This window comes from Vigna unguiculata, chromosome 1 (assembly GCF_004118075.2).
Source record: "Vigna unguiculata cultivar IT97K-499-35 chromosome 1, ASM411807v1, whole genome shotgun sequence".
Lineage (NCBI taxonomy): Eukaryota > Viridiplantae > Streptophyta > Magnoliopsida > Fabales > Fabaceae > Vigna > Vigna unguiculata.
Window position 1 is genome coordinate 33,752,134 of NC_040279.1, and position 139,589 is coordinate 33,891,722.

Below are 139,589 nucleotides of genomic sequence, written 5' to 3' on the forward strand. Positions count from 1 at the left end.
ACATGCGTCTCAATCGCATTAATATATGTGTAGTACAAGCCATAAGAGAAGGCTGATAATTTCTCCAATACACATTTTTTATTTGACTCAATTTGAGTGATATAAAGATATTCAACATCTCCTTCATTATTTGTCTCAATATGATATCCATTTAGACGAATATCCTTGAAACTTAATAAGTTTCTATTGGACTTAGGAGAATAAAATGCATTTTTAATATGCAATCTTGTACCTCTTGGCAGAAGTACTGTAGCTCTTCCAGAGCCTTCAATTATATTTGTAGTACCAGAAATAGTACTAACATTGACTTCTCGCATTACCAAAGTAGAGAAAAATTTATTACTCTTGAGAATTGTATGAGTTGTTGCACTATCAGCAAGGCACAGATCCTCATCATTGGTGTTAATGCCAATATTCATTCTTCATATAAACATAAATATCAATATTAGAGATTACTTTGTAAGAGGAGAGAAAGAAAAAAAAAATAAAATAGAGGATTTTATTCATAAAAACATAAAAACTTGTACATATAAAAGCAACATGAATTAAATATAAAACATTGTCTTAAAAATTAATCATAAAATAAAACTATTTTCTAACACTCCCATCACCAATAAGGTGATCAATGCTTCCATCGGGTTTAGAAAAGAAATCACCAATATCAAGATGAGTAGTATCCATATGACCATAATCAGAATCACCATCTTCATAAGCAAAGTGTGTTTCTACATTCTTCTTTTTAAGTGATTCTTGGTAGAGTTCAACAAGATGCTTTGGTGTATAACAGGCACGGGTCCAATGACCTTTACTACCACAACGGTAACATATATTTTCAGCCTTTTTGCCATTATTTTCACCCCTTTCTTTTTCCTTTTTCGCATTCTTGTTCCACTTCTGTTGATGAAGTTTCTCTTTGAAAATTTCCTTTATAACCATGTCCACGACCATGATTAATAGCACGACCACGACCACGACCATGGCTACGACCACGGCCAAAATTACGACCACGATTATTATTATGGTCTTGACCTCGTCCATGATTATATGGATCAGATGTTGCTGCATTCACTTCTGGGAATGGAGCAGAACCAGTTGGTCGGGCCTCATGATTTTTCATCAAGAGCTCATTATTTTGTTCAGCCACAAGAAGGCATGAAATCAATTCATAATATTGATTGCTCCATTCACTTCTGGGAATGGAGCAGATTAGGCGGATCTCATGATTTTTCATCAAAAGCTTTATTGCTTTGTCCAGCCAGCCATGCATAGGCATGAAATAAATTCACAATATTTGTGAAGTCTCTTTTCACAATATTTTTGTTATGAGCAAATTAGTTGCTTTATTTCTTTATTTAATGGTATCCCAATATCCATTGCATCTAAATATATTTCAACATTTAAAATCCAATATAAGGAATTCTTCCTTACAATATCAAGGGTCACAAATCCAAATTTTGCAACGTTTCGCGTGTTTAAAACTAACACATAAAATAATAATATTAATAATAATCATCATCATCAAAATAATAATATTAATAATAATCATCGTCATAATAAAAATATTATGACAGAGAATTTTGCAACGTTTCGCGTGTTTAAAACTAGCACATAAAATATTAATATAATCAAATTTCATGTATGAAATTATTAAAATCAAATAATAATAATAATAATAATATGACAGAGAAAAATAAATCAAACAATTATCATTACACAAAAAAAAGAAAATGAGATAAAGTTTGTGAATGAGAAAAAGATTAGAAAGAACCTCGGTTAAGGAATATAGAGCGTTGTTCTTAGGGAGAAAAAAAAAAATATGCCTTCACGCTCAGTTGGATAACCCTCGTGCTGATAACGTGTTATAAAATAAAGGTAATAAGAGAGACAAAGGAGAGGAAGAATAGAGAATGAGAGAGTAGGGAGCAACTTCTGTTTTTATGTGTGTCTCATTACTGATAGGACGAGTCCTATTTATAGGTACAATATGGTAACCCAGAAAGGATATAAAATCAAATAGTAAATACAAAATATTACATCATAAAGAGTAATGAATAATATGATTATCAATCATATGAGTAATTGTATAAATCAATGGACGACCATTAATTCATAACAGAAACAAGATAATAATAACAGTTATATATTATTATTATTACTATTATTATTATTATTATCAATATTTATATTATATTACAAGATTAAAAGATAATTTATTAAATAATTTAGAGATTAAGGATGAATGAATATAAAAGATTAGAAGTTAAATCTAGTTTTTTAAGAAACATTAAGTGAAAATGCTATTTAAGTGGTATATAAAAAAATTACAAGTAAAAACAGATTTGTCCACCAAATATTGTTAATAAGGTTAAAAATTTCAGCCAATAAAAAAAAATGTAAGTTTGATCGTAGTATTTGAAAAAAATAAACAATTTTTGGTTCCTAAAATTTATTTTTCTTTTTGCAAATTTAATATTTATATTTTTTATTTATTTGTAATATTGTTCTCTAATATATATATATATATATATATATATATATATATATTAATTATCAGTAACTTGTTCAATTTTATTTTCTAAAAGCATATTAAATCATTATCAACTTATATTGATAATAAGTAGTCATAGGTTATATATATTTTTTCAATTATCCCATACAATACGAATATTATATATTTTTTGTCCATGGCCAAAGTAATATTATATATAATTAAACATAAAATTGAATAAAGTTACATGTAATTAACAAACATATAAACATAAACTTATCTAAAACATAAAGATTAAATTATCAAAAATAAAAAAAAAACTGAGATAAAAATTACAAATTTTATAAAAGCAAGGACGAAAATTACCATATCAAAATAAAGAGTATGTATTACTCGAAGTATCAGGCAAATATAAAATCTTGAAGATGATGTGTTTTGTTCTTTCATTTTTAATTTTCACGAAAAGCCCAAACTCAGGCCCAATTAACAGAGAAAAAAATCTAGGAAGATATGTGGCAGAGGTCCTGTATAAATTCATCATCGGAGAGAAGCAGATCCATTTTGAAAGGGTTAGGTTTGGGCAGAAACACCAATCTCCGAGGTATAGGTTCCCAACTCTCTTATTCTTCCAATTGTTCGATTTGCCTCCTTTTTTACTTTTGGTTTTCCTCTCTATCAGATTTTCTCTCTTGCTGCTTCTCTTCGTCTTTCACAGAATTTTCTGATGTAATAATATACGGATTTGTTTGTTTTCTGTGATTAGGTTTTGAAATTGGCTGCATGTTTGAAATTCAATTATTTTTTCATAATCCATTCCCTTTTATTTCAATCTTAGTTTTTGTTTCTATGTAGTGTTCATAATTACTCTCAAAATTTTATTTGTTTATATTGTAATAGACGAACGATGCCTCGCTATGATGATAAATACAATACACGCCTGTATGTGGGACGCTTGTCCCACAATACCCGTTCTCGTGATCTGGAGCGTGCTTTCAGCAGATATGGAAGGTAATTTTTCTTTTTAATTGGTAATTCTTATCATTCAAAATATATAGAGAACCCTAGACTTGATTTTTTCTCCAAGCAACTCAATCCACAATGTTATTTACATGGGAGTTTTGAAATTGTGGTTGTGGATTCATGGCGATAGAAAAAACTTCTATTGTAGCTTTGAGGCCGGAATCACCGTTTGGGACCGTTTTTTAAAGGACCTATTTGCTTTTAATCTTTGACATTCTTTTTAGTATTCCATGTCTGTTTACCTGTTTGTTTATGCGGATGATTGCCTTTGTTCTTTATTACTTAATTCCTTGTTTAGAATTGGCAGGATGTTTTCCATTGGTTTGTCCTTCCAATTCAATGTCCAAATTGTTTGACTTTATCTGAGATATGATTGCAATTGTTTGATTCGTCTTTATTGTTTACATTGACAAGGGAGTTGAGTTAGTGATAGGTTGCAGTCGGCTGTCGACCTTGTTTTATGCTGAAACATAGGGTGGTGGTATGCAGGTTTTATCTAAGCTTTGATTTGAGCTTGGATTTTTTTTGTTATTTGTCATGTTATACGTGGGAACCAAATCCCTTAGGTGTCATGTTTTAACATGAATAATCTTGTTGAAGGTTTCTGTGGTTTTCCCTAAACCTGGAGGTCTGTGTTGGGAGGTTGGCCTTGGTGGAATTGATGGAAATTCCTGTCGAGTGTTGACTTTGGCGATTCTTTCTGTAATGTTATTGCGTGTTTTTTATGGAAATGGCAACAATCACAAACTGGTGTTTAGTCCGTCTTTGAGGGCGTTGTATACAGCTCCAGTAGTTAAGTAATGATGGCCTTACTGTTTCTGGAAACCATTTCCGCAGAGTTCGAGGTGTGGATATGAAGAACGATTTCGCCTTTGTTGTAAGTTTTCATTCCATTCTTTGTCTTTTATTTATTTTGTTGACTTCCATTGCTCGTCGTGCCTTTGTTCCAAGGTGGCCATTAGTGTCTGCTCAGAGGATTCGGTTGTAAATGGTGGTAAGATTCTGTTACTTCAGTGGCTTGTTACTGACAGATTTTGAACAGGAATTTAGTGATCCTCGAGATGCGGATGATGCTAGATTTAACTTGGATGGCCGTGACTTTGAAGGAAGTCGTATTATTGTTGAATTTGCTAAGGGGGTAGGAACTACTTAAATGTCTCTAATGATATTTTTCTTATGATTTGGTCTTCTCAATTTTAGTAGTTCGTCTTTGGATGGTTTTCGTATTGTCTATAGTGTTTATTTAATGCATGGTTGTTGGATTTTATTGTGGCATATATGAATTTATTCTGTAGAATCTACAAGCTAATACTTGGGCTATTATATTTCTTGTTAATTTGTTTTAATCTGATCTCTATATGATCAGGGTCCTCGTGGTTCCCGTGAATACTTGGGTCGGGGTCCACCTCCTGGATCTGGACGATGCTTTAACTGTGGCATTGATGGTCACTGGGCCCGAGATTGCAAAGCTGGGGATTGGAAGAACAAATGCTACCGCTGTGGTGAAAGAGGTCATATAGAGAAGAACTGTAAGAACAGTCCCAAAAAGTTGAGGTAAGTTCTCGTTTTGCTTCCATACACCTCTGCTACATTGTGTTGATATGTCCTTAACTTGTTTATTGTTTTCTTATTGAGTTTTAAATATTTTATGTCAATTTGAGCTGTTCTGTAGCAGCAGGCGTGGACGGAGTTTCTCACGATCACCAGTCAGGTCATATTCTCCTCGTCGTGGGAGAAGCAGAGATCGGAGCTACAGTCGTGAGCGCAGCTACAGGTTGGGTTCTAATAATTTCTAATCCTATTGTTTGTGTTCTGATGCAATAGTACTGCAATTTGAGTGTTGTCTCACTTGTCAGTAGTACTTCTTTCGTAAAAAGCTTGTAAGCTGAATTTTGGTCACCTATTTTTCTTGCCAGTCGATCGAGATCTCCTGTGAGAAGAGCAAGAAGCCCAGTTTCTGAAGATAGGTCACGGAGTCCTCGACCCTCCAAGACAAGGGATCATAGTGCATCACCTGAGCGTGGCAGCCCACAGAAGAAAAGTGACATATCTCCCCGTAATGAAGATAGGTTGGTGACCCAGCGAGATGGATCTGACTTCAGTGATGGTCCAAGAGGTAAAAGTAGAAGCCCTGCTAGCCCTTCAAGGAACCACAATGAGAGGGCTTATGATAGCCCTAAATCTAATGGGCGTAGCCGAAGTCCCACCGGAGCCCTAGGGATGACAGGAGCCCCATTGATGAAGATGATGACAACCATCGTCGCTCACAGTCACCTTAGATAGTGCTTTTTGATAAGAGGTCAGGACTGGCCCAGTTTACATCTGGATTATAAATTGCACTCCTGTTTAATTGTGATTTTTGTTTATCAAAACATTTTATGTATGCATGCTATTATTCAGATTCTTGCTGTTCAACTAGCTTGTGTGTCATGGATAGAATATGGTGCATGAATTGGTTTCAAGGGTTGGGATATTTTAAACCATTATAAATTATTGTTAGAAATTTATATCTTGTATGTTTTGAAGCCCTTCAACTCGAAATATCTTAAGGTTTATCTATTTTTTTTCTATGTTGCTTTAATTAGACAATTATAACTGTTGATAAACTACCTTAGTCGAGTTAGGATTTTGTACTCTATCATGTATTGTTATTGTATTTTGACATCGATGTTAGGATGTGAATAGTATCGCTTGAAAAATTGCTATTGTATTTTACATTGTGTAAACTTTTTCACTCTAAAATCCTTGTTAATTAGATTGTGTTATTGTGTTGTTACTTTTCTATTTAATGTTCTCGTGAAATAAATTTGTAGATGTTTATGGAAATCGTGTCGCACCCGTGTTTTAATTTTTTCAAGGTCTTTTTGCATTTTCTATAGTTTACAAAATTTATAATATTTTTGCAAATGAGAAAATAGTAGTGTATTTTTTAGTACGAACTAAAATTAGGAAATATGTTTTTGGAGAAAGTTACTACAGATTGATTTTATTAAGAGGGTGGTTTAAGTTGGATTTGTAGTGGGACGGATTTTGTGAGTTTGTATTTTTAAAAAATTAAATTGAAAATATATTTTTTATATTATATATTTCAAGAATATATATATATATATATAACAAATTATAATAATTTTATAATTTAATTTTCTTATACTTGTATCATTTATTAATTATTACCATATAATTAAAACATTAACAATTATTTGAATAAATTATAAAAATTAGTTAGTCAATGAAGATTTTCATTTCGTTTTAATACACAAATGAGCTCGGTTTCTCCTGTTAGTGATGCGTTAGTGATAGACCGAATCAACATGACCTCGATTAATAAGTTTTATCTTATTTTTAATTAAGTTTTCAGAATAAAAAATACGTCTAATTAATAATTAATAATGTAGGGTAAATTATAAGATAAAAAATAATACTGGTTGAATATATAATACAATCACAACCAAATTTAGAAAATTAAGTAACGAACATGTCTACCCTAACGATGTTATACACATGTAAATAAAAAAAAAAAACAGTATTCCATCTTAACATGTGCCTCACCAATATCCCAGTTATAGCTTTTGAAGTTTTCGACTGTTCCACCACAAATCCATTAGGAGTGATAAAACGACATTTAATTATGTCAAATTCGTGATATTGTGTTAATTCTTTTTGTAGTAAATTAATGCTTACACGGAATCTTTTACAAATTTCAAATGTCGGTTTTCAAGATATCGATGGTGTTTCAAGATATCGATTTGAATGAAACTGAAAAATAAATTCGTCTATGAATATTGTTAAAACTTTGACAGAATATATGTATTATAGATACGTGTAATAACCGATATTATTAATTAAATATAAAGATAAAGATAAGTATATACATAATCTTTTATCCCAGTTTAAATTACTCATAATTTATTAAGTAATTTATTATACATATATATAAATATACAAAATTCCAAACTTTTAAAAAATTCGTAAAATAACCTTTTGACTCTTATCACGCTCACTAATATGTATCCTAAAACAAAAGATATTTGATTTCGAAATCCAATTAAAAAAATTACTGGATCTCAAAATTTGATAATATATATATATATATATATATATATATATATATATATATATATATATATATATATATATATTATATATTTTCCTATATATTAGTTGAACTTAAAAAGATATAATTATACATTTTAATTTTTATTCTGTTTTAATCTTATTTGAAGGTTAATTTTTTAATTTTAATTATTTTTTCTTTAGTTTATTATTTTTGTTTTTCATTTTTTAATGTTAATTTTTTTAAATTTACATATTTTGCTATTTTTAAACTTTTCTTAATATAATGTTTAAATATAAAATATTAATATATATGTTTTTTAATTTTTCTTATTTAATGTATTAAGAATAAATTAAATTAAATTTTAATTAAGTAAATAAAGAAAAGTAAAGAATAATATATAATATATATATATATATATATACACATGAATTTTGACATCTGATATACATATATTCTTGTGGATGTTAACTTTCGTTATACATATTTATATAATTTATATAATGGGTGTCGAAATTTGGTATCAGAGGTGTTGATAAAAATTAAAATTTAAAAAAGTTGGGGTTGCAGAAGAAAAGTTGGAGGTACAAAAGGAGAAATACACCTGTTTTAATTTCCAAGGAAAGGCCAATTTCTGGCCCAATTAACAAAAGAAAACTATGGAGATGTGTGGCAGAGGTCCCATATAAATTAATAATCGGAGAGAGGCTGATCCACTTTGAAAGAGGGGTTAGGCTTCTGCAGAAACACCAATTCGCTCCGAGGTAACGTTTCTCTACCGTTTTTCTTTCAATTGTTCGATTCGCCTTTCACCACTTTTGGTTCTTGGCTCTATAGGATTTTCTCTCTGGATTTTTCTTTTCATCTTTCTCATCAATTTCTCATGTAATAATTTACCGTTTTCTTTGTTTTCTGCGACCTAGGTTTTGAAATTGATTGCATGTTTAAAATTCAATTATTTTTTCCCAATCCATTCCCTTTTATTTCAATTTCAGTCATTTTTTTTGTCGACAGAAGGGGTCTCTGTGTGGCCGCTTTCATAATTACTCTCAAAATTTCATTTGTTTATATTGTAGAGCTAGAAGGAAAAACGATGCCTCGCTATGATGATAAATACAATACACGCCTGTATGTGGGACGCTTGTCCCATAACACCCGTTCCCGTGATCTGGAGCGTGCTTTCAGCAGATATGGAAGGTAATTTCCCTTTATTTAATCATTAGTTCTTATCTTTTGAAATATAGAGAGAACCATAGACTTGATTATTTCTCTAAGCAACTCAATCCTTTTCGAAACAATGTTATTTACATGCAAGTTTTGAAATTGCTGTTGTGGGTTCACAGCGATCCTTTATGTTACAGAAGATTTCAGACAAATAATTTCTATTGCAATGTTGAGGCCGAAATCAGCGTTTGGGACTGTCTTTTAAATACCATGTTTACTTACCTATTTACCCTTTTAATCTTTAACATGTTTTTCTTATTATTCCATTCCATGTCTGCTTACCTGTTTGTCTACGTGGATGATTGTCTTTGTTCTTTAGTATTTAATTTCTTGCTTTGAATCGGCAGGATGTTTTCCATTGTTTTGTCCTTCCAATTCAATGTCTAAATTGTTTGATTTTTTCCAATATGTGTTTGGAATTGTTTGATTCAACTTTGTTGTTTACATTGGCAAGGGAGTCGAGTTAGTGATAGGTTGCCGTCGGCTGTCGACCTTGTTTTATGCTGAAACTTAGGGTGGTGATATGCAGGTTTTATCTAAGCTTTGATTTGAGCTTGGATTTGTTTTGTTATTTGTCATGTTATGCGTGGGAATCAAATCCCCTAGGTTTCATGTTTTAACATGAATAATCTTGTTGAAGGTTTCTGTGGTTTTCCCTAAACCTGGAGGTCTGTGTTGGGAGGTTGGCCTTGGTGGAATTGATGGAAATTCCTGTCGAGTGTTGACTTTGGCGATTCTTTCTGTAATGTTATTGCGTGTTTTTTATGGAAATGGCAACAATCACAAACTGGTGTTTAGTCCGTCTTTGAGGGGCGTTGTATACAGCTCCAGTAGTTAAGTAATGATGGCCTTACTGTTTCTGGAAACCATTTCCGCAGAGTTCGAGGTGTGGATATGAAGAACGATTTCGCCTTTGTTGTAAGTTGTCGTTCCGTTCTTTGTCTTTTATCTTTTTTTTTTGTTGACTTCCATTGCTCGTCGTGCCTTTGTTCCAAGGTGGCCATTAGTGTCTGCTCAGAGGATTCGGTTGTAAATGGTGGTAAGATTCTGTTACTTCAGTGGCTTGTTACTGACAGCTTTTGAACAGGAATTTAGTGATCCTCGAGATGCGGAGGATGCCAGATATAACTTGGATGGCCGTGACATTGAAGGAAGTCGTATTATTGTCGAATTTGCCAAGGGGGTAGGAACTATCTCAGTTTATGTACATAATATTTTTCTTAATATATGTTTTTCATAGTTTCTATAATGTTTATCTAGTGCATGATTGTTGGATTTTATTGTGGCATATATAGATTTATTCCGTCGAATCTACAATGTAATAATTGGGCTATTGCATGTCTTCAGTTCTTCTATTTGTGCACATTTTTCTCTTCATTGTTACTAGCAACGGGCAATTAGATGATGTTCTCCTTTGTCTGCGTTTCCTTAAGAACCTCGTACATAAATATTAAATTTCTTCTGGAGCCATGCACCTCTAATTTCATTGTTTCTGTGCTTCGACTTTTTTAACCAATTTTGGTAGCTTTTTATTGCTTGTTAATTTGTTTTTCATGTGATCTATATGCAATCAGGGTCCTCGTGGTTCCCGTGAATACTTGGGTCGGGGTCCACCTCCTGGATCTGGACGATGCTTTAACTGTGGCATCGATGGTCACTGGGCCCGAGATTGCAAAGCTGGGGATTGGAAGAACAAATGCTACCGCTGTGGGGAAAGAGGTCATATAGAGAAGAACTGTAAGAACAGTCCCAAAAAGATGAGGTAAGCCCTCGTTTTGTTTCCATACCTCTGCTACATTGTGTGATATGTCCTTGTTTATTTATTTTTATGTCAATTTGAGCTTTTCTGTAGCAGCAGGCGTGGACGGAGTTTGTCACGATCACCCGTCAGGTCATATTCTCCTCGTCGTGGGAGAAGCAGGGATCGGAGCTACAATCGTGAGCGTAGCTACAGGTTGGGTTCTAATAATTTCTAATCCTATGGTTTATGTTCTGATGCAATAGTACTTCACTTGTCAGTAGTACTTCATTTGTAATAAGGTTGTAAGCTGAGGATTGGTCCCCTATTTCTTTTGCCAGTCGATCGAGATCCCCTGTGAGAAGAGCAAGAAGCCCAGTTTCTGAAGATAGGTCACGGAGTCCTCGGCCCTCCAAGATAAGGGAGCATAGTGCATCACCTGAGCGTGGCAGCCCACAGAAGAAAAGTGACATATCTCCCCGTAATGAAGATAGGTTGGTGACCCAGCGAGATGGATCTGACTTCAGTGATGGTCCAAGAGGTAAAAGTAGAAGCCCTGCTAGCCCTGCAAGGAACCACCACAATGAGAGGGCTTATGAGAGCCCTAAATCTAATGGGCGTAGCCGGAGCCCCACCCGGAGCCCTAGGGATGACAGGAGCCCCATTGATGAAGATGATGACAACCATCGTCGCTCACAGTCACCTTAGATAGTGCTTTTTGATAAGAGGTCAGGATTGGCCCAGTTTACATCTGGATTCTAAATTGCACTCCTGTTTAATTGTGACTTTTGTTCATCAAAACATTTTATGTGTATGCATGCTATTATTCAGATTCTTGCGTTCAACTAGCTTGTGTGTCATGACTAGAATATGGTGCATGAATTAGTTTCGAGGGTTGGGATATTTTAAACCATTATAAATTATTGTTAGAAATTTAAATCTTGAATGTTTTGAAGCCCTTCAACTCGAATGATCTTAAGGTTTTTCTATATATGTCCTTCAACTTTACAATCATAACTGTTGAGAAACTACCCAGTTGAGTTGAAGTTACTGAATAGGATTTTGTACTCCATTTAAGTATTATCATCATCATTTTGTCTTACCCATAAAAAAATGATGTTGTATTTTGACATCGTTGTTTGGATGTGGAAAGGATTACCACCTGTAAACATTCTCTCTAAATTCCTTATTAATTATAGGGTTATTTTTTTTCGAGAGAATCAGATTTTGAAAGTTTACTATTTTATTTTAATTTTTAGCAAGCTAAATATTGGTTTTTTATTTAATGTTCTCGGAAAATATAGATGTAAATGTACCCGTGTTATCATTCTAAAAAACTATTGTCGAATCTTTGATTAATGTTCTTATTTTCACTTTTTAACCTGTGTGATTATAAATTATTTTTTGAAGGTCTGTTACATTTTCAATAATTTATAATTTTTTTAAAATAAAAAGTTTTTTTTAGGAAGAACTAAAGTTAGGAGATTTGTTTTTTAAAAAAGTTACACGGATTTTTCTTTATCTAAGAAATGACTTTTTTAAATGAAACGTTTTTTTATAAATAGAGTTCAAATTGAAGTAATTTATGTAAAGTTTTCACAAAAGTAAAAATGAATTTCGAAAAATTGTTCGATATTATAACTAAGTGTTATATAAATTTAAATGTTAAGTTTGAAGTATGAAGGGACGATTTTGAGTTTGTATTTTTTGTACAAAGTCAAAATAAAAGATAATGTTTTTATATTATATTTTTTGAATTGTTGTCATTTATTAATAGTTCATTTATTAAATAAGATAAAATAATTTAATACGTAAAGATAAATTTTAATTTATTTAATTAAAAATGTTAACTAAATTTTTATTATTAAATGTGTTTTTAATATATAATATATAATGAATTTTAAAATATAGAATTAAAAAAATAATTTTAGAAAAAGTCAACAAATTAGATTAAGATTTTTAACTCATTTTAATAGGGTGGCTTTCATTTCTTATAGACCAATGGACTTGAGCAAAATTACTTTAATTATGTGTTTCTAAGATAACATATACATTTATTAATAATGTAGTATAAGTTATAAGATAAAAAATAATAATGCAAGTATAATAACTAATATGATCATAACCGGATTTAGAATGTTAATTGACAAAATATGTTCACTAGTGTAAGTTAATATTGATTAATCAATCTAATGCAATTATTGTTTTTCCACACATCTGAATATACAAAAAATAGTATTCCACCACAAACCCAATAAAAAGATATTTAATTATGTCAAATTCACATGATATCGTGGCAAATTTGTTTGCAGTAAATTACATGGAATCTCTTTATCCGGGTATTTTCACAATCATGTCAACAATTTTTTTTTTGTCTATTCAAACTTATGGTATAAACAATTGCATCTACAAAATTTAGATGTCGGTGTTTGAAGATAACCTTCAAAACTAGAACCATTGCATGAAATCCATGATATAATAGAAATCACCCTCAATATGGAAGTGAACACCTTTATGGAGACTAAATCATTATTAACATTTTTTGTGTGTGTGCATTGAAATGCTTTATTGTAATCAATGATGCAAAAATTTGTATTTTAATTTGGATTCCAAGACACTTAACTTTCATAATAATTAACATATTTACATAACATAATTTAATTAAAAATTTAGAAATCCCGTGTTAATTCACAGTCATATGTCACAAAAAATCAAATGATTACAACAAAGGTTAGTTACAAATCGGATGATAAAAATAAACACTCTTAAACATAATAATATATTAGTTCCTTGACATAATCGTTCACACATGAGGAATCTTGCTGCCATGGAAAACATCTTATTTCACTGTAGAAAGCAGCAATCCACATTGAATCAATGAACTCATCGGGCATTATTGAATGCACTTACTACTCATGGTGTCATTTGTATTCAAAAGAGTAGCGCACATGTATTCTCAAATACTCGAGCATAAGGAAAAATTAATCGTTCTGTGAGGGAAGGTTGTTCTCAATGTGTTGTTACTGAGAAAACAGAGTGAAAAAAAAAAAGACTCCTTCCCGAGATCAATTAAGATAAGACAATTGACTTCTATTCATGAATTTCTCCAGAGTACTTTTGTTAAGGTAAGTGAACAAGTTCATTTGTCTAATAATCTGTCCTTTATTTTGAAGGCTGAAATCACAAAGCCTTATAATGGTGCTCTTGAAATTGGTAGTGTGATGGATTTGTCCAATGAAAAAAGATTTTTAATGTGACGTAGGTAATAAGCTTTTTAATGAGTCACTATGTAAGTGGGAGGGTAGATTTATGGTATGGGTATTTTGAGAATGGAACAAGAAAAATATACATAAAAAATTAGATGAAGTGCCACCATTTGATTTGCAAAAGTGATCTTAAATCATTTGATTTTTAAAGTATTTCATTCAGGTGAAGTTCAAAACAGCCATACATAAATGAGTGGTAGCAGTATGTACAGGTAATATGAACAATAAAATTTCTTAAACAAAATTGTGAGGTAAACCTACTGTACAAGAGGGAATTTGTTTGCTGTCATATTATAGTTCCAAGGCCGAGTTCATCCTCAAGGTCATCGCCATCTTCAAATAGCTTCAAAAACCGAGCCTGATCCTGCTCCCTCTTCCTCTTTTGCCAATACTTGTACACAAGCGTCGTTACCAGAATGAATATGGCTGAGCACAGAATAGTTAGCAAAACGATAACTGCTACAGGCATTTCTTTTTTAGTGTGATCTTGTTGGGCCTTGACAGGCGGTGCAGAGACAGAAACTACAACTGAACACATTTTTCACAAACATATATTAGCAAGTAATGAAGTAAAGATGCATTGATATGTGAGAAAAGTAACTTGGAAACAACATGAAAAGTTAATTAAAAAGTGCGAACAAGTGGAAGAAACTTAATTTGGGCAATCCCAGTAACTCAGACTCACAAGAACAAAATGAATGAACAATGATGGGAAAAGTATCTCAGACATGAGATAATAATATCAACGGTAAACAAGACTTGTCCCATTAGGTGGAATCAAACCAAAGATTATATATAATACTTACCATATAAAATTGAGGTTTAAGAGAAATAAGTCCTACCTCGTGTTTATTAATACCACCTATTAATCCTTCGTCCGGTTGGTTATGGGTAAAAAGGTCAAGATAATTTATCTTTTTGTTTAGATTCTTAACCAAATAATCTTCTAATCAGGTCATCAATGGTGACACAATTGAGGTTACTAGCACTGTTTTTAAAATTACAAAATTGAACTGTAAGCACCATATTAGAGATTAAAAGAACCATTGACAGAAGTTGAATTTGTATACTTTTTATAACTTCATAATTTTTGCATTGGCATCATATAAGTTACTATGACAGTTGTCTGTGAAGTCTAATATCATGATAGCTGTAAGGAGTTTTCCAAGAAAAATGGTAGCAGGAAACTCACCACCACTAATATTTAAGCAATCTGAGCAGAGAAAAGTCGCATTGAATTCTTTTTCCTTGAAGTGGATATATCTTCCATCAGGGGCCGTAAAATCAGAAGGACACAATTCCCACTCGTCAAACACATCGTCATAAAGAATTTTGTCTTGTTCATAGAATCCACATCGTTTACACTTTTTACCAGAGAAATTAGTTAAAGGCTGGAACCACAAAGCAAAATCTCAGCAGTTGCAAATGCAAATTCATACACAATGATTAAGTGAAATCTCATAAAGTAACGCTTGAAATTACAAAATGCAAAATCACTTGAATTTAATGATTAAGCAAACCAGTCTAATAGTTGTTTAGTTAAACAAGATGAGCCAACGGCCTAAATTAAAAATAACAGTACTTTGTATAAAGAGGCAAGGATTTCAAATAACTGATTTTTAGACCTCGTTGCTACAAGAGCTAAAAGATGACCAGTCTCATCATAACCAAATAAGTACCCAACCAGCTCAACTTAACAGAATAACTACCAAGCAGTTATTATTTTTGCAATTTTAACTGTGCAAAGAGCTATTGTTGAATTCATCATAGCTCAGGAATTGCCGTATGCAATTCCTTTGCCATCAAAATTCTGTACAATTGATATTCTTCTACAAACAAAACACACCTCTAATCAGGTCAGCCTCTTTTCTCACGTTGGCCATAATAAACCAAGCCAGGATCTCAATCCACCTTATAATGTCTCAGTCCTAACTTTTTTCCGCATGTGTCAGTATTGGTTCTTGGATATTAGACTCTGGAGCCAACAATCAAATATGTTCATCTCTTGATTGGTTCAGTGCTTACAACAGTATTAAGCCAATCAATGCACACTACCAAATGGAAACCGTGACTGCACAGTATGCAGGAACTTTGAATTATTCTTCCACCTTTAATCACACTAATGTTCTCTATTAACACGAATTTTCTTTCAATCTATTTCAGAGTACAAGTAATAAGTATTTAAATTGCAAGGATAAAGAAACCAGAAATTGAGAATCGAATGCACTGATCCAGTTTAATTGAAAACAAGAAAAATACAGAAGGATAGGAATATCCAACTGCCCAGAGCCAAGCTCCTAAGAAGCAACCACAATGGTCCTCCTCCAAAATGACCATCCCCCCCCCTTTTCTTCTCTCTCTTCTAACCAACTTATTCTTCCTAGTGTGCCACGTCATTCTTCCTAGACCGTTTCCTCTCATACACCCTGCCCCACCTATTCTTACCATTCTCTTCTTGGATCATGGGCTCTTTAAACCCAATTGTATTTGGGTCTGTATCAATACCCTCTTCTTGAAATAGAGCCTTGTCCTCAAGGCTGAATTCCGGAAATTGGTTGTGGATGGTAATCGTATCCTCCCAAGTCGCCTCCTCAACATCTTGCCCCTTCCAATGTACCAATACTTGTGTTTTGGTCTCCCCCCTTTTGTGTTGTTCCTAGTCGCCAATATAGCCTCTGGTATCATTAATTCGACTCTGTCATCCTCCAGCCCTTTGGGAAGATCCTTCTCTACCTTGTATTTTCCTACTGCCTTTTTTAATAGGGATACATGAAACACGGGATGAATTTTCGAAGATGGTGGTAATTTCAAACGATATGCCACCTCCCCTATCTTCTCCACAACCTCAAAAGGTCCATAATATTTAGCATTCAGCTTTGACTGCACTCTATTCATGACAGAATGTTGTCTGTTCTGTTTCAACTTCAAAAAGACGAAATCCCCCACAACAAAATGCCTCTCCTTACGATGCTTATTTGCTTGATTTCTCATCCTGTCCTGAGCTCTGAGTAAATGAGATTTCAACTGCCTCAAAGCTTCATCTCTCTCTACAAGGTCTTTTTGGACAGCCTCCACTCTCACTTCCCCTTGAACCACTTGAACAATCTTGGGTGGTTGTCGACCATACACCGCTTCAAAAGGAGTCATTCCCGTAGATCCATGGTAAGTTGTGTTGAACCAAAACTCAGCCCAAGGCATCCAAATCACCCAAGTCTTAGGTTGATCAGTGATGAAACATCGTAAATACGTTTCAAGACACCTATTGGTTACTTCCGTTTGTCCATCCGTTTGAGGATGGTAGGCTGTGCTCATTTTCAGCTTGGTTCCCTGCATTTTAAAAAACTCTTTCCAAAATACACTCATAAATAAGGGGTCTCGATCACTCACAATAGAATTCGGAACTCCATGTAGCCGCACTACCTCCTTCACAAAAATTTCAGCAAGAGTCTTCGCGCTATAAGGATGTTTAAGAGGCACAAAATGACAGTATTTTGTCAATCGATCTACAACCACCAAGATTGCTTCAAACCCTTTTGATCTTGGTAATCCCGTGATGAAGTCAATACTAATGTCTTCCCAGACCCTCTCCGGAATTGGTAATGGCTGCAAAAGACCACTAGGGGCTGCTGTAATATATTTTTGTCTTTGGCACGTGTCACAAGCTTGAACATACTGTTGGACGTCTCTCTTCATTCCTTTCCAATACAAATTTGCTGCTATTCTTCTGTATGTACGATAGAACCCTGAATGACCACTTTGAGGAGTAGCATGAAACTCTTCCAAAAATTTCGGAATCCAAACAGATTTCTCCGAAATGACTAGGCGATTTTTATAATAAAGTACTCCTTGTTTATAAACAAATCCCGCACAGAACTTCTCGCCACGTCCTTGCTGCACTTCTTCAATTATTTTTTGCAACCTTTTATCTGCATGTACTTCAGTATTGAGCTCTTGCCAATCCAACCATACTGGGAAATAAATCATATTGTTCAGCCCCATTTCATCTTTGCTACGAGACAAAGCATCAGCTCCTCGATTCTCTTTCCCCGGCTTATAAACTATCTCAAAATTGTACCCCAAGAGTTTTGCCACCCAATTTTGCTGCCCTCCCGTTGTAATACGTTGTTGTAATAATTGTTTGAGACTTTTTTGATCAGAAAACACAGTGAATTTCCGCCCCAACAGGTAAGGTCTCCAATGCTGTACTGCAAGTGCCACCGCCATCAATTCTCGTTCATATGCTGACTTAGTTAAGTTACGGGGACTCAACGCTTTGCTGTAGTAAGCAACAGGTCTCTTGTGCTGCATTAAGATAGCCCCAATTCCTGTCCCGGAAGCATCACACTCCAAAAAAAATTCGTCATTAAAGTTTGGTAATTGCAACACAGGTGCTGTAGTAATCCTCCTTTTAAGCTCCTCAAAAGCTTCTTGGGCCTTTTCATTCCACTTGAATCCATCCTTTTTTGTCAACTCCGTGAGGGACCTTGCTACCTTACCATAATCTTTAATGAATTTACGGTAATATCCCGTAAGCCCCAAAAACCCGCGGACTCCCTTCACATTCGTAGGGATAGGCCAATCAATAACACTACTCACTTTATTTGGGTCAACCGCAACTCCTTGTATCGATATAATATGACCCAAGTATTCGATACTTTCTTGCCCAAACGTGCACTTTTCCTTGTTCGCAAATAACTTATTGGCCCTCAACGTACTCAACACCTTTTCCAGCAATTGCAAATGTTCTTCCCAGCCCTTACTATATATGAGTATATCATCAAAAAACACCAATACTCCTTTCCTTAGCCAATTGCGGAATACTTCATTCATAAGTGCTTGGAAAGTGGAAGGGGCATTCATAAGCCCAAACGGCATTACGAGATATTCGTAATGCCCCTCGTGTGTTCTAAAGGCTGTTTTCGGGATATCCTCCTTTCTCATCCGCACTTGATGGTAGCCCGAACGAAGATCCAATTTTGAGAAGAATTTGGCCCCATGTAATTCATCCAAAAGCTCTTCTATCACTGGAATAGGAAATTTGTCCGGTATCGTGGCCTTATTTAGTGCTCTATAATCCACACACATGCGCCACTTGTTGTTTTTCTTCTTTACTAAAATAACTGGGCTGGAATATGCACTTTGGCTATGCCTCACATGACCCACCTCCATTAATTCCCTCACTTGTTTCTCAATTTCATTTTTCTGGTGATAGGCATAACGGTACGGCCTCACGTTAATGGGACCTTGCCCTGGTTGAAGGTTGATACTATGTTCCTTCGCACGTACAGGTGGCAGCCCCTTGGGTTCATCAAACACCTCCGCAAAATTCTGCAACACATCATTTAGCACACGTCTCTGTTCTTGGCTCAACCCATCTTTTTTATTTCCCTTTTTTCCTCCAACAAGCCAAACATTGACACCAACAACGAATCTTCACGAGGTGCTCCTTTTAACACTCTCTCTCCTTGATCCGTTTTGACTCTCATAATCTGCCTTTTCCAATCCACCGTAGTTTCCCCTAATGTGGTCAACCAAGACATACCCAATACCATATCCATGTCCTCCAAATCGAAGAGAAAAGCATCAAGTACAAATTCCCCTTCATCGAATGTCACCCTCATTCCGCGACATACACCTTGAGTTTCAGATTTATGCCCGTCTCCCATCAAAATTTTCATGTGTTGCGTCCTTTCCCATTCCCAACCCAAGGCTTCAACCAACTTCCGTGAGATAAAGTTGTGGATTGCTCCACTGTCTACTAGAAACATCATTGGGATTTCACCCACCTTTCCTCGCAACTTCATCGTTCGTGGTTGTTCCTCCTTCCCTTTCGTCATAGAGTACAAACTCAATGCAGTACATGCCCCTTCGACATCGTTAACGTCATCTGCAGTATCTTCTATTATCTTCTCTTCATTTTCTTCGCATTCGACTCGTATCTCCTCATCAATCATTATGACCCGAAGTTGTTTAACGGGACACTGATGGAGCGGTCCAAATGAACCTCCACACTTAAAACATAAACCCTTTTTCTTTCTTTCCAACAACTCCTGATAAGAAAGGTGACGAGCCCCTCTATCCTTGGGCCCATTTTTGCTGTTCTCACCCCCATCATTTTGTGCACTTGGGCTTGACCCTTTTCCTCCCCAACTTCCATTATTCTGCCATGGGCCGGTTTTACCCAACACATGAGAAACGGGTCGAGTTCCAAGTTGGGTCTTTCCCTCTCCACGTGTCTCACCTCTTCCCTGCCACCCCCTGCTCCTACCATAGATTTCTACGTCAATAGCACGAGCTACATTCATCATTCGTCCCCTGGAAAGAGGATTCGCAACATGTATACTTCGCATCCTTGCCCGGAGTTCGTCCTTCAATCCATGTGTAAAGTACGAGAAGTATTGCTCATCTTGCATACTAGGCACCTGAGCAATCAGACACTCGAAGTTTCGAATGTAATCCTCCATAACCCCAGTTTGCTTCAACGAGGTCAATTGATCATAAACACTTCCTTCTCCCCTTCCACCATACCTCTCCAATAACTCTCTCTTCAAGTCCTCCCATGACAGATTTTCATACTCATTTAACAGAGATTGAAAAAAATGTATCGTACCCCCTTCCATACAAAGTTGAGCAAGACTCACTCGAACAGCTTCTCGTGTCTCTTGAACGTTGAAATAAATTTCAGCCCTAGCAATCCACCCTGCTGGATCTTCCCCATAAAACGATGGTAACTCAATTTTCTTCATCGATTGACGAAATTCCTCCAAATCATCTCCTTCGAGTTGTCTCAAACTTCGATTCCCACTGGACTTCACTGTTCCAGGACTCGACTTTCCTTTTGTTACTGATCCCTGGCCTTCACCTTTTTCCTCAAATTCCTTCGAAAATGTTGACATGAGATTGAGCAGCTTCATCTGATTTTCAGCGGCCTCCTTACGTAACGTTTCCATCTGATTCTGGTTCTGCAATGATTGTGCAACAAGCTCCTCAACTACGGCTTTGAGCTTGGTGACTTCTCCTACTACAAGCTCTACTCTCGCATCTCCCGGCTCCTCAGTTGCTGGTTCTCCCTGAGCATTGTTTCTCTTCGGTGGCATTGTTTCCAGATAAAAGAATTATCCGGCAGGTCGGACCACTTAATAAGTATTTAAATTGCAAGGATAAAGAAACCAGAAATTGAGAACGAATGCACTGATCCAGTTTAATTGAAAACAAGAAAATACAGAAGGATAGGAATATCCAACTGCCCAGAGCCAAGCTCCTAAGAAGCAACCACAATGGTCCTCCTCCAAAATGACCATCCCCCCCCCTTTTCTTCTCTCTCTTCTAACCAACTTATTCTTCCTAGTGTGCCACGTCATTCTTCCTAGACCGTTTCCTCTCATACACCCTGCCCCACCTATTCTTACCATTCTCTTCTTGGATCATGGGCTCTTTAAACCCAATTGTATTTGGGTCTGTATCAACAAGCTTTGTCATTTCTTCATGTGTACTCTCGAATTTCATTAGTCAGTGAATTCTGCAGTATCTAAAATCCCAGTGGTCAATTGGCTTTGCAGATAAAGTTGAAGGGAATTGGTGATTGATATCAATCAAGCTCAAGTTCAAGCTGTACCCAATATATTTCCAATTTCATACCTGAGTCAGTACTGCACTACGACGGTTCTGCTGGAACACTTTTTATGTGGGAGAATGTCCTTACTAAGTAGTCTTTTTTCAACCTTTCATTTCAGTCAATAAGAATTCAGTATGTATGCATGCCATTACGATTATGCAAGCCAGAAGGGTTTACCATAAACTCTTAATCATAAAAAAGCTTCTAAGAGATCTGAATTGCTACATTTTGACACATGGGGACCCTTGTTCATCGTTTCTATTCATGGATGCAAATACTTTTTAGCTGTATCGGATGATTTCAGTAGATCTATATGCATTACATAGTGGAAACTCAAAGCTGAGTCTCATACTTATAATTTTGTTGTTCTGAGAACAAACTCAGCATGATGCATGAGTGAAACTGATTTGTACAGATAATGGACATGAATTTCTGATTCATAAGCTTCAAGTATCTGATGAAAGAATTTACCAAAAATCTTACGTTGAATCCCTAGCATCATAAACCAGTCCCTAGTTGCTACATGGTTTATTATAGTGATGTCAAAGTCTTTCAATCACTATGTTACCAAACCTGAACCCTGAGCTAGAAAATGCCTTCTTTCTAGGTTACAAATTGGGAACAAAGGGATATGTGTCGCTAGATTTCAATAGCAGAAAAGTGTTCATAATATTGCAGTGTGATCTTCCATGGGACAATCTTTCCTTAAAAGGTTGACAGTGATAGCTTATCATTTCATACTTCTTGAGACAATCACTTTGTAGAACCACATAGTTTCCCTCCTGTAATATATGTTGATAATAGTGCACTAGTATAATAGAATCTTCTCAGTAACCTAACTTTGCACAGGCTGAACCTCCACCAAGAAGATCCAAACAAGCCAGACATTAGCCACATCACCTTGCTGAGTACATATTCAGCTTCTCAACTGATTCAGTAAATTCTTCTTCCTTATACTACCTTCTTTCTTGTCCTGTTTCTGATGCTAAGCTTTACCCTTTCATTTGTTGTTTTTCACATCCGATTACCACAAATGTTGCATTGTAAAATCCAATGCTAAGGCAAATGAATAAGAGTGTTGGAATCATTTGATGCAAGGTGAGCTCATAGCTACAGGGAGCAACGACACTTGGAAACTAGTCGATCTTGTCATTTGAAACCCATTAATAGAAAATTGAGATATAAAATAAAGCATTCAGGTGAAGGATCTATTAAGTGACTCATACCTTGACTTGTGGCCAAAGGTTGTCATAAGGTTGAAGGGCTGGACTACTTTGATACATCCTTTGTGGTTTGCAAAGTTTACAAATGTTTGCATGCATCTATCCAAAGTTTGCATTTACATCAATTGAATGTTTTTAGAATCTTGTAGATATGTTAGAACCCTACAAATATAGTAACTGTTGATATTAGGATCAATTACATCGTGGTTTAAAGATACAGAATTCATCGTATCCTTCTCAGTTTGGTATCAAGAGCCTAAGGAGAAGGGAACCTAATCTCCACGCTTTCCTTGGACCCACTAACCACTGGTGTAAATTGTTTAGAAACCATGTATATTTTTTGGTTTTTGTTATTTTTTATTGTGTTTCACAATTAGTTGGTGTCATTGTTCACCACTAAAACCTGTCTAGCGAGCTTATTCTGGCTCACGATCACCACTGCTAGCATTGCTTTGCCATGCAAAGACCAAATCCGAAAGTCACTGTGCCCTCCAAGCACTTTTGCTCTTTGCCAGCCGCTCTCTAGCAGTTTGACCCGTTTTGCTCTCCAGCCGTCGTCACACCCTTTTACCTGTTTTGCTCTATAGCAGCCGCTGCACCCTCTAACTAGTTTTTCTCTCCAGCAGCTGGCACACCTTCTGAGCCTGTTTGCTCTGGTACCTTGGAGTATTATTCTCTAGTACTTGCTGTTCTGTCTGAGTATTTTTTTTTCTCTTCAGCAACCACCATGATTTTCACGGATAATTTTGCTTTCTAATAGGTTCCATGTCGTCTAAGCACTTTTTCTCTCATGCAGCTGGGGAGCTTTTCAAGCAAGTTTTGCTCTCTGATCACTGCTTCTTTGGCAATACTACTAGTACTCGTTCCACAAGACTTTAGTTGATGTGGATGATATCATCTGTGCTGGAAATTCTTCAATAGAGTTCCAACAGATCAAGTATGTCCCAAGGATTTGGGAGTCCTTAAGTTTTTTCTTGGTTTGAATGATGCCAAACAATTTCATTTTGTGAGAGGAAGTAATGTTTGGACCCTGTTGCTGAATCTAGTAACTTAGGATCCAAACCAGTTCAAACTTGACCTCCCATTCAAGATTCGTCCAGATCGAAGAGGGCCTTATGAAGACGTTCCATCGAATAGGCCTCTCAGAGGAAGATTGCTTTATCTCATTCTCACGAGAACCGACGTTATATTTATATTTATATTCGGCAGCTGAACCAGTTTATTTCTCATCCAACTTTGGTTCACTACCAAGCTGCTTGCAGGGTTCTCAAATATACGAAGGGGTGCCCAGGTCGGCATTTATTCTTTCCCAGGTCTCTTACCATGAAGTTGTTTGGTTTTCATAAGTTGATTGGCCTGTTGGTTGTTTGGCTTCTCTACTTACACTCTGATCTGTGTCAAATACACTTGCACCCTGGTTCTGTATTGTAACAACCAAAGTGTGCCAACACAGTCTGTGACGAACAAACAAACTAAACACCTCGAAAGTGATTGTCATATCATATGGATCCTGATCAAAGAGAAGGCTCTCTAGTCCATTTCTTAAGCTTAGGGAAATTTCTTCACTAAGCATCTCTCAAGCATTACATAACCAAACAACTATTCAGACAGCTCAAAATAAAAGAATAACTCCTAATCAGTTATTTTTATGTAATTTTCGCAGTACATTACACAGAGCTGCTATACATAGGATGCATCCTAGTTCAAGGAATTGCATATTGCAACAACACCTTTCCATATAAATATTCTAAAACCCTAATTATGAAAATTAAATTCATTTGATCACTCCTATTTCCTGTGATCACCTTCTCATGACTTATAAAATAAAACTCCAATTAAAAATAGTGAAGAAAAAGCTTAGAAAAACAAAAGGGGACAAGGAGGAACCTGCCAAGACTCTTCACCCTTAAAAGTATAAGAAACGTTGGTTTTTTTTACATCAGGCAACTCGGTTTTGTTGTCCCCTTTGCACCGAAAATAGACAGATGGAGTGGCTTTTAGCCACTCGTGGGTTGTGTAGATTTCAATCGAGCTCAGAGTCACGTCCGCAGATACAACCAACCCTGTGCTACAAACAGTTAGTTTTATGTTTCATGAAACCTATAAACGAACAGATAAGGGAAAATTGAAAATTAACCTGCGAAATCGGTGAAGAATAATATCGAAGAGAAAAGAAGGAGAAGCGAATAAGGATGCGACATGAACATGGAGATGGAGATGAGAAGAGAGGTCGATGAAGGAAGGTTGCAGAAGATTTTCAGAATTCAGATACCAGGCTTAAACGACAGCGTTCGAGGTTGTGAACGGATTTCAATTCAACTGTTTATTCGTTACGGTCTGGTTGGCGGTGCCTTCCGAAGAATAATACTTGTATCATTGCGTAGCGTACAACACAACAGAATGTTCTGCCACGTCATTCCTTCTGAAACGGCATCGTTCTGTTAAGGTAAAGTTGATAAATTCGCAAAGATATGAATGAGTTAATTCTTTCTGATTAACTTAAATTTCCGCGCAAGTACTTTTAAAAGAAAAAATATATAGAAATAAATAAATAATTTCTCAATAAATTTAACTCATGTACTTTGAATTTTGTAGAGAACGCCTTTATATATGTTTCCTGTTTGCAGTTATTATTCCTTTAAAATCCAAAATCTAGAATAAACTTTTTAGTTAAATGCGTTGTGTAATTATCTATAAAAAAGATTATTTAATCGTTCCTTCTAAACATAAACATACAATTCCCTTTTTCTTAACATTTGTTTAAGACAAATAAATTGTTTTAATAATTTTAATAAAATAGTAGTGGTGGAATTTTATCATTTTAGAGAAGTGGTTAATATAATAGAAGGGTCTTAATTTGGATAGTGCATAAGTATAAATAACAAATTATTTAAAGCGTTGTAAGATTCATGTAGAACAAAAACAACCCTATGGAGTTTAAATAAAAAGAACATGAATGAATCAACCTTTGTAAGATTCATGTAGAACAAAAACAACCCTATGGAGTTTAAATAAAAAGAACATGAATGAATCAACCTTTGAAGAAGATGCTAATTGGCTCCACAAACTGATTCACCATTATTATAAAACAGATCTCAATCAACTGTAGAATTACTTAAATGAAAACGATGAATGTTTCAGATGTCCAAAGATCACACCAAACATTATAATATTAGTACCTTAAAAAAAGGTATAATTGTGAAGAATGAAACCAAGAATGGTTCAATAATTTTGTAATCAATCATGCAAGAAAGGAAACACTTAATAAGGTACAATTCTTCATTTTTTTTTAAAACACGATACCTTTGAAAGCGAAGAGAAAAACAATAATGAACACTGAAATACACCTCAATCGTCCTGGTTATATTATTAGAACACTTAAACAGCATTTCGGATCGAAAAATATCAAATAATATAAATAATTTAATCCGTCAATTTAAAATATTGTTTGACATTTAAAATAAACATTTTTGGAAACCAACAACATTAAATCATGAAAAAAATTTAATTTTATATCAAAGTTCAAAGATTAAAATTATATTTAATCATTATTAATTTAAATATGTTTTTAATCTCCATTTTTATGAGAAAATTTCAAATTGGTTTCTATTTTTTTTTCAATTAGATTCAATTTTTAAAAAGTTTTGATATATAGTATTTTTCCATAGTATTATACTGATAACATTAAAGATATTAAGATATGTTATAGATCCTGAATTTTTAATTCTCTCCCAAAAATGGGATCAAAAGCGTATTTTATCGATTATTAATTAACTGTAAAACAAAAACTAATAAATTATTTTATGAATTGGAATCAATAACTTCTGTAAAAGAAATAAAAGCATTTTTTAAACCATCCCTACATACATGGGAAGTATTTGTGAACTCTGTCAATCATTAACGTATGACTTGTAATGTATATTTACATAATAAATAATTTTTTTCTCACTAATCTAAATTACTTACAAAGTTATGGTATAAAGCGAGTTATTTGCTTTAAATAAGCCATCTATTTGAAAAGTTTAAGGTGTGATTTTGAAGAAGTTTCGATTTCGAACCAAGTTCGTTCAACAGTCATTATTAGGAACGATCATCGTGTTCTTGAGGTATTGTTAGCTTCAAAACGTTTTGGTTTCGTCACAGTTTTATTCTTAACAGGTGTCTCGAAAAATGAAGAGAGGTAAAAATATTTAAATTTCTCTTACTTCGAATTTACACGTAATCAATTTTTTCATACAAAGTATAAAAATTGGAAGGATTGGATGTACTTAATTACCTTGAGCAATCGAAAATCATATATATATATTAGTGAAGAAATTGGATGAATTTGAAATGAGGGAGTTGAAGTTATAGAAATCAAGTTAAGAAGACTTTGGTTTCCAACTGATAGGCCTTGGTGAAGAATGCTGGCCAACAGAGGTATGTGGCCATTATGCTGCTAAGAGTTGCTGCACCTATCATCATGTTCATCACCACTATCTGCAGTTGAATGGCTTCTAATGGTGAGGCTCCTCCCATAATCAGACCAGTCATTGCCCCAGGAAGGGATATTAAACCCACTGTTTTCGTGTTGTCCACCACTGGTGAAAGAGCCAATATCACTGCCCTTTTCACTTGCTCATGCGTTGCTTCTCGCGGTGTTGCACCAAGAGCCAATGCAGTCTCAACCTGCAAAACAAATTATCATCAATAAACACTCAATCAACAGTTGTCACTCTGTTTATAAATTGATCTTATCTCTAATCGATGTAAAATTTTTAAAATATTTCATTATTCTATATACATTAATGGATAATTTGATAATGACTCGATAGCGAACAAATAATAAATCTAACAAACAGTTCTCATAAGAGAATAGAAAGTGAACTTTATGCAGGATTCCATTATAAGGCTTGATTAGAATCTCACATTCAATACTCATAAATGTAAGTGATTTTCTTAAAATTGGCACTGATAAACCAACATTGATATATTTAATATATAAAAGTAATAGTTAATGATGATGCTTTTTGAAGACGTCAGTTTGAAATCATTAAATAAACACAGAAAAAAGTGATGCAAGTGTGTTCGATTTTAATAGAAACTAGTTACAATCATTTAGTAATAAAGAACTTCAGTAATATACGACTGCAAAATGAAGAACTTTAGTAATTAACTATCGACAATTTGAACTTGTGGTTGGTGTTAAAAGAGGTGGATATTTTGACTGACTTTAGTTTTTAGTTTTTAGTTTTTGGTTTGTGGCGTGTGTGGATCTGTTCAACCTTATGCAGATCTCATCGTAGCGCAGCAGCAATAACTTGCAAGCTACAGCAGCTGAATTATTCATTGTTTAATACATAATGAGAAGATGAATTACAAGACATACCAAGTTCATTTGTGTTTTGATGTCGTCTCGGAGTCTTTTCATGGTAACACCAGTTACTGTCATGGAGTTTCCAACCATCATTCCAGCAACAGGTATTATATATCTGGGAGTGAAAGGGAACACGCTCAGCAACACAAGCACGAACATGGTCACCGCAGTTCCGGTGAGAATGGAAACCCCAGCCACATACTTTCCTCTAGGCACATGTTTTGCACGTTGACCTGCAGTGTAACCAGCAACTGATACCTGCAACAAAAAAAAAACACACATTTTCTGAGTTTTGTTTATCAAACTCCTAAAAGGAATATTTTTTTCATACCCTTTGGTTTTTCTGGTTTCTGAATGTCTAAGAAGCATTTGGGTTATCCCAATTATCTAACATTTGAAGCAAAAGTTGTTGATAATGGAGAAAGTACTAACCATGAAAAGGTAAGCTAGAAGGATCCATCCAGCGTTGTCCTGGTTGAAGATGAACTGCAGCACAAAGCCAATGATAGAGAGTTGAATAAATGCCCTGAGAATGGCAACAACCATCTCCAGCTCGAGGCCAAGCTTCTGGTAGAAGGATAAGAGCACAGCCAGAAAAACCACCGCTGTAGCCGCCACAGGCTTGACCATGCCCTTGAGGAACTCCACCAGCCATGACCAATCCGTAGCCTGCAGTAATGTGTGGTTGGGTTTGAGGAAGAAGAAAGAATCCATGGTGATGGATATTTGATGACACATATGGTATAGCTATTATAACATATATGTGAAGCCAAAGCAGAAAAGACCTTCCCCAGAATGTGAGTCACCATGTGGAGTGAGGAGTTCTTAGTTGCGTGACATAGCAGCACATTCAGCACTATTTTGGCCTTATCTTAGTTTACTTATCACCACTTAATTATTCAATTCTACTATTCTCTTCACAATTCACACTTACTATCCTTCTCTGCAATATATATTAATGGAAAAATGTTATTTGACACTATATTAATATTGCATACTGGGAAATTTTAATGAGTTCTGTCAACTTTTACATGAAAAATCTGGTTATTTATTAATGGTAAAAGGTAATAAAAGTTACAGGGAGTATTCAAGGACATTTTTCACATGAAAAAGGAGTGGACAGAGTAAATTAAGAGATTTAAATTTGAATATTTGTCCAAATTAAATTCCTTCCTGGTGTGTTTTGGTTTATGATGAAAATACAAAAAGGAAGGAAATTTTTAGTGAACATTCTTTTTTACATAATATTAAATAAATTATGTTAATTTAAAAAAGCTTTTTTTTTCCTTTCAAAATCTTAACTTCAAATATTAGGAACTAAATATTTTAAGGTATTTTTTTAGGAAAGTAACGGAACGTACGTACGACAAGGTTGGTTTGGCGGAGGTTGTCCTTTGTTTTGAAGCGGTTTGGAATGGGCCGTGTTAGTGAAAAAGTTTGACAAAATCTTATGCTTTCGCGCTCTTACTTTGTCAATCAATTAAAATTAAGTAAATAATTATTATAAAGATCAATAACTAAAAACTTTTCGTACCACTGAGAGATTTAAACTAAGAAATGGTTTTTAAGATTTATTCTTATATTGTTATTTACTTATAAATTATCGTAATTGATTAAGAATATTAGTTTTAAAATTTCTTATTGATTAAATAGTATATAGTAGCAGGTCATGCCTAATTTCATATTAAATCATGGGTTTGAAAATTTGTGCGTCCATGATCTGTCCACGTTCGTTCGTAGTTATGGTGTGGTTTAGGTAGTGTACGGCCACATGTGATGTCATCATATTCTATTTTGCATTCTTTAATCAATACATAATAAAAACAGATATTGTATGTATTGTGCCAATTACCAAACAATACGTGGCGGATTATTATTTTATTTCTATTAAAAATAAGCCAACTCATAAATTTTGCAATACGTCACTCTTGACATCAGTGTCAATTGTTAATTAGGTGATTATGTTGGAGTGTCATTCTTCTATGTTATTGGACCAACCACATATATTCAGTCTATGCTCGAGGGATTTTCTTCTTGCGCCTCCCTTTTTTCTTCCTACACCCCTATAAAATTTTTAGTCTCAATTCTACTTATCAATTAAATTATATTAAAAACTCTAATTGATTAATCTCCACCATTCTTTCTTTTTCTTCTTCCATGGCACATAAATCTTGCATCTTCCCATTATCCCAAAGCTGCCAACAAACTTTATCTTTGCGTTTCATAGCACGATCCCGCTTGAACCTGATTTCACATGCAATGCTTCCTTCACAAACGCTAAGCACAATGAAATAGCCGATCCCCTGCATGCTTGGATTCTCATGGTGAGGTCTTTAAAAATATTTTTGAGGTTGTCTGTTTCTGAAGATATTTCTAGATTTCGAAATATTTTCTGGAACTCATAATTCATAATATGTTTTTTATATATTCAGAGGGAATGTTCATGAAGGTATTTTCATATTTGAAAATATATTTAGCAATACTTAATCTGAAAAATATTTTTATATTTGGATTGAGAAATATATTTTAAAATACTCAATTCAAAATATATTTTTTATATATTTCGAATTGACTTTTTTGAAACGAGAAATACCTTCTAAAATACTTAATGTGGAACATTAAAAGAAAAATACAAAGTATTTTTATTTAATTTTAATGAGAGGTAGTTCGGGGATTACATAAATTTATGGGGTGCAAGAAAAAGAAAGGGTGCATGAAGAAAATCTCATATTAGGGATTTTTTTTTTCTCTTAGAAAGAGATAAGGATAATATAAATAAGTGAATATAAATTTTATTTTACAATTTTGTAAAGTTGAATTAAGCTAAAAATTCACCTCTTAACATGATATCGAAGTTATGTTATAATCTATTTCAATAAAATTTGTTGTTTATTTAGTATATTTTTCCATTCACTATAAAATTATTCACAAATGTCTAGTTTTATGTTCAAAATATATATATTTTTACGTGAGGACCATGTGTCGAAAGAGATAAGGCCAATATAACAAGGAAAAAATCTCATTCTATGACCTTTAGGTAGTAGGTCTTTTATTGAAATGATTTAAGTGACAAAGCAGGTTCACGATCGCAAATTAAGTTGAAATTTTCAATTAACCATCTCACTTGGTCTGACCTGCTTAACCCACCAAAAATGGAATGGGATGGACTAACTGCCGACTCATTTTTTTTAAATTAAAAATTAAAATAAAAAATAATTTAAGAATACAAATGTATAATAATTTATAACTTAAATAATTAATCCTTACAAATTAAAGTTTCATTTGTTAAATATAATAAAGTAATTTATCATATAAATATAATAATTATTTTAATTTATTAAATTAAAAACACTAATTAATCCGTTATATATATATATATATATTTTTTTAAAATTAAAAAAATTGAAAAATAAAAGTTGGCGGGTTGGTCTATAGAATGAATCACGAATGCTAATTCATTTTACTATCTTGCCCAGTTTTTATATCTTGTCATTTTTAATTAAAAAAATTATTTAACATCATTAAACTATTATTTCACAACTTTTATAGAAATAAAACAATTTTAATAAAAAATAATCTTTATACTTTTAAAAAATAGGAGAGTGAATATTAACTGTGCTATCAAAATATTATTATCCTTTTAATAAATTAATGACGAGATATCAAAACACACCAAGTTTTATTACCTCTAATCATTTTCAATGACATTTTTATTGGCAAAGACCTTTTTGGTTAACAAATAACCTTTTTAATATAAAACAATTTCATAAAATAAATAACAAGATCATTACAGTTAAAAATCCTATGTATTTTTTTTTCAAAATAAGAGGATCAATTCCCATTTTAGTTATTAATCTATATTTCGTAAAACACTGCCACTCCATTCCTTTGAGAGCTCTGCAATGGAAGCCTAATACAAAAACTCAAAATGACCTTTTTATAGTTTATTGATTGTTATTTTATATGACTGTCGTCGCTCTAGTGTTTTTTTAGATGTATACGTAGTTTGGTATGATAACAACGATTTGGTCTATTTCTATATGATGATTTATATTTTTCATTCCGTAGTGATAGTGAGATCGTGTAAGGCCCTCTTACTTCAGCCACAATCTTTAAGGGCTGCCCCCAAAATCTTATGGGACTAAATGGCCCAAATCTGTCCTAACCCACCCATTTCTCTCATTTCAGAAATACAGTTCTCCCTTACTTCCTCTTTGAGCAGTTGTGAATCTCTGTTAGGGTTTGATTCCTAATCCTCTCCAAGCAAACTCAAGCTTTTCCACTCCATGTAACTTACTTTTGAGCTTGTAGTGGTCCTCCTCTAGTTTTATTTTAGCATTTCCTTGAGGCTCATCTCAATGACCTCGTTCTGTTATGTTCCACTATTTTTCCAGCTTCTTATTTTGTTCCTAGAGCTGTTGCGCTCCATTTCGGTGTCGAGGTCGCGTCGGGATATTCTGCTAGCTTATTTCCAGGAAGGGAAGCTAGGGTTTCGTGTTTGTAATGTATATGGTTCGATTTCAGTTATGTTTAGCGTCCTTGGTGATTGTAAGCTATTTAAAATAACATGAATATGTACTGTGAGTCGTTCTGGTTGAATATTGGTGTTTGCATGTCTGAACAGTGGAGGGTTCTGGTTTTCTCGCCCAAGCGAGCGTGTCTCGCCTAGGCAAGATTAGCAGTAACTCGCCCATTTTGCCTGCGCGAGTTGTCGCTCAGGCAACGAGCTTCAGTTTTGAGCGAGAGCACATCTCGCTCAAGCGAGAAGGTTTCGCCTAAGCGAGAGTGCGCGACAACGCCACTGTTCCCCTTTTCGAGCCCTCGCCTAGGCGAAAGGAGCTCGCTTGAGCGAGAGTCCCTCTCGCCTGAGCGAGGCCTTTAAGCCTGAGTTTGACTATTTTGGTTTTCTATGTTCTTGGATGGTTGGCATTTGCTTGAATTTAATTGTGATGTTAAAAGCATGAGATGAATGATTATGCATGAGTGATGTGGTGCGTGGGTTGTGAATGATGGATTTGGTATGATCTTGGCATGAGTTTTAAATGAGATGGTTGGTATTGTGGTGGAATGGTATTGGTATGAGATGAAATTCTATATTCATGGATTGTGAATAATGATTTGGTATGGATTCCACATGTGATATGAAAGAGGACGGGTTACAGAGGTTGGCTTGAGGTTTCTATGCATGATATATATTACTGGTTGTTTGAATATGATTGGTTTGTGGTCAGTACGTAATTTCATGGGTCTCTAAGTGAGACCTCATGGTGGTGCTTTAGTGGTCAGGACGTAATTCCATGACCACCCCTGTTAGTGGGAGTTCATGGTGGTGCCCCATCTATATAATTTAGTAAGGGTTCAAGGTAAGGTTGCATCCTGACGCTCTAAGGAGTCAGTTAGTCTCACATAGAGCGGACCTGACTCTTGTGGTGAGAGTAGCAGGAGGCCTGCAACTCATTAAGGGCTAACCTTGTGTGTGAGGGATTGAGACATTGTAACACTTGTAACACTTAGCTCGGGGGTGAGCAACTCGGGGGTGAGCAGAAAAATCCACCACAAGTGCAAGCATCCACTGAATCCGACTAAATTATATGTATTCGGATGAGTCGTGTCGAGTCTTAATGTATTGTTTGGAAGGTCATAACATGCTTGGATGATGTATGTATATTTGAATGTGAAAGTATATTTGATTGCATAATAAAACTATTTTTGGCTCTAGTTTACCCTTATGTTATTTGTTCTGTGTTCTGTTGTGTGGTTCTCTCTTTTTGCGATGATAATCAACTTATTGATATTAGCAGATGTGAGGAACACCCGTGGTCAACAGGGAGGTGATGGTTCCGCTACATAGCTTATTTGGGGTGGATTCTGTTAATTGGGCTCTCCTTTAGGGCTCTGACCCATGTGTTTTTGCTCCTGGGCTTTATTTCCAAATATTGTTGTTCTACCATTGTACTTGTTTGGCATCGTGGTGTACCCTTTTTCTGTTCGAACTTCCCTTGGATAACTATACGGAGTAAGGTTTAAACTTCTGGACCGCGTTTCTATATTATGAATATCACTTTTAATTCAAAATGTAAGATAATAAATTTATAATTTTTTTTTATTTTATATAATATTTAACTTTGTATTTTTTTTACTTAAAACTCATATTTGTATTATTCCGATAATTTCTTATGCAGTTGAAAATGTAAAATGTATAAATGTCATTGATTTAGAAAAACTTCTTTTTCCCACACTGGTCCACATAACTTTGCTCATTGATTACTAAAACTTTAATCTCTTTTTTCTTGACAAATTTAGAGTCTTAAGAAATTTTTTGAAGTTAGCGTTCGCCCGTGAATAGGATAAAAAAACATAATCTGGGTGGGTTTTTCACGAATATCAGTAACTTGTGTGTCTGTTTGTGTCAAGAGATGATGAAAGGGGTTACACAGGTTAAGATGGTCGCATAAGAAAATAGTACATTTTAAAATAAAATAATATATTCTTTATAAAATAAATAGAAAGTCTATAATATGTGCAAATAACATTTTCTCATCATCAAAATTTTAGAACTTGTAACACTTAAAAATCAACTAATTGTTTCTCATATAAATCTCTTCCGATCAATCACAGTCCGCCTTTTTAAATAAAATAAAAAAACAATACATTTTTTTATATTTTATTCCTCGTGAATAGAAATATTACATTTCATTTTAATTAATAAGATTTTATGTATCAATGTGAAACTTTTATTACATTATTATTATTTTAAAGTCGACAATTTTGTTCATAATCTAATGTTGTTTTCAAACTCCGTATTGCATGACTCATTTTGTAGAACACATTTTAAAATGAGTTAACATTTATGAATTAAATTTGTACCTTGCACAATTCTTTTTCTGGTTTCAAAAGAATCAGAAAATCTTTACTAGGAAAGATTTTGAGGTCTGAAGCGGTGATGGTTGGAGCAACAGTAGTTGTCTGCAACACACAAAGATGACAACTTGCTACGGCCAAAGGACAGAGAATAAGCCAATAAAACCTGCCACTGTCAAGCAGAATCACACATGGAGGTGGGTTTTTTCAATTCTCTCTCTCACGGACCTTCTTTCAAACAGGTTATCTCACTAGTAAGAAAAAATAAATAAAAATGGAACTCACATTGTTTCGAGTGATCAGTGGCATGAAAACGGAAGAACACGATGGTTGGAATGCTCTGGAGTGCCTCAGAGGGAGATTGCTAGCAGAGAGACATGCTTCAAAGGTTGCCAAAGAACAAGCAGAATCATTGTGCAACAAGGTCATTTTCATATTCATACATTGCTTCTTGTTTCCTTCATCAGATTATATAGATTAGAGAAAACAAAATGATATAACTTTCTAGTTTCTGCTTAATAAACTTTGTTCTGTGATTTTATTTTTGTCTCCCTAAAATTGAAAATCAAAATCTTGGGTTTTATCAGTTCAATGAGCTGGAAAAGAAGCTTAAAGAAGAGATAAAACTAAGAGACAAAGCAGAAAGAAAGCTTAAGCTTTTAAAGAAGAAGCTTGAATGTTTCAATGTGTCTACCTCATCATGGCAAAAATGTCATTCGGGTGAGAAATGTGAACTCTTCTGCGGATCATCTTTATGTAGTGCAGTTTCGTTAGAAAATGGAGTTCGCAACCACAATGCTGCACAAGAACATGCAATCGTTCATACCCACAATAGTCCATTCACCCCCAAAGATGGTGATATTTCTCTGTTAGCTGATACTTCAAGTTGTATTTCAGACCTCGGTAACTTTCTCCCTCAAATACCAGGCAAGACACCAAATCAGAGCTCAGATAATTTGAAGAATGGCGAAATTAAGTGTTCAATTTGAAATTGGAGTTATTGCATTTGATGAAATTTTGTATCTTTTAATTGAATTTGTTGGCTGATTTCAATTGGTTCTATGTTAGGCTTTCACTTTCAAGCTCAAAATCATTGCGGAAAGGTTATAATTCTCAGGGTAGCAATGATTATTATGGCTCAAATCCAAACTCTGCTCAAGCTTCACCTGAAATTATTAGTCAGAATCCAAATCCTAGATTATAATAGCAGGTATTACATTAGAAAATGTGGAGACATTATATTAGATGAGGTAGTTTTTGTCCTTCAATTTAATCTGCTTGTGTTGACTAATTACCAATTTTCAACTTAAGATGTGTTTTGGCCTTTCTAGGTTTCTAGTTTAAGTTCAAAACCACCATGGCACTGCCATTAGTTGATGTGACTTTTCAAGCAACTTTGTAATAAGAAACCATTGAATTAAGAGTGTTTGAAGCCACAGATGCATAGAGAAGAAGTCCAACGAAAAAAGTTGGCACAAATTATGACTGCATATTGAGATATTAACAAGCAGTGTGCATTTTGGAATAGTGAATGGTGTGATAAGATGATTGGTGTGAGGCATTTACATTTTAAACTTGAACTTGTGAGCTTCAGCATTCGGCTCAGATGGCAAAAAAAATCAAAATCATTCATGGCAGCCAAACTTGTCTACATCATGGATACATCTCATTCTATGTTCAAGCTTATTCAAATATCATCTTACTTTTTCAAGCTTAACGGGGTTTGAAACAAAAATAATCAAACTGCTTTAAAACTAATGGGAGTTTGAAATTGTTGGGAAGTACGGGGTTTTGAGAGAGAGAGGAAGTAACAGGTTTCAAACTGCGTAGAAGTAACGGCGTTTACTAAAAATTCACTTTTATTTTTTACTCTCATCTTTTATTAACTTATAAAATCTTTTTTACAAATACTTAATTTTGTTGTATAATTATGTTAGGCAATACAATCCGTTGAATTCATATTCAAATCAAAATAAACAAAAGTTGAAAAGGAGTTAGTCAAATGTAGGTTATGGATTAATATATTATTATCTTCTATTTTAAAAGAATCAATAACTTATTAAAAAGATAAAAGATTGAAAGTTAAAAAATAAAAATCTAATGAGAAACGCAGAAATTTATAATTTTTTAAGGGTTACTAAAATCCCATGTTGATCCGTTAGTCACATCTGTTATTAAAGATAAATATTCAAATAGCATAACATAATTAACACCGGTTAAAATTAGTGACGAACGTATGTGTTTAAACGTGTATAATGTGTATAAATGTTATATATATTTTACTTCTCCTAATTTTATATATTTATTTTTTTAATTTTTAATTTTTATATTAAAAATTTATTAAATTAAAATTTAAATAATTTTGAATTAGTTTGCATTAATTTAAAATCTTAGATCGTTTGCTCATTAAAACTCCGAAACCATCAAATATAACTCAAGCTAAAAATAAATTTTATTATAGTGAATATATTAAAATTCAAAACTTTAGTTTCACATGAATGTTTATTTTGCTGGATTGTTTTTAATGATATTTTATTTGTAAAAAAATTCATTTTCTTTCTTTAAACTTACTGTAAATAATATTAACTTACCTAATTTCAAAAGAAGTATTATTTTCTTACTTAATCATTTTTTAAGTCTTGATAAGTTTGAGTATTTTAAATTCTTTTAATCCATCGAGTACTTAACTTTTATATTTTCAATTGAATTTTATAATTAATTTTCTGATAATATAGCTGTTATTTTGTTTTATCATTTTATTTATTTGTCTTCATAGTAATATATTTGAGGTTTATTTTATTTATTTGTCTCCATACGTAATATATTTGAGGTTATATATTGAATGTAGGAAATGATATAGCACTTAATGTGAAATGATGAATAAACACAATTTCTGTCATCACCATTAATTATATATTTTTGTTATTTATCAACAAAACTAATAAAAGTTATTTATGGTTTATTATTGGTAAGAGTGATAAAATTAGCTAGGTCCAACGAGTCTGTCGTTAAGTCCGTAAAGAGAAAGATGGATTGGGTTAGAATTTTAATCCGTTAGCTCATATTAACCTTACCTTTTGGATTACATGATCGGTTGGGCGACGGCTAACCTGTGGCCCATCAATATCAAGTAAAACACGTTGGTCCATGTCCCGTTTCAATTTTTTTGTTTTTTGCTTCTTCACTTTTATTAATAGTTAACATGAATAATAAAATCAAAGTTCTTAAGAATTTATATTCATAAATGAATATGTGATTTTTATCTTCGTATATTACTTTAGTGTTCTCTTTTTTATCATTTCTCTTCTAATCAATAATTTAGTAGGTAATTAAATTAAAAAAAAAATCTTTAAATTAAAGAAGGACGGACGGACTAGTCCATCCCTACCTGGTTTAAACGGACCAAAAACAGGTCCAGCCAAAACGGGTTGAACTGACTCGCTTTGTCATCCCTAATGATCTGTAATACCATTATAGTCTCATAATTGTTAACTCATACAAGTAAAATAGATAATTAAAAATATAAAAAAATTATTTAATAAGCAAAAATTTTAATAAAATGTAATTAAAATATTAAATTTATTATGAATTTAAAATTTAATTGAACTTTATGTTTTATATATTTTTAATAAAATAACATTCACACTATTTTACTTCCATTTTATGATTAAATTGGTAAATCCTTAGTAAAACAAGATAATAATACAAGATGAAAATGAGCTCAACCTCTAACTTCTATTTAACAACACAAAAAGTAAAAGATAGAAAAATATGAATATCAAAAGAAAATAAGAGTAATGAGAAAAAAGGGATAGAAAGGGATTAGGGATCCTATGGAATGTACTAGATACAACAAATTAATAAAGGTAGGTGGGGAAAAACAAGACCTATGGAATGTACCAGATACAAATATTTAATACCATATGCCATGGTTTTACATTTCTTGGTATATTGTATGATCTTGTTCCTTGTCTATTGCTAAGGTGGTTTGGTTTGAGATATGGCATTGTTATGTGGTTACATTCTCATGATTATGTGTTTATTTCATGTGAACATGTTACTTGTCGTAGGTCAAATGTTGGTTTGCTTTCTTAAGTAACTCATCATGCTTAATTACTTTATTTCAAACTTAGTCACAATATAAATGCCCAATAATTGCGTGACTACATTATAAGGATACATTTATTTCAATCCCAAACATGCACGGGATGTTATCTTCAATGTAAAATGATAAATATTTTATATTATTTTTTGTAAAATGATCTTTTTTTATCTAAACTGTGGTTTTCAATAAAAACATTAGAAATCATATTTTATTTTATATAAAGCATAATATTTTTTTTATTAATTACAATCACTCCCATTATTTTTATACGTAAAGATAAATAAATAATATGATAAGTAAGATAACGATTACATCATTAAAGTTAAATGATAAATAAATAAAATGTAAATTATAAAAAATTGAGTACTCAATAAATACAAATATTAATAAATAAAAATAATAAACTTTTTAAAAAAACATCAAATTTAACTATCTCTAAAAAATATAATTGTCTAAAATTACTTAAAACTAATTTTTAAAATATAAAATTATATAAAAATGGATTTAAAAATATAATCCCAAATAAAATTACATCATGAATATTAATTATAACTAAAAAATAAAATCAAATAAATTTTACTACAAAATTTAAATCTAAACAAAAGTTTAATTCCATAAGTTTAAACAAAAAACGTAATCTATTAATCAAATAACAATAATTTTTTTAATGTTTTATAATCAATTATTTTTCTTTATTCACTTCTTCATTTGATTCTAATAAAAAAGTATTTAAATAAAAAATTATTAATAATATGCACTGAAAATTTTATAGATACTATGATATTTATTTTGTCTCGTTAACAAATAAGTATAAATATATATTCTAATTACCGATTAGTTTCCATTGAAGGTACGTCTAATACTGATGGCAGATTTTATATGGTAATATCTATGTTACATGTTTTTTTATCACCCTTGAAAATAAGACTAAGAAATAAATGGTAATAGAGAAATCAAGAGTTAAGTTTGAGATGAAATACTTGGAAAAGATAAGTTCCTTCATTAGGATGCATATTTTAAAGTTAGGATAATATATGTTAATTTTGAAAAGGAAATATTTTAATCTTTTAAAAGTGGTTATCCAATTCATAGATTATCCACGAGAGACATTTATAACTATATTGCAAATGTGTGATCCTTGAACAGTGAAATAAAGCCTAGGAATAGTGTTTTTGAAGAAATAAGGACAATTATCCATGGAGGTCCATACAAATGTCAACTACGTAGGACCCATTGTAGACAAAAAATTCACATTGCATGTGTTTTGGGAGGAAAATTGGTAACATGAACTTGGAAAGAAATGTTGATTTTGAGATATTATAGATGAAGATTATACTCACTCACCCCAGAATATAGCACAAACATCTTATGCAATTATGCTGCAATAACAATAACATAATTAGTATTGTCTACAATTTAGTACAACTTAACCAAACAAAAAGTTGATATAGATAGATAAAATATCAGATAATCGCTTCATAACTTTTGGATAAATAATTTCAAGAGAATACTCTATCAATTTAGAGAATTTAAAATGTTTTATCATAATATATATATATATATATATATATATATATATATTTGGATTAAAAAATTTAAACTAAATTTAAACTGTCAAATTTTATTAGATTAATCCAATTGTATTAGAAGTAAAATTTAAAATCTAACTCAATCTCATTAAATCGGTTTGTAAGGTGATGTTTGTACTTCACTTATATATTATGAAATTGTCAATTTATCTTTAGTTGATGTGAAACTTTTAACACATTCTCTCACGCCGAGTTATATATATCTCATGCATGGGTCTAGAGATGGGTGATCCGTAGCGGTCCCATAACGGGTGGAACAGAATGTTCGAAAAATCTCGCTATGATAGACTTTTAATTATATCTCTGATACCATATTAGAAAATAGATTTTAAAGCCTAACTCAACTCAAAAAATCGACTTTATAAGATGAGATTTGCACCCCACTTATATACTATGCAATTATCACATTATCTCTAGTCGACGAGGGACTTCCAACAAATTGCTTAATATTAGATAATTTTAAATTTTATTTTAAAAAGTAAAAAAGTCTTCATATTCTTGAATTCTTTTTTTGTTCATTACATTTTTTTTTCTTAACTTAATTTTAATAGGGCAGGGACAAAACTTTTATATGACTGAGAGAAGCTATGGCTTCTCAAAGTTTTCTTATTTAACTTTTATATATTTTTTAAAATTATATTTATATTAATTTTAGAAAAATTTCTTAAAATTTAAAAAATGTAAAATGATGTCCACATTCTCCTCCTTCTTTTATTTACCTTTAAGTTTCACTCTGTCCATTTTTCTCGTACTTCTCTCTCTTCCTGTGTCAATTTTCTTATTCGGTCTCTTATCCTTCTCAAATTCAAATTGCATCGCGATAAAATTGAGGAATTAAGCTAACATTTTGGATTAGTCAATTTTCTATTTTGGGTAAGTTCGTTTTCTACCTTTTTTGAGTAATCTAGTTTTCTTTTGCATGCCATAAATTGGTCTACCGTGCATCATTGGACGATGATAAAATCATATTAAAAAATTTATAATAAAGAATAAAATAATTTATTCTTTTTTCAAAATGAAGGCTTGTGATGAAATGAAAAAGCTACATCTATATCAACTAAACTTGATAAATTTCATAAAAATTAAAGAATTGAAGAAAATGAAAAATAATTCTCGAAGTTCCTAGAATTATATATAATAATTTTGAAAATTTTTTAAAACATGACATGAGGAATTATTCTTAAATTTGACAATACTCACTAAATCAAATTAATAAAATACGAAATCATGATGTATGCTTGTTTTGAATAGACAAAATAATTATGTTTAATTAAAAAAGTAATTTATGTGTAATTTTTTGTCAAGTTTTCTTATTTGTGTCATCGACTTCATTGAGACCGAAACATTATTAGGATTATTAGTTTTTAGTTGATATTGGTTAAAGTATTTTTTTCATTGATGTTAATAGGAATTATATTTTCTATTTAAGTTGTTAGATTTATTTTTGCAGGCCTTTATTTCTTTTGTTTGATATTAATTAGAGTTTTCATGATCAATTTTTGGGGGAGAATATTTTTTTAATTGAATTTTTTTCAATTAATGTTTGTCATTATTACTTTTGTATAAATTTTTGAAGTGATTTTTTTATTATCAATAAAAATATTATTTTTGTGTCATGTTAGAATATTTTTCTGTTGTTAAATTGGAAATTTCTCCACTAACATTAATTACAAGATTGTCTTTTTACTGATGCTAATTGGAGAAAAATTTCAGATAACATTGATAAAAAAAAAAAACTCTTCAAAAGACCATTATTAACCAACATCATAAAAATAACCTTGATGTCGGACTAAATAATTATGATGGATACCTACCGAAAACAATCTCTATTAATATCAAACTCCAAATGTTTTTGCAAATATCATTTGAAAAATAATAACGAATTTTGAAAAAGAAAAAATAACATCAACCAAAATCATCTATAAAAAAAATATTGATATTAATACTTTAAACTTTTAGCAATTATTTTTTTTAATAATGTTTACATTTAGTTAAAATACGTTATTCAATTGATAAATTTAAAACTCGCTAAATTTAAATTATCTAATTTAAACAAAATATTTAAAAAAGAAAATAATTTTTAAGTAACATCAATTAAACATTTGAATATCTTAAAAGATTATTAAATTCTCCATTCAAATCCAAGATAAAAGAATTCTAATAAAATGATTTTGGTATCTTACCTTTGGTCAATAAGAGGAATTATTCTCCAAAACTCTTACAGTTAATTATCATGAATCATGGTAATTAATTATTAGAGGTTAGTTCCTTGTCTAGTCAACATAATGATTAGAGATTTAGAGATAATTATTTATACATGATTTACTTTCTTTATTTATGTAATTACACCCGAGCTTAATTTTATATTTACATATGTCGAAACTCTCACATTAACATTAATTAGTGATAAGGTTAGTGATAAGGTTAGGATACAAAATATAAATATATAAGTGAGGGTAAATCTCACCTTATAAATTAGTTGTTTAAAACTAAATTAAACTTAAAGTTCACTGCTTACTATAATATCAAAACCATGAGTTTGTGTCTATCTTAGCAAGATTAGTTGTTTGTTGAACCAATTGTTTTACTCGTTATAAGACCCCACTCATTAATGTTTAATGTTACGTCTGAGATGTAAAAATCTCAGTGTGAGGGAAGTGTCTTAGAAGTCTCACATTAATCAGTAATAAAGACAATTTACAGCATATAAATGGATGTAAATCTCATTTTACAAGTCAATTTTGTAAAATTATTTTAAACTTATAATCCACTTCTTAACAACATATAATCATTCCTTAATTTAGTTTTTCCATTACCGTAATAATGATCCCTTAGTTTATGTTAGCCTTATTTATTAATTTATTAACAATAATTAGAAAGAAATGAAATACAACATTTTCTCCAACTAATATAAAGTTGGCACTCACATTAGTAGGGTAAATAACAAATGTGGTAACATGCACGGTGTCATTTGCTATGCCTCTCCTTTCTCACTACAAATAGGACAACACACATAATTAATAACATGTTATATGATACACAAAATGCACCAATATGACACATATAGGACTTCACTCTCCACCTTTCAATTCACACTTCCCTCTATGCCCTGTTTCTTTCTCTTCCCACAAACATCACAAAAATCATTACATACGTAAACATGTTATGTTTACACAAATTTGATAACCCAACATGTGAAATCATTTCATACGTAAACTGTTATGGCGTTATCATGTGAAATAAGTTCAATAAATAAATTTATCACTTCTTTAACTTACATTCTTTTATATGAATTCGACCCCTCTTTCAAACTTGTTGGATCCCATTGTTCTTGTCCTTTTTTCATCAATCCCTTTCTATTATATATTTTTTTTCTTTCACGGTATTAACAAAATCCTTGATGAAGTAATATTGGCTTTGTTGGCCTCGAATGGAAAAGATTTACACAAATTTAAAAATGAATTATCAAGAATTATAGTCGAGGTTTCTAAAATTAAGATTTAGGGATATGAAAGGAATTTGAAGATATAGGTGTCACATAATCACTCACATCAACTCCATATCATATTATATGAGGCAAGTTGAATGTCACTTTCACAAATAATTGAAACAATGAAGGATTATACGGAAGTGGAAAAAGGTTTTTTTTTTAAGAATTCGTTTGAGAAAATAATTATTAATATAGGAGAATTTATATAGACTAGAAATAAGATGAATTTACATTATATAAAGTTTTATTTTATAAGTCAGTTTAATTGAATTAAGTTAGACTTAAATTATATTTTTTAAGACGGTATAAGTGTAATCCAAAATATATCTAACAAAATTTATTGTTTGTTAGACATATTGTATTATATTTATGGGACTATCAACTATTATTTAGTCTGTTGCTTGAGATTTAAATGTCTCAACTTGAGATATGTATTGAATATTCTACATAGAATACAGATAAGATAAATTTTCGGTATATAAATCATACAAATATCACATTTAAATCGATTTTGTAGGGTTAAGTTAAACTTAAAATGTATTTCTTAAAAAATAAATATGATAAACCTTTGTAGAATAAAAAAGTTATTGAAGGCATTGGAGTATAATAAAGCAGTTAAAGAGTTGTTGGGCATTCTAGTCTTACTACCTTGGAAATAAAGATAGCATGATGAGTTGCTTCACAAAGAAAGACCAAAAATTGACCCATACGAGTAACATGCATTCTAATAATCGAGCATCCCATGTACTAGTGTTATTGTATTATTAAAAATTTCGTTGCAAAGTTTTTGTTTCAAATTCAGATCTTCCAAACTCTTAAATATGAAATTGACCTCTCACACTTTAAAATCTAAGAATAGATTGTCAAGGATTTAAATTTTAAATTTAGTTTTAATATTCTATCAGTAAATAAAATATTTCAGGAATTAATTGAGATATTCGACGTCTTAGAAAATTAAACAATAAAATTGAACATTCAGTCCTCAACAATTTTTTTTTTTTAAATTAATCACCTCAATTTCTTCACGAATTTTCAACTAGAGTAAATGGATCATTATAAAAAATTATGACGAGGTTTTAAATATTATCCATTAACGTGTTAAAAACTACAAAAAATTACGAGGATGGACGTGCGTCTCATTTTTTAAAGTCTTAATGCAAAATCATTTATAATAATTTTCATGGGAAGTTACATAAAATAATGTGATCGTTTTTCACAGAATAAAATAATATGAACTTATTATTATAATATTATGGTTTTCAAGTCATATGTACGATTTCATTTATGAAATCCATTATTGAAAAAGAAACTGTTTATTCTTGTCGTACATGCAGGATTTTAGAGATCAAGAACCATGTGTTTCTCTATCACAATCTTAATGAATTCCGTTATCCTTTGTTTCATCTTTTAATCTATTAAAATTGGCTTCAATAAATCTCATTTCTATGACATTTTTGTTTTTAGAATTTAATATATAATTTTAGATACTCAACATATAATAGTTTATTACGATAAAAATACCTTGAAGGACAAGATAAATGTAAAAGTATTATAAGAATTTATTAAAAGCATAATAATAGAGGTGAAAGAAAAAAAAATTAATAGACTTAAACAAAGGTTCTATAATCTATTAGATACCTAAATATTTGGTATGCAAAACAAAAGTAGGTCTATATTAGACCTTCAAACTCATTTAATATGTTATCAAATAATTCTATTAATTAAATTTTTAAATATTATATATATATATATATATATATATATATATATATATATATATATATATATATTGAAACACTTGACAAGTTCAAAATCACAAATGTTAATCAAAGTCAATTCTGCAAACAAACAAAGTTTTGTGACTAATAAATCAATTCCAAAATACAGCTATCTTAAGACAAACTACTATTGTTTATGAGAGGCCCTTAATTTCTTACTTGTTTTGTCATCAACTATACTACTGTGATTGTTACGTATCATCATTATTTTCATATTTTCACTTAAAAACTAAAAGAAAAACAACATAATTAAAGCATCTCATATATTTTTATATTTTTAATCAAGTCTTAATTTGTTATATTCGATTGTTAAAACTTTTTATATTTTCAATTGAATTCCTATTATCGACCAGAACAATTAAATGATTCGATTATGTAGTCTCAATCATAACCTCACGGACTTGGAAAAACAAAAAATAAAATAAAACTCCAAAACATCAATTGTTCTATCAAATTATATGGTTTCGTGTTTACACATGGTTGTTTATTTTTGCTTTTGTATTTAATTTAAAAAAATCAAACAATGTAAATTTCTATGAAAGTAGTTAGGGTTATAAACCTTAAACCCTAAATTTTAAATCATTACATACCTAACTTGACATCAAAATAGATAAAGATGTTTTACACTCGATATAATTAATAAGCTCCTCTTAATAAACTTAATTGAACTGTTTTTATCTATTGTCTGTGTACACACACATAAATAATTAAATGACATATACTCAACTTAAAATTATAAAAATTTGAAACACACCCAATAGAATAAAGTTTATAATAGAAATTAAATTAAAAAAAATTCAAACTTTTCAATTGATTAAAATTACCTCAACCCTTATTTCACATAGAGAACTTGATGAAATATACTAACAAAAATACCAAAAAATAGGTCTGAATCAGTGGTTCACTTCAAACATGTCAACTTGGTCTATCTTGTATATATCAGGTTTCATCAAACACCCTATAACAATAATTAAAAAAATAAAAATAAAAAATCAACATCATCATGAGCAGGAAAGTATGGTAGAAATCTGAGGATATGAATAGATGTTATAAAACGATGAATAATTTAATTTGGATGTATGTTTTATATGTTTCCATATTGAGTGAGGTTGAGTTGACAAGGCCACCTGCAAACCTGACTATTCATTGAAAATCTGCTAAATACTATATATATGTTCTATCATGCGTCCTGTTTTCTAAGTATTCTCTGAAGAGCACGCATCCAAATTTATTATAGGTGGAACCCATGCAAACCCATCATTCACTTTGCTACTATCCATAACCACAATATATAATCGACAAATCCTTCAATACCCATTTCTCTTTCCATAAACTATTTTGCTGGCTAACTAATACACCTTCACCAAATTATCATACAATACAAGTTACAACCACCAATGTTGAAGTTGATGGAATTTCAAAACCACACTCTGTTGTTGCATACAGTGAATGCATGCATCATTTCAAGTTCCAAGATGTCTTCATCCGCGTATATATACCTTTTCTGATGTCTACAGCTCAAGTCTCTCATCAATCACCCTTCTCAATCATAACTTTCAAACCTTATACACCAAAAGGGTTGTGTTTAGGTCAAGGATTAGTCTTAGCCAGTTAGGATTTAAATATCTGTTAAGACAGGGATTAGTCTCTGCCTAACAAAGTTGCATCCAGAAAATAGTATTTATGAAAAGAAAATGTTGCAGGCTTTATTAGTCCATGATGTGTGCTGGTAGGTGAGGTTTTTGACTGCATAAAGAAAAAGAAAATATCAGAATAATACAGATTCATTATGCAGTGAGTCGGTGACAGAAAAAATGAAATGACCAAACAGGAGAAATTGGGTGAATGAATTTGGTACTATATTGGATATGACATACAGTCCGTTTTTCTTTTCCTGGTTAAATTTGTTAGGTTAAAGCCAAAGTGAACTTTGCCATTTTACTTATTTGACCACACTGGAACATGTTTGTGGAAAAAAGTGTTAAAGGACCACTTTTTAGACATATTTTACTCCTGATATTGTGCTGTCTTGTGTTGTGGTGTTCGGTTTTTCCAATTTTTCCTCGTCACATATTTACACTTACCTAGATTTTTATGTTTTGTTACAACTGAGACGTGTGGGAAAGTATTGCAGAGTTAAACAAAGTGATATGTGGCAGAAATGTGGAGATAAGTATTAGAGAGGAAAAAATTGAAGTGCATGAACCAATGATGGTAAAGGGTGAGAAAACCCGTGGGTCCTAGAGTCTAGATTAGTAAAGTGATGCATTATCACGAAAGTTAAAGCAGGGAAAAGTGGACGTTTACCCAGAAAAATGGAAAGTGGAAGAGGTAGACAAGCAAAGTTACCTAACACTTAGGATTATACCTTTTTAATGTGATGGAACTGAAATCCTAGCCATGAATGGCTTTTGGAAACCCACATGGCCACAGAACATTAAAATCATGTGGGACAAATGAAAGGACATGAGTTACAATGTCAGAGTTTGTAGTTTAAATCTCTTTTCATTTTCTGATCTTAGATCTAGTCTCAGTGCTCTGAAGATCCTCTGTCAAAAACATCCAAAACCCTTTTCTTATCCATTGCTCCCTTTTATCACTCAAATCTTAGACCAACTCTGCCATATCCAAACCTTATGTGCTTTTACAGCTAACTCTGCTGCTCAAAATTGGCACACGGAGAAGTTCTGAATGCATGCTGCTCAGGTTCAAGGTACATACAACCAAAAGGCCTCAGTATTCTCTGAACTTGCATGAGAGTTACTTGCCTTGTCATCCCAAGGTATACTTCTCAGTTAGTTTGCCCCATACCAGTTTGGCTTTTACCGAAAATTTGTTCTTATCCTATGATGTCTGCTTTTCCTAGGTATATATATAACACAACTTCAGGATAAGAGACCGTGTGAAGAAGCATAAGCAGCTCAACAAAACCTCTTCTTATTTTATTACTTGCAAAAAAAGTATGGTTAGATTCTGCTGGAAGCCAGCTTCTGTGGGTGATGACGGAGATGTAAATGGGAGAGTTGAGGGACTCTTATGGTACAAGGATTTGGGGAACCATCTTTATGGTGAATTCTCCATGGCTGTGATTCAAGCTAATAGTTCATTGGAGGATCGTAGCCAACTTGAATCTGGACCCTTGACTTCTGACTATTTGGGTCCTCAAGGAACCTTTATTGGTGTATACGATGGCCATGGTGGTTCCGCAGCCTCACAGTTTGTCACTGACAATCTCTTCGCCAATGTCAAGAGTATGATGATACGCCCTCAACTTTTACTATAACAATTTTTTCTGTCTAATTGAACACTGTCAAAATCCGTTAGTATTTTCTTGCTTGACCCAAATATTCTGAAACTAAATCCATTACCGGGACCACAATTGCAAAGTAGCGTAATTTGGACCATACTTTTGACACTGTTAATGATTTTAAATATAAGCCAAATAGAAACAAGCATCCGTAGAAGTTTAACAACCACTTTTCTGTGTAAAGCAGGTTTCGCAGCTGAACATCAAGGCATATCAGAGAATGTTATACGAAGGGCCTTTTCTGCAACAGAAGAGGGTTTTCTGTCTGTTGTGAAGAAACAGTGGCTGAGCAAGCCACAGATTGCATCTACCGGGACATGTTGTTTGGCAGGGATAATTTGCAATGGCAGGCTATATGTTGCAAATGCAGGAGACTCGAGGGTGGTGCTGGGGAGAGTAGAGAGAGCAACAAGGGAAATAACAGCGATTCAATTGTCTGCAGAGCACAACGTTAACATCCAAATGGAGAGAGATGAAGTTCGGACAAGGCACCCTTATGATCCACAAATCGTGGTTAAGAAACACAATGTTTGGCGTGTGAAAGGCCTCATACAGGTAAAAATTTCATAGCATTAGTTGTTAAGTGGTTCCTTGTTGATTGTTGAGAAAAAACATGAGAATTCTTATTTAACACAGATTTCCCTTTGCAGGTTTCAAGATCCATAGGTGATGCATATCTGAAGAAACAAGAGTTTAACAGGGAGCCTCTGCCGAATAAGTTTAGACTACCCGAACCCTTCTTTAAGCCAATTCTTAGTTATGAACCAGAAATATCAGTGCATAAACTTGGCCCAGAAGATCAATTTCTCATCTTTGCTTCTGATGGTTTGTGGGATCAACTTAGCAACCAAGAAGTTGTGAATATAGTCAGCAATAGTCCACGCAATGTAAGGTTCCTTTTCGTGTGTGTGTGTTCTTTTATGATGCAGAAGTTATTTCTGAATATTAATGGTTGGTGGTAATTGGTGTTGCAGGGTATTGCAAGGCGACTTGTGAAAGCTGCACTTCGAGAAGCAGCAAGGAAGAGAGAAATGAGAGTGTCAGATCTGCAAAAGATAGAAGAAGGAGTGAGGAGACACTTCCACGATGATATTACAGTTATTGTTGTATATCTAAATCCCAAACTCGTAGATAATAGTTCTCTATTGGCTTCTCCTCTTTCGATCAGAGGAGGTGGCTCAGCCAATTTTTAGTTCAAACAATTATGGTCTTCCTCTGTTTACACAATTGTTACCCAAACAACATAGTCAAATAACATAACATCAAACTTCCACAACCGCACCAGCATGCTTCTCAACTCCTTCAAGTGAAGCACTTTGTGATTGATTATTGTCGAACCGTAAAATATGATGAAATAAATTTCTCAAAACCTTTTCTCAAAGGATGCTAAAGAACATAAGATTGTGCTGATAGAGGAATTTAAGGAAATAGTAAAAATTTGTCATTTAAACCTCTCCTTTCATAAATGTTTCTGAATTTGAAATTTAAGAAAAAATAAACAGCATAGGTGGCCACACTGTGTTTATTAATCCTCCACGCAACAAGATAGAAAAAAACATGTCCTTCGACCATTGCAACTATTTAAGAAAAAAAAATATTAAAAATGCTAGATACATTTTGCTACAATGAATTAAGAAAATAAACTGCTTATTTAATATTGTTACCATATATATTATACAATACGACTACGAAAGACACTTAAAAGGCAAAAAATTAAAATAGTATGAAACATGTTAAAGCCGAACGCTAACAAAGTATTGAAATCTTTCTCTAGCTATTAAACTACAATTTTTTTTTATAAGTGTAGTGAATATAAATAATAGTATTGTAAAATTTATAATGATCTATATTCCTATAAAGGAAAAGAAAACATCAAGCCTGGCTTGTTGAAATTTTATATTGAAAAGCCTAACCTTTGTAAATGTGAGTAATGTGAGTAGCGATTAGTGTCCTACACATACAAACACAAAATATATGCACTTCACTTTTAGATAGTTGAGCATAGGGATGTCAAAAATATTCGTACCCCTGGGTATCCGTGGATAAAATCCGCAACGAATAAGAAACGGATATTAAAAATGAATACCCGCTACCCGCGGGTACAAATATTTTTGATACCTACATGTTAACGAGATGAATATGGGTATCATAGTATTCGTACCCGTTAATCTTCAATTCACAAAAATACTCTCACATATATATATATATATATATATATATATATATATATATATATATATATATATATATATATATATATATATATATTAGTAAAAAACATTTTGGCCTAATTTTTTCTAAGTTGCACATCTAGTCTTCTGTCTTCATTCTTCAAACTTCAAGTATTGGTATATTGTCTTCTTTCAAGTACACCACTTGACATTCTTCTTCTCTTTCCTTTATTTGAAATTGGGCATATACATCAAATTCTATATAGAAAATGACATTTATGGTATGTTTGTTGTCAAATGATAAAATCAAAATAAGAATACTTGGCATGTGACAATTAAGGTTTATTATTTGTTTATTTTTTAGGAATCAATTGGAGAAAGTGAATTTTTTGATCAAAACACTAATTAAAAAAATTTCTACTTTTATAATTATTTAGACTTGTATCAACTTGAGTTTATTTAAAAATTATTTAAAATTTATGACTATTTTATTTTGTTTTGTTTGAATTTATGATTAAATATTTGTTTTTTAAATAATTTTTTAAATACCTGCAGATACCCGTGAATACCCGTAGATATGAAAAAAATAGACGGATACCAGCATAACGGATACCCGACAAATATAGATATGGAACGGATATTTATCCAATGGGTAAAGTACGAGAGAACTACTACCTGTACCCTACCCACCTCCGTTAACATTCCTAATTGAGCAGTTCCCAAACTCACCACCTCATATCCTCACATAAATTCCTATACCCACCAAACTCATCATCAAAATTGTGACTTGAACGAATGAACCGTAGCTAGGAATTAAAGCTGAGTATTTCACTCTAAAAAAAAATCGTTTAAGAAATTTGTATACTTTGTTACAAATTAGCATAACAAGAAGTCAGTTACCAGAAGTATCTACCCATTATTCATTCTAGAAAAATCTATGGTGCTACCTCTTCTGTTACTTGTCCCTTGGATATCATAAAAAATATCTACAGATTTTTTTATATATGAATATTTATGGATACCCAAATATAATTATATATATATATATATATATATTAATTCTAAATAAAATTATTTAAAAACAATTCACTATAATATAAATTTAAATAAGAAATAATTTTAAAATAAAATTAAAATAAAATTGTACTGTAAAATACTGATACAAATAAATTTGGTTATATTAATACAAATAGATTTGGTTAAAAATCAAATTTAAATTTGCATACAAATATAAATTTAATTTTTATAAAAATAACTTCAACTAATAAATAAATAAATAAATATTAAAATAAAATTCACTAATAATTATCGACGTAGGTATCCCTTGATTAAATATCATGATATTTGTATCGGTGAATAATTAAATATTCAAATTCATTATTTATTAAATATATTTATTTAATATTTATACATATTTTTCTTATGGATATGATTTTTTTCAACCTTAATTAACATTACCATTACCAAAGCTTGTGAGTTTCGCCAAATTATGGAAGCATCAAATAGGGTTACGAATAATAAGGTCAAAATTACAAAATTATAAATCTTAAAATAATAAAAATGAAGGAAATAACTAACATAAAATAAATGAAGGAAAACCACGAAAAACAGACCAAGAATGTGTAACAAACAAAAAGTAAGAATAAAAAATGGAAAGAAATAGAAGGACAATATTCCTTCAAATTTTAGTAAATGAAACGAACCGAATTGGTTTTGCTGCAATCAAGTTGCAATGTTCCATACAAAATTAGTTTGCACCTTCAGGACGCCAAATTGGTTTGCAATCAAATTTCAATTTAAAGAATGACAGTGTTTGAAAAATTGACAAATAAATCTTATCCTCTTTATTTTATTGGGACCTAAGTTAAAAGTCAAATTTAATTCTTTTCATAACATACAATCTAAAATACCTCCTGCACTAATTATTTGTCACTAAGATTCTCTTAATTATATAGATTGATGTGTATAAATAACAGGTGGAAAAACCAACTTTAACTATTCACATGAATAGCTAGAAAATTTTGAAATTATGAATCTATTAGTCATCAAAGAGATTAAAGAATTAAAAGTAAAATAATTTTTAAAAGTATAAAGGTGTCTTATTATTGTAAGGATGATTTTGAAAAAACATATGAAATTAAAATAAATTTAATATTACTAATTAACTTTTAAAATGATTGGGAAATAGTTAATGTAGTCCTATAGTTAGTTTACTTGGAACCTAAAAACAAAAAGAGACCGAAGAGTGTGAACTTTTATCTCACCCCACGAGCCAAAATTGAAGAAAAATAGTGAGACGAAAATGTTGTCACACTCAACGCTTGTCCATGAACACTCAACCTTCATTTTCACTGTCGATGTTTACACTTTCATAAAAACCCATTTCACTACAATTTTACACCATTCAAATGGTATGAAATATTATAGACATTAGAAAATAAAATTATTAATAAAACTACGGATACTGACGATTAGCTACAAATAAAAAACTATTATTAAATAAAACTTAAAAGTAACAACTATATTGTGACCCCTAATTTTATAACTTAAAATCTAGCAAGGTCTTCTTCAAAATGTGTATCGCACTAAGTAACGGTTGTTGAATTCATTTATACAAGCTACCATAATATTTAATCTCCAAAACATGCAAAAAGCTCAAATATAGATTACAAGGCAGTGATATTAAAACAATATGTAAAGAGTTCCCTCCACATCCAGCCCTACAAATGTACTAACTCTAACTTATGGCAATCAAGTAAACTACTAAACATCTTCAACGGGTTGACTTATCTTAAAGCGACAACAAAGATGATAAAAATTGGAAGCCACAGCCTTCAAAATAAACCCAGTTTTAAAACAGTCTTTAAAACATTTACATAATCCAGCCTCGCCCTCAAGGTTTCACTTCGAATATTCAGCTTACCATTATTCACCCTCATTTTTTTTTTTGTCTTGAATGCCAGAAGATAATACCAGGAACTTGAGCTTTAACATTCTGCTGATCCATTAAAGTTGTGCACTAGCTCTAGACCAAACAAATTAACATATCTACACGCACCAAAACATAATCCATTGATCCATTCTCGAGAAACATGCTTCTAATCCATGTGATGTGCATTAATAGCTACTCTCATAAGATCTAATTACGATGAAAAATCTAAAAATGGCTAATGACGCATACACACACATTAACAAGTTAAAGAACACTAGGATCCAAGAAAAGCAATTTCAAACACATGCCACAGTAGTATTCCCATGATCCCCTCTCTTCCTGGATTGAAGAACAATTAGCCCTATAGCCATTGGAAAATCATAAAAGAGAAGTGAATCAACATTACTAATGATGAAATATTAACTCCTAAACTCTAGCCCGCACTTCCCCCATAATGCCCAAAATTGTAAACAGCATATAACAAGTTTATCCAGCGCACATACCTCTGTTTGAGGGCTTATTTGCTTATTCAATCATCATTACCCGAGGACATATTAAGCAACATAACTTTACTAAATAGTAGACTGGATCAGCATGATGTTGGATTTAAAAACCTACCTGGTACTACCTTCTGGCACAATGACAATGGCACATTTCATAAGCAATGCATTAGAAACAGAGGGTGAATGAAATTTCAAAAGCTTTGTTCCTGCATACCTTCGATCATTAGACTTTTGAGCTGTAGATTCCAAAATTCAAAACTTTCGCAAATTTTAAGATAAGTAACCCAATGAAGATGGCCAAAATTACCCCAAAGCTGCCACCTATGAAGCCAACACTACAAATAGAAAACAAGTTTCTTCAGATCACTTGAATCTCTTTTATCTCATAGAGAAAGACATCAGCACGCATATTAAAGACGTGTCCAGGATTAATATGCTGAAAAGTAGAAATGGTGTGGAGGTTGCTCTGCAAATCTTGAACTGCTAAAAACTAAAAACTGCAGAAAAAGTCAAGGGAAAAAATCTCATGAATAAAAATTGAATTTAACATCACAGATCATGCTAGAATTGAACATACGCAATATATAAAAACAGAGGATGGCACAAGGAGCAAATGACCATTCACTTACAAGAAAATTTCCTACAATTAACTACGCAGCCAGTCATTCAGGTACCTCCTCCAGCTTTGCCTGCAATAGCAGCCTTCTAGTTGGAAACAGAACAAAAAAAGCAGTCACCACAACAATATAGGACTTCATTGATTTCCTTGTCATTGTTAATTAGTAGAAAGAAACAGTTTTCAAAGTAATTTTACACTACTTGGCAATCAAATCCTTCATCCAAAATCTAATAAGTTTGGAAAATTGTTTCCAGATTAAATGATATTAAAACTAAAAGAGAGAAACAGTTAGGGTGACGTTTTAAATTGTTCTGTTGTTTTTCATTCTTTTTAACATTTTCCTCAATTACACTAAACTTCGTGTCCTGCACCACCCTTCACTATCTGTCTGAACAACCACTTATTAGTTGTGTTTTGAAAACTAAGCTCCGTTTCGAATCAGAAATTAAACAAACAAACCCATAAATTTGTCTCTATATAACTCAAAGCATTGGAAGTGACCAAAAGTTCTTACCGGCTCAATGTTTCCTTCGCCATTACCATTAGCTATAGAAGTTGATGATGGATTCGCAAACCTGGGAACAGAAAAAAGAAGACCTAATAAGACTCCATGCATGGTTGATCTCATAAGCAACATGAAATGGGAAAACCAATTTATGACAGGCACCCACCTAAGTGCTCTAGCTTTCCTTTTATCTTCTTCTTGTGGATCAACTTTGGAAGCAGGTGCAAACCTAGCAAGTCGTGCTTTCTTCTTTGCCTCTTCATCTGCAGCTGTTGTGGGACTAGGCATTCCAAATCTGTGAAGCAGAATAAGTAACAGTGTTCATTTTTATTCACAGTGAGAAATATAAGTTAGTGTCAGAAACAAAAACAGGGAAACTGAAAAGTGGAACCTCTCTGCCCTGGCTTTCCTCTTCAACTCCTCAGATTTCGACGGCTCTGATCCCTGCGAAGCGGGAGCAGTGCCAAACCTACACGTGAAAAAAAACACTCAACTGAGATAAAACTAATATTTGATACACAAAAATAGGGTTTATAAATCAATATATGAACACCGACAGACAAAAGAGGATAACAACACGACCGATTGAATGTACATTCGAAAAACCAAGGAGTAAAGTTGGGAAGAGGTTGGAAATTGACCTTTCGGCTCGAGAATTGCGCTTCTCTTTCTCGGACAGCTGGACTGAAATGCCGAATCGCTCGGCGCGGCGAATCTTCTTCTGAATATCGGAGAGCGGAGCATCGTTTCCTGATTCGGGCGGCGGGGAAGTCTTGGCTTCAGCTTCGGCTTCGGCAGCCTCCGTGGCGTCGGTATCTTCGGCAGCCTCAGTGGCGACAAGGACTGGATCTGGTAAGGTGGGGTCTAGGGTTTTGATAGGGTTTTCCGGTGCAGGGTTGTTGTTATTGTTGTCGGTAACTGTTGCCATTGGAAGGGAAAGATCGATCGAGTAATCAAGGGAGCGAACGACGAAACGCGGAACGAATGAGGAAGCTCAGAATGAAACGCAGCGAAACGAGGTTACAGCTGGCAGGGATTCCTTTCTCTTCCGAAGACAAAGGGAAATTGTTGTGTCGTTCCTTTTCCAAGTTGCGAAATCAACAATATGATTTCCTATTAGTTATTGGAGCATGATATATACTCACCTACACCTACATTTTGAGTTGTCTGGGCTACTGGGCCTGGGCTGGAGTAAAAAATTAAAATATATTATGCCTTTTTCTTCTGCACCCCGTAATTTCTCAGTGCACCACATTATTTTATGTTTGTATGTGTTAAGAGATATACGCATCGGCGGACCATAATAATGATAACGGGCAAGGCTCCCAATTTTTTTATATTTATATAATTTAAAATATATTTTTAAAAATTAAATATTTTAATATATTTTACATATATGATATTCTAAAAAAAATTATATATTTATATCTATATATAAAGAATTTTTAGTTTCTATTTTCGTTTAAAAATATTAAGTTGGTCTTCCAGTGTTTTTTAGTTTCAATTTATTATTGATTTTTGAAACAATTATATAATTTGGTCATTTTTCCTTAAATTTCTTGAATCAGATTAAGATTTTTTTATAAAAATTGAAGTTGTGAATAAGGATGGTTTGCTTTATTGGTATAACTGACATAATACTAATGTCAATTTTGATAAAAATCTTTGTTTTACTTCAAGAAATTTAACGAAAAGGATCAAATTGCATCAATTTTTAAAAATCGGAACCAAATTAAGACTAAAAAAAACTAGAGAACCAACTTGACATTTTTGGACGAAAAAATGGACCAAAAGAATAATTCAACCAAAATTTGGTACCCCGAAAATATTGGTTGAAGATCCGCTACTTGATATACGATAGTCAAAGTGAATAAATGTGTTTCAATGCAAGAAATGTTCTTTAAAAGATGGTGTGTTATGCTTGTGTTACAGTTAATTTTTATTTCAAATAAATGTCTTTGTAAGGGACCATCAAATTGTTTAGTCTCAAGATTAAGTGGTATTTGACTTGGTGACTTAATTTAATGTACTTAAATTAAATTTAATAAGAATTATGTTATAAATAGGTTAAATATGTTTTAGGTCACTTACGTAATATCTCATTTTAGTAGTCTAAAACTAATAAAATCAGACATTCCAAGATAATATTCAAAGGTAAATTAACAAAATATAAACTATATCAGTACAGTCCTTTAAGAGTTCATATTATAAAAACATATCATTTATACAACAACACCAAACATGCAAAGGTATCCCTATACCAAATGTACTAGCCACTTGGTTCATCCATTGTAATCTCACAATTCTAACTATGAACTTTTCATCATGTAAAGGTGCATCTAAGCATGCATCTTTATTTGCTTCCACAAAAACGATAATCAACGCAAAAAGAAATCCACAACACAAGATCACAAATTGTAAGAGTAAGTTAGTACAGAAGAATTATCCTAAGACCATTTAAATCATATAATTTATAAGTCATGGGCAAACTATAAATAATTCACATAATTGCACACAAATAGTTGATACTAAACTCCGTTATCCAGTTACATGCATTTATAATCGAAATCACTAGAGACTTGCACTTGTGGTGACCTCTACTGTTCTGCAAAGCCATTGATAATGGGTTTCACCCTACCACACACAAGGTTAATCCATGATCATCTAATGTCATTATCCTACCTCAGACTATGACCTTCTGCTACTCTCACCACATAAACTATTACACTCTATTTGAGTGTGAATAATCATATACATAGGAACAACACAAGAACAATCAAGACCTACTTCTATGATCACTGACCAACACAAGACTCATATTGATGATTAAAACCTCACATGCAACCAAAGAAGAGTCACATGCAAGCTAGAACAAACAAGACCCACAAGAAAACGAGCAAAAGTTAAACTTACACGATTGAAGAAACACTAACCAACAAAGACTCATATTGATGATTGAAACCTCACATGCAACTAAAGGAGAGTCACATGCAAGCTAGAACAGAGAAGACCCGTAAGAAATCAAGTAGAAGTTCAACTCACACGGTTTACAAAACTGATTAGACAGAAACGAAGAGCTCACTAAGAGAATCACCCTAACGGTCCTAAATCTTCAATCAGAAGAAGAATAGAAGATGACCACTCCTAAAGAGAAGTCAGAGAATTTCTGGAAAAGTAGTTTCTAAAGAGATTATGTGTTTTAAAATAATGAAATTCGTTTATAACAAAACTATTTATAGTAAAACCCTTTAATATTAAAATAATCATGTCTTACTCTTTTTAAAGCACTATCACTTCTATAATGTCATTTTCTAAAGTTTTACACGTTAACTTCTAGTGAAATTTGAAATTAATTTATCTTTTTAACTTTGACCTTTTAACTAATATTTGTTAAATTTATTTAACGTTTCAAATGTATTTCATGATAACAACTTAATTTGTTTATACCGTTTGACACATTTCTACTTTAGTGTTAGAGATGTGTTTGAAAGGTCAAATAAATTTAACAAAATTTGGTTAAAATGATTAAATCTACGCATTTCTAAAATTGTAAAAATAAATTGAACCAAAATTTCAAAGAATGACTAATTCCAATTTTTACTAAAAATTAAAGAATTAAAATCATATTTAACCTTTATAAATTTTTTTATTAATGGCATCATTTATGTTTTTCACTCCAAGTGCAATTTCTTTTCTTATCTTTATGGCTTGATTGCATACTCTCAAATATTATCTAAACGAGATGTGGTGTTGTAAGAAATACGATACTGTAATCAATTCCTTATTAACATACACAAAATAAAATTATATAGGAGCCAAAAAAGTTATATTGACTTGTTTAAATTCTTAAATTTGTCTAACGAATTAATTATATATATATATATATATATATATATATGAATTAAAATACCGGTTAGTCATTATTTTAACGAATGTTTCTTTTGATTAAAGATATTTGAACCTATTTTTAATTTGTAACTCTTATTTAACAATATATACGAACAAATATTTTTTTTTGTATGTGTTTAACTCTTTCATTGTATATATATTACTAAATACTTAAATTTGTTCATACAACATTAGGTGATATTGCTAAAAAAGTATAAAAATGCTTTTAACAATTCTTTTAATTACAAAAAAAAAATCAATTACTTTATATGAATTACTTCTAGGATGAAAGATAGGGGATACAGAAAGGGTTGGAAAAAAAGGACTTTTCAAACGAGACTTTAAGTCCCCAATTAAAATCCTGTTTAGATTCTTAAATGGGTCTGAAAAAAAATCAAACATTTTTATATTTCATAATGTAAAGACTTTTTGGTGAAAGAAAAAGTTCTCATATTATTATATTTATTTAGCCAAGATTTGTTGCTTAAAATAAATTTTCAGGTTTTCATATGCAACTCAATTACCTCAACCAAGCTTCTATGGTAAGACATAACGTCACCTGATTCTCAAATCTCAACGAACCTAATGTCTGCCGCCACCCACTGTATAAAAAACAATAACTTCGTCACTGCTTGCGACTTCAAGCTTCACAGTATAAACTATGTCCTATAAATGCAAAACATTCTCTTTGAAGTGAGTTCATTCTGTAGTTGCTATTCGTGTGTTACTTCATCACTTTTTTGAAATCAGAAAGATATATATATATATCAATGGCAACTTCGTAAGATATATCATATGTTTCTTTACATTAATTCTACTGTTTTATCAATTCTATCATTTCATCATCTTTCATAAGCTCTTGTTTTTTTTTTTTTTTTTTTAAGGAGTGTGGTAAACGTTCGACCTCCTGCATTAACTTCTAACTCTGAACCACTCCCATTTTTTGACGGAACCACAAGGTGCCACTCATCACCTATTGTCCATTATTTTATTTATGTCGAAAAGATTAAATATATTTTTAGTCTCTAAACTTTAAATCCAAACTGAAATTGATTTCTATATGAAATTTTGATATATTTAGATCTCCAACCTTTTATAAATAAATGTATATAAGTATCTGTTTAAAACTTTGATACATTTCGATCTCCAAACATTAAAAATATATGATTATAGTTCTTTTGATCAAATTATGTACAAAAAATTGACGTGTCAAATGTGTTTTTCAGCTTACATTGAAGCGAAAATGTGTCAAACGGGATAAACAATTCAAATGTCAGCATGAAACACGTTTTACATGTCAAAATCAACAAATTTTAATGTAATTGGATTATGGGGACAATTTCCATTAATTTTTTAAGTTTAGCGACCAAAATATATAAAAGTCTCAAACAAATTTTAATTTCGCATTAAAATTAATTACTAGAACATATTTAACCCGAATATATATAATAATTTAATTACGAGCGTGTAATTTGAATGGTATTTGTAGGTTGTACATTTGCTATCTGTGCCCTTATGCACAACGTGCATGGATAACTAGGAACTGCAAGGTTGTTTTCTCACTTGTACCTTTTTTTTTCAGCTTTCAAGTTCTGCTAAGTCTAGTGCTTCCGATATATACAAACTCTCTGGTTCTTCTTAGAAATATGAATGAAAGCCTTGTTTCTTCTTTTCTTTATAATTAGTTATGATTTGTGAACTTCAGGGACTGCAAGACAAGATAGAATTGGTTCCTATTGACCTCAAAAATAGGCCTTCTTGGTATAAAGAGAAGGTGTACACTCTTAATAAGGTACATAGACATTATCAGTATTTTAACTGAAGAGAACTATTTGATTTGGTTGATGGATTATAACACGCTCTTCTTATGTTATAGGTGCCATCGTTGGAGCACAATGGCAAGGTTTTAGGAGAAAGTCTTGATTTGATCAGATATATAGATGCCAACTTTGAAGGGCCATCTCTATATCCAAGTGTAAGAAATATGCATCAACTTTGTACATTTATCTGTGTAAGTTGAAAGGGAAGTCATGACTCTTGATGAGTGGAAAATTTTCAGGATCCTGCTAAGAGAGAATTTGGTGAGCAAATGATATCCCATGTTGATACGTTCACCAGTGGCATATACTCTTCATATAAAGGAGATCCTGTACAACAAACCAGTAAGATGTTAACATTTTTTTTTCTTCTGAATGTAAGTAAAGATATCATATAGAATTGTTGAATGGTTTAGAATTGATCAACAGGTGCTGCTTTTGATTACTTGGAGAATGCTCTTGGTAAATTTGATGATGGACCATTCTTCCTTGGCCAATTTAGTTTGGTGAGTTGAAATTCTCATCAATCTTGAAATTTTGTTCAGTTGTGTTGATTTCACCATAAAGTTGTATGAAAGTTAGACCCATCTGTGATGTGGTTATCACAGAAGGAAAAAAGAGATGCAGCCATATCAGATGTAATGAAAAGTTTTGTTATATCAAAGTATAATATTTTCCCACTATCACTGATGATTTTAAACACTGTGGTTATGATCAGGTGGATATTGCCTATGTTTCATTTATTGAAAGAATCCAATTGGTCTTTTCTGAAATTTTTGAGCACGACATCACAGCAGGAAGGCCCAAACTAGCCACATGGATTCAGGTTCATATTTCTGTGCAATCCAAAAGTCATATTTATTTTTATTTTTTAATTAAGTTTGCATGATTTGATCCTAATATTCAATCTACTTTAATATCTGGAAATGAAATGGTCTATTTAAATAAGCCTAATTCTGGTTTCTTTACATTTACTGATTCTAAGTTAATTGTGATTGCAGGAGGCTAATAAGATTGAGGGCTATAAGCAGACGAAAGTAGACAAGGAGAAGTATTTGGAAGCTTTCAAGATAAAGTTTTTGGTATTACGAACTTCAACTAGTCAAAAGTTTTTGTTGCTGTCTTTCTATGTTTTTTTTCTTTTTGCTAGTTTTCTAACTGTTTATGTTTATACTTTTATAGGCTTAAAAGTGAAAGCGGGTTGCTGTTGCACTGGTGTTTAAGATAAAGTGAATAAAGATTTGTTTCAGTTCAGAAGATGGTGTGTTGTGTCTGCTTGTGTTGCAGTTACTTGATTTCAAACTTTTGTATGGGACCATCAAATTGTTCCCGAAGTGTAATAAACTTAAGACGTGATCTTTTGTTCCCAAATTATTTACCTTTCAAAAATGAACTGATATATAAAATTTATCACTAGTTACATAATCTCTGTATTTCACTCCAAAGTACATGTTTTTTCATCTTCATCGTTTGATTGCGTACACCAAAGTACACACACACATACATTTTCTTTTTTATAAACACACACACACACACATATATATATTCGTTTTTATTAATATGCAGTTGTTTGCCATTGGCGAATGGAAGAAAACGATTGATGTAGGGGTTTCTGTAATGATTGACGGCTTAGCAGTTCCCCTTTAATTACTTTACTATAATATAAAATGGGAATAGTGATCAGATTTCACTCTTAAAATTAAGTGTCATCGACTCATTGGATCAGTAAAGGATCATCATAGATTTTGGAAGGATTATAACAATTGGTGAGTGTCTACCAAATGTTAATGTCTAACCTCTGACAAGGATCATAACCATGATCCAGCATCTGCAACCATAAATCTTCCAACATACTGTAGATATTTCCGCTCTGTGGATGAGAAGTGTCTTCTGAGAAGAACACGTGGATCTGATCCTTAAATTCTATCCAACTTTGACCAGGAACCTTCTGTACACCCATTTGTTTCATCAAATGCCGTAGTCTCGCAACTTCTTTCCAGTTGCCGGCTGAAGCATTTATGTTAGTAAGTAGCACTAGAGCAGCTGAATTGCAAGGATCGAGTTTTAGTATGTTTTCTGCAACTCGTTCTGCAATGTCAACATTACCATGAGTTTTACAGGAAGCGAGTAGAGTTTTCCATGTATTAATGTCAGGGTCAAATCCCGTTTTCTTAATAAAATTCTCTGCTTCATACAAGCATCCAGCACGAGCGAGCAAATCAACCATGCAAGAAACATGCTCTCTTGTTGGTGCATTACCTAGTTCCACTTCCATGGCTCTATACAAGTGCCAACCTTCCTCCACCAATCCAATGTGACTGCATGCACTGAGAACCCCCAGATACGTGACCTCATTAGGCTTAACACCAAGATTCCTCATCAATCTAAAGAGATTAAGAGCTTCATGTCCAAGTCCAAACTGAGCATAGCCAACAATTAAACTACTCCACGAGACAATATCCGGGTTCTGGGTTGAATCAAAAACATCACGAGCATGTTTAAGTGATCCACACTTTGCATACATGTCAATCAATCTATTGCGGACGGAAACATCAACCACTAGCCCACTTTTAATAGTAAAGCAATGGACTTGATTTCCAACTTCTAGAGATGCCAATTCTGCACAAGTTCCTAATATGGTAGTTATGGTGATACTGTCAGGCTTATTTTCAGAAAAGAGCATCAGCTTAAATAATCTAAAAGCCTCTCTTGCATGTTTGTGTTGCAAGCATGCTGATAGAATTGCATTCCAAGAAACTAAATTGGCTCTTTTACCCAAATATGTGAAAACATTGAATGCATCATGTAGACTTGAACACTTTGTGTACATCGTCAACAAAGAGTTGCATACAGCTGCTTCCTTATCTAAACCTATTTTAATAATGTAAGAATGCATTTGCATGCCTTGGTTACGTGTCAGAAAGCTCCCACAAGGACAGAGTAAGGAGAGAAAAGTAATGTTATCTGGCATCAATCCTGTATGCATCATTTGGTGAAAAAATGATACGGCTTCATTAACATGACCACTATCAGAAAATGCTGTAATAATTGCATTCCATGACACTAAATCCGGGCTTTCAATTTGATAAAACGCTCTTTCTGCCAAAGGTAAGAGTCCAAATTTGGCATACATATCACACAGAGAGCACCCAGCAAAAATGTTCCTCCCTAAACCAAATTTAGCGCAGACTCCATGAATTTGCCTTCCAAATTCTGGTTCTAGAAGGCTTCCACAAGCACTGAATACACTACCAAATATAAACTCATTTGGTTGATAAACAGATTGCCTGAGCATATCTCTAAAAAGATATAAAGCTTCTATATCATTACCAAGTTGAGTAAATCCTGCAATCATAGAAGCCCAGGAAATTAAATCCTTAGTGGAAATAATGTCAAACACACTTGAGGCATGTGCAATTTGTCTAAACTTTGTATACATTGAGATAAGAGCATTTTGTGCAATTAAGTGATGATCATACCCTGATTTAATGACATGACCATGCAGTTGTCTGCCGAAGTCTATATCTCCCACAATGCAGCAAGCCTTAATAATGCTTCCAAATGTAAACTGGTCTGGGAGATAACCTGATCGCAGCATTTGAATATACATAATGATGGCATCATTCTCTTGACCATTCTGCATGTATCCAGAGATCATTATAGTCCAAGAGACCACATTACGCAGCTGCATTGCATCAAAAACTTTTCTAGCATCCTTCAAAGAACCACATTTTCCATACATATTAAGAATATGATTTTGGAGAACAAGGTCTGGCTGACACTTGGATTTTGAAATGTGATCATGGATTTTCTTGCCATAATTTAAAGATCTAAAGTTGGTACAGGCCAGTATTAGATTTACATACGTGCTTGGTTCTAGGTGGATACTCGATTTCTCTAGATTGAAATTAAATGTATCAAGTGCTTCTTTGTATCGCTCTTGCTTGCACATCAAATTGATGTAACTGTTGGTTGACAACTCTGTACTGAGACTGGAGACTACTGTTGTTGATACAATAGGTCTTGTACAATTGTATATACATCGAATCTGGCTTTGAATGATCATGGGCAAGGGATATTGAAAAAGCAAGTGAAGTTTCTTGTTGTTGAGAATCTTACTGGGTGATATTGTGTCAGCAAATTCATCACCAAACCCTGTGGAAAGATTGTGTCTGCAGGAACCAAGCATAAGCATATGATTTGTTCCACAAGGACATTGTTACACAAAAATCATACGCCGTCACCTAAAATGGCCAATCAGAAACCCGTTAAATTTGTGCAAATAACAAAACTAACTAATTTACTTATTAAATATTAATGCGTAAAAGTGGAAAATGAACGTCACAGACTGCCAAAATATCTTCCTATCAGCTCTTGGAGGCTCTTTTTCGAACGGTTGGCGTGCAAAAGAACTGCATTGTAAAATTCGAAATGAAGTAGTGTGGAAAATAATGTCTGTTTATCTGTCTAAACTTAAGAAAGCCAATCATCGTTACGAAAAAACAATGAAGAGGTTTCTAAACCTCGTTCACCAAGTAATATAGTACCAAAAGATAATAACGGAATTAATCTCTCCTTTTGCATTTCCCAAAAAAATGAGGGGTGAATTCAGATTCAAGAGGTTTAATTAGCTGGAACATGCTGATGGTGAAAGTTGAAGTTACGAGTTTTCATAGAAGTCAAAGAAATTGCGGGAACAGAACAGGATAAGAGGGACTTACACAGAGAGAATGGAAAGTGGGGAAGTGTAAGATGGGATAAGAAAAAAGAGATGAAATTGAAATTTTTGGAGGGTCCAATGAAGATTAATCACGGCAATACCTGAACTGAAACAGGGTGACATATCCTAAATATGCTGTTTCTTCTGACCCTGTCTCTCTCAGAAGAAAAAGATTAGAACTTGAAGATCATAGTTGCTTGCAGCAGCAAACCCTCTTTCACCTTCTCTTCTTGTGAAGAGGGAAATCAGATGTTGCCAAATGCTATGGGAGGGTAGTTTGAATTACAGGACCACCTGCTTCTGCTAATATTTGAGAACTTCCCACTTGGGTTGGCAATCAAAATCAAATTAACCTAATGAACGATGATGCTGCTGCGGTAAATCAATTCTAATCAATTTTATAACTTGCGAGATATTAAAAAAATGGTAGAAATGGATCCTTATTAATGTTTGTGTATATAAATCAAAAAGAAAATTAGATGATAAGGATGTGGTAGAGAACTCACAATTTTTTTAATTTTACTAGTCTTTATTCAGGATATTGATTCAATGGTGTCAGAGTTTTGTAGAAGATGATAGATGCCGGTGGGAAAGCAAAACATTGATCACTGCTACCGATTCCTTCACGTGATGGGGTCCCATAAAATGCAAACTCACTCCATTCTGTACACATTTTCTTTCTTCGCCCAAACTTCGCAAACAAACACCCCAACACATCCATGGCAAATGCGTAAGTCACTTCTTCATTCTCCATCGTATGAGATTTATTCATGAATTATTAATTTGAAACAGGTTCTGTTACTCTTCTTCGTCATTCAGCGGCGTGCAAAAAGCTCGTATTCCTCCCCTAACTTCCACCTCCAAGCCACCTCCTCTTTTCGACGGAACTACCAGGTTCTTCTTCTTATTCTTCCTGATTTTTGTGCCGATTACTATATTTTTTTTAATATTTGTTTTGAATTTTGTAATAGGTTGTACATCAGTTATCTTTGTCCCTATGCTCAGCGTGTTTGGATCACTCGGGACTACAAGGTCATCTATTCAGTATTTACCTTCATTTTAAGTAATCTACAACTACTACTATCTTTGGTATTCAATTTACAAGTGAAGATTCCAAAGATAAAAAAAAAAATACAAAATACCACTGCATTCATCTTGCTTAAATTATTAAACATCAAAATCTGATGTTTCGGATGGTCTTAGGCGATTTTTGGTGCTACTTTAGAGGATCAATTTTAAATTTACTCTTTAATTCATGGTATTCGGTGGACCATAGGTCGTTGTCTTTTATGAATGGTGATTGATTTGGGTTTACTGGATGCAGGGACTACAGGACAAGATCGAGCTGGTTCCTTTTGATCTTCCAAACAGGCCTGCCTGGTATAAGGAGAAAGTCTACCCAGAAAACAAGGTGTTTGTTTAACTTACTTATTGAATGAGGAAAAATTATTAGTCCATCATTGAGTATTCAATTGTGATTTTCTTCTGATGGTATAGGTGCCATCATTGGAGCACAATGGGAAGGTCTTGGGAGAAAGTCTCTATTTGATGAAATACATAGACGACAACTTCGAAGGTCCATCACTTATTCCCAGTGTAAGAACTACATATCCTTCCTCTCTTCGCATTTCTATTTATCGTTTAGCAAGGAGTTATCTTGAGAAGATTCTTTTTCAGGATCCTGCCAAGAAAGAATTTGGTGAGCAGTTGATTTCTTATGTTGATACTTTCTCCAAAGAGCTGTATTCATTGAAAGCAGATCCAATACAACAAGCCAGTAAGTACGGTCTTGGGTTTATAAATAGAGGAAGGTGTTGTTTGAGTCCGTAAGAAATTAATTTTCAGAATTGGGGATTTTAATCAGGTCCTGCTTTTGATTACTTGGAGAGTTCTCTTGGTAAATTTGATGATGGTCCATTCTTTCTTGGTCAATTTAGCTGGGTAAGTTGAAATCAATAGTCTTGAAAATGTTCCTTTTCAATTCACTGACCTATCCTCCTGCAAGAAATTCTGGCCAAAAAACGGATAATGATGCGATGGAACAAAATATTAAAGTAGTCATGGCTCAAGCGTAAATAAAGTACAAGATAACTGGTATGGCCTATGACTATATTCTCCAATATAACTTGTAAATGCTTGTGATGATCAGGTGGATATTGCCTATGTTCCGTTTGTTGAAAGATTCCAGCTTGTCCTTTTTGAGTTGTTCAAACATGACATAACTGAAGGAAGACCTAAACTTGCAGCATGGATTGAGGTACACTAGAAGCAGTTCTATGTAAATTATTTTTCAGTTCCAAAGAATTTGTACCGTTATATATTCTTTATGTTACTGGATTGTTTCCTATCATAATCACCAATCTGAGCTTCAAGAGAAAACCTCATATGCTTTGTAACAAGTGGAAACGGAATGTTTCTGATCTTTTTCATGCATTCGATAAGGGAGCCTCAAGACCAACTGCATCTAACTTACTGGTTACAGAAGATATATTCATTCATGAAAATATGTTTCTTGTGCAGGAAGTAAACAAGATTGATGTGTATACACAAACAAGAGGTGATCCAAAGGAGATTCTTGATCTTTTCAAGAAACGGTTATTGGTATTGTAAACAACGTTCACACTCCTCTCAAGATTGAGTTTCTGGCATAATTGTCGTTGATTTCTGCAATTCTTCCTATTCTATTTGCTTCTGTGTTGAACTTCCTACTTTTGTGTCCTGTAGGCTCAACAGTAAAAGCCGGGACGTCGTGCTCTAAGATGTAGATTATTGGCAATAAAGTGTTATGTGTGTGTATATTGAATTGTCATTCTGCTGTTTTATTCGAAGTAATATATAAAATTTTGGTCTAAAATATATGTATAAAAAGAAGATAAAAAAAGGATAGCGTGGTGAACTTAGGGAGATTAGCATGGAAATAATAATAATCAGTGAAAATACATGTATGTTTACTTTTTTTTTATAATATTGAAAAATAATAATTTGTCCAACTAACAAAACTAACTAGTTTAGTTGAAAATGAACCACGTCACAGACCGCAAAAAGCAATGAAGAGGTTTCCTAACCTCGTTCACCGAATAATATAGTAAAAAAAGATAATAACTGAATTAATTCTCCTTTTGCATCCACAAAAATAACGGGTGAATGATAAGTATGAAAAATACTTATTATTCTTATTTTATTGGACTCCTTAATTGTACTTAATTATGTGTTTTGTGGGTAGTTTTAGGTTCTTTTAGGTTAGATATATTTTGTGTTATCTTTGAGATTATTGTATAGGAAAGTGAAGGATTGGAGAAGAAGTGAAGTTATTCTGTCAGGACCCAGTCGCCCAGCGAAATGGACCAGTCGCCCAGCGAGTGTTCTCTTTCGCCCAGCGAGTAATCACCGGTCGCCCAGCGAGTAAGTCATCTCGCCCAGCGAGAAGACGGTTTTCTGAAGTGGTTATAGTTTCGAAAACTTACACGAAACGGTGTGCTGGAGTGTGGGAACGCGACAGAACCAGAAAGGAGACGAAAAAGCGTCATTCTAGGGCAAGGAGACTTCACAACAATTCATCCATTCCATCAAATTCATCCATACTTTGTTCTAGATGCTTAGGAGTGACTAAACTCCTCCTTCATTGGGGTTGGATGTAATGAACCTATACTCTTTGTAATTTTTCTATGCAATGTAATCTCTTTCGTTGTTCATATGTTTTATCTCAATTATAAATGTGCTTGATGGAAATCTTTGCTATTTGGTTGTATCTAATTATTGGAAAATGAATTAGAACTTAACCTTAGATAGAACAACCATGAGATTGGGTTCTAGGAATAGACGTAATCTCTAGGTCATTCTATACATTAAATCTTAATGCAAGTCATGTGTTAAAATAGTTAAGAAATTAATATTTTGACATATTTGACTTAAAACTTACTTCTAAGGAATTAGTGGTGAGTAAGCTTATGATGAGGATGTTTGACCACGATAGAGAAATTGTGTAGAAAATATTGGGTTAGTATGGTTCATGAAATCCAACCTTGATGAAGTATTTCTTAAATCCTTTTATAACTTTAGTGTTTATAAATTTTGCATGTTGTTCTTAAATTAAATCAATCTTTTACTTTGACGTTATTGTTAAAATTAGTAAATAATCATACTTAGACAAACGAACACAAATCCTTTGAGAAAACGATACTTAGACTTCCATTTTTACTACTTGTAACGAATTGGTACACTTGCCAAAGAGTTAACGGTGAATTCAGATTCAAGAGGTGTAATTAGCCGGAACATTCGAGTGGTGAAAGTTGAAGTTACGAGTTTTCACGAAAGGAAAAGAAATTGCGGGAACAGAACATAAAAGAGGGGAATTACAGAGAGAATGTAAAGTGCGTGTAAGATGGAATAAGAAAACAGGGATGAAGTTGAAATTTTGGAGGGTCCAATGAAGACAAAAAAAAAAAAGTACCAGAAGTGAGACAAAGCGAAAGATCACAAATATGTTGTTTCTTCTGACTATGTCTCTCTGAAGAACAAAAATTAGAACTTGAAGTTCAAAGTTGCTTTTCAATTTGTTGTATAGAATGCTCATATGTGACGTAAGAAATACTAAAAAATGGTAATGAATAAAGTAAGTGAAGAATAGGAGAATCTCACTCCTTATTCATGTTTGAATATATAAATTAAAAAAAAAATTATATGATAATGATGTAGTAAGAGAATTCATAATTTTTTTAATTTTAATTCAATGGTGTTAGAGTTTTCTGGAAGCTGGGAGTGACAGATACAGTAGTGGAGAAACAAAACATTGATGACTGCTACCGATTCCTTGACTTGATGGGGTCCTATAAAAGGCAAACGCACTCCAACTGAACCTGGACGCCATTCTGTACACATTTTTTCTTTCTTTCTTTGCCCAAACTTCGCAAACAAACATCCATGGCAACTGCGTAAGTCATTTCATCATTCTCCATCGCATGAGATTTATTCATGAATTATGATCTGCTCTTACTTTTAATTTGAAAACGGTTCCTCTTCGCTAACTGTTACTCTTCTTCGTCATTCAGCGGCGTGCAAGAACCTCGTATTCCACCCCTAACTTCCACCTCCGAGCCACCTCCACTTTTCGACGGAACCACCAGGTTCTTCTTATTCTTATTCTTCTTCCTTATTTTTGTGCCGATCACTATAGTTTTTTAATATTTGTTTTGAATTTTGTCATAGGTTGTATATCAGTTATATTTGTCCCTATGCGCAGCGTGCTTGGATCGCTCGGAACTACAAGGTCCCCCTCTACTTTTCCACTTTTTGAAATGATCTATTCAGTATTCACCTTCGTTTTAATTAATCTACTACTGCTATTATCTTTGTTATTTAATTTACAAGTGAATACCTTCATTTGTCCTTTCTATAAAATGTCATACATAATAAAAGATGAAGATGGCAAAAATAACAAAATACAAACTACCACCGCCTTCATCTTGCTTAAATGATTAAACATCGAGAGAGGTAGAACTAATATTCTGATGTTTCAGATATTAATTTGGCCACTGGGATTGTCTTATTCAACTTTTGGAGCTATTTAGAGGATCAATTTTAAATTTACTCTTTAATTCATGGTATTCTGTGAGCCATAAGTCGTTTTCTTTCATGATTGGTGATTCATTTGGGTTTACTCATGCAGGGACTACAGGACAAGATTGAACTGGTTCCTATTGATCTTCAAAACAGGCCTGCCTGGTATAAGGAGAAAGTCTACCCAGAAAACAAGGTGTTTGTTTAACTTGCTTATTGAATGAGGAAAAATTATTAGTCTATGATTGGGTGTTCAATTGTGATTTTTTTTCCTGTTATAGGTGCCATCATTGGAGCACAATGGGAAGGTCTTGGGAGAGAGTCTGGATTTGGTCAAATACATAGATGACAACTTCGAAGGTCCATCTCTGGTTCCCAGTGTAAGAACTGTATATTCTTTCTCACTTTACATTTCTGTTTATCGTTTAGCGTGGAGTTGTCTTGAGAATACATTGTTTTTCCCAGGATCCTGCCAAGAAAGAATTTGGTGAGCAATTGATTTCTTATGTTGATACTTTCACCAAAGAGCTGTATTCTGCATTGAAAGGAGATCCAATACAACAAGCCAGTAAGTACGGTTTTGGTTTTACAAACAGAGGAAAGTGTTGTTTGGGTCCCTGTGAAATTAATTTTCAGAATCGGGGATTTTAATCAGGTCCTGCTTTTGATTACTTGGAGAATTCTCTTGGAAAATTTGATGATGGGCCATTCTTTCTTGGTCAATTTAGCTGGGTAAGTTGAAATCAATAGTCTTGAAAATGTTCCTTTTCAATTGACTGACCTCTCCTCCTGCAAGAAATTCTGGCCAAAAACTTAATGATGTGATGGTATTAAAAGTAGTCAAGGCTCAAGTGTAATTAAAGTATAAGATAAATGATATGGCCTAAGACTATATTCTCCCATATGACCTATAAATGCTTGTGATGATCAGGTGGATATTGCCTATGTTCCATTTGTTGAAAGATTCCAGCTCGTCTTTTTGGAGGTGTTCAAACATGATATAACTGAAGGAAGACCTAAACTTGCAGCATGGATTGAGGTACAAAAGAAACAATTCTATGCAAATTATTTGCCAGTTCCAAAGAATATGTACCGCTTTATATTCTTTTTATGTTAATGGATTGTTTCCTATCATAATCAACAATCTGAGCTTCAAGAGAACTTCTATGCTTTGTAACAAGTGGAAACAGAATGGTCCTGATCTTTTCATGTCTTTAACAAGGGAGCCTCAAGACCAACTGCTTCAAAACTTACTGGTTACAGAAGATATATTCATTTGTGAAAATGTTTCTTTTGCAGGAAGTGAACAAGATTAATGGGTATACACAAACAAGAGGTGATCCTAAGGATATTGTTGATCTTTTCAAGAAACGTTTTTTGGTACTGTAAACAACATTCACACTCCTCTCCAGATTGAGTTTTTGGCATAATTTCTGCAATTCTTCCTATTCTATTTGCTACTGTGTTGAACTTCTACCTGTTGTGTCTTGCAGGCTCAACAGTAAAAGCCGGGGCGTCCTCTAAGATGTAGATTATTGGCAATAAAGTATTATGTGTGTACGGGACGCTTCTTTTGTTTGCTAGAATCGAGAATAAGCTATAATAGGCAAGCTTTGGTTTGGCTGCTAGTGTTGCTGCAAATAATTTGATTTCAAGGTTTAGATGAATTATATGTTCCAGCTTGGCATGGAATTATCCTATGATTATTATGTTTGGATATATAATATCATAATAAATTAATTGTCTTTTTTATACTCTTCCTGATGGTGAATTCTGTCATCATGCAGATTTATTTGAAGTAATATATATATATATATATATATATATATATATATATATATATATATATAAACTTCCCATCTAAATCTAAAATACAAATATGAAAAAAGATACAGAAAGAGCAGTGTGGTGAACTAATGGAAATTAGAACGGAAATAATAATAATAATAGTTTCATGATAAATTATGATAATTAATACTTCATGTTTAACGAAAGTATTTTAAGTATAATTTGAAAGTTACAATACGTCATCTATGCTTAAATAAATATGAAGTTTAATTTCTACTATTTGTTACCATTATTTAATTTAAAGTTATGGTTAGCCTGAGAACTTTTTCATGCACGTTGTATGGAAATGTAGTTGACAAATTTGCATTTTTATTTGCACATACTCTGTCAAGTAGATTGGTTCTTTAATTTTTTCATCTGTTATATTTTGTTTAGCTATTCATAATTTATGTAGTAAGCTTAAATCTTCAGTTTATGATATTGTTTCATCTATTTCTTTATATATTTTATTATGAAATTGGCAGTATATGTTTGAGAAGTAAATTATGAACAAGATAAACCATGCGTATCTTTATTTAAATGTAAAACATCCATCCTCTCTTCCCTTCCCAAAGTTGTAACGATTTTCAGTATTTTTTTAAATTATCTCAATTGTTCACATAATATTTGATTTGACAAAGAAAGAAACAAAATCAAAAGCACTAAAATAACCACATTTAAAAATGAAAAACTACTAACATACCGGTGTTTTCTTTTTCATCACAATTTCTTACATTTTTCTTAACTCATGATGTCACTTATCACATTTGTTCTTTTCTCCTTATTTCTTTATAACTCTCTCATGCTTCTCCCTACTCCCTTTAAGTTTCATCCTTTTAATAATGAAAAAATGATTGAGGATGTCAGTTGCAAGGATTCAGCTCGGTTCAAATTGGGCTACGAAAAAGATATTTAATGTTCAATTACGCAACTGAAAAATGCAAAATGCAACTCCCATTAACATGGTTCTGATTGAATTTATATATATATATATATATATATATATATAGATAGATAGATATTACCACAGTTTAATAAACTGTACAACAAGACCAGCATAAGAAGTAAAGTCAGGAAAGTTGTCAAGATAAAAGGCACAGGAATTATGAATCCAGCAATTTGCTCTGAAATAAAATTTTGGACAAGAGGAAAAGGGTGGAGCAACTATCTTAGCTCCAGACATAATAAATGGAAGCAGTTTTGAATACAGAAACCAGAACAGAATCCCAGAATTTTGTTCTTTTTTTGGAACTGTACTATGAACTGAAAGAACACCCCAAGGACAACTGATATTAACATCTATAAACCTATACCTTATAGTTGAGAAGCCCATTAAATAATATACTTGAATTTTTCTCCAGATTTTGTTGTATCCACCAAGCATTGAGCTGCATATCATAGCCCCCTCCTGGTTCTAGGAGGAGTAGCAGGAGCAAGGCGTGAGTTTTGGACTGTGTGTGTATTAGGATCATATTTTTGTGAAGCAAGGTAAGACAAAGCTGTTACAACATCTGCTATAACTGGACGCATGTTAGCCTGCTCCTGAACACACATTGCTGCAACAGCAAGGGCCTGGTATAGTCCTCTTGGAGGGTATTGACCTTGGAGTGTTGGATCAGCCATTTGAGAAAACTTTCTTCTATCCCTAAACAAGGGTCTAGCCTGCAGTTAAACCACAATAGTCCATCCAAAGTTATCACTCAAATAATTAAGGACCAAGGACCAACCCATGTTATGAAAGATTCTAATTTCACCACTATGGAGATGTGCAAAAAACAGTTAAAGAGTATCTGAGATATGCAACTAAAAAGCTTCACAATTTTAAAACAAACATCATCTGAGATATGCTCCGTCACAATTTTGTCCTTAAAAGACACTTCAGACAGTGGAAAGAGAAAAGAGTATTTGAACTGTAGAACTATTGGACGTTGTAGGATAACTGTATGAGTGTCTTACCCATGCAACAAGATTCTGCTCTCCTGCAGATTTTGAATTGTCAATTGCTTTCCTTCCGGTGATTATTTCCAGAAGAACTACACCAAAGCTATAAACATCTGATTTGAGAGTGAGTTGACCAGTCATGGCATATTCTGGAGCACAATATCCATAGGTCCCCATAACTCTTGTTGATACATGAGTGTTCTCCCCAACTGGGCCAAGCTTAGCCAAACCAAAATCAGATAACTTTGGGTGATACCCTTCACCAAGCAAAATGTTTGAGCACTTTAAATCACGGTAGATGACAGGAGGATTAGCCTTGTCGTGTAGATATTCCAATCCCTTGGCTGCACCAGCAGCGATTCTCATTCGCGTGTTCCACTCTAGTCGTTTCTTCCCGAGAGGAATGTCTGCAAATCAAACATATATCATCAATAACAACATGAAGATGATGTTAAAATTAACGAAATGGGGAAACAATACAAATACCATGCAAGTGATCTTCCAAGGATCCTAACGGCATATATTCATAAACTAGAAGCCTTTGATCTCCATCAGCACAATAACCAATAAGGTTCACAAGGTTTGGATGATGAAGCAGACTTAACATCAGCACTTCAACAAGGAATTCCCTATTTCCTTGGAGCCCATTTCGGTCAAGTTGCTTGATGGCAACAACCTATATTCAAATAAAGGATGAAGCTTGTTAAAAACTGCTACACAAAATGTATGCAGAGTTTCATGTCAGCAAAATGAACCTATTGTTGTGGCGATGAAGAACAATGACATAAGGAAGAACCACTCCTATTTTTCATAAACAAACAGAAAACAGATTCACCTGATTAATACTTTCCAAACGCCCTTTATACACTCTACCAAACCCTCCCTCTCCCAAGAGACATTCAGCTCTAAAATTTCTAGTTGCAGATGCCAACTCGCGGAATGAGAATGTCTGTGCTGCAATGTGGTCAGGGTTTCCATTTTTAGATGTATCTTTTGAATTTGTGGATGTATTCCTCTTCAACTTTCCTGCATTCAAGTGTCAAGAAAAATATTCAAGGGGAGAAGCACAAGCTGCAGCAGAGTTAATGTATCCAAGACAGTAAGAAAAAACATTCTTAAACGACTCAACACAGATCAAAATGGTTAGGATATATAACTGAAAACAACATATTACTAGATCGTACGTTTGCAGCTTCCACCCCTCCCACCCTCAAAATCATTTGTTTTGCTATTAAATAGAAAAAGATTGCAATCATTGACAACGTCAAATCCCAGCTACCTATATCCATAAACTCCACACATCAAGAACACCAATCGGGTGTACCAAACACATAAAACGCGCTCCAATTTTATTTTTTGATAACCCCAAGTAAAACAAGAGATAAATTTGTGCAAGAAACTACCTTAATTAAGTGAAAGAACAATTGTCCCCAACAGGGTCTCACTATCATACTTCAATTTTCTCCCTTTTTTTTTCCAATATAGACAAGAAAAGTACCTGGGGTGGCTTTGATCTGACCAACGAGACTGTCCTGAACTTCCATCTTCTCAATCTTGTTCTTAGTGCCTGAATACCCAGAACAGGGAATCCAACCCATGTTTGTTTCCTCTTCAATGGACGCAGCACGGTGATCAGAAAGAAAAAAGAAACCGCAAATCACTCTCTCAGGACCCGACCCGACCCGACACACACAAACACACGGTTCTCGGGCAGCCAACTGCAACAAAAACAACTTAGAAAACAGCCTCTGTTCTTTCTCTCTCTATGTTTACTTTTATCATGTGTCTGTGTCTCGCGTTCTATATTTTTCTGTTTTTATATTTCCCTAGTGTTTTAGTTTGAGCTCATTAATTTATTCATTGCCTTCTCTTTTGGTCGGAAAAACACCATGATTGGTTCAAATGCGCCTCACTGGATCACCTCCAAAATCAACTCCAAAACCAATCTCACATAAAAAAAAAATTATATATGTTTCCCCTTTTTGTCTAAACATAAAATAATTGGTTTGATATTAAGTTAATTTGTGTGATAGCATGTCATGCTCTCCACACACTGCTTAAGATCTACAACAAGAATCTATAAAATTAGATGCTTTGTGCTTTTGTTGGAACAATTCCTACTTACCATTTCAATGAAAAAAGCAATAATGCCCATTTAATTTGAACATGTGATGCAGTTTAAGTCTAACTCAATGATCATAATTTTGGCCGCCCTCACAGTTCAACTTTGGCACACACAACTCAACAAGTGCTAACAGCTGTAGACCTTAATTAAAGACATTCCTATAATTATTACAAAATGGGGTTCATGCCATCACCTAAATTTAGCTTCTTTCTTTTCTTTCATTCTATATCCCTTTTGCTCAATAATGGAAGTAATTCATTGGAGGGAAACAACATTTTCTTTTACCAAATACCCTTTTTTCCCTTTTCAAACCATGTTCAAAAGGAAAATTAAGAGACTAGGCCAAGCCTGGATTCTTCTTTTTCTCCTCTCTCACCTTGCTTTGCTTCATAATTCTCATTACTTCTATGCCAATCATTTTTTTTTCTACTTTATTCTTCTTGTTTCACATTCATTCCATTCACGGAAAAAATAGCGTGGGATAGTTACTGCCACATTTAATTCCCGTAAGAAAATAATGAAAATATTGATAGAGACTTGCTGCTTAAAAAAAAATAAAAAATCTATTACACGGAGACAGCTGGTAGCAAACCCTCTCTATGAGAGTGCCATCTGTTTTTGCAATGCAATCATCATATATACATATGCAACTATTTATGTAAAAAATAACAAAAAATCACAATTATTTATTTTTAAATATTTCTGGTTAATTGTATATCTTGTATTTCTTGGCTGGCTTGTATAAGTAGCTCTAGGAATATACGTTTTGACAAACTTTTTTAATTCATAAAATAAAATAGAAATTTATAAGTTTTACTAAAACTTTTGTAATTTTTCTTTTATGTTTTTATTATTTAATGTATGTATTAGTTAATTTTAACTTATGAATTTATTTTTCTCGTTCAGAAATTTGGTCCTAAGAGGAGAAGAAGACTCTTGACCAAGTTTTGTATGACACTAGAACTGAGGATTTTTTCCTTCAGGTTGAAATGAGTCAAAGTAAATTAAAAACTACAATCTAACTCGCTAAATTTTGACGAGTCGGATTAATTTATGAATCAAAATTTATTTTATCATTCTTATGTAGTTGTTTTTATTATTATTAGTTTATTATTTTATAATATTATTATTATAATAATAATAAGTTATTACTTCTTTAGTTTTATCATTGAGTGGGTATAAGTTATTGTTTTGCATTTATTTTTTTATTTTGCTTTGGTGGATCATGGTTGTAGCAATTGCCATTTTAGGAGTTTAGTTCTAAATTATAGCAATATTTAATTGAGATGAGGACAATGTGTTTTCTAGAGATGGAAATAGTTGGTTCCTCGAGAGAAAGAACATTAATATGGCTTGAAAACAAACATATTTGTACACATAATAACTATGAGAAACACTTTTTTGATGAAAATGCATCAAAACCTTTTCATTCAAGCTTTCCGATCATATAATATCATATGTCAAAATCTTGTCCAACATTTCGTGTGCAGATGAATTAATTTTATCCAACAATGTCATCTAATTGGGTGTTATTTCTTATGTACATGTTCTAAAAAAATTGTTTTTTTTTCTTATCCCAGCAAACTTAAATCTATTTTTATAGAAATCAAACTAAACTAAGATATGATGATAAAAGTTTTGAACGTATACTTGTTTGTTATTTATCAACCTTGTGAAGTTGTAATTAGTATTATCATATATGCTTTATAAATATAAAAAGATTCTTCTTTTTTACTGATAAGCAAAAGTCATAAATCATTCAGGTGCTTTGTATGCAGAAGTTTTTTCTTCTTTTTTCATAAACAAAAAGTCTTTCTTAACTTGTCACTTTTATTATTATGATATTTTATCATAGTCTTTTTTGTAATACGATAATAATAGTTAATGTTATGAATATTTATTTTATATAGTATTTAATTTTGTCTATTTTATAATTCAAAGTGGTAAGGTATGGTAACCTCTTTTTGGGTATGATTATGTAGTCACTCCGAATCATCAACTTTGATACTATTGTTGGATTTATATTTCACATGGTTTGTTTATAATCATTGAGAAATTATGATTTGAGAAATTATGATTTTATATATATGATATTGGTTTTACATATATAATAGATTTGACACTACTTTTATCCAAAATTTTAAACAATGGTATTACGAGTTTTTATTTTTATATAGTATTTAACTTTGTTTATTTTATCAAATGTGAGACTTCTATTCAATAGTATATATAGTGTTCATAAAGTGCTTCATGAAAATAATTTTTCTGCTGTGATGATGACAAATTAAACTTGTTATCGAAACATATTCTTCATCCATTTGTCACCTCTGTTCTATTTTCATGCGTATTCTTTATGGAAGTAATGGTAATTAATCAAAATCACATCAATAATCCAAACTATTTAAGTGAAAAAAAGTTAAGACCATTTGACTGAAGCACGACTTTAATTGTTCTCATCGAGCTCTATTCAGTAACTCATTCTTATGAATCATGGTTTGTCAAGTGGATTTTTTCTTTGGGAACAATATGAAACTGTCATTTTACTTCTTTCATACGTATAGGTGATGACTATTAACATGTATTGAACAAGAAAGTATCACCTAAACTATTACATAAGAAACAAATTTATCTCCATAGCTAGTACTGTGTATAATACAAATTACCAGCACCATCTTTGTCTCAGTAGGTATTGCATTTGAAATTGTCAATATCTCGGTCTTTCTTATCAACTTCAATTATTGTGATCATACTTTAGGATATAACAGTAACGAATTCTCTCAATTATTTCTGATATGCCTGTGGCACTGTCACTGAGTCATACTTGTTAACTAATTGAAGTGTCTATCAATCATGCTTTATCTTTACAAAGAGAAGCCTGTGAGTCTCTTTCAGAGGCCACATTTCCTGTGTTCTTCAGAGGCATTTCATGATTGTGTTTTCCTTCATATGTGGTCACAAATGATCTCGGGTCATCTATTGCTCTCTCCACGTGTTTGCGAACGTTGCACTTTACATTAGTACATCTATAGTAGCTTCTGCAGAACAAAATCATTTGACATGTTCTAAGAAAACATTATGAATTAATCAGAAGTAATTTGCACAAGAACATGAGACAAGTATAATAATAAACCTCGGATATGGATTGCCCTTCACCACCTTCTGCCCGTATTTCCTCCAGCGAAATCCATCTCCAAGTATTTCAGAATCAGTGAAACTTTGCATCACAATCCGCGGCTCTACTAAACCTTCCTCTGATAGTGCTACTTCATTAGATAGATTCTCATTTTTCCTGAACAATGATTTCATATATTACATATCAAGTATGCTTTCATGCATTGATTCATTGCACACATGTTGTGTGGAATTCTCGTATAATAACATAACGATTTATCTGACATGTTATTGCAGACTATGGTTGAATTACAAATTTAGGAAAAGAATTTAACCTTCTTTTACTTCTGGGTTCATCTTCCTGTGCCTCAAACCCCTTGCTTCCTTCCTCACATTCCCCACTTAGACCGCAGGAGTTTTCTGTGCTTCCTCCACCAGCATTAGTTGCACCAATATTCAGACCAGAATCATTAAGCTGTGGAACTTTGACATAATAATCTGAAAGCACAGACAATCCTCCTCCTGTGTTCTCAACTCTACTTTCATTGCCTTCATTCCTCTCGCTCAGACTATTACTCCACATATCTTGAACCATTCCATCAGACAACACCCCCGAACCTTGTGTCCCTGTTGCAGTGTTTCGTTTAGGAAGCTGTGGCTTCGAATGGTTGTGTTCACCTTTGTAAACAATTTCTGCAATCTGCCCATCAAATGACCTTTCAACCTTCTTCTTCACTGGACAATTAGGATGTGTGCACTTGTAATAACTTCTCGGGTACTCACTCCCTTTCACTTGCTTCTGACCATATTTTCTCCAGTTGTATCCATCATAAGAAGGTCGATCACAATTCGCTGAGGATGTTAAAGTCTTCTGGTCTTCCTCTGTGTTCTGCTGCACCATCTTAGTAGCTTCACTGATCTCGTTTATTTCTGCATGCGGGGCAATACTCTGATCAAGATGTGAACTCATGTTGCTTCTAAACTTTTCATTGATCGAATGTTGAAAATTGGCCTCCATCAATTGCCGTGTTTGCTGCTGACCAGTGCTGCAATTTCCCTTCTCCAAAATGAGAGAAAGGTGACAATTTTATACAAAAATTAATCATCAGAATTAACCCTTAAAGTTAAAACACACCATGTATATATTACTAACCATATTTGCCAAAAGAGACACGGTTGTCTTTGACACAAGTTTTGCCGTTGGTTTGTATATGAGGGACTGATTGTTGTCGAGTTTTGGAATCTTGTCAGCTCCAAAAGTATCAGCCTGAAATTGTTAAACAGCAGTTATGTTGGAAGCAACTAGGAAGAAGAGAGTTTTTCCAAGTGAAACAAAAGTTCACCTGAGAAGAATCAAACCCTGCATGGGGGTGATTCAATGCTGCAGGCTTGAACCTCACAGTCTTGGGTCTAATGGCAGAAACTGTAGCTTGAGAAGATGCAATATCAGGAGAAACATTGATTGCACCAGCTAAGAGCTCTGAGAAAGATTTGAAAGTAGAACAAGTAGGTCTTGAAGCAACAGGTTTTGCAATCACCACCCTTTCTGCTTCCTTAATATCCATCTTCAATTGTGTCTCTCTTGTTCACTTTACGTGTGTTTCTGTTTGCAAGAAAAACAAAATCATCACCCTTGTTTCCACAACTGAGTTAGCAGCAATTTCTTCAGAAACAAACTTTGTTTGAAATTATTAGTTTCACGTAACAAAGAAAAGGAAAACGTTGAAGACTATATAGAAGAAAAGCCAAAACTATCTTCCCACCAACCAAAACAAAGATTTATACTTTTAGAACAGTGACAATGGGTTCCACCAAGAAATGAAAAAGTTACATTTAGAGGAATCGAGTCAATTTCATCAAATTGGACCACGTTTTCTGTATTCGTCACGGGAATGCCCATGCATTTATAATCGATCGTTCTCGTGTCGGTGAAAATAAATAAATAAATCAGTTTTTTCAAAACATAAAATGAAATTGTGCATAAACTAAAAATATAAATTTTAAAATTATGTATAAAATAAATTAAGATTCATGCAAGTCCTGTAGTTTATCTGTATTGTTTTTTGCTTCAAGCTAGGTCTTATTTTTATTTTAACTCCTCAACCATCGAAATATAGATGAGCAATGTAGTATCATATGCAGAAAAATTTACACATACACTATTTACTTATTATTTTACGGGAAATGATAGGTTGACACTCACATTTGACCACTTTTTTTACCATCTTAAAATTAACTTGTAACTCAAGACAAATTAATTTGTAATCTATGAAAGTAGTAAAAAAAGTAGTCAAATGTTGGTGTCAACCTATCATTTCTCTTATTTTACCTCTTTTTCATTACAACAACTCACATGTTTTTGTTTGGTCCAAGAAGGCGAGTAAAGAAAGAATAAATAAATAATAAGATATTTTTTATATTTAATAATATAAGAAACGAAATGAAAAGAAAAATTATGATTTATTTTTCTCTTACTTGTATAGAACGTTTTATATATATATATATATATATATATATATATATATATATATATATATACGATATATCCTTAATAATAATATAAAAATCAGAATAGCTTTTTCTATTCGTTGCCCTCTCCTTTTCTTCTCAAATTAGAGAGAAAGTAAAATTCAGGAGTCTTACAGTATTTTTTTTTTATTTCTTTTATGTTATTTAGCAAAATAAACATTTATTTCCTTTTTTTTTTCATTTGTTCCAACTTATTAAATAGGAACAGAGCCTGTACTGCCCTTTTTTAGTGAAAGACTAGAAACCTGATACTTCGGATTCTGAAATGGGTGGTGATACTTGAGATAAGAAAAGACAAAATTTCATTAATTTCATGTCGAAAAGTAATGATATTTTAATTATATTTATTCTATTTTTAATTTAAAATATATATATATATATATATATATATATATATATATATATATATATTATTAAAAAAGAGTGTCAAATGAATATATTTTTAAAAAGAGTGTCTATCAAACATTTTTTCTTTAGTAAGAGTTCAAACTTTTGACAGTTAGATCTATGGTGCGTTCGTTACAAGAAAGAAATAAAGGGATTAGTAGAGGGGAAAAAAGATAAAAAATTGTATGAAATGAATGGAAAGATTATTCTATTAACTTAGAAAGGAATAATTAAAAATATAAATATTTATTATTAATAATTAATTTATTAATATTATATTTTAATGATTTATTATTATTATTATTATTATCAGAATAAAAAGTAAAAGAGATCAGAGAAGTACACTTATAATGAATTGTGACCCATAATTAATTAATCGTAGTGTTCTAAATTGATTATGATGGGATATAATTTATTATGATAATAAAAAGGTTTCTCTCTTATATTTTTAGTAATAATATATATATATATATATATATATATATATTAGTTATTTGTAATTTGTTTTGTAAAAAATTTTATCATTTTGTTGGTTACTTATTTAAAAAATATTTGTGGCTTCTTTTATATTCAACGATTTACATGAATACCTATAAGTAACTTTTAAAATTTTTTAATAAAATTATTAAAAAAATTCTTAAAGAAAAATCAAATAAAAGTTTAATTAAAACAAAAATTGCAACACAAGTTCAAATAAAATTAATATTTTCTCAAAATATTTAAATAAGTTACATCATAGTATATAAAGTTACTTACATTTAATCTTTTTAATATATAACTTTAAATACTTTTCAATTGTTAAGTTTTTTATCATTAACTTTATTTTATCAAATAATTTTTAAAAAGTTACTAAAAACACTTAAGGGATATTGGTGAGAATGATAGTATATTCATACGCATTCATTAAGAAATAATTACGATACAGACACTTATTACTTACAACTATGGTTTAGTAGGGTTTTCTTTCCTATTTTCTTTTAAAAACTAATCAATATAATTTCTTCCATCAAATTTGCAATAATAAATATGTCCCCTGTTGATTCATTAGTAAGTTAACTTTCACAGCATGTTATTCCTTTTTCATACTCCATGTTATTATTGTAACATTATTAGCATTGGTTTGATGAAGTTGACTACATTGACAATTTTTGTTAAAGTGAAATCAAATTGATAATATTAAAACTAATGGGATAAAATTATATATATATATATATATATTAATAAAATAAAAAAGACTATTAAAACTACAAGTACATGTTAAAAATACTCGTTTTGTATCAAATATGAATTTTAACTAAAAAGCTTGAAATTTCCTTTTTACTATAAGCATCCCTAATTCCTTTTAACACTTTTAAAATGTATTGTATGAAAGATGTTTTCACTGACAGTGTTGGCATTTCACTTATTTGTCAAGTCCTTGTCGGTCATAAATCTCCATTTTCGAAACTCACAAAAACTCAAATCTTCATAGCTTTATCTCTATGAGATAGCCATGTGCTAATGTGTGCCAACAAAAATTTACTAGCTTTACATCTTTCCAAACATGTTAAAAGCTTCCCTCTATTTCTATACAGAGAAAACAATGACATGATAAAAGAGAGAAAGAGACTGAGACACATGCACTTTGGTAGATTTTTAGAAAAGGGAAACATTACCTGTAAGAATATACTATCTTTGATTTAGTTAAAGAAAAATTAAAGTGACTTTCCAAAATATAATTTTATTTATCTATTTTCTTCCATCTTGAACAAACAAAAAGAGCGAAAGTGTTTCTCTTTTTTCGATTTTAAGCGAGAGCTTTTCAACTTTTCCAGACTCCATTTTCGTTTCGTTTTCACCTAAAAGTTTCACGCCTGTGCAGAAGGAGGATAAAGTAACACTAATTTCAATCAATCTTTATGTATTGAATTTTTTAAATTTTAAAAAGTTGATAAAAATTAACAGTATATGATAAATAAAAGCAAAAAGGTATGTAATTTTTTACTGTCTAATGAAAAAAAAATAAAAACTGAATATGTGTATAACATATATAGTAAGAGGAGTCTGTGTAAATCAGTCATGTAATATCTTGATCTATGAAACCCAGAAAAATCTGAGAAAACCAGATCTTGTAGAATTTTATATACTCTGCGTTTTTAATGTAAAGAATGACTTTTGAAAAGTCCCAAATCATGGTTAGTTTATGCCAAGTTTTGCCTAAGATTTCAAAAGGAAAGAAAAAAAAACAAAGAAACTGATTGTATCTTCCTTCTTGTTTGTATCCTTTCTTTTCATTCCTTTGTGTTTGTGTTAAGGGGTTTAGTGGTATCACTAGAAAACAAAGAAGAAAAGAGTAGAAAACTAACCAGAAAGTGAGAAAAAGCAGCATGCCATAAAAGGATGAGGATTATTTTGGCTCAATTTTCATTTCCAGCTTTATGTATAAAAACCTGAGTTTAACCTTTCCTGCATAAGACTCATAATATTACAACAAAACAAGCCTAATACAAAATGAAAATATCATGAGTTCAACAAAAAACAAAAATACGAAACCTGGGTTTGTTTCACAGCCAAGATTTTCTTCTCTAGATCAAGCAATAAACCAGGAAAAGTAAGGACCTTGAAACAGCTTCTTCTGCGGATCTTGTTCTGAAATCTCAACAGTTCTGATGCATGAATAATGCACACAGAAAGCAGGAGCACAGAGAGAGAGGGAGAGAGGGAGAGAGGAGGGAGTGGTTTTTGATTTGAAAATAAAATTCAGAACCTAACTGCTATGTATGTAATGAAATACACCCTTTTCAAAAATTAACCACACATGTTGTGTTGTGTGGTTCTTAACAGTGAATGTTTAAAAGTATAGTTTTGGTTGTAAAGAAGAAAAAAAAAAGTGAGTATAGTTTACATTGCATTTGCATGCCATATGTTTGTGTTATGTTCATTGCGGAAATATGAATCTTGGGATTGGTGGTTGGCGGTGGAAGCCAACCTCCAACGTTGTACGGACAACTAACTGTCTCAGTGTCCCTCTTTGACCATTCGCTACGCGGGTTAATGGTAAATTGGTAACAAACAGATAAAGACAAAAAAAAAAAAAAACAAAGAAAGAAGAGTCAAAGAAACTGTTACAGATATGAGATTAGATCCCACACTGAGTAGTTCAACTCTTCAACTCATACTGTTACCGTTACAGACACTTTGCACGGAAGCATAGAACATATAAGTTAATAATACAACAATCCCAATGTTTTTTTTTTTTTCATCTCATAAACATTCTAGTGTTGGATTCTTTCGTACACTTTCTTTCATCTTGTCCACACTAGATAAATCACATCGTAATATATTATTTACTTAACAATTGTTTTTCGCTAGTTTAAAGTTTTTAATTAGGTTTTCTTTTTTAAAAATATTTATGAATTTTAGTTTCTTCTGTCCAATTTAAGAAAACCGTGACTGCAAAAATAATAGCATGGTAAACGTGTTATACGTTGGTGTATCATTTACATATTGGTGGTAACGTACTCGTTTTTATTATTATTTTTTCTTCAATATAAGTAAATAACTAATTGTTATGACTAAAAAAAATAGATCTTATTGAATATCTGAGAACAATGAGATGATATAATAGTGGAACGAAATAAAAAAAACGGTATTATTGTCTAAAACTTTGATTCTTTAAAGAGTTTAAAGCTTAATTTTTTCTGTTGTTCTAGAGATTTTGTAATTCAGTTTAACTTGTATGTTATTTTTGTTGAAAATTACCTTTTGTAATCTTCTGAAAAAAAAAATGTCATTTGGGACGTGTTCATGTTAGATCATGTTTCAGTTAATAATAATTACCCAAATTTTGTTATATAGATTAAATTTGTGTTTCTAAATAAGAATATATTGTTGTGTAGTTATAATTTAAATTTTTTATATAGTTAAATTTTTATTGTTTTTTGTATTTATCTTTATTTTTTTAAAAATTATAATTTTTTTTATTTAAATGAGTTGATATGCTAAATATTATTTAAATGTATTTTTTATCATATTTTTTTATTTCTTGTTTTAAATTATTGTTACATTAGTCTTTTTTTTATTTTTTATATGTAATTTGTTATAAGAATTTTTGTAATTATGGACGGAAATAAATTTTTCGATAAATCCAATTTTATTATTAGATTTGATTAACAAATTTTGAGAATTTAAATTATCGAAAAATATTTATGTTAATTATTAATTCGTCAACAAGATCCGTTAATAAATTATAACTTGTAACACTGATGAATTTTTTTTCAGCAATGTATTTGACAATACTTTTCATCAATAAATTTCATTAATAATTTGATATTTTTATTACTAACGGATATTTTTATTGGTAAATTTGTCGGTAAAATGAATCACAAATTTCCCACAAAGTTTGAGAAAATGGGTGAGAAAAAAAAGAAGAAAGAAAAAGATGAGAAAAATTAAGAGAAGGAGGAGAGGAAGACAAGGAGACGTGGCAACAGTGCAGGTGGCGGTGGCGGTGGCGAAGAAAATTCAATTGCAATATTTGTCTACAAATTTTACCAAAGGCTCTAATATGTCAATAAGTACTAACGAATTTAGGGTTGTTGACAATTATTAACGGATCGTGAAAATTCATTGATAAAATTTAGGATTAAATATATTTTTTCGTCATTTAACTTTTAATGAAAATTGAAATTAGTTAATTTTTAAATTTTTAGTTTTTAACTTTAGAAATACATGAATTTAATCATTTCAACCAAATTTTATTAAGTTAAAATGACTAAATTTTCGTATTTATAAAAATTAATGACTAAAGTAGTCCAAAATTTCAAAAATAAACTAATTTCAATTTTTAACGAAAGTTAAAAAACAAAAATATTTTTAATCCTAAAATTTATCATAACCATGTGACTGACGAATTTTTAATCGTTAATAATTTGTTAATAAACTCAAATGATTGATAGATTTCTATAATTATTGACGAATAATGTCTTTCAACAATACAAGATTTTCTTCGCACACACGATCAAATAATGAAATATTTTTTATTTCAATATATTAATTTCTTTTTTTTACTTTGAACAACATAAAACATTAAAAAAAACCCTAAGAATATCAGAAATGATGCAATGATTAATTTTTTCCAAAATTTTTGAATAGCAAATAATAGATAAAATAAAATCAAAGATATAAAGGAAATATGTTAAAACAGTAATAATAGAAGAAGATTAAATAAGTTAAAAAATAAGTTAGCTGAAGTAGTTTATAGCTTATAAACTATAAATTTCTAAAATAAATTAAGTTGAGGTACTAATTATCTCTCTTGTACTTTTTTTGGTCAAACTAATTTGTAACTTATTTTACGTACATGATTTAATTAATTAATATATAACAATCCATATAAACAAATTATAAAAATTACATATTCATGCTTTCACTTTTTTTAAAAAGAAAAAAAATTATAAAAATTACATAAAGTGCTTCATTACATAGACTTCCAAAAACAAAAATAATTCAAAATCAATATATAAATTTATTATATGTTGGGAATCCAGGTATAAATATAAGTTTCACATCTAGTAAAATGAGAAAATTGAGCATGATATAAGGATCAAAATCCATAAACTCACTAATGTTGTAGGTTGAGAGTTGTGTCAATCCCTTAAGTGTGATTGGACTCATATCTCATTAGTGTTGTATCTTCTACGTGATCCTCCTTCGAAAGATTCAACATTATATACATATGTTTTGGACAAAAAATTTTCCTTAAATCTATTACAATGATCTCTTATGCAACTTTATATATTTATGTATAAAGTATAATTACAATAATCTCACATTACAAAAGAAGGATAAACTATCAAAACTAAGATAAATATACAATTCAATCGTATATCAATACACCAAAAATTCAGCATACTCTCTCTAATTATTTTTAAAACTATAAATTAACAAGTGAACCTAAACTCACGAGAATAAAGATAAAAAATAAAAAATAATATTAGTTCTATAAAACAATATAAGTTTTATGAAACAAGACAAATTCATTGTATAAATAAATATACATACATAAATGTGTATGGGTGCTAAAACTCACTCTCAACTCATCCTCATCAATTGATTTATTTAATTTTCACAATTTAGATAATAAGTGAAATGAGTGCTTTGCTTTTTTAATTATAAGTTCATGTAAATACTACAAATCACAAAGTCACTTAACATACCATCTAAATGTAACCTCAACACACAGTCACACAGTCACTCACGCTGTGTGTTACATTTTTTAATTTTCAAAAAATTTAAGTTAAGATAAATAACAAATATATAATTAATTTTTAATATAATTATTAAATGTAAAATTTAAAAAAAATAAGATATATATAAAAGAAATTAAAATAATAGTTTAAGATAAAAGAGATTTTTAGAATAACGGTTAAAAATAAATTATTTATAAAATAATTAATTTTTAAAATAATTAAAGATAAAACTGGTATTATGAAATGTGAACACAAAAGAAAAAATCATCTTTATATATTGTTATATATATATATATATATATATATATAATTGAAATAATGGACTAAATAATTGCACTAATATTTTCAATTTGCATAAATATTAAATGTATGTTCGTGTTCATTGAACACTATAAATCAATGGAGAATTTTGAAAGCAAATGTAGATTTTTATTTGATTAGAAGATCATAAAGTTACTAGAAGGTAGTGAGAGTTGAGAAAATGTTGTGTTTTGATTCAAAGTGATTATTGTTTAATTGCAAAGGACTTCGCATAAAGTAATACTTGATTATTTCAAAGTTACAACTGGTTAATTGATTTGTTATCCTTACGTTTAAGTTACTTTAAAAAAATATTAGTCGGGTTTATGTAGCTTTAGTCGCTGAAATAATTTCTTTGAAAAATAAATTTAATAAAGAGGTACTCGAATTTTTTTATAGTTACAAGAAAAAGTTGAATAGTTTAAGCATTTTCTGTTGAGAAGTATATGTCGGAAACAGTATCTTTGACGTTTTCATTGATAATTGTGCATCTCAAAGTACTAGAAGAAAATTGTTTTTTAAAGTATTATTATTTTTCTTTTGTATACTAATTTTAAAAGTAGAAGATAAGTTTTTTGTCAATAATGAAAAACAACATAATATGAGCAAGTTAAATTAAAATATAATATATATAAGTTTATTAGATATGTGTTTATTGGTAAAGGTGATTAAGAGATGATAATCATATAATAAAATTAGATTATGAAAGAGGAATTGTTGGGAAAAAAAATTAGGGTTTACTTCGTTGCATTGGGTTTGAGAGTTAGTTGAGGGCACTGAACGTTAGATGGGACGGCAAGTGCACGCGTCCGAGTGTTAGTTGTGTATGTCCCACAAAAATTATATATACTTTTTGTCTATAATTTTTCAAAATTTGTTTTGAAACTATCTATTTTTATTTTAAATATTTTAAAACATATTATTTCCATACACTAATTTAAATAATGTTTTATGAAAGTTATTAAATAAAATTTTAAAACTGGAGAAAATGTATATTCTTTTAAAAATTAAAACTAATTTTAGTTAAGTTTCAGAAGATTAAAAACATTTTCATCAATAATTTAACGCGTCAATGGAATGAAAAATGTGATTTCAAATATCATCATGCTTATACTTTTGTTGAACCAATTGCATGGAAAATTGTATGAGAAAAGCCAGGGTGCCTCAGAATTATTTAACGATACTAGTTGTTGAAACTTGTAACATCAACACTTATCTCAAAATTTTCCAAAGAATAGAAATCTTGATAGAAACAGATAGTTAAAATGATGATACATTATTGGTTAAAATTTTCAATGAAACAAATTTTGTGGCTGCTGCAAAATGTTATAAGAGGACGTATTCATTGAAGCTAATTGATTGGATATGACGAAGTGAACCCAAAAGTTTTGATATGAAAGTTTTGTTTTGGCATATTCAACTTGACTCATGAGTTCCTATAATAGACTTGAAGAAAACCAAAAGGTGAGATACCACTATATGTTGAACATGATTTCAGAAAACTAGTTTATTAGTGTTTGTTTTTTCCTAATTATGTCCAGAAATTAATGCTATTCTATGAGTGCATAAGCAATGCATGTTTTGTCGCTTGCATGTTACTACACAAATCAGAGAGGACCCCAATACCCCATTTTCTGCCTCCAATTGCACAACACAACCTATTTTATTCACTTCAAATTACTATATATCAAACATGCAGGTATAAAATTTTCCTTCCATTTTCTCATACACAGCTAACTTTTTTCTTTTCTAATGGCCCCAACTTTATGGTGTTGGATAAATGCTTTGTGAAAAGGTTGAATATCTTTAATCTGTAAAGGTAATATTCTCTCTGCTAAAAAACACTCTAGAATGAATTCCTGTGCAGTCATATACACACAAAAAAGATTCCTTAACCACTAAACAATTATGCTTTCTGCAGTTTACTACGGTCATAAGATCTAAACTTTGTTAGGTCATATAAACATTCAAAATTTCATTTTCATCATCGAAGATGATATATTAATAAGGAAGCAAACCACACAACTCGCATCATGGTGTAATTTATCCTGTTTCAGGTTGTTATTGTAATGCAGAAGTGAGTCCAAACAAGATGGTGTTAATTTTTTTCTCTCTCTCTTTCTATGCATTAGAAGGACAAAGTAAATTACTAGTTTCTAAAAAGTATTTATCTTCTCCATGTTATTTTTGTTTTTTGTCCTAAGAAGCAACAGGAAAGGAAGAAAATTGTTAGATTTACCTTCAGTTTAACTGATACAAAATCCAAACACGTTAAACATTCTCTTTTTCCGCTTTCGGTTAACGTTCATGCAAGATATCTTATTGATCTTAGGACTAACATATAGTTATGCCTTAGCATGTAAGTGACGGTTGATTTTTAATCTATTTCGAAAAAGGGCTTTAGAGGTGAAAGGGATGGTTTTGGAGAGGTTGAAGAAGACATTGGGGGAGAAACGTGGATAAGATGACAGCTAAGATGCTGATACAGTTACAATGTGTTTGGTTCAAAATTGATTTTCTAAATCAGAATCTCAAAATCAATTAAAAAATAAAAAAAATCAAATCAAATGAAAAACAACTAATTCTTATTTCTGGACCGAAGAATTGATTCATCTGTAATCAATTTTCTAAAGCTAAACCAAACACACGCTTAACCGTGTTGAACCAGTGACTTACTATTGCTAATATAAATGTCTTCCATGATGATTTGCCATTAGTTATATGTATAAATCTGAGTACAGAAACATTATCGTTTGTGTACATATCATTTAACAAAATCTTTTACAACTAATATTCAGTTGTCTCGGAACTTCATACGATCAAACGTAAGTGTCTAGTGGAAACTTCAACAGGGTTATCAGTTATCAAAATTAAAATCTCACTTAAATAACTAACTCAGACCTTAGATGAAAACTATAATTGGAATTTCAAACAATAGTTATGTTCGAAAAACATCACCAAAAGCACATGATAAAATGCAAATTATGTTTTGTCCAAAAGTAAAAGGTGGAACAAAAGAGGAAGTCTTGATTGTTGGGATAAAATGCAGGGCACGATCTATCTTGCACCACAAAAACTTGAGCAGTGAAGAGCTGGTACCGTGCCCTCTCTTAATTTAGCAGCTGATTAAACTTACTGGCTCGCAAACACTACGGCGACCAGCTCGGCCAGCTGCGATGTACCAAGAGGACTATGACAGAATCATTGAGTATTTCTACAAACCTATATACCAATTAGATAATATTGATGAAAAACAAAGCTTTCATCCAAACACTATCAGATATGTGAAATGTAAATTCCTGTTAACACAAAAAGAGAACTCCTATGATTTGAATCACCATAATATACATCCAAAACAGAGTCAACCAAGAGGAGTCATGAGTGGGAATTGAGAAATCGGGAGGCAAAGAAGAAATTAGTACAACAGCATTAGTTCATTCGTATTTCATATTTCAGTTACAACACAGTAATTATGTGCCAAACTTACTGAAGCTTATTGCTAAATCCTAACCAGTCAGCAATTCCCTACAAAATTAACTGTTGCTGACATCATTAAAAAGCATAGAAACCATTGTCATTATTAGCTGAATTAGAATAGTGAAATCCCTACCGGGAAGAGGTTAATATCAGATTCGAACATTTCATGATATCATTATTTATCCAAATAATACCAATAGAGAAGTCCACCCTTTTTGGTTCTATATCTGCAAAAATTTTCAAGCATGCAATACATACATGCATGCAAAGAATGAAATACTCATTTGTGTGGTATGATTTTATATCTTATGCAGCAACGGATTGCTTCTCCTCATAATCATAAAGATTAAGAGCTTGTAGCAACTTAGGCCAAGATTCTGGGATCCCTCCTGGCAAATCAAACTCCAACAGTTTTCCTCTGCTACGGTAAAATTCCTCCACAGGCTGACTCTGCAAGCATGATAGTTATAAAATTAATACAAATGAATGGGAAAATTTAACGAAATAATAACACAAATACCTTTTCACTGTATATTCGAAGCCTCTCTTTGACCACTTCTTCAGTATCATCTGAACGTGTAACAAGCTTTGACATACAATGTGCAGGAGGAAGAAGTGGAGCCATGACCATTCCTGGGCGTCCATTCTCACCCTTGAGGCTGATGGAAGCAACATTAAAATTTCCTCCACACTGATTGCAAATTCTTCTACCTAGGCATTTTGCAAGCAATGCTTCTTCTTGGATCTTCAGATTGACTACTAAGTCAATGTCAGTTACCCCTTCCAATATTTCCTGTTCACACACATGTTAAGCACATTTTTATTGCATTGCTGTTGTTAACAAAGTATGGGAAGGACAGAAAATATAGCCATTGTTTGTTCTGCCACAATGATTGTATCAATACTCACTGCTTGCTTAATTGTTCGTGGAAACCCATCAAGAATAAATCCCGATTCACCTTTTGCTTCCCCATCAGCCAGCCTTTTCGACAATAAATTCATGATGATTTCATCGGACACCAATTTACCTTGATTAACAATTTCTGATAGCTGTAAAAAGACCAAAAGTAGAAAATCAGAAAGTAAAATAGATGGCTTGGTAGATCAAAAATAAATATAATACCCTCTTACAATTTATTTGGTCAAAAACTAGGCTACTTAGAAGTTCAAACCATGTTATCTTCAATTTATACCCAACAGCTTCCAATAAACAGATAAAAAATAGGGCACACCATATGAAACATTGAAATCAAAACCACCACAGATATGTATAATAAAAACCTCAAAAAAAGAGATCAATAATAGTAAACAAAGCTCATACTTGTATGCTTAAAAACATGGAAAATAAAAGCGAGAAGAAACCAAGACTCAATTTCACGGATTCAGAAGACAAAGAAGGCAGACTTTACTTATAACCTAGTAAATAAATAGCATATATCCAACCCCAACAACATAATAATCTTTCGCCACTGTCAAAGAGGCGAATGCAAGAAACTAACAAAAGAAACTATTTAAAGAACTGAAAATCAATAAATTTCATAGATCGCGGCACAGATTTCAAAATAAAGTTAGCCAACAACAAAAATATGCCAAAAGTATTCAGTTGCAAGTTCGAAAAAATAATTCAGATCCACTCCAAGCGTGACTTTCAAATCAGAGATTCAAATCAATTTAATATCCCTGAGTTTGCACTATCATAACCATTTGTTTCTCAAAAACAACATCACTGAAAGGGGACGAACCACAACCTTCGGATCTCAATTCAGCCAATTGAGTGCACCGAATTCCAAAGTTCGTTAATGCCAGAATGAACAACCTAGTACCACAGGGTCGCATAATGACATAACCACTGTTTTTTAATCAGCAATGACATCACTACTGTGATTGTAACTAACAAAACATAGATTCTTAAGATCATTTCACAGGAACGCATTAGATTTAGGTTTCACAACGCGTGGCATAACACATCAACGTCAGAAATTCAAAGTCAACGAAATCGATAAAAGGGTTTTGAAATCCCCAGAGAGAGGTTGAGACCTGGGAAGAAAGTGGGCCGTTGGAGGCAAGCTCGCTACGGACGAGATCTCCGGTGGCGATGTGAGGAACGCCAAGGAGGTTGCAAAGCCGGCTGGCGTATGTGCCTTTTCCCACGCCGGGACACCCCAGGAACACCCACTGGACATTCCTCTCCTTGTGCGGCGGCGCGTGAGATAGAAATCTACGCGCCGCGCAAGGAAAGTACGGGGTGCGCTTTACGAGGCGGGTTATGGCCGCCATTGGAAACGCAGCTAGAGGCAAGAGAACGCGGAGGTGGTATCCTTACAACGCTGAGGCGCACTAGCACTGCATCCTTCTTAAATAAATCTCTTTTTTTCTTTTCTTTTTATTTTCTTTCTTTTCTTTTTTTCCAAGTGTTTGTATCTTTCTTTTTCTTAAATAACTCTTATTTTCTTTTTAAATTTTGGGTAAAACGTGTTTTTTCAGGTAATGGTGAATTTAGTTCCTGAAACTGCGTTACATTATCAAGTTTTTTAAACCAGAAAAATAAAACTATTAAAGCTTTTAATTTGAGTTTTATTTTTTTATTTCTATTTTAATTCCTAATCCGAAGACTTAATTGATAACAACATTAATAATATATTTAACAATTAAAATAAAAATATTTTTATAAATATAATAGAATTGTACACTTTTCTAAGAATTCATATAAATTTTTAATTTAGTAAACAGTATGCTAGAATATAAATTTAGGACTATATTGACTATTTGCTTTAATTTTTTTATTACTATTGTTGATTGTTTCTTAAGCATTACCGTTAGCAGACAATTGTTTTGATTTTGTTATTCATCATTTAGTTAATGTTAATCATTCTTAATACATCACAATATCATTGTGCTTTCTCTTCGTGATAGGATAAACTATTAGAATTTTTATGGGGGGAATTATTATTGATTGAATTATTTAGTTTTATACGATAGATATTAATTGTGAATATTTTTTTACAATAAAAAAATGTTGGATACATAATAATTTCTCCTTAAAAATAATGAAAATTTATATTTTTAGAAAAACAAAATATTACATATACTGTTACTGGAATCTAAATGGTTTGTCCTATTTATTTATCTGAAATGGACACGTGGATAAACAAAATTAACCTTTAATCTTTTAATCTTTTGAAAATTATATTTTTTACACTATTAATCATTATACAATATATCTATTTTTCTTATGCAAGTAACTAATTGGATAACTACTTAAGAGAAGTACAAAATATATTAAAATTGTGAATTTCGTATTAGACAAAGTGAGAGTCTTTATTTCTGTATCCAATATACAGGTAATTAATTAGTGCACAACTAATTAGTTTTAATAAGTGAAACCCTTAAATTTGAAAATTAGTCCCTAATATATTTGTATTGTTTATTGATTATTTAATAAATTTTAATTTTCAAATGGAATACAAATGGTTTCTGTTATTGTTGTTAACCCTAGATACTAAATTCTAAACCCTAAATCCTAAATTCTAAACTTTATTTTAATCATGTTGTTGTTAAGTTGTTGACATTGTTATTATTTTGTCATGTCACATTGTTGAATTGTTATTACATGTATTTTTTTAATTTTAAAACTTTATAATTTAATAAATTTGATTTTATAATTTATGAATTATGATTTTATCATTTTTAAATTGAATACTAATGGTTAACTTTGTATATCATCTTAATCATGTAATTAAATGGTTGATATCGTGATATCGTCATATCGTCATATTGTCATATCGTCATATCGCCATATTGTCATATCATCATATCGTCATATCGCCATATCGCCATATCGCCATATCATCATATCGCTATATCGTCATATCGTCATATCGTCATATCGCCATATCGTCATATCATCATATCGCCATATCGCCATATCGTCATATCGTCATATCGTCATATCGTCATAACGCCATATCGTCATATCGTCATATTGCGATATCGTCATATCGTCATATTGCGATATCGTCATATCGTCATATCGCTATATCGTCATATCGTCATATTGTCATATCGTTATATCGCCATATCGCCATATCGTCATATCGCTATATCATCATATCGTCATATCGTTATATTGCCATATCGCCATATCGCCATATCGTCATATTGTCATATCGCCATATCGCCATATCGTCATATCGCCATATTGTCATATCGCCATATTGTCATATCGTCATATTGTCATATCATCATATCGTCATATCGCCATATCGCCATATCGCCATATCGTCATATCATCATATCGCCATATCGCTATATCGTCATATCGTCATATCACCATATCGTCATATTGCCATATTGCCATATCGCCATATCGTCATATCGCCATATAGTCATATCGCCATATCGTCATATCGCCATATCGCCACTCACCATATCGTCTTGTTGTCATATCATTATATCGTTGTATTATGATAAAAAAAGATTAATCATAACAGAGCAATGAATCGTGACTGAATTGAGTAGTTCCTAATATTCAAAGAACATAATGCGAGAGCGTAATCAATGGGAAGTAGATGAAAGTTTAATACCTGATCTTTCAACTGTAGAGCACCCAGACTCAATGAAGGATCCATCTGTCTTGGAAGTGGTGAGAGTGCGTGGGAGACGATAGTGCTCCCTTTCTAGCAGTGGGTGTCAGTTTGTCAGTTTTATATCCTTACCTGCAGAGACCATGAATATCTCAACAAGTTACTGAATATTTAAGTCCATCACAGACTGTTCATTGAACAATCCAACTCATCACGGACCACATACCATTCATCAAAAACCCAATATGTATTATCCATAACATATAATATAATTGATACTAATAAATAATATAATTTATTGATCAATGTTAATTTACAATAATAACAAAATGGAGAACAACAATTTTATATAATAAAAATATATAATATACAATAATATTATGTTATCTTTATATCGTTATATTATTATATTGTTATATCATCATATAGTATCGGTATATTATTATATTATTTTATCGTTATATTATGTCATTAACATTATTTATATCGTTTGTTACGTCGTATTGTCATATTTATAAAATTATTAAGTATAAAATTTTAAAATAATTAAATAATAAAATTACATGTAGTAATAATTAACATAACAACATAATAATTACGTTATTCAATATATTATAAAAAATTATTAAAAATTCAATTGAAAGTTGATATTTTTTAAAAGTTTAAAACTTAATTAAATCTAATTTATAACTTCTGATATGGCAAATATAAATAATTGTAAACAGAGAAAATTATTAATAGTATTAATTTTGCGGTTTTAGTTGCAACACTAGGCATCTTTTACATTATTAGACGTTACTTCGGTGGAAAAATTATTTGTGTCCATATGTTTAATTGAGCCACAGAACATGCCACGTTAGTTGTTCCTCTCAATTGAACCAACAAGTTATTTTCATCTTGCTATGCAATGAGGGACAAATAGAAAGAAGGAAAAGTCTTCGATTGTTGTTCTGCTTCCTGAGACAGTGTTCCATGGCATGCTCTCTTTCTGCAACTCTTGTGTCAAATTCTCTTCACCTTAACAGAACCACAAGTCTCTGTTGCTTGCATCAACATCCCACCCTTTCACTACACCAAAATCTTCCAATATATTCAAAGAATCTTCCCAAACTCTTAACAACTCAAAATCATGCAACGACTACACCCTTTGCTTCTGGCTCTGCAGGCAAGTTCTGTCTCAATCTTTACTCTTTTCCCTTTGTGAAGTAAAGAAAAAGATAAGTTTCTGAAATAGCATCTAAAAAAATCGTACATTTTCCCGTTCTGAAGTGGCCACTTGCCAATTTTGATTGCACTAAAACTGCTGAAGATGTATACATCGACCAATATGAGGATTAATTTAATTAGAATGCACTATGATAAATTCTAATTAGTTGACAGTGTAAATTGTAAAATAAATATGCATGTATCTCACTCAAACTATTGAAGGTTAATTGTTTCAATGGGTGTATGAGAACAGGAGTAGAGTCTCCCGTGTTGAGTGACGATGCCACGAGTTCTCTGGATTCGGTGAAAGTGTTTGATTTGAAAGGAAACGGGATTCCAATTTCTGACTTGTGGAAAGATAGGAAAGCTGTTGTGGCATTTGCACGCCACTTTGGGTGATTTTTATCATATTTACAACACAAGTTATTATATGTGGTAACTCCTGATTATCAGTTGCTGAACAATAACTTGTGCTCCTTTTTATCTGTAAATTTACAGGTGCGTGTTGTGCCGCAAAAGAGCTGATTATCTTGCATCAAAGAAGGTATAGTTTTCTGCTATTTTATTTCTCTTTTCTCCTGTTCTTTTGTCAATTGTTTTATGTTCTAATAAGCTTCTTCCACTTTAACTGAAGACTCGTTTGATTACTGTCAGAAGTTAGGAGGTTGCTTTTAGAACCTAGTATTAAAAGTTTATTTTGGTTCTTTGTTTTTGAGTTTATGGTATGCACTAGATATCCATCTCTATTGCAACATGCTGATTCAAACATGATTCATGGTTTTTGTTCCCTTTCATGTGACGCATGTTTGGACTTTGGATAGCTTCCTTTTGGTGTAATCTATATTCTGCTTCACTAGTTCTGACTGAAGATATCCTTACCATGAGATGGAAGGCCAAAGCATGAGTCATTTTTCTAAAAGATAGTTTGCAATGAAAAGTTTTGGCTTGAGGAATCACATTTCAATGATAAATGTTTAGTGATAACATTGAAACATTTCTATTTCACCAAGATTTTCATCTCTACTAACATGGATATGAAATGTTCTGCCAACAGGATATAATGGATGCATCTGGAGTGGCACTTGTGTTGATTGGACCTGGGAGCATTGATCAGGTATATCAGAAGAAATTATGGTGAATGTCTGTACATTTTTATCAGGTCTGTTGGGTTAGATTTTATTTTCTTCTTTGGATGCTGTATTTTCTTTTACTGTATCCATCATTTTATTGGCAAGGTTAATTAAGCTTAAGTCCGCTTAGGACATTGTTTTCTCAAGCTTCAATTTATAGTCAAAAAACCTTCTTCAATTGGAGTGTGGTTTGTATTTTAAGTGGAACCACTAATGTTCACTAGATATAGTGCAAGGCTCCGAAGTATTAATTTCTTCCTTCTCTTATCATCTGAATGTTCTGGAATGTGTTGCTAATACCATATGTTGGTACAGGCCAAATCCTTTGCTGAGCAATCAAAATTTCCAGGAGGTGCTTTGCTGATAACCTTATGCTTGTTATAGGTTTCGTAATTTATACATCTTATATCAGCACTTTGACATGACTCTGTTACCTCTTGCAGAAATCTATGCAGATCCCACACACTCTTCATATGAGGCCTTACAATTTGTTTCTGGAGTTTTAACAACATTTACCCCAATGTAAGTCACACGCCTCCAGATCTTTCATTAAAAATAATGCATAAAGCACCAGTGACTGAATGGTATATGTTTATCTATTCAGACTTTTGTTAACTGCACAAAGAATATTTCATGTCAATTTCAGCTGTTACACTGCAGGCAGGTCTTAAGATAATACAGCTATATATGGAAGGTTATCGACAAGATTGGAAGCTTTCATTTGAAAAGGACACTGTTACCAGAGGAGGCTGGTATGCAAATAAATTATCTTGTGCTGTTTTTTCCAGATTTGACTAGTCTATATAGTTCATGTGGTGTGTTATGATGACTCCAGATTTTATGTTGGATTTTTTTGTGTTGTTTTTTATCGAAGATTAAAAGTACATTAATGTTGATACATTAAAATTATTTTTAATATAATTTAAAATTTCAAAATTAGTGTTTATTAGTGTATTTTGAAGGTATATCAGAAAAATAACACATAAAATCCAATAGAGAATCTAAATTCGTGTTTTATGATATATCGAATTGCCATTGTTGTAATGGTTCTATACTCTCCCTTGTTAAATTAATCTTACTACATCTTCCAAGACATTCTGAAATACAATAGATATATTATGAGGTATATTTTCTAGTTTTTCTAACAGATTCTAAATCATTTTTCCATGTTTTCCCTTTGGTGCATAGCTGAATTCTCTTAACATTTCCTCTATATTTGACATTGTGGCAGGAAACAAGGAGGAATTATAGTTGCAGGCCCGGGTAGAAATAACATCTCATACCTTCACAAGGTATGATATTCCTTGATACTTGTTAGCTTAATAGCAATTAGCGTCATTTATGTTCATGGCATATAAACATGTTTCTTATATCATTGTGTGGAATATGTTCATGTGAGCAGGACAAAGAAGCAGGGGATGACCCAGAAATTGAAGATATATTAAAAGCATGTTGCTCGTCGTGAAGAAAGAAAGAGAATGAGACTCTCTTTCTCTGCTTTATGTATCTTGCTTCCTGAAGTGTTAATCGTATCATACATACGGCATCGTACATCATATTATGTAAACTGCTTCTTATGCTGAGTGGCCTTTCTTGAGTTTTGGTAAAAAAACTAACGTTAATACACGCAATTTATCCAAAGAAAACTCACATTTTGGAACCTATTTATATGGGCTGTTTAACTGAAGATTCTGTCGATTATTTCAAAAACTTGTATATAATAATTTTCCTTCCATTTCACAAGGTGGATCCTTCTATTCCGTTCTTTCTACTGATGGAATGGAGGAATATGTTCATTGAGCACTTTATATTCATTTTCCAGTTTGCGATGGAATGTGCTGGACTTCTAAAGCATACTTCCTAATCACTTTCCAACTTCCGCTTTTTAAATTAGATTTGTTTGTTTGACCTTTATTTATAATTGTGTTCAAAGAAACGGGGGAGCCGGTTCTAATTTTAACACATTCTAGAAATATTTCTTTTTCTTTAATTCCTTGAGTTTCTCTTAAACTTGTGATCCTGGATTGAAAAACCAGTATGGCAACTTAGGATGACAGGTATAACTGGACAGAAACATTGAGAATAGCTAATTACAGGATTTGATTCCACGGAAGTAGGTATCATTCATTATTTTACAGCTATTTTGATTACAGATACATGGGAAGCTATAACCAGATACAATATATACAGAGTTGGGAGGGGGAAAATGTAACATCTTACCTAATATTTGTACAAAATTCTTATAAGTTGTAATGAAGCTATTCAATGCTTACTTCCTATGCAACCAACTGTATAATGATTTTCTGGTGACCTTCAACCTCACTAGAATTGCAGGTCTCCTGGTCTGAAACCCCGTTAATGTGGGTAATGCATCCTCTCCTGGTAGGGCTCCTATTTTGAGATTTGCAAAGTTGGGGTGCTTTAACTTTGGTGTGTCACTTAGTGCTAATCTGGTTCTGGCAGAAAAAACTTCCAGCCCCAATTCATTTCTAAGAAGTTTTATTATTGCATCTTGCACTTCTAATATGCGTTTATTTGGATTTTCGTCTACTTTAGTAGCTCCTATGACGATCAAGATATCGTCATTTATTGAATGTCCTGCATCCACAAATGTCAACTATAAGTTATATTTAGATACATGTTTTTTTTTGGGTGTTTCCACCCACTTCCTTTCAAAGTTTATGTGAAGATGAATACTTATGTGGACAAAGACAATGTAACATGGCATTGTAGCATTATATGGCTAAAATTTCACATTCATACCTAAACTGTAATTCTCTTTGATCATCCGAAGAACTGCAAGAACAACCAAACGAGCTTCAACCTGTTGACAACGTTGGTTTCATTACAAAGATACTTTTAAGAATTTTCCAAGTCAAATGTAACTAACAAAATATTGCTTATTTTATAAATTTGAGAGTAGTAACAGAAACTCAAGAAACAACGAATAAATGCAATGCTGCAATCTGGATTTAACAAAAAAAGAAACGCTGGCAATACATTCTAGGTAAAATTATTCATTTGGTCCTTATAGTTGAACAAACTTTACCTTTAGTCCCTACACATAAAAATCAGTCATTTAGTCTGCATGCATACTTTTTTTATTCTCTTTTAGTCGCTATGAATTTAAACAGTGGGAACTAAAAGAGATTAAAAATTATATGTATACGGATTAAAATAGTATTTGATGGGATTAAAATGGATAATTTTTAAGCACAAAGATAAAAATAAAATCTTATAACAATAAAAACTAAATGAATAATTAAACCTGCATTCTATTATTGACTGAAATTCATGTAAGGCTCACTAAATCATGACTCATGAGTTCCAATCACAATTTAGTGGGACTCATGAAATTCACACAATACTTAAGAGCATGTTGAAAAGATAGTATTGCTAGCATTTCTACAAACACATGTCTTTAAACCATGCTAGAGTTGAGACAGTTTCATGACAAATATTAACTGAGGAATTTATAGGTACCTTTGTGAGACCTTGAACGTCAATTGATAGGATGTCAGCTACCCTCTTTAGCAGGTGAGCAGCAATTTTTTCAAGAAGTAGACTTTGGGATCTCTCTAATTCAGATGTATTGCTGAAAGAAAATTCTCCTTGCATCTCTCTGTTATCTTGTATCACTCCCTCACACCATTCCTCAATCAATTCTTCCAGATAGCAGTCATTGGGTTTATACCTGCAATACATAAGTTATTTAGTTTGAAACTGAAGCGATACTGGTGTCAGAGGATATTCTGGTCATTCCCTTAAAAGTACAATGGATCACATCCTTCTGTTCAATCCTTTCTGTGTTACAATGTTTGGGAACTCGTTATATTGTGTACCAGGAGGACAATGGAAGTAAAGAATTAGAATCAGAATTCCCTCTTTTTCCTTGGACAATGAGGGATTCCTATTTCATTTAAATTCAAGGACACTAAAGAAGATCATGGTATAGGTAACGCATATCATCTTTTCTTGAATTTGGGTCACGCCAAACTCAATACCAAAAACTAGTTTATGAGATGAAGATTGTCCACGTTTTTATAAGGCTTTGATAATATTTACAGTCGATGTAGGATCTAAACACCTTTCTTATGCATAATATTTGGACACCTAAAGCATGAAGCTTGTAGGACCATTTTTTATATTGAATTGGGAAAGTTGTGAGGCCAGACAGGCTTTTGGACAGGCGAAGATGGCCCAGGTGGGGGTTTCCCGAGCCTTTATAAGCTCTAGTTTGCTATATATATATAATTGATTTGGATCTGAACTTCTCAAAACAAACTTTTACCACCAATTCACTATGGGAGAAACAACAACTGATAATAGAAAAGAAACAATATTGAATAGGATCAACCATACCAAAGTTAACATTATGAATGTAGCATCTGCAGTAGACTACTTTATGTATGCAATTAAGTGCATATAGAGCTTGAAATAACATATAAACATTAATGGGCATAGGTATTTCAGAATTATACTTGAAATTTGAAACCATTAAGAAGTGATCCCAGAAACATCCAAATGTGTTAAAAAAGTTATGAACATATGATTTAAAATGGAACAAAGAAGGTGTACATGGACACACTACACATAACTTACAAAGGATAAATTGTGTGACGTGAGTAATGATAACATACCCTGCCTTTCGCATGTCCAGGTATATAGTCAGGCATTGTTGCACCTCATGTAAGGAGCCATATTTACTGCGTGCCTTCAGAAGTGTGTTGTATGTTATCTGAGAGATAATTAAAAAAATCAATATAGATAAGATGATAAAGATGAAGCATACTATGTTAATTTTTCCCTAGATCACAAGAAAGTTTTCATTTCCATTATTTTCAGAAATTTACGGTATTATACATTGTCTGTCATTTCCTTTTTTCGTGAGTGGATATTTCAACCATTCTACTTATATTTTAGTAGGCTTTTATGTATCCAAGTTGCATTGAGTTCATGGATAGGGCTACCTAAATTTAACATTTTGTGAATATAACAACTACAGTCACTGGGCACTCACCAAATTTGGTCGTATCTGGTAGCTTTTCATTTCTTCATATAATGCTAATGCTTGCATAAAATTCTTACTTTCAACACAAACCTGTGAACCAGAAGGCAAAATTCCCTTGTGTCAAAGACTTATAATTTTAAGATGGTGAAAAACGTCCCTTGAAGTGTACAGGTAATTTCATAAAATAAAATGTGCTCGTTTTGACAGAATAGTTTCGGACCTTAATGGCTGTCGTATATGCAATAACATCAGGTTTAATTCCAGCGTCAGCCATGTTCTTCAAAATCTGCATGGGAAACATGGTCATCTCATCAGAGAACTAAATGCATGACCATGATAAGAATAAGCTAAGAACAACAATATGTTCTCTCTGCACATCAATATTCAGGCAGACTATTATTTCGCAGTAATTATTTTGAAGTATGAATTTTATGGAATATGACATTACGACTTCATGAAATAACAACATCGACAACAAAGCTTTATCTCACTAGGGGAGGTCAGCTGGAATATGATTTCATGGTAATTGTCCAAGGCCACATAATCACTTTCCATGGCTATAATTGAAACATGACAACTTTGAATTTCCTCTATCGTCTATCTTGCCGCTCTAATTTTGCCTTGTAAATATTTTACTTTTCAACATTTTGGAGAAGAGTTTTTCTACTACCTGCTCTATTCTATGCCTCAGTAGATTTTTTAAGTACATAATCTCTTTGCTAAGCTGATTTATCAAGCTAACAAATTGCACTAATCGATCATATTAAGATTAACAAATACTTTGCAGCTGTTCTTTTAGTGCAAGTGATCCATAAAAATTACAAATATAATAAGAAAAAAAATGGTATTCCCTGTGGCAGTGTTACCAAAACATCAATCCTGATACAATTTGACTAAAAAGGTTTCCTAAAAAATTATGCAAAATAGATGCAAATATATAATACTTTAGATTAATTATAGTTTTACCTCAATGGCACCCTCCACGTTTGCTGATGCTCCACAGATATCTATCAAAATTGACCAGCTAATTTGATTAGGGGAAAGACCTACTGTTTCCATCTCTTTGATTAATGCTTTTGCATGGTAATAATCAGTACCACAGGCCTTCAGTAAAATATTGTATGTTGTTGTAGTTGGTGTGAAAGGGAACCTCTCAGCAATACTCAAGATGTGTGAATTAGAAATGCCACTTGGCATAGTAGTAACATTATGCACAAGTTCCTGTCCTATATTGTTGTTGCGGCCTTCACCAAATGACCCTAACATCTTTTTTCCCTTCCAAGAATGAAAAAAGCGAAAAGCCCTGTCATATTGGCAAGCTTCAACACAGGCATTTAAAATGATGTTGAAACACTGAGTATTAGGCTCACAGCCAGCCAAAATCATTTCTTCAAATAACTGAATTGCCTGCTCTACAAGCCCTGTATGTGCACAGGCATTGATTAATGATGACCATGCGACAATATTAAGAGAAACACCAGCAGAAAGCATGTCTTGCTTGATTGTTAGAGCCATTTGCCATAACCTCGCATCTGCAAAGACCTGAAATTGGTGTCAGGAGATGTCAAATGTACTATTTTTTGTTACTTAGTTGTTCACTGAAGAAGGTTGTAGATTCCATGCAATATCAATGAAATTGTGATGATGTTGAGTTGAGTCTACAATAATATACCTTTATAATTGTGCTGTAGGTAAAGACATCTAATTTTAGCTGTCCCACTGATTCCAAATGCTTAAGTTCCCTATAGATGTCTTGAGCCAGATCAACTCTTCCAGCAACACAGCATGCTTTCAGTAGGATGTTATAAGATGTCATATCTGGTTTTAAACCAAGATTCTGGATTTGTAGAAGGAATTTAGCCAATATGCAGTATTTGCTCAGATGAAGAAAAACTTTAATGCTCCTGCCAACTCTTGGCATGACAATAAAAGCATATGCTGTCAATTAATATATCAAGTTATGCAGAAGAAATCTAATTAGGGTTTTTTTTCTCACTTTTAAGGGATATCAAATGAAAATAATATAGACATAACTCATTCGATGTTGTCCAACACATAAAAAGTTATCGTGAGAAAACAAGAATTGTAAAGACAAGTGAAGTTTTCATTAAAAATAATATATGCATGAATGCATATCTCTGTTCTGGAATGCTGCCTTTTTCTTCTGTGTGTTCACATGTGTGTATATGTGCATATGACAACTATATTCGAAGGGAACAAAGGTTACCTGCATATTTTGATATAGATTTAATGTGTAGCTAAGATCATGAGCATTCACATTCATGAGGCTGTTGAAAACGTATATATTTGGGGTGATCTTCTGATTAAGCAAATCCTGCACCAGAAATTGTGTAAGTGTCCGCTACAATACACACTGGAGAAGTGAATAAATATTACAAAAACTTGTATTAAAATAATCCTTATTTTGTAACACATTTGTGCTAAAAGATTTAGTATTTATCTGTGGTAACCAATTAATTCTTGAAAACCTTTTAATTTAAAATGTCAATTAATCCAATGTAGTGATCATAACCACTAATAGCATAGCTCTACATTTAACAAGAGCAAGAGCAAAAGAGCACATAACCATGGAGGTTGTAACTTGTAAGTAATGCAGAACTCATAAATCTTAGAATTCTTTAAGACAAGTTGAAGTGAGTCAATGTAAACTGCCATAGAAAATACCTCATATATGTACCTAGATTTCATGTAATCACGACATAGACCACAAGCATCAATTATTGCCCGGTATATGTACATATTGGGAATATCCACGTGTTTCTTCGATAGCTCATATGTTTTCAAAGCAGAAATCAAATCCCTCCTTTTGCCAAATTCTGATATAATATTGCAGAACAATATCTGTGCATGGGGAAGAAGACATGCATACCTGAAAGACGTGGTAATATCATTCTTATCATAGGAAAGTAACATATATCAACATATACTGACGTCACTAGTTTACACGATATAAACTAAAAATTAACTTCACAAAAGTATATACAGAACATATATTAAAAATCAAAGACAACACATTCAAATGGAATCAAAATGCTCTAGAAATTGAAACTCTCTGTCTTTTACAACAACATAAATCATACCTAACAGCTAAAATCGGGTTCCGACTAAGAACACAGCGTTTAATTACGTCAGACGGCTGAACAAGTCCCCTTATTGATATCTTGAAACCTGAAAGAAGAAATTAATGAATTTTATTCATCACAAGTCACAAAAATATCAATCATTACTTCTGGTGGTGGTAATAGTAGTACTAATACTATAACATATGTTCAGAATATACACTTAATTGATCCTAATTTTCTGTATCTCTTTTAGTTACATCAAATCACGTATCATATCTACATTTCTCTCCCTTCTATTTCTATCTCTCTAAGTGTCTAATAGCGTTCATAGATAATGTTTCATTACTCAATGAATGCACAGTATAAATGCTAGAGTTGTACATCCAAAAAAAGTAAACACCCACTAGAGTTAGTTCCTAGTAAGAATATATTAACATTTTATTACAACTATTAAATAAAAAATGTTTGTTGATCTTGAATTCACATTAAATTGATTTAAAAATAAATAAATATACCACATTTCTTATAATAACTATATATATGTGTGTATAAGGAGATTTTTATTTTCGTGCAATGTAAGAATTCAGAAATAAATTACACAACTAATAAAAAATTTTGCTAATTATGATTTCAGGAAAATTATTACTTTTTATATATAACCAAAATAGAGACAACTCCATTCAGAAGCCAATGATCAAACCTCAATCCTTAGTTAAAGCACACAAGTCTCAAATTACTTATGTTAACTACTTTAGGGTGATTATCTAAAAGTGGGCAAATTTATCATGAACGAAAATTTGTATGTGTATATTAAAGATAGATTATATAAAATAAGATTGTGAGGTGGATCTACACTACTTGGAAAAGGAAGCAAAATAAAAAGAAAATGGAGCCAAAAATAATTACGTGTGAGAATCTCCATTAGTTCGACAGCCTCCTCAATTTGGCCGCACGTGACCAAACGGCAACACTCCTTCGCAATGGCATCGATGGAAGAGGCATTAAGATGAGAAGCTAGAGAAACTGCGCGATCCTGCACTCTGTTGAGAGTGTGAACAACACTCCTAACCTTGTTCCCTCGAATTCCCAACAGAACCATCTTGGCCAGAACCTCAGCATCGACCCCAGAATCAATGGCATCCTCATCAAACACTTCAAATTCCTCAACGAGCTTGGAATCGGCGCTGAGAGAGAGGGGTGCTTGGAGGGCGCATGAAATGTTCCAAGAGGAAGAAAAAGGAGCGAGCTTTGGAAGAGAGTGTTTAATGGGGAAGCGATAGGGTGCTGCAGAAGAAGAAGAAGGAAAAGGGGTTGTGACAGAGGATCCAAGGATCACGAAATCCCTCATTATTGGTGATGATGTTGTGATTCGTGGCCAACCGTTTGGTTTGTTGAGGGAACTGTGATGGAAGGGTTTATATGGGTTTTGGAATTTGGATTGGATTGAATTTTAAAGGAGCATGTTTTTTCAACATTATCGTACCCACAAATTCCCTTTCCTTTCCCTTCACGCACCCCATATTCATCACTTTTCTGTAGAAAATATCTAGCAAGCATCTACCTGATGGACATTAATGACAAGTATCTTCTAAATGCAGATTTTATTATTTGGTTTTTTCTGGACAGCCAGATTTTTTATTTGTTACAATTTATTTAAAATGATAAATTCAAGTGAGACAAGTAACATAACAAAACTTACAAAACTGTATTATTTTTAATAAATTTTAATTAATAATAAATAATGTATATGGTATTCCACATTTATCTTCAAAAATTAGCATGTGCGCCAATTTCAGATAGACAATTAAATTAATGTAATTTAACTGAAATTGAAAAAGAAAATTGATAGTGTCTTTTAAGTAATTAAAATTTGAGGTGAATTTTCATCTGTAACTAGATTTGAAAAATGTCAAATATATTGAGACTGTTAAGTAGAAATTAAAAATTAATTTAAATATTTCAACTGAAATTCAAACATACACTTAGTATTGTTTTTGAGATGATTTTAGTTAATTCTCACTTTAAATATGTATTGCATAATATAATTGATTTATTACATTAACAGAATAATATAATTTTAATAAAACTTTAAAGTATGGATAATAATCTAATGTTATCTTTATCCTTCAATTTATGTTCCAGCCTAAAATATTTTCATAACCAATATATATATATATATATATATATATATATATATATATATATATATATATATATATATATATATAAGGTTAGGTACCCTGAAAGAAAATTAAACTTTTGTTTGACAAAATTTCAGGATCAAATTTGGTTTTAAAACTTTCAACGCGACACCCACATATAATAAAGATTTTTTATCACAACAATTACTGTGTTTTAAGAACTTTTTTTTTCACTTGATTTATATAAGTTTGGTTTTCTTTATAAATCGTCAGTTATTATAATTTTTTTTACTTTTTGGTTAAATTTAATATGTTAAATATATTATTATAATTTAATTTAACTTAGATATTTACACCCAAAAACTACTTTAGTTTCACTCGCGTCGTTTATCATTTACAAAATATATTTCATATTAAACTTACATCTATTTTTTATTTTTATTTATAAATATATTAACTTACAGATTTAATCTCTTTGTAATTTGATTTGTGTTTTGGTTACCTTTTCTTGTTAGCAAAACACTTTTAATCTATTACAATAGTTCTGTTACATATTAATACGAACTAGAAATTAATTCATTTAATATACATATACTAATCAAAAGAGTATTACATTATAATTACACATGACATTTTAATTTGATAAAAAAAACATATGAAATGAGACAATAAATTTAGTTCATTTATAAACAACAACAAAATTATAAAAATAAAAATAAAAAATACTAACACCTATATTTTTTTAACCCTGGACCATCATCTCTTTGAACTAGATCTAGGACTTGATAGATAGCAAACAAGTGGTTATCTAGTTCATAATTGATTACCCTATAACCAACTACATAACCTAAACACAATCCACTAATTGTCATTTACTATTCCATCCAAATTCAACATTTATCTTGTCTTCACTTACAAGAATTTTTCCATGGAAAAAAAATGGTTAAAGCAAGCACATAATGAGATCATTTTGTTCCATATCCATATCTCACATCCGCATGTAGAAAACCCATCTGAAAATAGATTAACAATGAAAAACCAATGACAAGTGGAGGAAGAAAATTGTTTCAAGTGATTGAAGCAGCAACACTAGAGAAGGAAAGGGAGAAGCATCAACTTCAATGGAAAAGGATTTACATTTTCTGTGAAATAAAACTTCATTTCTACAATTACATTGCTTTGAAAGAGATCACTTGATTGGTATTGGTGCAAGAATGGTGTACAATAAAAGAAATGTGACAATAATAATTGCACCCCCAAGAGTGAAAGTGGGACTATTCCAGAACATGAGGTTTGATCTCTCTGTTCTCTTAATAGGATCAACCTCCTCAGAAAGAGGGAATTCTGAACGCCTTGGATTCCAACTCACATACTTATCTGAAAATTTGGAGAAGGGTTTTTTGCCCCCTTGCTTCTTCAATTTTGACCATGCCTTGTCCCAATCTGTTGAAGATTTATCACCTGACACATTTAACCATAACCAACAATTATAATAGCTTGCAGTGACTTCTGCACTTTGTTTAATGGATTCAATACTTCTGGAAACAAACAAGTTGAAGAGTAAAAGTTTGATTATAGTGTCTGGGAAACAAATGATTCTGGTAATTTTCTCTGTATTTTCTTTAACCTTCTGCATGTCATTTGAAGAAAATTATCTTCTACTTCATTCATCCTATTTCCTTTCTTTGTAATGCAGAGCAAAACTATATTTGAACACAAATTCTCATTGTACTAAATAGTTGATAATTATTAGAGAAAAGAAAACTACAAGGATTGAACTCCAGATCATTTTGTTTGTACAAAAACTGATAAGACAAAATTTAGCTATTGTTCTTTTAGGTAATGTGTGAATGTTTTTAACCTAAAACTAAAATATCGTCACTTTTATGTTAGTAATTTTGATCTAAAATACTCTTCGTGTTACTCGATCAACAAAAAAGGATGAGATATTTTAGATTCAGATTAAAAAAAATCATACATTCAAATTCAAATTGTCTTACAACTCCCCCTTTCACACCATTCTCTGTTCCTATTTTGCTCTGAAAATATCACTACCAAGCAAAATACTATCATACATGCTCATCATCACTGTAATTAGGGAAAAAATGGAAAAATGGTGATTGTAGAACAGTAACTGCATACCCTTATCGTCTTTCGATTGAGATTCCTTGGAACAGAGAAGCTTGAAAGGTTGGTATCGTGAAGAAGAGAAACGATGCGATATGAAAGGTGGTGATGAAATATGTGAATAAACATCCATTTGCATGCAATTGAATTTGAATTTGAATTCCAAAATTGTTTAGGTGGAAGCCAGGAAAAAGATCATCACCTGTTTCTTATCCTTTCATTTGGATCTCCAAATTCATCACCTCCTCACAATTGTTCTTCCTTTTTTGCCCCTCAACCTCCACCTTAAAGTCAACCTTCATCTGTAAATTCTATTTTTTTATGATTTCAATTTGTAATTTTCCTCTCCCAAATTCATGATGCATGCTCTAGTTTCGGTCGTATATATTTTTAATTTCAATTATATAATTTGATTTTAATTGAATGAATATTACTTTTCCCGAAGAAGTATTAGTTTATTTAGATATAAAATTTATACTTACATGTATATGGCACTTCCATCTATTTAGAAATTTTTAATTTTTAAATGATTTTAAAAAAATATTAAAAATTTATAAACGATTAAAAAAATGAAAAAAATAAAAGATAATAAAAAAATTTATTAAAGTTTGTCCAAACACTCGCATCACGTGACATCAATTTTAAAATAATTTAAAATATGAAAAATTTAAATAAAATGAGTTTTGAAAAATATCAAAAATTCAAATCATTTTTTAAATAGTTTTTTTAAAGAGAATTACGCAATTAAAGGCATCGTTCGTGAGATGTTAATATCTTCTCCGTACATAATCAACTTTTGGGTCCAAAACTGATTTGTTAACATACGACATTGTCTTATTTTTGTTGATTAATTTCCCCCATAATTATAGTCGCGATCCCAAACTTATTTTTTTCAAATTTTATTTTTAATTTCTCGTCTCGTCACGATTTAGTTCGGATCTCACGTGTAGCAAATGAAAAGAATAATAGGTTTTTACGCGCCTTGTACCGAATTAAAAGAGAAGCAGCAATGGAACATGATTTGTATGAGGTCCTGTGGTTAAGGGTCGCGGTGTGACACACTGCTCCTTTTCTTTCACTGTCATTTCCTCATGTTCACAAAAACATTGCCCCCTCTCATCATGTCCCTTCAACTTCTTTCTTTATACCAATCTTCTCTTTAATCTTCATTCTTTATCTATCTAATGTACTACCCACAATCTATTTACGCCGCCAAACTATTCCACACCATATAACCCTCTTTCATATCGTCATTTTTGCCTTTCACACTTGTGACACACTTGGGAAAATGCGTATTCAAAACATTTTAACTTATACCACAAAGCTGTTTCTGTTCTTGTTTCGTGATCAGCTCTTAAAATGTCTTGCAAATTGCAATTTGTTTATTCCATTTGCACAAGTGGAACAACTAAAGTAGCAATTTTGCTTTTCGGGTATGCCCATAACATGAGAGGATGAAATGGACGTGAAGGAAGTTTGGTTTGGTGGTACTGACCTAACATTTACAACTACGCACCTCACTTAACCACACAATCCTTCTCTCTTTCTCTTCTTAGAAATTAGACTTCAATCTAAATTAGTTCATAAAGTTGGGTACTTTCATACTCTGTTATAGCTATATACCACGTTATCTAACACCGAAAAGGATTGGATATTTCAAGCATAAAGTTTAAATAAACATGCATTCATTGGTTGTTTGGTAACAATCACTACATAGGCAAAACAACGTTTAGTGAAATGAAGTATGATACTATCTCTCTCTTTTGTTATATTTAATTTGTCACACTGACTATAGTAACAGTTGAAGTTTTCAACCAATGGCAATGGCGCCCTCAACTCCATCTAGTGGCTCTGGCAAGAAGGTTAGAAAGCCTTATACTATCACCAAGTCTAGGGAAAGCTGGTCTGAGGAGGAGCATGACAAGTTTCTTGAAGCTCTTCAACTGTGAGTTCTTATTCTTTATTCTTAACTTAACCATAATGCTGCTTTACTTCACAAATTATTCCCTTATCAGTACTCCAGATTGAGTTATCAAAGTTCTGTTCTTTTCCGGTTTTTGAGAGAAGTATCAAACACAATCTGCTATTGAATTACTGACCTTTTTTTATTTTGTTATATATATTTTTGGGTGTTCAGATTTGACAGAGATTGGAAGAAAATTGAGGATTTTGTTGGTTCAAAGACAGTTATTCAGGTTAGGAAGCAGTTCTTCAGCTATGTTATCATGATTTGTGTATTCTGCTATCTCACCATGAGTTTTCTTCAGATTAGAAGTCATGCCCAGAAGTACTTTCTGAAGGTTCAGAAGAACGGGACAGTAGCACATGTTCCTCCTCCTCGTCCTAAGCGTAAAGCTGCTCATCCTTACCCACAAAAGGCATCAAAAAATGGTTTGTTTCTATTTCATACTATGATGTTCTGTTCTTTAAAAGTACAACATGCACATTCCTGACATGCTGCTTTCTGGGTTTGGCAGTTTTGGTGCCATTTCCAGCTTCCCTGGCATATGTTTCTTCCACGTGGGATGAAAATTTCTTGCCCATGAATTCTGGATCCAGCAGATCACTGCCCCATCAGGATGAACTCACCAATTTTCATGGAGATGAAGGCACGCGTGTTTCCTTTTATTCTTTCATATTTTTGGTTCAATTGTTTTGTTTGAGATGAAGAGTATCTGCAATGGATGTGCTAAATGGAACTTTCCACCACTTGTTTATGTTTTATGACGTCACTGATTCAGCTGATATTGGATCAAAGGGGGTGACAATAATTGGCAACAGCTGTGTTAGCAATGTTGGGAACTCTACTAGAAAGTTGTCTGCTACTGAAATGCCAAAACAAGGGAAACAGACTCAGGTGCTTCATGGTAATGATCTTACATCCGTTGATATTTGTTCATCATGTACAATATGCTTGCATAGTGAAATTAATAGCTGGTGGTGATTCTCATTTTGGCCAAATTTCGCAGGTTTACCAGATTTTGCTGAAGTTTATAGCTTCATTGGAAGTATTTTTGATCCAGACACAAAAGGCCATGTCCAGAAGCTCAAGGAAATGGATCCTATAAATTTTGAAACTGTGAGTAGAATAAACATATTTTCCTGACTAAGAAGAACTTTGTTTCCTGCATAATCGGTAATCTTCGTTAACATTACAAGGCATGTAAAAAGTTCTGTTAACATTATGAGAGTTACCTGTCCTTGAGCTTTGCATGAACCATACATGTTAATTGTCACAAGGTAGAGCTGCATTCACATTTATGTTATTGGACTTTAAACTTAACTCAATTTTACAAAATAACCGACTTATATATTATGAAATTTTCTTATATCCGGAGAACGTGAAACTTTAAATATATTCGCATGGATAAATAATGCACTGGTTGCTTTTCATTATCTCTTTTAGTTGTGATATAGAAGGGCATTGTTGTTTTTCTCTGTGACTAAGAATTGGCTTACAAATTTGGTGCTCTGCAGGTTTTGTTGCTGATGAAAAATCTCACTCTCAACTTGTCTGGTCCTGATTTTGTGTCCGTTGTAAGTTTCAAATTCAAATAAATCTCAGTCATGTATATCTATCTGCACTATTTGTGCTAATTTAATGAATCTCAGTCATGTATGAAGTTAATGCAAGGTCCTTTCACAACACAGTTAAAAGTGTGTTATTGAATGTTAGATTATAGAAGTTCATTTTCATTGTTTTGTACAGAGGAATGCCATTTCATCACACGATGGCAACACGGAATTACGGCAGGAATTGATGTCAAGAAATAGACAAACGATGTATCATGTCAAACAGCTCAACAAACGTTAATTGAACAGTGCGTGTTTTTTCCTCTGATGTTTTGTAGCTTTCCTTTTGTTTTCCATATTTCCCTTTGAATAGTAACATCTCCTACTACAGTGATCAAATTTGGATGGAAGACTGAAGTTTTGCTGAACAGCACCAATGCATTCTCATTGCGAAGCTTGTAAATGCAACAAAACCATCATCACCAGGAGAATGGGTGTTAGAAATGCTACCAAAACCAAAAAGATACGAATGTGCACATGTTGCAGTGATTATATTTCCATTGTTTAACGTTGTGTTTGTTTTGAGCGATGTACTTTGTTAGAGAAAGGGTTACAAGGATTGATATGGTTTTAATTTGTATAAATAGTTTATGGGCTCCACATTCTCGTATCATTGGTGTATTATTATTTTGACACCTAACAAATTTCAACACGCATTTTATTTCCATTTGTTTCATTTTTTAGTTTTTTTTTTAATAACAACGTTAGCTTCTTCTTTTTAATGATAAAAAAAAACATTTTTTCTATGCTAATCACATTAAATTTGACGATAAACTCTCCAAATTTAACACAATCATGTTGGTTGTGTTTAATATCAACAATCACTGACATTTAATCCTAATCAATTAAGTCACCCCACATAATGAGTTATACCAAACTTTTTCTCTCCGTGAATATATGCTGTGAGTATTATTTAATATATGAAAATATGGTCTGATATTTAAAACTTCAATGTTATTTTATATAATGTTAAACTACGGTATAAAATTTGAAAGTAGGGTTTAATATTTTAAATTAAGGATTTAGATCTTAAAGAAGGGTTTAATATCATGGATTAAAATTTTAAATTAGTGTTTTGTATATCACATTAAGAATGAAAACTTTAAAGTAGGTTTAAGTATTTTAACTATGGAGTAAAATTTTAAAGTATGGTTTAATATGTTAAATCAGGAATTGGAATTTTAAAGTAGAGGTTAGTATTTTAACGTATAGAGCAAAGTTTTTAAATGGGGTTTAATAAACAATAAATAAAATATTGACAGTAATATACAAATAATAAATAAAATAATAGCAATAATTATAAATAATAAATAATCATAGTAATATATCAATAAAAAAATTTAAATCAAATAATATTGTGCTAAAAGTATTTTTTTTTTACATTATATGTATTTCTTTTAATCTAAATGATTTATCTTCACTCATTTTTTACTTTTTTTATATTTTTTTTATTATTAGAAACATCATTCATTGTGTTATAATTATATATATATATATATATATATATATATATATATATATAATTATGTATACAAAATCCACTTCGAACAACATCACCAAAGACACCACAACCAAGAAAGTGTATACGAACACCTAAAGCAGCCACAACAACACAATGCCATCACAACGAATGCCCTATACTGCAATTTAATTAATACCACAATGGAAAATTTGAAAATTTCAAATTTAGAATGGTGCATATGGAAATTATGAGGGTGCAAAACAAATAACCCAAACATATTCCCAAGTGGACGGACCTGAGCTGGGCCAAGCAAAAGAGGGGCCTGTATAAATACATAATCACCACTTCATTTTCTGCTGTTTTCTGCTGACAGTACCCTAAACCCTAGTTTTGTGAATAGCAGCAACCTTCATCAATGGCAGCAGCAGCAGCGAGGCCTCTCGTATCGGTTCAAACCCTAGAGGGCGATGCAGCCCCCACCGTCCCTCTTCCTGATGTCATGAAGGCTCCCATTCGCCCCGACATTGTCAATTTCGTCCACTCCAACATTTCTCGCAACAGCCGCCAGCCATACGCCGTCAGCAGGCGCGCCGGTCACCAGACCTCCGCCGAGTCCTGGGGCACGGGCCGCGCCGTTTCGCGTATTCCTCGTGTCCCCGGCGGCGGTACGCACCGCGCTGGCCAGGCCGCCTTCGGCAACATGTGCCGCGGCGGTCGTATGTTCGCGCCCACCAAGATCTGGCGCCGCTGGCACCGCAAGATCAACGTTCAGCAGAAGCGCCACGCCGTGGTCTCTGCCATCGCCGCCTCCGCGATCCCTTCCCTGGTCCAGGCCCGCGGCCACCGCATCGAGTCTGTCCCTGAGCTTCCCCTCGTCGTTAGCGACAGCATCGAGAGCGTGGAGAAGTCCAAGGAAGCGGTGAAAATTCTTCAGAAGATCGGCGCGTTCCCCGACGCGGAGAAAGCGAAGCTGAGTCACGGAATTCGTCCCGGTAAGGGAAAGATGAGGAACCGTAGGTACATTTCACGCAAGGGTCCTCTTATCGTTTATGGATCCGAAGGTGCTAAAGCGGTTAAAGCGTTCAGGAACATTCCCGGTGTTGAGATTGCAAATGTGGACAGGCTTAACCTTCTGAAGCTTGCACCCGGTGGCCACCTTGGGAGGTTCATTATTTGGACCAAGTCCGCGTTTGAGAAACTGGATTCCATTTATGGGTCTTTCGACAAGGTCTCTGAGAAGAAAAAGGGCTACGTGCTTCCCCGCCCCAAGAAGGTTAACTCGGACTTGGCCCGCATCATTAATTCCGATGAAGTTCAGTCCGTGGTGAGGCCCATCAACAAGGAGGTTAAGCGCGCTACTCTGAAGAAGAACCCTCTGAAGAACCTCAATGTCATGTTGAAGCTGAATCCCTATGCTAAGACTGCTAAAAGGATGGCTCTTCTCGCTGAGAAGCAGCGCCTTGTGGCTAAGAAGGAAAAGCTTGATCAGAAGCGCAACATTGTTTCCAAGGTTAGTGATTTTATGATTTCCGAATTAATCCTGATTCTGCTGAATATTAATTTTTATCAAATGAATGTGCATTCTGGTGATTGTTGTTACGGTAAGCGTTTAACTGTTAATCGAAACATATCCTTGGTTTATGTGGAAACTGAGTTCGCACGCTGTGGGTTGTGTATGTTTTAAATGGAGGTTTTTTTTTTATTCTATTGTGTTTTTTAGGTTTATCATTCGAACATTAGTAATTGTAGATTTAAAATGACATTGGTTTGAATGTTTCATCTTAGGAGGAGGCTTCTGCTATTAGAGCTGCTGGAAAAGCTTGGTATCAAACAATGGTGTCAGACTCTGATTATACAGAATTTGAAAACTTCTCTAAGTGGTTGGGTGTTTCCCAGTGAACTCTTCTGAATTATGATTAGTTTTTGTTTTGTTACTTTCTTTAGATTACATTTACAGTTTTGATACGGTAGTTATGTCATCCAGGTAAACGTTATTTTTATTGTCACTCTGATGCTGTTTAAAACAAGTATGGTTTGCATAATTTTAGAATTTGATTGTAGAAGTTCTCTGCTCATTTTCCATGTGCTTTTTGCAATGTAATTGATATTTACAACCGAGGATATCTCAATTGACCGAGAATCTCCAAATTATCTTATCTAGAGATGAGCTTGTAGAAAATGGAGATTGCGTCAGATTTGAATCATAAATGAGTGTAAAAATTATCGTGTAAGATAAACGGATACAGACACAAACTGTTTATAATCCTGACGAATCGAACAAGAGTTATCTTACTCTGTGTTCAGCTTATAAGTTGAGATAAATTGTGTTCAACTTTAACAATATCTACCAAAACGTATTACAAAATTGTTTTCACTGATAGGAGGGACAATACAACATATAGAACATGGATTTGTAGAAATATGTATAGATGTTGAGCAGTTTAGGATAACAGAATTTTGCATAATTTGAAATCCCTTTCCCTTCTTCGGCTGATGGTTTTACTCTACCAATTTGCTTGGTAGGGTTTTCCAGTCCCAATTTTAAAACCTCCACCATCTTCATAACTTTCAGCTCCAACTCTTTGAAAACATTACTCTTGTGTTCACTCTTACCGATAAGGCAACACAAAAATTACATGCATCTACCCATTTAAGCCTGCACGGATTCATTGTATCACTTCAACTTTCTCGTGTACCCTTTTTCACCAATGGCATCCATCGATGACTTAGTTTAAACCTTCATTCTTTAGGCACCTTGTTCTACATCGGCCTATTTTGTTACCACTAAGAATATCTTCTTCCTGCACCTTCATATAATTGTGAAATGTCTTATTTACCTTCATTGGTGTCTCTTCCTTCACCTCCACCGGCATCCCTTTTTCTTCTTCCACCTTCATTGGTGCCTCCATCTTCATCCTCCAACTTCATCAGCGCCTCCTTCTTCCACCTCCACTAAAGCCCCTTCCTTCACCTTCACCTGCGTCCCTCACTCATTACCAACTTCTTCCACTGACCTCTCCTCCCATTCATCTTCATCCTCCAAAAATTATTCTGGATTTCAAATGCAAAATATTAAATGCATTTTAGATTTATTTGTATTTCAAAATGTACGATCTAAAATTTATAATTGGAAATACAATTTTTGTATTATAGATTGTATATTCCGAAATACAATTTTTGCATTCTGGATTATATATCCCGAAGCATCTCCGGATTATGCTTTTCGGAACTCAGAAAGAAAAGTGAGTAAAATTGAAAACTTCAAGAGTATGGAAGTGCAAGACAAAATTGTGGAGCTGCATGAAGAAACTGCTTGATTAGGGATGTGTTAGGCCCAACTATTGATGACACTATGATGTTAAACTCTACGTTGCAGGTTCTTCTTTCACAAAGCCGAATCTACCTTTCTGGTTGTCAAAGGTATCTTTGAGAATCATGTGGGGCATAAATATAACTACAAATTAATCTTGTGGAGCTTCCCTAATGAGAGTTGGTTGCATAAAGATTCATGTTCATGGTGCATTTGTCCGTTTCAATCCTGACATGATTTTATGTTTTTTACTTTCTCCAACATGATTTTTCCATATTGTTATATCTCAAAATTACTATTAACAAACATCTAAACTAATGAACTACAATATATAATTTTCAGAATAGTTTAGTTTGGAAAATATAATAATTTTTAATATGTAAAATTCATGTGTAATTTATTAGTAAAGAGTTCAAGACTATTATATGAATTCGTGATATTATCATCATTACTCTTAAACATAATATATATAACCGGATAAAAGATGGTTAAAAATTTAAGATCAGCTAGAAGTCTTACCTTGGTTAAGACCTAGTAAATGCAAGCGGAATGACTTACAAATTTAAAAGTTTTAAGTTGGAATTGATGTTTTAATATTTTACACAAGTTTGTCATAATTCATCAGTATAGAATCTTCTTACTCATCTTTTCTATAAAAAAACCTAACAAAATTATATCAACTAGAATAAATCATAATATATTATACAGAGATATAAAAGGGTATATAATTATCAATAATAGTATATTTTTGTAATTACATAATATTTTTTTTCAACCAAGCTTAACAACAGCTATTTTTTCATAATATATAATAAATATTCAAACAAATACCCTTATCAAACATTTAAATTCTTATAGAAAACATAAATAAATCAATTTTCATGATTTTTTATTGTGACAAATCTTTGTATTAATTGAGTATAATACGATGATACCAGATGTTTTAAGTTAGATACAAAAATCAGAATGAATATGTAGACATTCACACTTTCTCCATTCTCCATACTTGTTCCCATATTAAATATTAACATGTGTTTCATTTATTGGATAATCTAACCGATTTATATTAACATATAGTGGTTTAACATATAGTGGTTAGTCTTGTAATTCGCCTCTAAAATATACATTTAATTTTTTGTATACTTTTTTATCTTTATTTTATTTTTATTTGATACTCTTATTTTATATTTATATAATTATAATTTATTTTTTATATTTAATATTAGAAAACAAAAGATGAGTATTATTTTAACATTGAATACATAATTATTTTCTCTTTTCTTTAATTTTTTTTAAATAAGTCATTTAATAAATATTTTAAATAATAAAAGAACGGATAAAAGATGTGAATAAGAGTGTATTCAATCAATCTCCAATCAAATTGGAAATGAAACAAAATTTCGTACTCATTAAATTTGAAGATAAACTCTTTAAAAATAAAATAGAATAGCCGAACTCACCTCCATTTCATTGTCATCCTTATTATACACCAAAAGTTATTAGAACTTTTATTCTTTAACAAAAAGTATATATATATATATATATATATATATGGAATTACTTTTATCTACAAAATCAACACGTTAAACAAATTAACCTATGTCAATACACATTTAAAAGCGTCGTGAAATCTAAAAATGTAAAATTTGTAAGCTCAACCAACTGATTAAAACAACATATTTCTAGTTATGATTGCAAAAAGTCCACAATACAAAAAACAATACATTAATAGAGTGCTACCATAGTTTCCTTGTTTATATAGATATAATATACCTATCACAATAAAAAAAAATTCTCCTTAAGAGAATAATTCAATTAAAAACAATAAAAATACATTCTTTTGAAAGAATAATTCAACTAAAAAGAGCTTTTGCGAGTTTGTCTTTATCAATAACTTAAATTGGTACAAAATATTTATAAATTGATATAGTATTTTTTATATTAACTTTAAACATTTTAGGTAAACGAAATTTTATTTTTAAGAATTTAACATCAATATAAATACGTTGTTGATTATTATTTTATTTTATAAAATGTATATTAAACATTTATTATTAAGTATGACAATTTGATTGTAATAAACATGATATAAGTATAATAATATAAGTATGACAATTTTGATTATAATTTAGCTTACTTAATTTCTACCGCAATCAGCTTGCCATAGAGCAGAAGTGTTACAATTCAGTAATGTTTTGACTTATCTAATCTATTCAATTGTTGGTGTAATTTGTAATAATATATAATTTAATTATTTATATTAATTTACAATTTTTATGTCATATTTTACATTTTTTATCATTTTATCACATACATATTATATGACATCAAAATTTTAAATTTAGTTACTGTCAAATGCTGCTATAATATAATTATGGTGATAAAATCATATTTAACTTTAATTAGGATTCCAATTAAGGTTAAAACCACATCCTTCACACCAGATGAGAATTTTTTGAATTCTATCACTCAGAAATATTTTCATCTTTAAAATAGTAAGATTAACTCTTAGTTTTGCATTATATTAATTGCTTTATCAACTATTTACTATTCAGAAATTATATAACAGAAAAAGTTAGACAATCCTAGTTTTTGAAAAAATAAAAATCTAAAACAGTTCTCCTTCAAAACATCTATGAACAAATCTGAACATCATGTATGTACAGAAACAGGAGAATGGAAGTATAGATTCTAGTATGAGAGAATTATATCAAATATTAAATTACTAAATTGTCACTGTTTTTGTTAACTACACAATTTTATTAAGTTATAGTCTTATTTTCTATTATTCATTTTCCGTTGAAACTGATTATTAATATTTGACTTTCTAACTCAACTCAAGTACAATATAATAGATTTTATGTTCTGCACTTCTATATTGATTGATATCCCACCAGTAAATTTTTTTACATTTTTATTTAATTACCAATTTTCACCCAAATAAACCTACTCTGCTAATTCCTAAAAAGAGTAAAACTTAATCTTTTGAGTATATTTTTCATTTTAGAATAATTATCGAGAGATTGTAAATATATAAAAATATTGTATATATATTATTGTTTTTTCTGGTAATGAGTTATGTTTCGTACACTATTTGATATATTGTAATTCTATATATAAAACATTAATCTCACTCACATAAGATATTAGACACTATTTTTAACCCAAAATTTTAAGATAATAATTTTATGAGTATTTTTAATTGATATATTGATATAATATTTAACGTTATCTCTTCTATTTTTTATCTAACGTGTGATTTTTAATTACACTGGATTTTTTCATCAACTCCATCCTATAGCATTGATGCTTTTCTAATTGTGGTTATTATATAAACATTGTCCTATTAATTTTAACCTAGTTGGAGTAGGTAAATATAGGTATATACATAGACAAATTAAAAAACATGATAGAGGAAGATATGTTATAGCAATGAAACTTCTTTAATGCAACTAATAAGTACAATTGGTCATAGTAGAACCACTAACCTATAATTAGTTTGTCACTTATCCAACTTGCTTTTGCAAAATATAGCATAGCAAATTTCAAAGTGAGGTTCCTTTTCACCTGTTGGGGGTATCCTGTTTCCATTACGTGGAACGCAAATTAAGCTTTTCAGCAACTTGGTTTTCGTTCATAAAGAGAAACCTGGTGCCAACCTATGAATTCTCGAAACAAAAGTTGAAATTGGACCACATCACCAAATAGCATCTTCCACTAACCAACAATGTTCCTCAAAGAAACTTCACAAACATCCAATAATGTCACAAAACTATGCTTCTAATTGCGTCACTTACTTAATTTGAAATTAAGATTACAAACCTCCACTTCGTGTCGGTAACACCACCTTCTCTATGCATGGCTAATGAACTCTTTGTTGTCAATTTTTTTAAGGAAATCTCAAGTGATTCTAGAAGGATGCAAATATAGATACAATTATATATAATGTTTTGTGTTGTCTTAATCTCATCCCAATTCTGCACTACCTTTGACTGTACGCATTAAACTATCACTACGAAGCCAAAACATTAGTGGGATTTAGCATGTGAACATTGTCCAATAATGTTTGAAGTATAGCACTTGTCAACTTTATCATAATCTTTTATTTTTTAAATCATATTGTTTGTAAACTCGTATGATATATATTTTAAAATTTCACACACTGTGCTAAGCACTTCCCATTCTTTATCATTAAAAAGGAAATAACTGTAGGTTTATATATAGATATATCTTAGTGTGCATGTGTGTTTCTTTTTTTTTTTATTCTCAAAATGATATTTTTTCTTATTATGGGTTATGAAAAAAAATTATGTTGTAATACTATAAAGTCTCAATATTTTATAAATTTTTAATTTTTAATAAAACATACCGACTGTACTTATTTGAGTTTTTCTTATAAAAGGTGAAAGGGGTGAAATTGTAAATTGATAGCTAAAGAAACTTTAAGAAAAACAAGAAGTACGGAAAAATGTAGTTCCGTACATGAAAATTCAACGACGACCACGGCGATGATTTTTGAGGTATTTCCATTCATGTGCAGTTATTAATGTTATTTAACAAATTCAAGAAACTTCAATATTCGGATATAGAGGGTACTCTATCTATTACCACTTTGTAGGGTTAAAGTTTGGTAATATTCTAATGAATCAGCTTTCCAAAGTAAAGCTAATAGCATCATTTCTTAACTTGCATATAATTTACGTTTCTATGTGAATTATATCTTGTGTTTGTAGTGGGGTTACCGGAGTGGAAAAGAAAAGGAAAGAAAAAAAAAATATATATATATATATATATAATTTTGCTTATATTAAAAAAAATGTAATTGAAGTGATAAAGTGTTTTTGTAATATATATATATATATATATATATATATATATATATATATTTAAAATAAAACTATTTCTTAGTCATAGGAAATTAAAGCATACTCAAACACACGTTTTAGATTATTTTTCTTCTAACTTTCTTAAATCTAGTTGCATTTAGACTTTTTAGTTTAAACATCATCAGGATTCCGACTTGATAAATATTTATCATAAAACAACGAGTTTTAGTCATAGGCCGAGGTGACGAGCATTTGGGCCGAGGTGGCCGAGGTAACGAGCATTTGGGTCGAGGTGGCCGAGTTAACGAGCACTTGGGCCGAGGTGGCCGAGGTGACGAGCAAATATCACTGGATTTTAGGAATAACCACCCACATGCGAGATTTCAGGATAGAATAGTGAAGAAGTTGGTAGGTTGGTTAGCTAAAGATCTGGCATTAAAATAGCAGTTTAAAAACTAAAGGACTCTATATATACATAAGGGATTAAGGAAAAAAGGGGGGTGAACTCAGGAGGGAGAGAGAAAATTATTGTTCTGGTTTGGCCATCATTCCTAGACCGGAACATTGGCGCCCACCGTGGGGCCCGGTAAAACGAGGTCCCAACCACAATAACGTAAAAAAATCACGATGATAAAGTACTCCACGAAAAGCATCTACGGCGGAGTTGGCAACGTAGAAGAGACGACAAAGGTCTTTTGATTCTCGACGACAAGGGCTCGTGATGATCTCTGATGAGGTTTCAGCAGTGGCAGTCTTGACGAAACTGAATGGAGAGGTGAGCTCTAGGCCGACCTCGAGCAAGAAGGGCTTCGACATTAGTGATCCTAAAATCTCCCCCACAAGCACGATGTTAGACAGAGAGGTAGGCTCTGGACCGACCTCGCCACGAGCGAGTTGAAGTCTCAGTACACTGAGAGCTGGCCGACCTGACCGACCTTGCTACGAGCGAGTTGAAGCCTCAGTACGCTGAGAGCAGGCCAACCTGACCGACCTCGCCACGAGCGAGTTGATGCCTCAGTACGCTGAGGACTCTCCTCCGTTCGACCTCGCTACGAGCGAGTTGAAGCCTTAGTACGCTGAGAGCTGGCCGACCTGACCGACCTCCCTACGAGCGAGTTGAAGCCTCAGTACGCTGAGAGCAGGCCGACCTAACCGACTTCACCACGAGCGAGTTGATGCCTCAGTACGCTGAGGGCTCTCCTCGGTCCGACCTCTCTACGAGCGTGTTGAAGCCTTAGTACACTGAGAGTTGGCTGACCTGACCGACCTCGCTACGAGCGAGTTGAAGCCTCAGTACGCTGAGAACAGGTCGACCTGACCGACCTCGCCACGAGCGAGTTGATGCCTCAGTACGCTGAGGGCTCTCCTCGGTCCGACCTCGCTACGAGCGAGTCGAAGCCTCAGTACGCTGAGAGCTGGCCGACCTGACTAACCTCGCTACGAGCGAGTTGAAACCTAAGTACGCTGAGAGCTGGCCGACCTGACCGACCTCGCCACGAGCGAGTTGATGCCTCAGTATGTTGAGGGCTCTCCTCGGTCCGACCTCGCTACGAGCGAGTTGAAGCCTCAGTACGCTGAGAGCTGGCCGACCTGACCAACCTTGCTACGAGCGAGAGAATACCTTAGTACGCTGAGGACTCAACTTGGTCCGACCTCACTACGAGCGAGAGAATACCTCAGTATGCTGAGGACTCAACTTGGTCCGACCTCGCTACGAGCGAGAGAATACCTCAGTAGGCTGAGGACTCAACTCGGATCCGACCTCGCTACGAGCGAGAGAATACCTCAGTACGCTGAGGACTCAACTTGATCTGACCTCGTTATGAGCGAGAGAATACCTCAGTACGCAGAGGACTCAACTCGGATCCGACCTCGCTACGAGCGAGAGAATACCTTAGTACGCTAAGGATGCAACTTGATTCGACATCGCTACGAGCGAGAGAATACCTCAGTACGCTGAGAACTCAACTTAATCATTTTATCTTACTTGTGTCAGTACGCTGAGAACTCAACTTAATCATTTTATTTTATGTGTTATGTTGAGGTCTCCCTAACGCCGACCTCAGCTAGATCATTTTATATATTACTTGTCTTATGCTGAGGTCTCCCTCGGGCCGACCTCAGTTTAATCATTTCTATCTCGAGGTCTCCCTTGGGCCGACCTCAGGTTGATCATCTTACTTGTGTTCTTTTGAGGTCTCCTTCAGGCTGACCTCAACTTAATCATTTTACTTATCTTATGTTGAGGTCTCCCTCGGGCCGACCTCATATGTTGAGGTCTCCCTCAGGCCGACCTCATATGGTGAGGTCTCCCTTAGGCCGACCTCAACTTGATCATTTTACTTATTTTATGTCGTGGTCTCCTTCGGACCGACCTCAGCTTTATCATGTTATATATTTACTTGTCCTATAGTAGAATATGTGGACGGTTTATGGCAATCTTTCATCCCAGCAAGTTGAGGACTCAAGGTTGGAGGACTTTGTACCGTCCAGGGAATGGCCGACCTCAACATGCTCATCAGGATTCCGACTTGATAAATATTTATCATAAAACAACGAGTTTTAGTCATAGGCCGAGGTGACGAGCATTTGGGCCGAGGTAACGAGCACTTGGGCCGAGGTAGCCAAGGTGACGAGCAAATATCACTGGATTTTAGGAATAACCACCCACATGCAAGATTTCAGGAGAGAATAGTGAAGAAGTGGGTAGGTTGGTTAGCTAAAGATCTGGCATTAAAATAGCAGTTTAAAAACTGAAGGACTCTATATATACATAAGGGATTAAGGAAAAAAGGGGGTGAACTCAGGAGGGAGAGAGAAAATTATTGTTCTGGTTTGATCATCATTCCTAGACCGGAACATATATATATATATATATATATATATATATATATATATATATATATATATATATATATATATATATATATATATATATATATTATTTAAAATAAAACTATTTCTTAGTCATAGGAAATTAAAACATACTCAAACACACGTTTTAGATTATTTTTCTTCTAACTTTCTTAAATCTAGTTGCATTTAGACTTTTTAGTTTAAACATCATCTATCTTTGTGCAACATATTATCATTATATTTGAAAAATAATACGATAAATTGATCGTGTTTTTATTAAATATTTTTTTAGTCTTTAAACTTTGTCGTGAACTAAAGATTTGTTAGTCTCTTAAACTTTAATACATTTTGTTTCGCACACTTTAAAAGTAAATTGATATAGTTGTGATATATCCAATTATATTAAATTTTTTTTGTGTCAAATATGTTTTACGATGACATTTGAGTTGTTTGCACTGTTATGACACGACTCAAGTGTCAATATGTGACACTATTTAACAAACCCACAAAAATTAACTCCCTTAAATTAAAAGGATTATATTAATTCATTTTAAAAATTTAGGAATAAAAATGTATCAAAATTTGAGAGAGATAATTATAATTTCGTATGTAAGTTCAAGAACTAAAAACATGTTTAATTTTTTTTTAAGATATAATTATTGACAATAATTCAGAATCAATTGTCTACATACCTCAACCCAATTGGTTGCCTCTTATGTCATCAATTGTTGATATTATTTCACCATAACTGTTTGATTCTACTTTTTAAAGACTTATTCGTTGAATTAAAATTAGAGATAGACACTCGTCGTACTACTTTCACTAATTGATAGCTACATGTTAGGAACTAATATGACATGATTAATTTCTTACAATCTATCAGACACCGTTTTTATTTTCATATCGCAAGCTAGTTCACAAGATTTTCCATTGACTTTTACTACCTAATATCTAAGTTCGAATACGAATAGAGTCAATATCATCTCTTCTCAAAGTCTCAATTCAACACACAATCCACAACCTCTCAACATAGTACTTGCCTATTGAAAATAGCTATATTTAGATAACATCTCAATAATTCATATCATTCACATGAATTTAAATCATCACACCACAGAATATATATATACATATATATATATATATATATATATATATATATATATATATATGCACATTATGTCAATTAAAATCATCATGTACCTAGAGTCATACATACTCCATTCAAATTCATTACTTAGTCATTCACTTCTTCTCACTCAGTGAGCTTATAAGCTCACCCAATGAGACAAGTCTTTATTAAAATAAAGGTTTGCCTAGTGAGCGTACCCACTCATCTAGCAAGACACCTATGAAGGTATATTTGCTCAACAAGCCATAATTCGCTAGGCGACCAACCCTTTATGAGTTAATTAAATTTGGATTAAAAGATTTTTTCTCAGTGAGACCAAACTCGTTCAGCGACCATGTTACCCTTAGCTCTCTATTTTTAATGAAATGAATTTCACTTGAATGATCCAAAAATCTAGAAGACTTATTTAAAGGCTTGCCCAACGAATAAAACGATCTAAGCTCACTAGATTATAATACCAAAAAGGATCATTGACAATGGAGGGGTTGCCAAGTAGGGAGGGAGAATTTGTATTTTTTAGAGAGAAACATTGAGAATGATTTGCAAAAATGGTGGTTGGACTATCAAAGTCATACCTGTGGCAACAATTGAGAGCTGAATGACCAAGTTCGTTTCATATTTGACTCTGGAGTTTAGAGTTGGACTAAGATGAAGATGATTACGAAGAAGATCTATTCTAATTCTTTGAATCATAAGATCCATAATTTTGATTATTGTTCTGAGATTTGGAAAAAAACAAATTGTTAGATTTATTAGAAAAGCCAACATTTCGATTTCTTGAAATGTTAAGAGTAAAGTACCAAAAGTTTGATTAACATTAACTGTCAACAATCTTGAACTTCTTTATGCATTCTTTTTGATTGAGCACTATATCCTATATTTCTTTTACACAGTGTGGATCAACATAAGACAAGATGGAGGTAATTAAGCCATCATATTCTTCACACAAACCACCATCTAAAGTAATTTCTATGTGTTCATCAATGGAAATAGGAGATCCTATAGCAGCTAAGAATCAACAATTTTTTTGGTGTCAAGAAGATATGCGGTGACATCGTAAGATACCATATAAGATATAAGAGAGTAAGAATGATTTTATATATTTAATTAAAAAAAAAGTATAAATATATAGAAAATAGGATACTCATGTAATATTGTTATATAATACAACAAGTTTATTTAAGTGAATGTATGCATAAGTCTTTACACATAATAAGAAATAAGAGATAAAGAAATCAGATTGCAGTTAATTTGTTTATAAGGTAGGGGATGTTGATGAAAAAGTTATCCATATAAAAATGTGTCAAAACACATTTAATTGATATTTCATTCAACTACTAATCATTACTATCTTCACCCTTATCCCCTTTACAAAAATTAAAGTGAATGACAGAACAGAAGTAACCATACTTACTAAGTACAACCGATTAAGAACATATACAATAGATGAATATGGTTTTAAGGTTTTAATTGACTCATGTCTCATTTCCTCTTACTCTTGGCAACCTTATCAGTTATTATGTTTTCAATGAAAGTAATGATTGTAGCATACCAGTGGACACAAAAAAATGAAAGGAGAGGAAAGATGTGCATGTCAGAACAAATAAATAATAAAAAGTCCAACAGCCCCACTGGTGAACACGTTCACAATTTTCATATATTCACATAACACTTAGCAGAGAAATTAAAGCTTCTGTTTTTAAGGACTTAATTATAAATTTTTACAACTAGAGGTCCAATAGTTTTCTTATAAAAACTGGAGAAGCTTTAGGTGAAGTTTAACAACAAAAATAACTAAATTCACGTGTTTTTTAAATTGAAATCCATTATTTATAAATATTAAAATTAGTTTAAAAATAATTTTTCAAATATTAATCTTTGATAAAAAAAATGTACTTTGGTAAAAAAATAAATTATGATAAAATAAATTGGTATCCACAGTAAGAAATAAAGTTTAGGAGGCATAGATGTTTCCAGTTTTCATCCACCGAAACGTTTGTCTCGTATTTGAAGCCTTTCCCTGCCATTTTCAAGAACATGTTTGGACCGCATTTGTTGTTATGCTATATTACTGGTGTACCGCCACTCAACTCAATCACCTTTCCCCCTACCAACTACAGTTGTACAACCTATGTCAACCTAAAAATTTCAACTTTAAACTACCATAAAAACATACTTCTTCTATATTTTGTTTATTAACTAAATATGCTTTCTTTCTCTTAACTATTATAAAAAAAAGTTATGTTTTATTTCTAAAATAAATAATAAAGCATTTTGTTTTATGTTTTATCAAAATTCAGTAAAATACTTTTTCAATTGATGAATATTTCAAAGGAATTAACCGGATAGTGATAAGGTAAATGTAATATAAGTCTGACTCACATTTTCAATCCAAAATATTAAGCAATATATAAAAAATAATATTCAATTTTTTTTATTTTTCTGGACCACAACCTTTTAAGTCAATCACCAACCAAGATGAATTAGTGGTTTTAATACGAATTTAGATTCTCTCTTGATGTGTTGTTGCTATGCTATATCTTCAAAGATAAGTACTGATTTGATGTTAATATATTAAAAAAAGTTAAAGCATCAAGTGTATTTTTAATGCTTTATAGAGGACAAAAATAGAAAAAAAAAACAGAGAATTTAGACTTAACCGGTATGTTTTAGAATAGAGGATTTATTAAAAACTAGTCATATAAATGTAATTTAAGTTCAATCCATATAAGCAATTGACATCACTCTCAATCCAGCACCTTAATGAATAAGTTTATGAATCTCCTAAAGTAATGAGTTTATGAATTTCTTTTTTTTTATATGATGCTTAACTTTATCAATTTTACTTAATATGAAACTTAGACTCACACTTAAATTTTCAATATCAACAAATATTATATATGAAAATTATATTATAGTTTAATATGAAATTTCATTTGCCACATAAAAAATATTTCATGTCATTTGTCGAAAATGATACATAATTTTTATAAAATATAAATACTAAATACTTTATAATTTAGTTTAAAGACAAAATATATTTTTTTTATAATAATTTATAGAAAAAATATATATATTTAACTTTTTTTAAATCTCATCCAAAACAATGGTAAAACTTTGTTTAACACCTCTTCAAACATGGATTAATTTTCTTGATGTTAAAAATTTATGTAAAAGTTCAAATCTCACGATAAAAAAGTTGAACACGATAAAAAAGTTGAACACCATGTAATAATAAAAACACATAAATCTATGTCTTTAAGGTTTTTGGTTGATTTTGATATTAATTTCTTTTGTCTAAATTGAACTTTGTATCTTTGTAGAAATCCTTTCGTAAAAGATTCAACAAAACTTAGAGAGACTCAACCAAAGCGATGGTGAAACTTTTGGGCACAATTTTTCTCTTTCAATGTAGGTACCGAAGATCTCTAGCAAGTTTCTTACTATCCACGCCATGATGGTTGGCACTACAATTAGGGATATTCAGTGAAGGCCGTTTAACTCTGTATCAACAAAACCTAACTTCGAAACTGTTTGATTTGTTGGAGACATAGCATAAAACCATGGGACATGACAATTTGGGTACAAGACTGCATTCTTATACCTATTATCAATGGAACTTGCTTATTACTTATGTGCACACCAAATATCTGATACAATTTATCCATTTGTTTAAACTATAGTGTTTTATTGCATTCTCTTGTACAATGGGTACTATACTCTCTTCTTTCCTACTTCCTTCTTGGTAGTACAATTTCATTAAATTTTATCACTATTTTTAATCATAAAATATGCATTATCCAGGAAAAAACATAACAGACGTTGCAATCAATGTATTTAATTACTTTATTTTGGTATACGATTTTATTACATTAGGTGTTAGGTTGCCCCAAGTAGTAACTACAATATGTGGTACAGACATGTTAATTCAATTTACCACAATAAATTCTAATTTACTCACTTCACATTTTATTATATTTTAATATTATTTAGTTTACATTCTTGCAATTCTTATAAACTTCTGTCACTTTACAAGCTTTAATAAAATATATTTTTATTTATTACGTGCTTTCACTGTCACATTGTAATTTAGTTTTTAAGAAATAATTGTAAGTGATTTATGATTATTATTTTTCCAGATATATATATTAATCGACGATACAAATTTACACGCATTTAAACAAACACATGTTAATTTTTCTTAGACGGTTATTTACTCACTTTATTAAGATGGAAAGATAAACAAATATGTTTTCTTAAAAAATATAATCCCAATTGAAATAACGTATTCAAATATTTCATGTCGTTAAGGAGAAAAAAGTTTATCGAGAATTTAAAGTTTAAAAAAAAGTGCCATTTACTTTTTAAAATATAATACCTTTTAAACATGTTGTGTTACTTTGATTGAATAACTCATACTATCAAGTTGCATTTTAGTTCTGAAAATAAATTATGAATATTTTTAAAAGTACACACCACCACTACTTTAACTATTTATATTTTGTCTCCTTTAAGTTAAATTAAATGTAAATAGATATAATTGAGAATATTTCAAAACATTTTTTTGGCATAAAATGAATAAATTTAATAAACTTAGCTATTCTATTTATAATCTAAATCTATCTATCTATGGATACTACAGAGGAAGAATATATCTATAAGACAAAATTTTACTGTTTCTAGAACATTTCATTTCCAATGTTACCCTCGATCAGATAATTTCTTTTGTATTCTTTTCAAGTGTTTTTTGTTGTTTCTTTTCTTTGGTAAATATTCCGTTCAAGCTCTTATATTCGGATTACTGTTACTATATTTCACACAGATTTATATATATACATAAGTTTTTTAAAAAGTTAATTAATTAATCACATAAATAACTGCATATTATTTTTACATTTTCTTTGTTTACAGATATTCCTTTTTCTCAACATTTGACAAAATCATTTAATTGTTAGAAAGATAAACCAATTACAGTTTTCTATAACATTTTATCACCACTTTATTTTCCCTGTAATTTTTTTATGGATGAAATTTGAAATAAAATTGATAAACATTATTCCAATGTAAATGTAGTTATTTCTTTCCCAACATAAAAGAATTAAAAAATAAAATTTTATCAATAGCTAATAAAATACGTGCTAATAATTATTTTAGAACATGTTAAGTGTTAAATGCAAGAAAAGAAAATAACTAAAAAATAATAAAGAATTTTTCATTTGTCGATAAATACACGGTCCACATAAAATCCATGACAATTATGAAGGACTTATTTATCAAATAATATAACAACATTCATATTTTACCTTTGGAAAATATATAAGTTTATTTACAAATTACTAACTTTCTAGTGGATTCTCAACAAGCATGAAGATTTAAATATTTTCTTCATTTTCTTTTATTTTTCTTTTGATATTTTTATGTAAACGGTAATTAATTTTTCAGTTAGTGTAGCCGTTGACATTTTTATTTTTACATCATAATAAATACATATATAAAAATTAATTTTAAGAATGATAAAAAAATCTAAGAAACGATGATTAAAAAATGTTTAATTATATTTGAATACAAAATTAGTATATTACTGTAAAAAAGAAAAACAGAGGACAAAACTGAAAAAGAGGCCAGTTGACTGAGTAAATGACACTGTCAGTGCTTAGCAGAGTGCGGAAATAGCATAGAAACAAATTATCCCAAAAATGAATTAGTATAAGAATAAAAAATGGAGGTTAATTAACAATAAATTATTTATTTATTAGTGCAGGCGTCACTCTCATGCAAATGTTTTGGGTTCTACTCCTAATTTTATTACTGCAAGTAACTTCTATAAATAAACAAAAAATAATAATGGAAGCATAAATCAGGAGAAGGTGAAAAGGGTGGGAAAAAAAAGAAAAAGAACTAGAAATAATAAATGTGGGGTAAGAGTTTAAGAAGAGAATGAAAGAAAAGGAAAAGAGTTGAAGGGAGCATTGAGGAAAAGAAGAGACTCTGTTTTCTGTTTTTTTAACCTCACTCATGGCTCATCACTCTCCACTCTTCTCCCTGCATGAAACTCCTTGCTATTGTTGTACGGTTGGGTCAGTCTCCAATTTCACAACGATGTGAAGGCGTTACCGTAGGAGATTCATCGCTCTACCTCCGCTTCTAACTAACTTTACTTTCCCTCCAAACGCTTCCTTAACAGATTCTAACAAACTCTCACAGCGATGCTGGATCTTAACCTCAACGCCGATTCCCCCTCCGACAACAACTACACGCCGCCGCTCTCCATCGCGCAAATGGAGAGCTCCGGAAGCTTCAATTCCTCCGTTGTCAATGCTGCCGACACCGATGACTCCTGCTCCTACGGCGACGCCGTCGCCTACAACTTCGCCATCCTCAACAACAACACCGCTTCCTCTTCCGCCGGAGAATCCTCTGTCCGCACCATCCAGCTATTTCCGGCGACCGACTCGGGAGCCTCGCCGACATGGCTGGACTTCTCGTCGAAGGTGGATCAGCACGGTGCCGCCGCGGAGCAGAGGATCACCCCGCGGCAGCCGCTGGTGAAGAAGAGCCGCCGTGGACCGAGGTCGCGGAGCTCGCAGTATCGCGGCGTCACTTTCTATCGCAGGACTGGAAGATGGGAATCGCACATTTGGTTAGTGGATTTTGGTAGTTTTGCTTTGTGATAACACGCTACTGTGTCTGAACACGCTGTGTGGTTTTGATTTTTGCAGGGATTGTGGCAAACAAGTGTACTTAGGTGAGGTTGCCATTAGAGGATTCGTTTTAGATTATGTGCTTCACCTTTCTTCATCATCGATGTGTTTTTTTTTTTTTAGGTGGATTTGACACGGCGCATGCTGCGGCAAGGTAATTTCATTTATATCGTTTTCTTACTTGGGTGATTCTGTTTTTGTTTAAGCGTGTCAAATGTTTCGTACAGTTTTTTATTGTTATTTTTGTTTCAGGGCTTATGATCGAGCTGCGATCAAGTTCCGTGGGGTTGATGCGGATATCAATTTCAACGTTAGCGATTACGACGAGGATATAAAGCAGGTTGAGTCTGAACATTGAAATGGTTTTAGTGTGTTGGTTGTTTAAGAAACTTGAATGAAACTGTAATTGTGGATTTGATTTACTGTTACTGTTTTGTGCAGATGAGTAATTTCACGAAGGAGGAGTTTGTGCATATTCTGCGTCGACAGAGCACTGGTTTTTCAAGGGGAAGCTCCAAATACAGGGGAGTTACTCTGCATAAGTGCGGGCGATGGGAAGCTCGTATGGGGCAGTTTTTGGGTAAAAAGTGAGAAAACTAATCGATTTCGGTTGAATTATGTGATGGATAAGCTTCACATACTTCATCAATTTTGTTTTTTGTTTTATCAATTTTCGATTTTACTATGCATTAAGTGTGATTGTGTTGGTTGGTTTAGTTGGTGATAGATCATAAATCAATTTTAAAGTTGGCCAGGGTTTATTGCTGCAGGTATATATATCTTGGGCTATTCGACAGCGAGTTAGAGGCTGCAAGGTTTTATCAATCGTTATCAGAATATCTCTCAGACTAAATTCCTAAACATTTTGGATTCCATATATGTAGAGACACACGCGTAGTGTATTATTGACTTGCTGTGTGATAATTCCAGAGCGTATGATAGGGCTGCTATAAAATGCAATGGAAGGGAAGCAGTTACAAACTTCGAGCCCAGCATATACGAAGGGGAGGTGATTTCCCAATCTGATAATGAAGGTACCACTTGTTTATCGTTGAGGCTCTTTTATTTATTTCAGTCGTTCATAACATTTGACAATCGATTTGTTCTAACATTTTCAGATGGCAAGCAAAATCTTGATCTTAACCTGGGCATAGCTCCCCCTTCTTACTCTGACTCTCAAATCAAGAACACACCCAGCAACGGAAGTGGTTTGAAAGGTCCACCACCCAGCTGGGATGATATCCCTGTCGAAAAGAGATTTATGGTAAGGTTGAGAAGTGTTGTATGGCCATATGGTTAGATTCAATTCTTCTGAGTCTGCAATTTCCCTAGACTCCCTGCTTTTTCATGTTTCTGAAGTGGCAGCTTTCATTCTTGGCTCTGATGGTATATTTTCACTGGCTTGATAGTTTGAGCACTCTGGATCGAGATCACTGAATGTTCAGCCATCTCATGGCATCTCCAGAGTATCCGGGCATCATCCTTCCGCCTGGAATGGTAGCAATTTCTTTCCCATCTACGAGGTGATTCTCATATATTCTTAAAGCCCAGATAGATAATTTTTGGCTGAGTATATATTTACTTGTGAGTGATGAGCCATTTTGGTTTATATTTTACAGGAAACAGCAATAGAGAAGAGGATGGAAGCTGGTCCCATGCCTAATTGGGCATGGCAAGTCCAAGGTCCGTATGGCGGGGCAACTCTTACTCCACCGTTCTCTACTGCAGCATCATCAGGATTCCCTTCAACAATAATACCATCAGCTGCGGATACTCAAATTCATTTTCCAAACATGACTTTCCTCCACTCACATTTTCCACCATCGATCACCAACCCGGGCACCATATCCCCTTTCTTCATCGGTAGCTGAATGCATTGCTAGGTTTTAGAGCGTATGGTTGAGAAGAAACGAGTAGGACCAGCTACAAGTAGTAATTGAATTGTTTGTTTCTGGAGCTATTACTATTTGGCCTTTAATATACTTACTATTTTTCTTCAATGTAAAGAAATGCCATGCTGTGTCGCGAAGGCATGATGAACTCTGCTTTTACTGATTTGAGACTACTACTATAATGAGTTAGCATTTACTTTGGTTTCCAACATTCAACCTCGGTGCTTTCTATCTTGAAAATACTTGAAAAGATGATGGTGATCTTTGAAGAGACGGAAATAGTACAAATTTGAGCGCATGCTATGTTCAATCCGTATTTGTGGGTCATGATTTTTGAATTTTCTTTGCTTCCGTTAGTTATTCACCACTGTGCAATGTTTATTATTGCCGACATAACACTATTCACAATATTTGGCTTGAATCCTATCACATGGTTATTCTTTATATTTAAGGAAGAACAAAGCTGTCTTACGGTCTTTGCTAATGATTCCTCCCCTATCCTAGGTCGAAGTTTATACAATAGTTTTGTGCGCGCGGTACAACGTCCAAATCACTTTCTGATCCTTTTCATTTCCATGTGCATTATTATTATCTATTATTATTGTTATTTATTATTATTATTATTATTTATTATATACATTCATGTTTCCTTCACATTTTATTATTTTTACCCTTCAAACAAAAATCTGTAGTATTGCGTAATAAGCATCGTTGTCAGAGAGTTCGGAAACACTGTCCGAGAAGATAATGAAACATGTTAAAACAGCAAACCAAACTGCCGATATGCATCATTGCCGACGCCTT

The 139,589-nt window shown here is 32.4% G+C and overlaps 20 protein-coding genes across 33 annotated transcripts; 11 read left to right on the forward strand and 9 right to left on the reverse strand.

Annotated features, from left to right (window-relative positions):
* The first annotated feature begins 2,920 nt into the window (after nt 1-2,920).
* LOC114187240 (serine/arginine-rich splicing factor RS2Z32-like) lies at nt 2,921-6,024 on the forward strand. The gene is given in 8 exon segments (XM_028075435.1): nt 2,921-3,089; nt 3,386-3,496; nt 4,346-4,385; nt 4,551-4,646; nt 4,875-5,062; nt 5,184-5,282; nt 5,425-5,711; nt 5,714-6,024. Coding segments are annotated over 7 exon segments (888 nt in total). The 5' UTR covers nt 2,921-3,089; nt 3,386-3,392; the 3' UTR covers nt 5,788-6,024.
* Nucleotides 6,025-8,206: 2,182 nt separating this feature from the next.
* Nucleotides 8,207-11,479, forward strand: LOC114186147 (serine/arginine-rich splicing factor RS2Z32-like). Of its 4 annotated transcripts, none has more exons than XM_028074178.1 (7): nt 8,207-8,326; nt 8,639-8,759; nt 9,665-9,704; nt 9,874-9,969; nt 10,361-10,548; nt 10,639-10,740; nt 10,866-11,479. In XM_028074178.1, the coding sequence occupies exons 2-7, from the start codon at nt 8,656-8,658 to the stop codon at nt 11,230-11,232; spliced, it is 897 nt and encodes a 298-aa protein (XP_027929979.1). In that variant the 5' UTR covers nt 8,207-8,326; nt 8,639-8,655; the 3' UTR covers nt 11,233-11,479. The 4 variants fall into 4 exon arrangements, with proteins under 4 accessions (XP_027929979.1, XP_027929987.1, XP_027929991.1 ...); XM_028074186.1 differs by having other exon boundaries at nt 10,642-10,740; XM_028074190.1 differs by having other exon boundaries at nt 10,645-10,740; nt 10,866-11,468.
* Nucleotides 11,480-18,129: 6,650 nt separating this feature from the next.
* Nucleotides 18,130-20,887, reverse strand: LOC114190889. Its single transcript, XM_028079961.1, has 3 exons — nt 19,333-20,887; nt 18,287-19,186; nt 18,130-18,134 (listed from the first exon to the last, which is right to left on the reverse strand). The coding sequence occupies exons 1-3, from the start codon at nt 20,885-20,887 to the stop codon at nt 18,130-18,132; spliced, it is 2,460 nt and encodes an 819-aa protein (XP_027935762.1).
* Nucleotides 20,888-26,891: 6,004 nt separating this feature from the next.
* LOC114176533 (protein ALUMINUM SENSITIVE 3) lies at nt 26,892-28,738 on the reverse strand. The gene is made up of 3 exons (XM_028061608.1): nt 28,417-28,738; nt 27,997-28,242; nt 26,892-27,296 (listed from the first exon to the last, which is right to left on the reverse strand). Exons 1-3 carry the CDS (start codon nt 28,720-28,722, stop codon nt 26,985-26,987), a joined length of 864 nt encoding a protein of 287 aa, XP_027917409.1. The 5' UTR covers nt 28,723-28,738; the 3' UTR covers nt 26,892-26,984.
* A 6,101-nt stretch (nt 28,739-34,839) lies between these two features.
* Nucleotides 34,840-36,440, forward strand: LOC114181161. The gene is made up of 4 exons (XM_028067523.1): nt 34,840-35,042; nt 35,149-35,269; nt 35,433-35,772; nt 35,914-36,440. The coding sequence occupies exons 1-4, from the start codon at nt 34,966-34,968 to the stop codon at nt 36,153-36,155; spliced, it is 780 nt and encodes a 259-aa protein (XP_027923324.1). The 5' UTR covers nt 34,840-34,965; the 3' UTR covers nt 36,156-36,440.
* An 11,706-nt stretch (nt 36,441-48,146) lies between these two features.
* LOC114177089 (probable protein phosphatase 2C 38) lies at nt 48,147-50,508 on the forward strand. The gene is made up of 5 exons (XM_028062327.1): nt 48,147-48,589; nt 48,674-49,058; nt 49,302-49,669; nt 49,765-50,001; nt 50,089-50,508. Exons 2-5 carry the CDS (start codon nt 48,770-48,772, stop codon nt 50,305-50,307), a joined length of 1,113 nt encoding a protein of 370 aa, XP_027918128.1. The 5' UTR covers nt 48,147-48,589; nt 48,674-48,769; the 3' UTR covers nt 50,308-50,508.
* A 3,353-nt stretch (nt 50,509-53,861) lies between these two features.
* On the reverse strand, nt 53,862-56,960 carry LOC114183538 (protein MODIFIER OF SNC1 11). 3 transcript variants are annotated; one of them, XM_028070612.1, is made up of 6 exons: nt 56,486-56,960; nt 56,236-56,313; nt 56,011-56,139; nt 55,854-55,914; nt 55,350-55,409; nt 53,862-55,217 (listed from the first exon to the last, which is right to left on the reverse strand). In XM_028070612.1, the coding sequence occupies exons 1-5, from the start codon at nt 56,770-56,772 to the stop codon at nt 55,383-55,385; spliced, it is 582 nt and encodes a 193-aa protein (XP_027926413.1). In that variant the 5' UTR covers nt 56,773-56,960; the 3' UTR covers nt 53,862-55,217; nt 55,350-55,382. The 3 variants fall into 3 exon arrangements, with proteins under 3 accessions (XP_027926413.1, XP_027926403.1, XP_027926396.1); XM_028070602.1 differs by having other exon boundaries at nt 55,350-55,422; XM_028070595.1 differs by having other exon boundaries at nt 55,350-55,425.
* A 3,469-nt stretch (nt 56,961-60,429) lies between these two features.
* Nucleotides 60,430-62,974, forward strand: LOC114164099 (glutathione S-transferase L3-like). Its single transcript, XM_028048617.1, has 10 exons — nt 60,430-60,513; nt 60,617-60,691; nt 61,222-61,282; nt 61,438-61,524; nt 61,609-61,707; nt 61,792-61,894; nt 61,979-62,055; nt 62,268-62,375; nt 62,551-62,631; nt 62,732-62,974. The coding sequence occupies exons 1-10, from the start codon at nt 60,503-60,505 to the stop codon at nt 62,735-62,737; spliced, it is 708 nt and encodes a 235-aa protein (XP_027904418.1). The 5' UTR covers nt 60,430-60,502; the 3' UTR covers nt 62,738-62,974.
* Nucleotides 62,731-66,855, reverse strand: LOC114164066 (pentatricopeptide repeat-containing protein At3g53360, mitochondrial-like). 4 transcript variants are annotated; one of them, XM_028048557.1, is made up of 4 exons: nt 66,371-66,677; nt 65,899-65,961; nt 65,029-65,793; nt 62,731-64,894 (listed from the first exon to the last, which is right to left on the reverse strand). In XM_028048557.1, the coding sequence occupies exons 3-4, from the start codon at nt 65,048-65,050 to the stop codon at nt 63,324-63,326; spliced, it is 1,593 nt and encodes a 530-aa protein (XP_027904358.1). In that variant the 5' UTR covers nt 65,051-65,793; nt 65,899-65,961; nt 66,371-66,677; the 3' UTR covers nt 62,731-63,323. The 4 variants fall into 4 exon arrangements, with proteins under 4 accessions (XP_027904358.1, XP_027904377.1, XP_027904366.1 ...); XM_028048576.1 differs by lacking the exons at nt 65,899-65,961; nt 66,371-66,677 and adding an exon at nt 66,776-66,855; XM_028048565.1 differs by lacking the exon at nt 65,899-65,961.
* Nucleotides 66,856-66,883: 28 nt separating this feature from the next.
* LOC114164079 (glutathione S-transferase L3-like) lies at nt 66,884-70,147 on the forward strand. 3 transcript variants are annotated; one of them, XM_028048589.1, is made up of 10 exons: nt 66,884-66,999; nt 67,062-67,163; nt 67,241-67,301; nt 67,594-67,680; nt 67,767-67,865; nt 67,947-68,046; nt 68,134-68,210; nt 68,419-68,526; nt 68,790-68,870; nt 68,994-70,147. In XM_028048589.1, the coding sequence occupies exons 1-10, from the start codon at nt 66,989-66,991 to the stop codon at nt 69,003-69,005; spliced, it is 738 nt and encodes a 245-aa protein (XP_027904390.1). In that variant the 5' UTR covers nt 66,884-66,988; the 3' UTR covers nt 69,006-70,147. The 3 variants fall into 3 exon arrangements, with proteins under 3 accessions (XP_027904390.1, XP_027904398.1, XP_027904406.1); XM_028048597.1 differs by having other exon boundaries at nt 66,891-66,999; nt 67,089-67,163; nt 69,549-70,139; XM_028048605.1 differs by having other exon boundaries at nt 66,974-66,999; nt 69,549-70,141.
* An 861-nt stretch (nt 70,148-71,008) lies between these two features.
* Nucleotides 71,009-73,583, forward strand: LOC114173794 (glutathione S-transferase L3). Its single transcript, XM_028058404.1, has 10 exons — nt 71,009-71,200; nt 71,318-71,392; nt 71,475-71,535; nt 71,935-72,021; nt 72,107-72,205; nt 72,291-72,393; nt 72,481-72,557; nt 72,757-72,864; nt 73,125-73,205; nt 73,319-73,583. The coding sequence occupies exons 1-10, from the start codon at nt 71,190-71,192 to the stop codon at nt 73,328-73,330; spliced, it is 714 nt and encodes a 237-aa protein (XP_027914205.1). The 5' UTR covers nt 71,009-71,189; the 3' UTR covers nt 73,331-73,583.
* Nucleotides 73,584-74,731: 1,148 nt separating this feature from the next.
* Nucleotides 74,732-77,683, reverse strand: LOC114194230 (probable serine/threonine-protein kinase PBL7). The gene is made up of 5 exons (XM_028084343.1): nt 77,092-77,683; nt 76,429-76,619; nt 76,080-76,269; nt 75,609-76,000; nt 74,732-75,314 (listed from the first exon to the last, which is right to left on the reverse strand). The coding sequence occupies exons 1-5, from the start codon at nt 77,189-77,191 to the stop codon at nt 75,048-75,050; spliced, it is 1,140 nt and encodes a 379-aa protein (XP_027940144.1). The 5' UTR covers nt 77,192-77,683; the 3' UTR covers nt 74,732-75,047.
* Nucleotides 77,684-80,477: 2,794 nt separating this feature from the next.
* Nucleotides 80,478-86,651, reverse strand: LOC114177379 (WRKY transcription factor 44). Of its 2 annotated transcripts, none has more exons than XM_028062701.1 (7): nt 86,278-86,651; nt 86,091-86,190; nt 82,173-82,432; nt 81,983-82,096; nt 81,165-81,889; nt 80,849-81,007; nt 80,478-80,753 (listed from the first exon to the last, which is right to left on the reverse strand). In XM_028062701.1, the coding sequence occupies exons 3-7, from the start codon at nt 82,392-82,394 to the stop codon at nt 80,567-80,569; spliced, it is 1,407 nt and encodes a 468-aa protein (XP_027918502.1). In that variant the 5' UTR covers nt 82,395-82,432; nt 86,091-86,190; nt 86,278-86,651; the 3' UTR covers nt 80,478-80,566. The 2 variants fall into 2 exon arrangements, with proteins under 2 accessions (XP_027918502.1, XP_027918510.1); XM_028062709.1 differs by having other exon boundaries at nt 81,165-81,886; nt 86,278-86,650.
* Nucleotides 86,652-93,690: 7,039 nt separating this feature from the next.
* LOC114179005 (adenylate kinase 1, chloroplastic-like) lies at nt 93,691-96,099 on the reverse strand. The gene is made up of 4 exons (XM_028065223.1): nt 95,790-96,099; nt 94,662-94,802; nt 94,273-94,545; nt 93,691-94,202 (listed from the first exon to the last, which is right to left on the reverse strand). Exons 1-4 carry the CDS (start codon nt 96,027-96,029, stop codon nt 94,059-94,061), a joined length of 798 nt encoding a protein of 265 aa, XP_027921024.1. The 5' UTR covers nt 96,030-96,099; the 3' UTR covers nt 93,691-94,058.
* Nucleotides 96,100-99,168: 3,069 nt separating this feature from the next.
* Nucleotides 99,169-102,414, forward strand: LOC114183414 (thioredoxin-like protein AAED1, chloroplastic). Its single transcript, XM_028070429.1, is given in 9 exon segments — nt 99,169-99,500; nt 99,795-99,936; nt 100,040-100,085; nt 100,596-100,655; nt 100,987-101,023; nt 101,115-101,197; nt 101,332-101,423; nt 101,903-101,963; nt 102,074-102,414. Coding segments are annotated over 9 exon segments (777 nt in total). The 5' UTR covers nt 99,169-99,307; the 3' UTR covers nt 102,137-102,414.
* A 333-nt stretch (nt 102,415-102,747) lies between these two features.
* Nucleotides 102,748-110,113, reverse strand: LOC114183402 (pentatricopeptide repeat-containing protein At5g02830, chloroplastic). Its single transcript, XM_028070419.1, has 12 exons — nt 109,672-110,113; nt 108,784-108,871; nt 108,368-108,572; nt 107,910-108,017; nt 107,355-107,519; nt 106,649-107,224; nt 105,903-105,968; nt 105,692-105,772; nt 105,312-105,409; nt 104,155-104,365; nt 103,435-103,495; nt 102,748-103,269 (listed from the first exon to the last, which is right to left on the reverse strand). The coding sequence occupies exons 1-12, from the start codon at nt 110,111-110,113 to the stop codon at nt 102,941-102,943; spliced, it is 2,430 nt and encodes an 809-aa protein (XP_027926220.1). The 3' UTR covers nt 102,748-102,940.
* A 1,792-nt stretch (nt 110,114-111,905) lies between these two features.
* LOC114177694 lies at nt 111,906-113,322 on the reverse strand. The gene is made up of 2 exons (XM_028063160.1): nt 113,049-113,322; nt 111,906-112,367 (listed from the first exon to the last, which is right to left on the reverse strand). Exons 1-2 carry the CDS (start codon nt 113,170-113,172, stop codon nt 112,096-112,098), a joined length of 396 nt encoding a protein of 131 aa, XP_027918961.1. The 5' UTR covers nt 113,173-113,322; the 3' UTR covers nt 111,906-112,095.
* A 1,225-nt stretch (nt 113,323-114,547) lies between these two features.
* LOC114179670 (protein REVEILLE 8-like) lies at nt 114,548-117,282 on the forward strand. 2 transcript variants are annotated; one of them, XM_028066093.1, is made up of 10 exons: nt 114,548-114,775; nt 114,880-114,978; nt 115,171-115,228; nt 115,301-115,424; nt 115,511-115,642; nt 115,775-115,900; nt 116,003-116,112; nt 116,511-116,570; nt 116,743-116,854; nt 116,938-117,282. In XM_028066093.1, the coding sequence occupies exons 1-9, from the start codon at nt 114,771-114,773 to the stop codon at nt 116,845-116,847; spliced, it is 819 nt and encodes a 272-aa protein (XP_027921894.1). In that variant the 5' UTR covers nt 114,548-114,770; the 3' UTR covers nt 116,848-116,854; nt 116,938-117,282. The 2 variants fall into 2 exon arrangements, with proteins under 2 accessions (XP_027921894.1, XP_027921888.1); XM_028066087.1 differs by having other exon boundaries at nt 114,548-114,978.
* A 1,129-nt stretch (nt 117,283-118,411) lies between these two features.
* LOC114194407 (60S ribosomal protein L4-like) lies at nt 118,412-120,224 on the forward strand. Its single transcript, XM_028084600.1, has 2 exons — nt 118,412-119,578; nt 119,854-120,224. The coding sequence occupies exons 1-2, from the start codon at nt 118,484-118,486 to the stop codon at nt 119,965-119,967; spliced, it is 1,209 nt and encodes a 402-aa protein (XP_027940401.1). The 5' UTR covers nt 118,412-118,483; the 3' UTR covers nt 119,968-120,224.
* A 15,900-nt stretch (nt 120,225-136,124) lies between these two features.
* On the forward strand, nt 136,125-139,054 carry LOC114174698 (APETALA2-like protein 3). 2 transcript variants are annotated; one of them, XM_028059566.1, is made up of 10 exons: nt 136,125-136,832; nt 136,912-136,937; nt 137,017-137,047; nt 137,146-137,233; nt 137,335-137,480; nt 137,649-137,708; nt 137,824-137,927; nt 138,012-138,157; nt 138,303-138,416; nt 138,513-139,054. In XM_028059566.1, exons 1-10 carry the CDS (start codon nt 136,399-136,401, stop codon nt 138,762-138,764), a joined length of 1,401 nt encoding a protein of 466 aa, XP_027915367.1. In that variant the 5' UTR covers nt 136,125-136,398; the 3' UTR covers nt 138,765-139,054. The 2 variants fall into 2 exon arrangements, with proteins under 2 accessions (XP_027915367.1, XP_027915396.1); XM_028059595.1 differs by having other exon boundaries at nt 136,126-136,832; nt 137,664-137,708.
* The last annotated feature ends 535 nt before the right edge of the window (nt 139,055-139,589 follow it).

What these genes read in the sequence shown, in the direction of transcription:
- LOC114186147 (XM_028074178.1), top strand. Translation starts at nt 8,656, where the DNA reads ATGCCTCGCTATGATGATAAATACAATACACGCCTGTATGTGGGACGC. An exon ending in GCTTTCAGCAGATATGGAAG is followed by an intron (nt 8,760 to 9,664) that starts GTAATTTCCCTT and finishes CCATTTCCGCAG; the next exon opens with AGTTCGAGGTGTGGATATGA. An exon ending in AATCGTGAGCGTAGCTACAG is followed by an intron (nt 10,741 to 10,865) that starts GTTGGGTTCTAA and finishes TTCTTTTGCCAG; the next exon opens with TCGATCGAGATCCCCTGTGA.
- LOC114190889 (XM_028079961.1), bottom strand. Translation starts at nt 20,887, where the DNA reads ATGCCACCGAAGAGAAACAATGCTCAGGGAGAACCAGCAACTGAGGAG. An exon ending in GGACATGGATATGGTATTGG is followed by an intron (nt 19,187 to 19,332) that starts GTATGTCTTGGT and finishes GGCTTGTTGGAG; the next exon opens with GAAAAAAGGGAAATAAAAAA.
- LOC114176533 (XM_028061608.1), bottom strand. Translation starts at nt 28,722, where the DNA reads ATGTGTCATCAAATATCCATCACCATGGATTCTTTCTTCTTCCTCAAA. An exon ending in TTCTAGCTTACCTTTTCATG is followed by an intron (nt 28,243 to 28,416) that starts GTTAGTACTTTC and finishes TTTTTGTTGCAG; the next exon opens with GTATCAGTTGCTGGTTACAC. An exon ending in TCAAAACACAAATGAACTTG is followed by an intron (nt 27,297 to 27,996) that starts GTATGTCTTGTA and finishes TTTGTTTTGCAG; the next exon opens with GTTGAGACTGCATTGGCTCT.
- LOC114181161 (XM_028067523.1), top strand. Translation starts at nt 34,966, where the DNA reads ATGACAACTTGCTACGGCCAAAGGACAGAGAATAAGCCAATAAAACCT. An exon ending in AAGCAGAATCACACATGGAG is followed by an intron (nt 35,043 to 35,148) that starts GTGGGTTTTTTC and finishes TCGAGTGATCAG; the next exon opens with TGGCATGAAAACGGAAGAAC. An exon ending in CTTTCTCCCTCAAATACCAG is followed by an intron (nt 35,773 to 35,913) that starts GCAAGACACCAA and finishes GTTCTATGTTAG; the next exon opens with GCTTTCACTTTCAAGCTCAA.
- LOC114177089 (XM_028062327.1), top strand. Translation starts at nt 48,770, where the DNA reads ATGGTTAGATTCTGCTGGAAGCCAGCTTCTGTGGGTGATGACGGAGAT. An exon ending in TCTCTTCGCCAATGTCAAGA is followed by an intron (nt 49,059 to 49,301) that starts GTATGATGATAC and finishes TGTGTAAAGCAG; the next exon opens with GTTTCGCAGCTGAACATCAA. An exon ending in GTGTGAAAGGCCTCATACAG is followed by an intron (nt 49,670 to 49,764) that starts GTAAAAATTTCA and finishes TTCCCTTTGCAG; the next exon opens with GTTTCAAGATCCATAGGTGA.
- LOC114183538 (XM_028070595.1), bottom strand. Translation starts at nt 56,772, where the DNA reads ATGGCAACAGTTACCGACAACAATAACAACAACCCTGCACCGGAAAAC. An exon ending in AGGAAAGCTAGAGCACTTAG is followed by an intron (nt 55,915 to 56,010) that starts GTGGGTGCCTGT and finishes TTCTGTTCCCAG; the next exon opens with GTTTGCGAATCCATCATCAA. An exon ending in GCGAAGGAAACATTGAGCCG is followed by an intron (nt 55,426 to 55,853) that starts GTAAGAACTTTT and finishes GTTTCCAACTAG; the next exon opens with AAGGCTGCTATTGCAGGCAA.
- LOC114164099 (XM_028048617.1), top strand. An exon ending in GGATAACTAGGAACTGCAAG is followed by an intron (nt 61,283 to 61,437) that starts GTTGTTTTCTCA and finishes TGTGAACTTCAG; the next exon opens with GGACTGCAAGACAAGATAGA. An exon ending in AGATCCTGTACAACAAACCA is followed by an intron (nt 61,895 to 61,978) that starts GTAAGATGTTAA and finishes ATTGATCAACAG; the next exon opens with GTGCTGCTTTTGATTACTTG.
- LOC114164066 (XM_028048576.1), bottom strand. Translation starts at nt 65,050, where the DNA reads ATGGTCATGTCATTAAATCAGG. An exon ending in GGTCATGTCATTAAATCAGG is followed by an intron (nt 64,895 to 65,028) that starts GTATGATCATCA and finishes CTATGATTGCAG; the next exon opens with GATTTACTCAACTTGGTAAT.
- LOC114164079 (XM_028048605.1), top strand. An exon ending in GGATCACTCGGGACTACAAG is followed by an intron (nt 67,302 to 67,593) that starts GTCATCTATTCA and finishes TACTGGATGCAG; the next exon opens with GGACTACAGGACAAGATCGA. An exon ending in AGATCCAATACAACAAGCCA is followed by an intron (nt 68,047 to 68,133) that starts GTAAGTACGGTC and finishes GATTTTAATCAG; the next exon opens with GTCCTGCTTTTGATTACTTG.
- LOC114173794 (XM_028058404.1), top strand. An exon ending in AGATCCAATACAACAAGCCA is followed by an intron (nt 72,394 to 72,480) that starts GTAAGTACGGTT and finishes GATTTTAATCAG; the next exon opens with GTCCTGCTTTTGATTACTTG. An exon ending in TTCTTGGTCAATTTAGCTGG is followed by an intron (nt 72,558 to 72,756) that starts GTAAGTTGAAAT and finishes TGTGATGATCAG; the next exon opens with GTGGATATTGCCTATGTTCC.
- LOC114194230 (XM_028084343.1), bottom strand. Translation starts at nt 77,191, where the DNA reads ATGGGTTGGATTCCCTGTTCTGGGTATTCAGGCACTAAGAACAAGATT. An exon ending in CTTGGAAGATCACTTGCATG is followed by an intron (nt 76,001 to 76,079) that starts GTATTTGTATTG and finishes TTTGATTTGCAG; the next exon opens with ACATTCCTCTCGGGAAGAAA. An exon ending in AGCAGAATCTTGTTGCATGG is followed by an intron (nt 75,315 to 75,608) that starts GTAAGACACTCA and finishes GTTTAACTGCAG; the next exon opens with GCTAGACCCTTGTTTAGGGA.
- LOC114177379 (XM_028062701.1), bottom strand. Translation starts at nt 82,394, where the DNA reads ATGGATATTAAGGAAGCAGAAAGGGTGGTGATTGCAAAACCTGTTGCT. An exon ending in CAGGGTTTGATTCTTCTCAG is followed by an intron (nt 82,097 to 82,172) that starts GTGAACTTTTGT and finishes TAACAATTTCAG; the next exon opens with GCTGATACTTTTGGAGCTGA. An exon ending in TGTCTCTTTTGGCAAATATG is followed by an intron (nt 81,890 to 81,982) that starts GTTAGTAATATA and finishes CTCATTTTGGAG; the next exon opens with AAGGGAAATTGCAGCACTGG.
- LOC114179005 (XM_028065223.1), bottom strand. Translation starts at nt 96,029, where the DNA reads ATGGCGGCCATAACCCGCCTCGTAAAGCGCACCCCGTACTTTCCTTGC. An exon ending in CACGAACAATTAAGCAAGCA is followed by an intron (nt 94,546 to 94,661) that starts GTGAGTATTGAT and finishes GTGTGTGAACAG; the next exon opens with GAAATATTGGAAGGGGTAAC. An exon ending in TTCGAATATACAGTGAAAAG is followed by an intron (nt 94,203 to 94,272) that starts GTATTTGTGTTA and finishes TCATGCTTGCAG; the next exon opens with AGTCAGCCTGTGGAGGAATT.
- LOC114183402 (XM_028070419.1), bottom strand. Translation starts at nt 110,113, where the DNA reads ATGAGGGATTTCGTGATCCTTGGATCCTCTGTCACAACCCCTTTTCCT. An exon ending in CATATACGACAGCCATTAAG is followed by an intron (nt 105,773 to 105,902) that starts GTCCGAAACTAT and finishes TCTGGTTCACAG; the next exon opens with GTTTGTGTTGAAAGTAAGAA. An exon ending in CTGGACATGCGAAAGGCAGG is followed by an intron (nt 104,366 to 105,311) that starts GTATGTTATCAT and finishes TATGTATTGCAG; the next exon opens with GTATAAACCCAATGACTGCT.
- LOC114177694 (XM_028063160.1), bottom strand. Translation starts at nt 113,172, where the DNA reads ATGCAAATGGATGTTTATTCACATATTTCATCACCACCTTTCATATCG. An exon ending in TCAATCGAAAGACGATAAGG is followed by an intron (nt 112,368 to 113,048) that starts GTATGCAGTTAC and finishes TAAATGTGTCAG; the next exon opens with GTGATAAATCTTCAACAGAT.
- LOC114179670 (XM_028066087.1), top strand. Translation starts at nt 114,851, where the DNA reads ATGGCAATGGCGCCCTCAACTCCATCTAGTGGCTCTGGCAAGAAGGTT. An exon ending in TTTCTTGAAGCTCTTCAACT is followed by an intron (nt 114,979 to 115,170) that starts GTGAGTTCTTAT and finishes TTGGGTGTTCAG; the next exon opens with ATTTGACAGAGATTGGAAGA. An exon ending in GTCCTGATTTTGTGTCCGTT is followed by an intron (nt 116,571 to 116,742) that starts GTAAGTTTCAAA and finishes TGTTTTGTACAG; the next exon opens with AGGAATGCCATTTCATCACA.
- LOC114194407 (XM_028084600.1), top strand. Translation starts at nt 118,484, where the DNA reads ATGGCAGCAGCAGCAGCGAGGCCTCTCGTATCGGTTCAAACCCTAGAG. An exon ending in AGCGCAACATTGTTTCCAAG is followed by an intron (nt 119,579 to 119,853) that starts GTTAGTGATTTT and finishes GTTTCATCTTAG; the next exon opens with GAGGAGGCTTCTGCTATTAG.
- LOC114174698 (XM_028059566.1), top strand. Translation starts at nt 136,399, where the DNA reads ATGCTGGATCTTAACCTCAACGCCGATTCCCCCTCCGACAACAACTAC. An exon ending in ACGGCGCATGCTGCGGCAAG is followed by an intron (nt 137,048 to 137,145) that starts GTAATTTCATTT and finishes TTTTTGTTTCAG; the next exon opens with GGCTTATGATCGAGCTGCGA. An exon ending in AGCGAGTTAGAGGCTGCAAG is followed by an intron (nt 137,709 to 137,823) that starts GTTTTATCAATC and finishes TGATAATTCCAG; the next exon opens with AGCGTATGATAGGGCTGCTA.